This window comes from Helianthus annuus, chromosome 14 (genome assembly GCF_002127325.2).
Source record: "Helianthus annuus cultivar XRQ/B chromosome 14, HanXRQr2.0-SUNRISE, whole genome shotgun sequence".
NCBI classification, from domain to species: Eukaryota; Viridiplantae; Streptophyta; class Magnoliopsida; order Asterales; family Asteraceae; genus Helianthus; species Helianthus annuus.
In genome coordinates this window covers 169,180,181-169,324,359 of record NC_035446.2, presented here as the reverse complement: position 1 = coordinate 169,324,359, position 144,179 = coordinate 169,180,181, and the positions used below count along the sequence as shown (strand labels likewise).

At 36.7% G+C, this 144,179-nt stretch overlaps 10 protein-coding genes and 2 long non-coding RNA genes across 28 annotated transcripts; 7 read left to right on the top strand and 5 right to left on the bottom strand.

Annotated features, from left to right (window-relative positions):
- The first annotated feature begins 9,651 nt into the window (after nt 1-9,651).
- On the top strand, nt 9,652-12,004 carry LOC110905008 (uncharacterized protein At1g28695). The gene is made up of 3 exons (XM_022150880.2): nt 9,652-10,028; nt 10,332-10,721; nt 11,471-12,004. Exons 1-3 carry the CDS (start codon nt 9,795-9,797, stop codon nt 11,987-11,989), a joined length of 1,143 nt encoding a protein of 380 aa, XP_022006572.1. The 5' UTR covers nt 9,652-9,794; the 3' UTR covers nt 11,990-12,004.
- A 20,692-nt stretch (nt 12,005-32,696) lies between these two features.
- On the top strand, nt 32,697-36,889 carry LOC118486785. Its single transcript, XR_004879884.1, has 5 exons — nt 32,697-32,876; nt 33,837-34,680; nt 36,093-36,169; nt 36,290-36,380; nt 36,469-36,889. It is a non-coding gene; the product is annotated as an uncharacterized LOC118486785 (long non-coding RNA).
- Nucleotides 36,890-36,952: 63 nt separating this feature from the next.
- Nucleotides 36,953-47,180, top strand: LOC110905007 (polycomb group protein EMBRYONIC FLOWER 2). The gene is made up of 23 exons (XM_035983169.1): nt 36,953-37,068; nt 37,415-37,465; nt 39,428-39,484; nt 40,057-40,180; nt 40,404-40,459; nt 41,026-41,143; nt 41,255-41,408; nt 41,496-41,543; nt 42,105-42,241; nt 42,349-42,411; nt 43,053-43,126; nt 43,215-43,282; nt 43,368-43,420; nt 43,932-43,985; nt 44,075-44,134; nt 44,755-44,801; nt 44,892-44,971; nt 45,056-45,236; nt 45,307-45,355; nt 45,425-45,508; nt 45,938-46,017; nt 46,087-46,176; nt 46,679-47,180. Exons 1-23 carry the CDS (start codon nt 36,953-36,955, stop codon nt 46,788-46,790), a joined length of 1,956 nt encoding a protein of 651 aa, XP_035839062.1. The 3' UTR covers nt 46,791-47,180.
- A 2,645-nt stretch (nt 47,181-49,825) lies between these two features.
- LOC110905005 (probable pterin-4-alpha-carbinolamine dehydratase, chloroplastic) lies at nt 49,826-52,135 on the top strand. The gene is made up of 3 exons (XM_022150877.2): nt 49,826-50,319; nt 51,462-51,654; nt 51,871-52,135. The coding sequence occupies exons 1-3, from the start codon at nt 49,963-49,965 to the stop codon at nt 51,960-51,962; spliced, it is 642 nt and encodes a 213-aa protein (XP_022006569.1). The 5' UTR covers nt 49,826-49,962; the 3' UTR covers nt 51,963-52,135.
- Nucleotides 52,136-55,361: 3,226 nt separating this feature from the next.
- Nucleotides 55,362-57,907, top strand: LOC110906285 (probable BOI-related E3 ubiquitin-protein ligase 3). Its single transcript, XM_022151459.2, has 2 exons — nt 55,362-55,858; nt 57,264-57,907. The coding sequence occupies exons 1-2, from the start codon at nt 55,571-55,573 to the stop codon at nt 57,696-57,698; spliced, it is 723 nt and encodes a 240-aa protein (XP_022007151.1). The 5' UTR covers nt 55,362-55,570; the 3' UTR covers nt 57,699-57,907.
- An 830-nt stretch (nt 57,908-58,737) lies between these two features.
- On the bottom strand, nt 58,738-62,138 carry LOC110905004 (cell division cycle 20.5, cofactor of APC complex). The gene is made up of 6 exons (XM_022150876.2): nt 61,920-62,138; nt 61,736-61,834; nt 60,929-61,120; nt 60,203-60,566; nt 59,190-59,506; nt 58,738-59,099 (listed from the first exon to the last, which is right to left on the bottom strand). The coding sequence occupies exons 1-6, from the start codon at nt 62,079-62,081 to the stop codon at nt 58,800-58,802; spliced, it is 1,434 nt and encodes a 477-aa protein (XP_022006568.1). The 5' UTR covers nt 62,082-62,138; the 3' UTR covers nt 58,738-58,799.
- A 1,310-nt stretch (nt 62,139-63,448) lies between these two features.
- LOC110905003 lies at nt 63,449-70,091 on the bottom strand. Of its 5 annotated transcripts, none has more exons than XM_022150871.2 (10): nt 69,769-70,091; nt 69,431-69,528; nt 68,487-68,675; nt 67,998-68,097; nt 67,868-67,902; nt 67,634-67,786; nt 65,608-67,568; nt 64,729-64,815; nt 64,430-64,505; nt 63,449-63,735 (listed from the first exon to the last, which is right to left on the bottom strand). In XM_022150871.2, exons 2-9 carry the CDS (start codon nt 69,508-69,510, stop codon nt 64,432-64,434), a joined length of 2,679 nt encoding a protein of 892 aa, XP_022006563.1. In that variant the 5' UTR covers nt 69,511-69,528; nt 69,769-70,091; the 3' UTR covers nt 63,449-63,735; nt 64,430-64,431. The 5 variants fall into 5 exon arrangements, with proteins under 5 accessions (XP_022006563.1, XP_022006564.1, XP_022006565.1 ...); XM_022150872.2 differs by having other exon boundaries at nt 69,861-70,091; XM_022150873.2 differs by having other exon boundaries at nt 70,021-70,085.
- A 3,183-nt stretch (nt 70,092-73,274) lies between these two features.
- On the bottom strand, nt 73,275-77,846 carry LOC110905002. The gene is made up of 8 exons (XM_022150870.2): nt 77,484-77,846; nt 76,424-76,571; nt 76,192-76,342; nt 75,977-76,102; nt 75,434-75,514; nt 75,142-75,334; nt 74,481-74,751; nt 73,275-73,645 (listed from the first exon to the last, which is right to left on the bottom strand). Exons 1-8 carry the CDS (start codon nt 77,679-77,681, stop codon nt 73,392-73,394), a joined length of 1,422 nt encoding a protein of 473 aa, XP_022006562.1. The 5' UTR covers nt 77,682-77,846; the 3' UTR covers nt 73,275-73,391.
- A 15,301-nt stretch (nt 77,847-93,147) lies between these two features.
- On the bottom strand, nt 93,148-96,043 carry LOC110905000 (E3 ubiquitin-protein ligase RNFT1). Its single transcript, XM_022150869.2, has 8 exons — nt 95,074-96,043; nt 94,775-94,851; nt 94,526-94,694; nt 94,358-94,446; nt 94,100-94,264; nt 93,936-94,013; nt 93,736-93,839; nt 93,148-93,608 (listed from the first exon to the last, which is right to left on the bottom strand). Exons 1-8 carry the CDS (start codon nt 95,645-95,647, stop codon nt 93,503-93,505), a joined length of 1,362 nt encoding a protein of 453 aa, XP_022006561.1. The 5' UTR covers nt 95,648-96,043; the 3' UTR covers nt 93,148-93,502.
- A 1,746-nt stretch (nt 96,044-97,789) lies between these two features.
- LOC110904999 (hydroxyacylglutathione hydrolase cytoplasmic) lies at nt 97,790-101,747 on the bottom strand. The gene is made up of 7 exons (XM_022150868.2): nt 101,588-101,747; nt 101,374-101,496; nt 99,774-99,935; nt 99,468-99,546; nt 99,219-99,332; nt 98,412-98,588; nt 97,790-98,150 (listed from the first exon to the last, which is right to left on the bottom strand). The coding sequence occupies exons 1-7, from the start codon at nt 101,632-101,634 to the stop codon at nt 98,076-98,078; spliced, it is 777 nt and encodes a 258-aa protein (XP_022006560.1). The 5' UTR covers nt 101,635-101,747; the 3' UTR covers nt 97,790-98,075.
- A 5,753-nt stretch (nt 101,748-107,500) lies between these two features.
- On the top strand, nt 107,501-110,562 carry LOC110906284. Its single transcript, XR_002573802.2, has 3 exons — nt 107,501-108,013; nt 108,949-109,035; nt 110,380-110,562. It is a non-coding gene; the product is annotated as an uncharacterized LOC110906284 (long non-coding RNA).
- Nucleotides 110,563-111,481: 919 nt separating this feature from the next.
- Nucleotides 111,482-121,616, top strand: LOC110907858 (isochorismate synthase, chloroplastic-like). Of its 13 annotated transcripts, none has more exons than XM_035983542.1 (18): nt 111,512-111,626; nt 112,827-113,007; nt 113,102-113,164; nt 113,366-113,473; nt 114,088-114,282; nt 115,097-115,338; nt 115,410-115,527; nt 116,306-116,569; nt 117,059-117,133; nt 117,206-117,274; nt 117,407-117,525; nt 117,946-118,003; nt 118,098-118,208; nt 118,855-118,939; nt 119,090-119,187; nt 120,111-120,203; nt 120,325-120,409; nt 121,340-121,616. In XM_035983542.1, the coding sequence occupies exons 3-17, from the start codon at nt 113,162-113,164 to the stop codon at nt 120,358-120,360; spliced, it is 1,674 nt and encodes a 557-aa protein (XP_035839435.1). In that variant the 5' UTR covers nt 111,512-111,626; nt 112,827-113,007; nt 113,102-113,161; the 3' UTR covers nt 120,361-120,409; nt 121,340-121,616. The 13 variants fall into 13 exon arrangements, 12 of the variants coding, with proteins under 12 accessions (XP_035839441.1, XP_035839439.1, XP_035839442.1 ...); XR_004879883.1 differs by having other exon boundaries at nt 111,515-111,626; nt 112,918-113,007; nt 118,855-118,945; XM_035983541.1 differs by having other exon boundaries at nt 111,515-111,626; nt 112,918-113,007.
- The last annotated feature ends 22,563 nt before the right edge of the window (nt 121,617-144,179 follow it).

Genomic DNA, 144,179 nt, shown 5'->3' with positions numbered 1-144,179 from the left:
TAAAAATCTCAACCTCGGCCACTTCTCCCAGCACTCGGGAATGACACCCGAAAAATTATTATTCCCCAAACTAAGAGCTTGTGTCTCTTTCACACCATTGGAACACAACAAAGGATGTAATGACCCCACAAAAAAATTATTTGATAGATCCAAAGAAATAGGAAACATACCATCGAAGAGATGAGTTAATTTTCCTCCGAACTCATTAGAACTTAAGTCGAGCAAACGAAGTGTTGAAGGGATAACCAACAACGTTCCTTGTATACGATTTTGTGACATATCTAAGCAGTTTAGGTTTGTGAATGATCTCCAAAATGACTCAGGCATGTACTCTGAAATGCCTGTGTTGCTTATGTCCAGTTCTATTAGATCCTTCTGCAGTTGAATCCACAATGGGAATTTGGGACCTAAACCCCATGAGTTCAAATACAATTTATATACTTGGAAAGGGGGATTCCAGTTCGAAAGTCGAGGTCTTAGGGCCAAGTTGTTGCCTTTTCCATTTAGATGTTTTAAGCTCACTAGTTTGTCAAAGTGAGCTTCGGTCACGACTCCTTCTAGCAAATTGTAAGAAAAAGCTAAAAAACTCAACTTGGAAAGTTGACCGAGGCTATAAGGAATGTTGCCACTCAGTTGGTTATCTGAAAGATCTAAGGACTCCAATGACGTTAGCCGTCCAATCCAGAAAGGAATGAGACCAGAAATTAGATTTCTGGAAAATGATAATGTCCTCAGAGAAGACAATTGTCCTATGGAATTTGGAATGGTACCGACAATTTGGTTATAATCAAGTGCCAGGTCCTTAAGATCTATAAGTTTTCCAAGTTGGTCTGGGAGATGGCCAGAAAGTCCCGTGGACTCTAAAAACAACGACTCCAAGGCAGATGATTTGCACTCAAAAAAACTCTGAAGAATGTACGTTAAGCTACTATTTTGAAGAGCTCTTATCCTTGACATATCAAGATATCTCAAATTACAGAGGTTACCCAATGATTTAGGTATCGTCTTTGTAAGTTGATTTTGTGACAAGTAAAGGCTACGAAGAGAGGTCAAGTTGTAAAGGGAATCAAGTATGGGACTCGAGATGCCACAAGAACTAATATCCAACGAAACGAGATTACTAGCTACACTACTAGACAACCCTTTTAATACTAAGGAAGAATTCATGAAATTGTTGCTATACACATGAAGAAATTTAAGAGCAGTCAAATTACGGAAGATATCGGGACCACTAGGAACAGGGCCGTGAAAATTACACCCACTTAAATCCAAAGTAACCAGGTTAGTAATACTGAATATCCTCCATGGAACAGAACTACTAAAATTGTTAAAAGAGAGATCAAGAAAGGTAAGGGATGTTAGATTATGAATAGGAATATGGGGATCAATATGCGAGAGTTTACAAGCAGACAAATGCAAATCGACTAAAGAAGTAAGGGTGCTGATTACCTGAAGCCAATTGCCTGTTTTACCTAGGTTCACACCATCCAGATCCAGGTGAGTCAACAAACGGAGACTTGACAACCACTGCATGTTCGACATGCTATGTGATCCATAAGTATAGTCAACATCATATCTGTGTCCAAGAGAAAGGATGTGCAATTTCGAAAGGTTCCCCAACTGAGAAGGGATCAATCCACCAAATCCAGAATTTGAGAGGTTAAGATACCTCAAGTTTCCAAGAGAAGATATGAAGCTTGGAACTTGGATCCCTCCAAAATCATTGCAGCTTAAGTCCAGATGCGTGAGTTGCTTCAGACGCAACAAGGAAGGATTTAAATCCCCTCTCAGCCTATGAGAGGCTTCTTCGTAGTCATCATACGAGTTAAAAGCTTGACCACAATTACCATCAAGTCCAGGAAGATGAATCCCATGAACATGACCGGTAGAATTATCACAAGCAATGCCAGCCCATCTGCAACAGTCACTATCCTCACCAACCCAAGAACCAAGTCGATTTTCATCATCTATGATGCCATACTTGAACTCGAGAAGTGCTTGTCTCTCATCATCTATGCATAACCGATCATCAACGTTTTGGTTAGAGAAGCAAAAGTGAAACAAGGTCATAACAAGAAGTAAGCACAAGGGTGAAAATGCAGGACTCATGTTACTGGTGGATTATAAAGTAAATAACAATCAATCGATTTATAGTCTATAATGGGATATTGTGAGATTAGGTTTCTAATGAATTTTTTACTTTTCCTTCATGACTTGATTAAAAATCTGGAAAGTCAAGGAATAAATATTTTTTTTTTTGTCCAAATATGTCCTCATATTTGGCCCACAAGCTGAAAATCAGTGTCTAGAAAGTCCAAATATGTCCTCCAATTAACAACTAAATTAATGAAAAGTTAAGGTCAATTAATCATCCATTCAAAATTATCATCCTTTAAAATATATGTTTTTTTTTAATTTTGTTATAGGCATACGAAATGACAGGTGTAAACAAACATAGTTCTTGGAAAAAAACAAACACAAAATATGTCCAATAACAGTTCTTGGAAAAAACAAACCCAAAATATGTCCAATAATGATAATATTCAAAAGAGTTAATCGCCCGGATGGTCCCTGTGGTTTCACGTTTAATCTCTACCTTTTGGAAATAGCGGTATGCTCCCTATGGTTTGTCATTTTGTTACTCGGATAGTCCCCTGACATTTACTCAGGAGACTATCCGAGTAACAAAATGACAAACCATAGGGAGCATATCTGCTCTTTCCAAATTAACTAACATCTACTCAGGGGACTATCCGAGTAACAAAATAACAAACCATATAGAGTATACCTGCTATTTTCAAAAGATGGGGACTAAACGTGAAACCACAGGAACCATCCAGGCAATTACCGTTCAAAGTGTTTTTGGAACCTTAAAAAACTGTTACCGCGACAAAATTCTGATTTGGAAAACCTCATGTTGCACATTCTGAAAGTCAGTGAATGATCAAAAGTAAATATTTAATACAATAACAAATTCCAAAAATAAGTTAAAATTAAAATCACCAATTTTTGTTTCAAAACTCACGGGTTTAAGGGAGCTCAAACTTTGGCCCAACATTTGACAAAGTAGCTCAGGCTCAACATGTGATTACTGGCCAAACAATTAGAGCCAAGGCCCAAATATTTGAAATAACTAACAAAGTAACTTTGGCCCAACATTTGAAACACATAACTTTTCTCTAGGAACAATTTTTATAGAACTATTATCGACTTATCGTTATAAAAGATTGTTTCATTAGAAAAATGGGGAAAAAACATTAATTAACTGAAAAAAATAATAATAAAGAGGAGGTGTGTGCTAGGATAGGTCATATGATGATCTATTTATACATGTCATGGGTCAAATAAGCTCATGAGCAAGTTAGAAAGATCCAAGGTTGTAACTATATTACAAATGCAGTTGCTATCTTTTCAAACTATAACTGAACATATTACAAACATTACAACATTTATCATCACTTATGAAATATGTTACACCAGTACTTACGAATGACATCACAAACCATATACCTCAATTCTCTCAAGAAACCAAAATATGCAATCCTCCACTTGGTGCTGAGTATCAAAGGAGCTACAACAACCCAAAAACCAACAATGAATCCAGACACTATGCTTATAATCAATCCCCAGTCTGTTCCATGTGATCCTTCTTTTTCTTTTTCTTCTTCATGATCACCACCTGGCACTGCAACAGCACAACTTTTGACGAGTGGATCTCCACAAAGTTTGTTGCCAAGGAAGCTGGACTCGTCGAAACTCTGAAGTTGTGTGCTTGTTGGTACTCTTCCTGTAAAACTGTTGTAGGACACGTTGAAGCTACTCAAGAAATTCAAGCTTGACAAGCTCAAAGGAAGTTCGCCAGAAAGCCCATTAAGGGACACATCAAATGATACAAGTGATTTCATATCTCCGATCTTCTTCGGGATACTCCCTGTCAGTTGATTATTTGATAAATTCAAAGACTGTAACGCTTGGAGGGCCGTTAGCTCACTTGGGATGCCCCCAGAAAAATTGTTACTCGAAAGGTCCACAATCATCACAAGCTGGAGGATAGTACTATATATGTCTTCTCGTCCTTTTATCACCAATGAAGCGCTGCTACGGACATCTATGTCTTCATATCCTCCGAAGATATAACTATCAGATTCATATGGTGAAATTGTTTCCTTCCCGGAGAGGATAGTGTAATTGTTGAAGCATCTTGGTATATTTCCAGATAGATTATTACGAGCAAGGTCCAAGATCTGAATACGGGTAAGATAACAAAGCTCATGAGATATATTTCTGTGGAAATTGTTTGATCTGAGGTTGAGAATTCTCAAAGTTGAGAGTTCTGTCCCAAGCCATGTTGGAATTCTACCAACAAATTTGTTTTTAGCAAGTTGAAGGACCGATAACTCCTTCAAGTTCTTCAGAGAAGTTGGTAATTTTCCAGAAAGCTTGTTGTTACACATGTTCAATGATCCCAATGAAGATAAAGATCCCATAGTTCTTGGAATCTCACCTGACAAATTGTTGTTTTCCAAGTTTAAGAACGTCAAACTCGTGTACTTCTCCCAGCATTGATTAGGAATGGCACCTGATAGATGATTATTTGCAAGATTAAGAAGCTCGAGTGCTTTTCCACCGTAAGGACATATCAAACGATGTAACATTCCCACAAATGAGTTATATGATAGATCCAGGGCATACGCTGATGAACTATTTAAGAGTTCAGGTAACGGTCCACTGAACTTGTTATAACTCAAGTCGAGTACCACAAGATTTCTAGGGATAGCAAGCAACCTTCCTTGAATATGATTTCGTGACAAATCTAGATACCGCAGATTGGGGAATAATTTCCAAAACGAAAGAGACATGGTTGATGAAATATTTGTATTTCTTACATCCAAAAGCCATAAATCGCTCTGCTGTAACAGCCACGATGGAAATTGAGGCCCAATATCCCAATCACTTAAATACAAAACCTCCAGCCGGAAACGGGGATGCCAGTCTGCTAGGCGCAGTCTGAGGATCAAGTTATTGCCTGTTCCTTTTAGGTACTTCAACCTGTTTAGGTTTGTGAAGTGAGCATCTGTCACAACACCGCTCAACAAATTATAAGAAATATCTAAAAAATTCAAATTTGAAAGTAGACCGAGACTATCAGGAAGGCTGCCATTCAGTTGGTTTTTTGAAACACTTAACACCTCCAATGATGATAATTCTTTAACTGAGATCGGAATTTGACCAGAAATAAGATTCTCATCAAGATATAAAAACTTAAGGAAAGATAACTGTCCTATGGAATCTGGAATTGTGCCAACAATAAAGTTGTCTCCAAGTGAGAGATACTCCAGATTTATCAGTTGTCCAAGTTGATCTGGTAGATGACTAGAAAGTCCGGAGTACCCGATGGATATTGACTCCAAGCTAGGTGATTTGCACTTGAAAAAACTTTTAAGAAGAAATGTTAAACTAATATGACCAAAACTGGAACCTGACAAATCAATCTCTCTCAAATTACATAGGTTACCCAATGATTTAGGTATTGCCTTTGTGAGTTGATTATTATACAGGTCAAGGCTAACAAGAGATGTCAGGTTGTGAAGGGAATCGAGAACTGAACTTGGAATACCACAATCACTAATATCTAATGACATGAGACTACTACTAGACAACCCTTTTAACACTAAGGAAGAATTCATAAAATTGTTCCCACGCACATGAAGCAACTTGAGAGAGGTCATGTTATGGAAGCCATCACTACTACTAGGAACATGTCCGCGAAAATTACACCCGCTTAAATCTAATGAAACTAGACCAGTTATACTGAAAATCCACCGTGGCACCAAACTCTTATAGAAATTGTTTCTAGAAAGATCAAGCACGGAAAGGGATGTGAGATTAAGACTCGCAACATTCGGATGTATATGCATGAGTTGACTATGAGACAAATGCAGTTCAACCAAAGAAGGAAGGGTGTTAATCACCTGAAGCCAATCGATTGCTTTGCTAAGGTTTAGGCCACTCATATCCAGGTGATGCAAGAAACGAAGACCTGACAACCATTGCATATTGTTCGTGCTAGATGATATATAATCGGAACTTTCTTCTAATTCATAGAAATTACTTCTATAAAAACTTCCAAGACTGAGCATGCGTAATTCTGATAGATTCCCTAACTGAGGAGGGATTGCTCCACCAAATCTGGAACGCGAGAGGTTAAGATATCTCAAGTTTTTAAGAGAACCCAGAAATCTGGGAATTTGCTTTCCTCCAAAATCATTGTGGCTCAAGTCTAAATGCATTAGTTGCTTCAGATTCAATAGGGACGGGCTTAAATTTCCCCTTAGTTTTTGCTTCGAGCATTCTTCCAATGTTTTCCTTGGGTTGAATAGGGGATCAGGAATACGACAATCACATGGAAGATGGATCTTGTGAACATGGCCTGTTATGTTATCACAAACAATTCCAGCCCATTTGCAACAATCACTATTCTCATCTCGGACCCAAGATGCAAGTCGATCTGCAGCATCCACGAGTCCATGCTTGAACTGGAGAAGTGCTTGTCTTTCATCATCCATGCATAGCATAGGACTGGAATTTGTATTAGATAAACACAAATGAAATAAGGCCGTAACAAGAAGTAAACAAAAGTAGCAAGAAGAGAAACGAGAAAATGAAAAATAAGCACTCATATTGATTGATGAAGAAGAAGAACAACAACAGTCACTCGTGTTCGAGTTCGAGTTCGAGGGAATTATCTTTATGCTTTTTAATTCTTAATTTGATCACTGAACTAAGGTTCTGAAACATCAAGGAAAGAGCTTGACAATATCTCAACTAGCACAAGTTGAAACCAGTCTAGGCAATATCAGGCATTTACATGCCAAGTGACCAAGTCTACCGTTGACCCAAATTTTATGCAGTTACAGTCTTTTTTCTTCTTTGATATTTTATAGAGGATAGGCAAACTAGTCAGTTATCCTTTATCTCTAGTGGGTGAAATGGTCAAGTCAAAAGTCATGCAACGTGTATAAAAACGCATATTAATGATATTATTTGAAGATAGATATTGTTAGGCGAAGGTCAGTTTGCGCGGCGTCCGGAGGCGGGGCTGACGGGGGATTGTCTTTGACAAGAACCCGGTGATCACTAGGTCCTGTACATAGAAAGTCACCCTTCAAAAAAAAAAAAGATATTGTTAGGCGAAAGGGCATGTTTTGTTGGTTTGCCGTTTGATTTGATACATATTTTCATAATAATGTTAGTTGAAAAACTGAAAATAGTTGTCAATAAGATAAGGTCAAGAAAACGTGTGGGGACTAAAAGAGTTGTCAATATATATATATATCGATTTTATGAACAAACCAATAAAAATCTAATGCCAAGTCAAGTCAACGACATCGACTTGTAATGCAAAATATTTGTCTAATAATCTTATGGTCAATGTTACATCTTGCTAAAAGATATTATGCTAACTACAATATCAAACACCGTTGCCTCTAGAAGCACCTAAGATTTAGAGGTCACGCATTGGCGTAGCTTTGAAGGGGCCAGGAGGAGCGCCTGACCCCTCGAACTTTTCGCTCAATAGTGTTATATATAGTTTTCGTATAGAAATTTTTGGGTATATACGTTTTCGACCCCCCGGTTCTATACAAATTATTTGGTATATACGTTTTCGACCCCCCGGTCGAAAACATCAAGCTTCGCCACTAAGGTCACGGGTTCAAGTCTCACATATGACAAGAAATTTGTCGTTCTAAAAAAAACCTATGATATCAACACAATTGGTAAATAACCTAGGTTCTGGATATCCATATGGACCATATCAAATGGACTAATTGTGTAGGCCCATGTAGTTTATCCATATAACATGGGTTCTGGGCCTATTAACTAGGATTGGCGGCCTATGTTTAAGGTAGGCCCACCTTTTGTATGTCTGTTAAGATAATCGGAAATCATGGTTGTAAAAATTCTGACTAGGTGCCTATTAATCCCCGATTAGTCACCGATTAATCAAATTAATCCCTATTAATTCCAATTAATCCCCGATAATTGCTAGTCCCCACCCTGCCGTCCGACTAGCGACTAGCGATTACTACAACACTACGGAAACCCATCACCGTTCTGCTCCTTGTGTAACAAAAATAATGGTTTTTATTTCAGAAAAGTTAGGAATTAGGATAGACTATGATATTTGTTAGAGGGCTGATCACATAGTTCATATATATCCACTCTATATATCTCGACAAGAAAGTTTGAACAGGAATCTTGAAGACATTCGTTACAAAATCAAAATGGACCATAGTTGCACAAGTTAATCCAGACTAGTGTGCCATCAAGCTTTTGTGGTATACATACGTCGGATTTAATTATTAAGAATGTCATAGAACATACCAAAGAAATAACGCACATAGACATAAATACGTACAAGGACGTGTATTTAATGTACACATTATGTTATGAATTGAAACCATTGCAAAGGTATGAGACTTGTTCCACATCGTTTGTATGAGCAACCGATGTGGGGTTTATCTTTATCTACCAAATGAGCTCTCTCACCCATTAGACTAGTCTTTTGGATTGAGTTCTCTTGTTTGGTATGTAACATTGGTATCCGAGCCAGAACTCGGAGTGGTAGCCCACGGAGTGATGGCCTGGAGAGAACCAGCCGTGACCAACGAGGCTCGGAGTGGTGGCTAGCGAGGACTAGTAAAATAACGCATGTGCGGTTAAAAATAATAAATGAATAAATAACACATGTGTCGTTTAAAAATAATAAATGATAAATAAATAACACATGTTGACATTAAAATGTATACAAGTACCATTGTGTATTTAATGTACAAATGAAGGGTTTAAATGTTTTTACATGATTCTTGGTTTTCAAATGTTAAACTGAAAAGAATCAAAGATGTCCTCATATCATATTAGGGTGGTTCAGAAAGCTTGTGGCTCGGTGCGCGCTCGGATTTAGCTTGAAAAAGGCTCGTTTGATATAGCTCGGTTTGAAAGTGAGCCGAGCCGGCTCGGCTTGGTTAGAAAGTGAGTCTAGCTCGGCTCGGCTCATAATGAGCCGGATTGGCTCGGTTTGGCTCGCTTGTTAGCTCGGCTCGGCTTAGCTTGGATCATTTTACTTAATATATTTTATTTTTATATACATTATACTATATTACAAAAAACTAATTATTATTAACATGTATTTAGGTTTGTAATTTGATATCTATCACTTATTTGAAGGTTGATTACCATGCTAATGAACTAATATTGTATTCCGTCGAAGTTTGATTACCATGCTTATTTTGTGTTGCTTAATCTTGATTTTGGCTTATGATGTATTAGGTTGAAGTTATTTTGTATATGTTCTTTTGAAGTATTAAATAATATTTTATACTACTTAATTTTTAGAGCTATGTACTAATTTTTATTTTTAAAATCGAGCAAAACCAAGTCGAGTCGAGCCACAAGCCAATCCCGAGCTTTGATTTTCAGCTCGATTTCAAATCCAAGCCGAGCCAGCTCAGTTTATTATCGAGCCGAGCCCACTAAACACAAGTCACTTGTCCATTGAGCTTAATTCATTGCATCCCACTAAATTAGTTACGTTAGTTTTATTTTGAATGGCTTGTATTTCCCCTTTTCTTTTTCATTTCTTTTCTTTATCAATCAAGTTTCTTCATTTTTTTCAAGCCTTTTGGTTCTTTTCATCATCATGATCATACTCTACAAATCTAATATAACATAAAGATCCATCCCTCCGGCCAAATCCACAAGAAAATCAGCCGGAAAGCATCATTTGCGTCATCATGAAGGCAAGACAACAAGAAATGCCGGGGGATCAACACCCGAAGGCTCGAGTTCTTCTTGGCCTCTGGATTTTCTCCATTTTTACTCTTTTTATCATTTATCTTGGATCAAATGAGGATGGATCCGTGTCCATAACAAACATAACCCATAAATTTTACCGTTACAAGCCATTACTATTACCGTCAGAAGCACCCTCATTGTCGTTGTCACCAACACCATCACCGTCATCTATGGTGAGCTCCCCTAATCTATCCTCAAGCTTAGGGGCGGAACATCCCACGGGTGTAACACGGTCTGCTAACCTGATTACAGAATTTGTTTGATTTTTATATACAAAATATGAGGGATTTTTAAAAAATAATATATGAGATAAGTTGGACCTTTAAACGTGAAAAGGACAAAAGAGAACCTTATGATGACCCCAACTATAAAGTTTTGATTCCGCGCTGCTAAGCCTACTAAACCCTATACATTATTTTAAGTATTTCTTATGATTGTTAGCAACTAAAGTGAGTGTTCATGTCAACATTTGGCAGCCCAACACTCAGAAAAAGACTCATTGTAGGGATGAGTTAGAGGAGGCATTGGCAGGAGCTTCAACCGAAACCAATACTGTGATCATAACCGTTGCTAATAAAGCCTACACCGAAGGCGATAAACCCATGCTTGACATATTCCTAGATGCCTTTTGGCTAGGAGAAGACACTCGCCCGCTTAAGGAACACCTTTTGATCGTTGCAGTTGATCAAACCGCGTACGAAAGATGCCTCTTTCTAAAACTACACTGCTACAAGCTGCAAACCGAGGGTGTCGAGTTCGACGGAGGTGAGAAGCTGTTCATGTCGGAGGATTTTATAAACATGATGTGGCGAAGAACACTTTTTCTTGGAGATGTTCTTAAACGTGGTTACAACTTTATTTTCACGGTAAACTCGTCAACTAAACCTTCTCTTTGATCAAAATATTACATATTTCACTTTTTTTATTGTTTTAAACTTTGTTCATTGTCTTTTTCATTGCATCCAACATACTTAAATACTTGTATTATCGTGCCATTTATTGATATACAATAGCCTTTCAAAAAAAATTATTGATATACAATAATACTTTTATTAGGCGTTAAAATAATGAAATGGTTAACAAATTTTAATATTGTTTTATTTAACTCATTCAACCTTTATTCTTACCAGAAATGTCATTCAAGTTTTAATACTGTTTATTGTTACGAAACTTTTTATAAATGGTTAAATTAAATGATCCAAATAAAGCACTTGTAGAACTTGCAAGTCCTTTTCTCACACTAACATGTTACTTTAGATAAAAATAATAACAAAAAATAATCATAAAATTATTACAAATTTCATGTTCCGTTTAGGTCGATTTATTTTAACCTTTTACAGAAAAAAAAATACTCCATAACAATAAACAATATTAAAAGTTGTGTGAATTTTAGATAGCGTTTGGTATGCAGGAAAAAGAAGTGGAATGGAAGTCCGGTTACCATTATTAAATGATATGTTCCCTTTTTGTATTTACCACTTCACATAACATGTTACATTTAGCAGTAAGAAGTAATGATTAGAAAAAAGTTGAAAAATATGTTGAATTGGATGTAATCAACTAACTTTTTTTTTTTCATAAAACTGATATTCTAGCAATGTGTTCTGATTTGCAGGATATGGATATATTGTGGCTAAGGAATCCATTTCCACAGCTAACAATAGACAAAAGCTTGGACCTTCAAATAAGCGTGGATCGCTTCAACGGTGATCAATGGTCGGATAACAATCCGATCAACACAGGTTTCTACATGATCAGATCAAACAATAATACCATTGCATTGTACGACGAATGGTACGCAGAGAAAGATAAGTCAGCAGGGAAGAAAGAACAAGATGTTTTATATGATTTAATGCGAAATGGCGCTTTTACAAGGTTAGGCCTTCGAGTTAGGTTTTTAGACACCATGTTTTTCAGTGGATTTTGTCAAAATAGTAGAGATGTTATGGAGGTTTCAACTGTTCATGCGAATTGTTGTCGGAGCATTAAAGCGAAAGTCACCGATCTGATGAAGGTTCTTCATGATTGGAAGAAGTTTAAGGCTTACACCGATGATGATGATATGTGGGAATTTCAGTGGTCCGATCACACAGCGTGTCGGGACTCATGGAACACTGACGCTATGACTCTTTGAGCGCAATCTTTTGGAGTATATACTGTTGTAATTATTTTTTTATAATATATTATAAGATTATTTTCAACCAGAAAATAGTTATTTTGTTTATTTGTTTATTCAGTTGGTAGTTACCAAGTAAGCTCGTCAACGTTGCAATGGATTAATGTCGTCTTCGTGTAAAAAAGGCACCGTTAGCCTTGCCACGGAGAACCCCGGAGGGGGAATCCGTGATCAGGCTTAGGCGTGAGAATAAGCGACCGTGTCGGAAAAATGAAGAGCTTATTCCGACGAGTACAAGATCGCCGGAATATCCTCGTTGGTGTGAATTCTAGGCTCGGAGCCTTAAATGTGGTCCAATAGAATGTTTGGAGTAAATGATCTGTGTGTGTATTCAATGAGAATGAGTATTCAATGCTTACCTTAAACAATGTTGCACCCTTCTTATATAGCGAAGTTAGCTTATCTCCTTGGAAAGCACTCTCGGTATCATCCAACGGCTTCTTTGGCCCCTTGGGAGACTCAGACACGTGTCTGGTCCCCAACGGTATGATGCTTCGTTCATTAAATGAGGCCAGCTGCCCTATCGTACTTTTTCCGGCGATAAGCTCTTATTACCTTTCCGGTAATTAATGTTCATCAGAGAGAGACAAGATGTCCCTTTTCCCGCTAATTCTGATGGTTTACTTTCGGAAGAGACAAAAGCCCTCTTATTGGGCCTGTTCGGGAGCCCAGTCAAGAAAGGAGCCCAAGACGAGGTTACAAAACACTAAGTGGGCCTCGTCGTTAGCTAGAGATAGTTATTCAAAAAAAAATTTGCAATTTCAATCTTTTTTAGCAATTCCATAAGTCATTGGACTCGCGGTCCATGTGGCTCGCTCTCAAGTCCGCATACAATAACACCTCTACTGAACGCGTTCAAAGACCTAAGGTCCAACTTCGCCAGACCGTGAAGGCAACTTCCTCCGTCATTGATTTTGGTAAGAAGTTTTAACTTTAAACACATTTGTGACCAACTCAGAGCGGTGGGTCAATCGGTTGAAGAAACTGATAAGGTCCATTGGTTTTTATGTGGCATTGGTGCCTCCTTTGATACTTCTTTAACCGCTATCCATGCCTCCAAGCCACACCATCCTTTCACAACTTACTTATTCAAGCTGAATCTCATGAACTTCTTTTAGGATTTCTTCATGGGGCTAACACCACCCAAGCCAACCGAAACTCATTTAACCTACTTGGATCATACCTATGTTTGAGTGCAAGAATTGATCGTTGGCATTGGACATTTGCAATCTCAAGTTCACACTCCTTAAATGAAGTTCATATGGGAAACAAAACTTTTTTTTTTTTTGATGATTTAGGAGATGTACCGCCATGAAATGATTTGTGATATTTTGAATTGTATGTGCGCTTTCGGGGAAACTAAACTTTTTAGTTTCGGGGAAATTAATCTTTTTAAAAAGGGAAGTGTTGTAACACACGTATATTTATATAATTACAACAATTAGTTATAAAAGTGGGATTTATGGGAAATTATAATTAAACAGAAGATCAACATCAAAGTAATATTAAACGGTACTAAGGGTGAGGATCGTTACACAACACCAGATTATCATGAGAATAAAAAAAAAAATCTATAACGTTTACTCTTTTTAAATGGTTCGTATTTTTAAGAGTGAATTGCAAGTTTTGTCTTTTATGTATATGGCAAATTGGTTGTCATTTGTTTTTAAAGTTGATGAGTTTTGTACTTTATGTTTCAAAATCGTACACGGTTTGTCCTTTACCCCTAACATAGTTCATTTTGTTAGTTGAATCATAGCATACATCGGTCGGTTAGTAATTCTTTTAACAAATAAGATAAAAAAATTAATATAGTATATTTATAGGGTAAGGATAGGGTAAAAAAGATCTAAAGTGTGAGAAGTGTATTATAACACTATATATAATACTATATAACACCATATAAACACCGTATAACAATATGTAACACCATATAATACAATATAACACTATGTAACACTATATATCATTATATAACAAATATAACACTATACATCTATCATAGACATGCTATCAGACAACCTTTAGTGTTATATTTGTTATATAATGATATATAGTGTTACATAGTGTTATATGGTATTATATGGTGTTACATATTGTTATACGGTGTTTATATGGTGTTATATAGTATTATATATAGTGTTATAATACACTTCTCACACTACTTACACTTTGAGCACTTTTTACAGGATCCTCTACTCTACCTACCTAGTAGAGGATCCTGTAAAAAGTTCAACTTTTGTGAGAAGTGTGAGAAATAATTTGGGAATGACAAGTGTACCTTATCTTAATTAATTCAAAAGGGTATATTAGTAATTGTCATTTCTTATCAGTTAATTGATTTTCAAAGATAACTGCCAAAAATATCAGGCGATATATTAGGGATGTGATTCGAATTCGATTTGTTCTATAGATTTAATTATTTACGGTAAGTTCTTGTTGTAGTGTTATATTCCTCAGTCAATAGTGTTATATTATCTACAGGTATCTTTAATCTCCTTTTCATAGTGTTTTATCCCCATCAATAGTGTTTTATTCTGTATAGTGTCTTACAGTAAACAGATAGTGTTATATCTTTCTATAGTGTTTTATCATGTAATATACTGTTCCTTTTCATAGTGTTTTATCCTCATCAATAATGTTTTATTCGGTATAGTGTCTTTCAGTAAACAGATAGTGTTATATCTTCCTATAGTGTTTTATCATGTAATATACTGTTCCTTTTCATAGTGATTTATCCACCATCAACAGTGTTTTATTTATATATAGTGTCTTACAGTAAACAGATAGTGTTATATCTTCCTATAGTGTTTTATCATGTAATATGTTGTTCTTTATAGTGTTATAAAAAGTTGTTGTGAAGGAAATTGAAGAATTTATTTCAGTACGAGAAATTCGCTGATTTTTTAGGAGATTGATGGGGGGTTTTGAAACAGTTATCATAAATTTCGCTGATTTATAGGAGATTGATGGGGATTTTGAAACGGTTACCATATTTGAAATGTTGGAAAAGTCACTATTACCCTTTAATTTTACATAAGGTCCTTCTAATTAAAACACAATTTACATTTTATACCCTATTGATCTCAACCTTTAGATCAAATATCCAATGGTTTAAAACACTTCTTACCCTTCTCACATTTTAGACACTTTTTACCATATCCCTACCCATAATATGTATATGTATTTATGTCTTTATCTCTTTACCCCTCGCTCTCCCTACCTCTCTCTGCATCTCTTCACCACCATCAACAACCGCCACAATCAACCACCAACCTCCACGACTCTCAACAACCAACAACCACCACCACAAACATCCGCCGCCACTAACCCCCTTCACCGCCACCTCCCATGACCGCACCTCCCCTCCGTAACAACCATTAGCCCACCGATTGAACCCTTAACCTACAACCCTAACAATCTTAACTCTTCAATTAAACCTTCCCCCCACAGCCACCATAGCCACAACCACCACTAACCCCCATCGCTGCCACCACCCACAACCCCACCTCCCCTCTATAACAACCATCACCCCCCCCCCATTCAACCCCCTAACCTATATCCCTTCAATTAAACCTTCCCTCACATCCTTCACCGTCGCCCTCCACCTTATCACTATGAATATGTGACACCAACTCTGGTTGAAAACCCTAAGTTCCAGACGCACCAATGGCAGGTGTTATGCCCGTTTTCAAACCATTTTTAATACAGATCCTCTCGTATGTCTGCCCAGATGCAATGATGAATGTATCATACATAAGCTGCAACGATATATCCCGTTTTTGAACCATTCTCTCCATTTTCTTTATCCTCAATATTCACATATTGAGTAGAGTTTGTTTAAAATATCATCAATCAAATTTTAAAATTATTACATTACATTACACAAACATACAATTTTGGAGGGGGTGTATATGTAACACCTCGAATTTTTGCGTCCAATAATGTGTTAACACGTGTCATTTGATTACACGTTGCATTTGTATTTAATAAAGGACTAATTTTGACAAACCTTGAAAGTATGTAAATTCAAGGGTTATAAATGTCAACAAGGGTAAATATACTGTATAGTAACCCTAAATAAATGCTTGAACCTTCAAACGAATGTATCATAGATCGTACGAAAGCGAAACACGAAAGAAAGTGAGAGATTACAAACTACAGGGGTTAACTGTGTCAACATGTTTAATTATACCTCTGAGTGACCCTTTAACGTTCCCAAGGCTTTGTAACGATATTATACACTCACTAAAATATAACATATAAAATTCGCGAAGTTTCGTTATGAAACGAGAAAGTTACGATCGAATTCGTAGGAGAAGGGTTAAAAGCGTCAATAATGAAAGTGAAGGCTTTCTGAATAAATTAATAAACTAACCGGGGACTTAATAATGCGGGTAAATAACACGAGGCCCCTATCGGTAAATAACCGAGGGCCAAACCGCAAAGTTACCCCTTCAAACCCGAAAGGGCAGGTTAATAATTACGAAAGATTTCGTTATTAATTACCAGGATTTTGTAATCATTTCAAAAGATTTAAGATTTCTGAAATTTTAACCTCTCGCGACCCGCGTGAAGGTTAGGGATAAGTTGAGGCGGGTCGCGAGCCTCCTGTTTTACGCGTCTGATATTTGAATATCAGGCGACCCGCATTATAAACGCATGGAACTCCCATGCGGGTCGCGTAAAGCGCCCAGATGCAGAAAGTTGTAACATTTTGCCTTTTGGAGCCTTTGAACGACCAAACAACCAATTAATGGAGCATGGGTGCCCCCTACTCGACCCATATCACTTAGGGACACCTGCCCATGATCCATGATCAAATGTAGACTGAGTTGTGATGATCTTGAGGGCTTATGAACACTATAAATAAGCACCTTTGGTTCATAAGTTCACCACACTTCAAACTCTTCTATCTGATCAATCCAAAGGCCCTCTAGCATTCTCTACTGCTCTCTAAGCAAGTTACCACTTCTGTAAGTCGTTCATAACCATTTTGGTCTGCATTTTCATAGTTATAGCTCATAAACACAACCGTCGTAACTAACGGTTGTCATTAAAATAACTTGCAAATGGTTCAGTCTTATGACGAATCAAAAGTGGTTTTGAGTTGGTATTTATGTGGGTAATAAACCTCTAAAAGGGTTCCCCCTGATCACCACTCTAACTATGTCAAATATCGAGTCAAACGCGCACTTAAAAAGTCAACAGAAAGCTATTTTAGCGATTTATGCATAATCTGTAATGTACATACTAAGAAACCTGTTTTGACACTCATAAAATATGATATTAAGTATATAAACTTGTTTGCGCTCGTTTGAATCGACCATTTGCTATATTGAACCGGTTCGGAGCCGAATGTCGCAAAAGTTTGACTTTTGCTTTGACTTCAGTTCTGACCCGTTTTAGTGAGGTATAGGCATACCGTAGGACTCTCTTAGGACCAGGTCACATGTTGGTATAAACCTCTGTGATCGGTTCATGAGTTATCCGAGTCTTTTACGCATTTCCGTTAATCGCCTAAAAGTTGACCGTAACGCCATTTTGAAAATAAAACAAGTATTTCGGACACGTGAATGGACCAGAACCTTGCTTATTAAATTATAAGCCTGTCCATAAAGTTTCACGTCAATCCGAGGTCTAGAATGAGAGTTATGCTAAATGGCGCATTTAAAGTAAACTTTAGCAATTAACGGCGCAATTAGCATAACACCTATCTAAACCAAGATTTCGTCACCAAAACTTTTACCCACTGTATTAAATTAATATTTTGGGAATTTTAAAGATTTTTAATAATTTTTACCTCGCTCATAACCTGCGGTTATGGCTACGGTTCGGTAAATACCGAATATGCCCTTTTCGGCCAAAACATGAGTTCTACAAGGTCTTTTGACCCGATTCCAGTTGCTACTGATTTTAAATAATAAATAAAGTATTTTAAGCTTTATAAGCTGTTCGGGAAACTCAGATTTCCTGTAGAACTCGAAAAGCTCTTTTAAAAGTCTTTAAAATGACCGAAAAGTCCCCACGGGGCGTAATATCAACTTAAACTCGTTACGGGCATCACGGGAGGTATCCTACTGATACCACAACCTCTTTAAGGCATATTGACTTAGGAAATAAGCGTACGACTCTCATGGTTAACCGTTTCGCCTATTGCGCGCACGGTTCGGCTTATGAAACTAGTTTTCATAAATTAGCCGATACGGGTCAAATTATATTATTTGAACCCCAAAATCCAGAGTGTGAACCTTGAACCCATATAAAACAAGTCTCTGAACTTGTTTGGGGCAGAATCACATTCCATTCTCGGTTTTCGCCTTTTCACGCGATTAAACCGCATTCACATATCGGAACCAACCGGTCTAGGCTACGGCCATTATAACGACTCGTTAGGATTCTAAGAGGTTAATTAAAACCTTCGTTCCAGATTAGGAGCCCCAGTAAAAGCTATCGGTGATTTAATCCAAATTAAGGAAATATACTTGCAAAGGTAAATACTTTAACTTATTTCCCCTATATGGGCTTGGGTTACGGTATGTTAATACCGCTTGATTGAGCATTATATTCTTCCATCGCTTAGGTGGTTAATTAAATAATATGATCGGCTCATTTAAACAGTTTTGTTTCTTAAAAGCCTTTGGGGGGTTTAATGACCGTTGTCCCGGATATCCTTGGCATCATTTTACGAAATGGCCACGACCATCGACATCCCGGTGTAGGCGTACACCCGGTATATATTGTCGACATTAAATTAAAGACGTAGCCGTTGGTTTTTATACTACGGTTTTACGCAATGTGGTGTGTCTATAAATCTTTAACCCGGCACGACCCGGGCTACTGAACGCATAAAAGAACATGTAAAACGTTCACAAGATTTTAATAATTTTCCCAAGTTATAAAAGAGTTTGTGCCTTGTGCATTCAAATCAATTTTAATAAACATTTTCAAATGTGTCAGTTGAATGTATTTACCAGTGTAAACTGACGTATTTTCCCCAAAAAGATTAAGTGCAGGTACTATACGAAATGGGCTGGTATAGGCGTCCTAAGCATCGTACATAGTCTCGCAAACTCGATGCTGCATCTGAATGAACAATATTTATTTACTTTTTGATCCGCTGTGGATATATTCAACTTCTGTAATACATTTGATATTACAACCAGAGGTTGAAGTTTATATATTTATCTTAAGCTTCCGCTGTGCATTATATAATTGTGTGGTTTGACTATATTGTTGCCAACATCGTCACGGTAATCCCCCACCGGGCCCACTGGTGAGACACGTGGAAAACGGGGTGTGACAGGTTGGTATCAGAGCCAACATTGAGCGAGTTAAACACTATCCTAATGTGTTTAATCTCAATGACACAATTGCACATACTTGAGTCTAGACAAGAACTTAGGACAAATTCGGATTAATACTCCTTTTTGTCTTTATTTTCAATTCAATTTTTAATAAGTTTTGGAGCAGGAAAATGCCACCTGTTATATTCCGAGGAAGAGGAAGGGGAAGAAGAGGCAGAGGAGAAGTCGTGACACATCACGATAACGAAGCTGGACCATCTGGTACGAGACATCCTTCGATGACACGGAGCAAAGAGCCACAAAGACGAAGAGATCTTTACGAACCCGCGAGGCATTCCACCTCGCACAGCTCGACGCCATCCTATCGGCACTCCTTTGGGCCAAACTCAGAGAATGATCCCAACAACCCACAACCTTCCTTCATACCTCTACAACGTTCGGTATCGCACCGAAATTACGACGACCCTACTCCATACTACATAGGTCAGTTTAATCCGGCTGACTACATACAGGAACCTTCAGGCTTTGTTCCACTAGGGCCACAAGACCACTTTTCTGAAGATCCCATGGAGGAAGATGAGGATCCTACTGAACCAGCTCGTGGTACGCCCACGCATCCGATAGAAGTCTCTGATGGGTCATCCTTCCATGGCACACCCTATCAGGGACCAGACAGTTTCCAAGCGTTGTTTGACCGACATGAGTGGTACTACACGCCACCCCAACAGACATCTCAACAACCGCGACATCCACAAGATCCCTCTGAGGATTCACGCTTTGAGGCAGTTACGCCACCACCTCCGCCACCGACACAACCAGTAATACCTGATCCGCCAAGGCGTAGAAGGACAAATGCTCGTATGTCTACACGAGGAGGAGGGGGGTATCCACTTCAGCACTCCTCGACATTCTAGTAGTAGCCACTATCCGCCACTACAAGAAGAAGGACCTTCAAGTCCTATACAGGAGGCGAACTCCGCACCAGCTGCACAAAATTCGCCACCATTTGGGTATGACCAACCCATACCTGCTTATACGGGTCCAACGGCTTACAACCCGTTCGAACCGTCACAAGCACAATACAACTACGGCTATGAGCGCGACCCATATGTGGTGTCGGCAAGATATAATGCGCGCTACCCTGACGGAGCACATGGAAACATGGGACCACCGGACTACTCAGCTCATGGGTATCCAATCCCTCCCAGACCTCCAGTTCCGCAACAAGCGCCACAACCACGATTTTTTCCTCCTGAACAGGAAGAGATACTCCATCGACTAGATCGTGTGGAGAGAGAGTTCGAAGAAGAGAAAAAGAGCCACCGAGGATTTCTCAAGGGCTTAGCGAATCTACTAAAGGGCAAAAAGAAGAAACGTGACCACTAGCCCTTAATAGTTGTACTAATGTAATTTCTACTTTGAAATAAAGTCCCTGCGTGAACATTTATCGTATTCAGTCTCTACGAAGACTTATCTTTTAGTCCTTACATGGACACCTATCTTGTATTAGTCCCTGCGTGGACTTGTCACTTATTTTTAAAACCTCTATGGAGGTATGTACTATGTGAAAGACCCGTTTAGGGCAATATGTAATTGTATTTGAGATTTTGGAATGTACGTTATGAGTTTTGTTTTAATATGTATAAAATAAATCAAAGCCATTCCTTTTATATTGATCTGCCTAAATAAAGAATCTTAAAAGGTGAAACCTAGCTTGGTGTCTTTTAAGATCCAGTCAAGATGGTACGACCTAATTGAAAAGATTCTGATTCCCTGTTAACCTCTGTACGCATGTTAACAATCATGGCAGATGTGATTCATTAAAATCACGCACGTCATTCTTATACGTTAATCCTTTAAGGATTTCAAAACCCAACTAAATGATTTATAAATCATGGGTTAAATCACCAATGAAGGTGATCAATATTATTAAAACATCCATTAGTGATGTAGTGCCTACGGGTCAATATTATTAAAACATCCATTAGTGATGTAGTGCCTACGGGCCAATATTATTAAAACATCCATTTGTGATGTAGTGCCTACGGGCCAACCTTATTTAAACATCCATTAGAGATGTAGTGCCTACGGGCCAACCATATTAAAAACACCCATTAGAGGTATAGGGCCTATGGGCCGTAATAATTGTCTTATAACGACAAAAGACAGTGGTGGTCTATGACTCCCTGCCAGAAAGGGGTGAGAGAACTACGGTTCAAACCTCTATGCCTTTGATTCTCTGAAATCTCGGCTTATATTATAAAACATCATCATGATTAGGCTTTATGCCGCCAATACTATTTATATAGCTGAAATAGGATATATTCAAATCCTAATATGTAATGAAATAATAAGTTAACCAAATATGGTCTCTGTACCATGGTTGACAAATTGTCATAAAAGACGATTATATAATAATCTCCTGAATAAAATTTTGTTATCTTCTGTAACAGATTCAAGTTACAATGGCGGATCCCAACGGAGAGAATAGCCATACTAATGATGATGAATACGACAATGCGCCAGTGCATCTGACAGGCGCACAACTGAAGGCTCTGATTGACAATGCTGTTCAGGCAGCTCTTGATCGTCAATATACTGAGTCCCAAGGCAGAACCGTGTCAAAACCACTCTCTAAACCAAAGACACACTCCAAACCACCCTCTCAACCCAAGAAAGATGACGAAAAACACTCGTCCACTGAGAACAGCGTTCATCGCGATAGAGAATATACTGATGCATCAAACGCTAAGGGTTGCACCTACAAGTACTTTGTATCTTGTAAGCCCCGGGAATTTACAGGGGAGAAAGGTGCTGTTGATTGTATCACCTGGCTAGATGAGATGGACACTATAGTGGACATCAGCGGGTGTGCAGCGAGGGATGTGATGAAGTATGTGTCCCAATCATTCAAGGGCGAGGCCCTGGCGTGGTGGAGAGCGTTGGTGCAGGCATCTGGTAAGTCTGCTTTGTACAAAATGACATGGGAGGAATTTATTGCTCTCATTAAGGAAAACTACTGCCCTCGGCATGAGGTTGAGAAGATCGAGGCTGACTTTGTGTCACTGGTGATGACGAACCTGGACTGCCAGGCATATTTGACGAGTTTCAATACAATGTCTCGTCTGGTCCCATACCTTGTGACACCAGAACCCCGAAGAATCGCCCGTTTTATTGGGGGCTTGGAGCCCGCAATAAAGGCGAGTGTAAAAGCCTCCCGGCCGACGACCTTCAGGTCAGTTACTGACCTCTCCTTGTCTCTCACTTTAGACGCGGTCCGTCTGAGGACCCTAAGGAACAAGGAGGCTGAGAAAAGGAAACGTGAGGATGATACCTCACGAAGGTCAGGGAAGAAGCACCGTGGAAACGGTGAAGGCAAAAGAGGGTCGGAGACGAAGAAAGATGGGCAAGCTGGTGAAAGGCCCAACTGCAAAATCTGCAAGAAACCCCACTCTGGGAAATGCAGATTTGCATCGAACTCACAGTCACAATCAAAGACTCCTTCCTGTGGACTATGCAAGTCCAAGGATCATAAGACTGTGGAGTGCAAGAAAATCAAGGATGCAACCTGCTATGGTTGTAATGAAAAAGGGCACATCAAGAGTAACTGCCCAAAGTATGCTAAGAAGGCGGAAGAGACAAAGAAGTCAAATGCGAGAGTTTTTCGCATGGATGCAAAGGAAGCGGTCCAGAACGACAATGTGCTTACAGGTACTTTCCTCGTAAATAATATATTTGCAAGAGTACTATTCGATTCTGGCGCTGATAAATCCTTTGTAGACCAGAAATTTTGCCAACTACTAAATATGCCTATCAAAACCCTTGATATGAAATACGAAGTAGAGTTAGCAGACGGCACGATAGAAACCGTCTCAACTGTTCTAGAAGGATGTGAAATGTCCATTAGGAACCATTCTTTTCCTTTATCTCTACTTCCCTTCAAATTAGCGGGTTTTGACATTGTGCTAGGCATGGACTGGTTATCCCATAACCAGGCCCAAATCATTTGCGGCAAGAGGCAGATAGTTTTAAAGACTCTGAGTGGTGAATCGCTTACCATTCGAGGAGATACGCAGTACGGGTTACCCGAGGACGTATCTATGCTCAAAGCTTCAAGGTGTTTGAACAGAGGCTGTGTAATTTACATGGCTCAGGTGATAATTGAAGAACCGAAGCCGAAGATCGAGGATCTTCCTGTCATTTCTGAATACCCCGAGGTTTTTCCTGAAGAACTACCTGGTTTGCCACCAGATAGACAAGTGGAGTTCAGAATAGACATCATTCCTGGAGCAGCTCCGATAGCAAGAGCACCTTACAGGCTAGCTCCAACGGAAATGAAAGAACTGAGGACCCAGTTGGATGAACTGCTAGCGAAAGGTTTTATCAGACCTAGTTCATCTCCCTGGGGAGCACCAGTCCTATTTGTAAAGAAGAAGGACGGATCAATGCGGTTGTGCATCGATTATCGTGAGCTAAACAAAGTTACCATAAAGAACAGATATCCTTTGCCGAGGATCGATTATCTGTTCGATCAGCTGCAATGAGCGAGCTACTTCTCAAAGATCGACTTAAGGTCGGGCTATCATCAGCTAAGGGTCAGAGATGAGGATGTACATAAGACAGCATTTAGGACTCGCTATGGTCATTACGAATTCCTAGTGATGCCTTTTGGGCTCACAAATGCACCGGCTGCGTTCATGGATCTCATGAATCGCGTCTGCAAGCCGTATTTGGACAAATTTGTCATAGTCTTCATCGACGATATCCTTATATATTCCAAGAACCAAGCTGACCACGAGAAGCACCTCCGTTGCATTCTCGAATTACTACAACGTGAGAAACTCTACGCCAAATTCTCGAAATGCGAATTCTGGTTACGAGAGGTTCAATTTTTAGGACACGTTGTGAGTGAGCGTGGTATTCAAGTAGATCCCGCTAAGGTAGAGGCAGTCATGAACTGGCAAGAGCCAAAGACGCCTACCGAAATCCGTAGCTTCCTGGGGTTAGCAGGATACTACCGGAGGTTTATTGAAAATTCTTCAAGGATTGCTGCGCCCTTGACTTCTCTAACCAAGAAGAAAGAAAAATTTATTTGGGGCCCAAAGCAGCAAGAGTCCTTCGAAGTTCTGAAGCAGAAGCTAAGCAATGCACCTGTGTTGACCTTACCTGAGGGTACAGAAGAATTCGTAGTTTACTGCGATGCATCACACACAGGCATGGGGTGTGTGCTTATGCAGAAGGGCAAAGTGATTGCCTATGCTTCAAGACAATTAAAGGTGCACGAAAAGAATTACACCACCCATGATTTGGAGTTGGGTGCCGTTGTATTTGTATTAAAATTGTGGAGGCATTACCTCTATGGTATTAAATTTGTGATTTATTCTGATCACAAAAGCCTCCAGCACATGTTCAACCAGAAGGAGTTGAACATGAGGCAGCGCCGTTGGATGGAAACCTTGAATGACTATGATTGCGAGATCAGGTACCATCCCGGCAAGGCGAATGTAGTCGTTGATGCCTTGAGCAGGAAGGAAAGGGTAAAACCTATTCGAATCAATGCCAAAAGCATTGAAGTCAAGAACAATTTGATTGAAAGGATTCTAGCTGCACAGCGAGAGGCTGTGTTGGAAGCTAATTATCCTAATGAAAAGCTAGGAGTAACTGAGGAGCAGTTGACTCTTAGCAAGGATGGAATCCTTAGACTGAACGGACGCATATGGGTTCCGACTTATGGAGGACTACGAGATGTTATCCTCCAGGAAGCCCATAGTTCCAGGTATTCAGTCCATCCTGGTGCTGACAAAATGTATCAAGATTTGAAGGCAAACTATTGGTGGATAGGCTTGAAAAGGTCTGTAGCCGCCCACGTAGCAAAGTGCTTGACTTGTGCTCAAGTCAAAGCCGAGCACCAAAAGCCGTCTGGCTTGCTACAACAGCCTGAACTTCCCGAGTGGAAGTGGGAATGCGTAACTATGGATTTCATAACCAAGTTACCCAAAACCAGGAAAGGAAACGATACAATATGGGTCATAGTCGATAGGCTGACTAAATCAGCTCATTTCTACCCATCAAGGAGACGTATAGCTCCGATATGTTAGCCCAACTTTATGTTGATAAGATTGTAGTTTTACACGGCATACCTGTGACTATTATCTCCGACAGGGATACCAGGTACACGTCTCACTTCTGGAAGAGTTTCCAGAAATCTTTGGGCACGCGTTTGAACTTCAGTACGACTTACCATCCACAGACGGATGGTCAAAGTGAGCGTACTATCCAAACGCTAGAAGATATGCTTCGTGCATGTGCGATCGATTTAGGTGGTAACTGGGATAAGAACCTACCCCTAATCGAATTCTCCTACAATAATAGCTACCACACCAGCATAAAGGCTGCGCCTTTCGAGGCATTATACGGTAGGAAATGTAGATCGCCTGCTTGTTGGGCGGAATTAGGAGAGGTCCAATTATCAGGACCAGAGATTGTTTTCCAAACAACGGACAAGATTGTCCAGATCCGGGAACGTCTCAAGGCTGCCCGTGATAGGCAGAAAAGCTACGCTGATCCAAAACGTAAGGATCTTCACTTCGAAGTAGGTGAAAAAGTGTTGCTTAAGGTATCACCCTGGAAGGGGGTGATGCGTTTCGGCAAGAAAGGCAAATTGAGTCCGAGGTACATAGGACCTTTTGAGGTCATTGAACGTGTCAGATCAGTCGCCTATAAGTTGAACTTGCCTGAAGAGCTCAATGGAATTCACAATGTGTTCCACATCTGCAATCTCAAGAAGTGCTTCGCCGATGAATCATTGGTGATTCCGCATACAGATGTGCATATAGATGAGAGCTTAAAGTTCATAGAAAAACCTTTGTCGATTGAGGATCGACAGGTAAAGAAGCTTCGCAGAAAGCACGTACCGATTGTAAAGGTCAAATGGGATGCTCGTAGAGGTCCTGAATATACGTGGGAAGTCGAAGCTACAATGAAAGAAAAGTACCCCTATTTATTTGAGTAAATCTCGGGTCGAGATTTATTTTAAGGGGGTGAGGATGTAACACCTCGAATTTTTGCGTCCAATAATGTGTTAACACGTGTCATTTGATTACACGTGGCATTTGTATTTAATAAAGGACTAATTTTGACAAACCTTGAAAGTATGTAAATTCGAGGGTTATAAATGTCAACAAGGGTAAATATACTGTATAGTAACCCTAAATAAATGCTTGAACCTTCAAACGAATGTATCATAGATCGTACGAAAGCGAAACACGAAAGAAAGTGAGAGATTACAAACTACAGGGGTTAACTGTGTCAACATGTTTAATTATACCTCTGAGTGACCCTTTAACGTTCCCAAGGCTTTGTAACGATATTATACACTCACTAAAATATAACATATAAAATTCGCGAAGTTTCGTTATGAAACGAGAAAGTTACGATCGAATTCGTAGGAGAAGGGTTAAAAGCGTCAATAATGAAAGTGAAGGCTTTCTGAATAAATTAATAAACTAACCGGGGACTTAATAATGCGGGTAAATAACACGAGGCCCCTATCGGTAAATAACCGAGGGCCAAACCGCAAAGTTACCCCTTCAAACCCGAAAGGGCAGGTTAATAATTACGAAAGATTTCGTTATTAATTACCAGGATTTTGTAATCATTTCAAAAGATTTAAGATTTCTGAAATTTTAACCTCTCGCGACCCGCGTGAAGGTTAGGGATAAGTTGAGGCGGGTCGCGAGCCTCCTGTTTTACGCGTCTGATATTTGAATATCAGGCGACCCGCATTATAAACGCATGGAACTCCCATGCGGGTCGCGTAAAGCGCCCAGATGCAGAAAGTTGTAACATTTTGCCTTTTGGAGCCTTTGAACGACCAAACAACCAATTAATGGAGCATGGGTGCCCCCTACTCGACCCATATCACTTAGGGACACCTGCCCATGATCCATGATCAAATGTAGACTGAGTTGTGATGATCTTGAGGGCTTATGAACACTATAAATAAGCACCTTTGGTTCATAAGTTCACCACACTTCAAACTCTTCTATCTGATCAATCCAAAGGCCCTCTAGCATTCTCTACTGCTCTCTAAGCAAGTTACCACTTCTGTAAGTCGTTCATAACCATTTTGGTCTGCATTTTCATAGTTATAGCTCATAAACACAACCGTCGTAACTAACGGTTGTCATTAAAATAACTTGCAAATGGTTCAGTCTTATGACGAATCAAAAGTGGTTTTGAGTTGGTATTTATGTGGGTAATAAACCTCTAAAAGGGTTCCCCCTGATCACCACTCTAACTATGTCAAATATCGAGTCAAACGCGCACTTAAAAAGTCAACAGAAAGCTATTTTAGCGATTTATGCATAATCTGTAATGTACATACTAAGAAACCTGTTTTGACACTCATAAAATATGATATTAAGTATATAAACTTGTTTGCGCTCGTTTGAATCGACCATTTGCTATATTGAACCGGTTCGGAGCCGAATGTCGCAAAAGTTTGACTTTTGCTTTGACTTCAGTTCTGACCCGTTTTAGTGAGGTATAGGCATACCGTAGGACTCTCTTAGGACCAGGTCACATGTTGGTATAAACCTCTGTGATCGGTTCATGAGTTATCCGAGTCTTTTACGCATTTCCGTTAATCGCCTAAAAGTTGACCGTAACGCCATTTTGAAAATAAAACAAGTATTTCGGACACGTGAATGGACCAGAACCTTGCTTATTAAATTATAAGCCTGTCCATAAAGTTTCACGTCAATCCGAGGTCTAGAATGAGAGTTATGCTAAATGGCGCATTTAAAGTAAACTTTAGCAATTAACGGCGCAATTAGCATAACACCTATCTAAACCAAGATTTCGTCACCAAAACTTTTACCCACTGTATTAAATTAATATTTTGGGAATTTTAAAGATTTTTAATAATTTTTACCTCGCTCATAACCTGCGGTTATGGCTACGGTTCGGTAAATACCGAATATGCCCTTTTCGGCCAAAACATGAGTTCTACAAGGTCTTTTGACCCGATTCCAGTTGCTACTGATTTTAAATAATAAATAAAGTATTTTAAGCTTTATAAGCTGTTCGGGAAACTCAGATTTCCTGTAGAACTCGAAAAGCTCTTTTAAAAGTCTTTAAAATGACCGAAAAGTCCCCACGGGGCGTAATATCAACTTAAACTCGTTACGGGCATCACGGGAGGTATCCTACTGATACCACAACCTCTTTAAGGCATATTGACTTAGGAAATAAGCGTACGACTCTCATGGTTAACCGTTTCGCCTATTGCGCGCACGGTTCGGCTTATGAAACTAGTTTTCATAAATTAGCCGATACGGGTCAAATTATATTATTTGAACCCCAAAATCCAGAGTGTGAACCTTGAACCCATATAAAACAAGTCTCTGAACTTGTTTGGGGCAGAATCACATTCCATTCTCGGTTTTCGCCTTTTCACGCGATTAAACCGCATTCACATATCGGAACCAACCGGTCTAGGCTATGGCCATTATAACGACTCGTTAGGATTCTAAGAGGTTAATTAAAACCTTCGTTCCAGATTAGGAGCCCCAGTAAAAGCTATCGGTGATTTAATCCAAATTAAGGAAATATACTTGCAAAGGTAAATACTTTAACTTATTTCCCCTATATGGGCTTGGGTTACGGTATGTTAATACCGCTTGATTGAGCATTATATTCTTCCATCGCTTAGGTGGTTAATTAAATAATATGATCGGCTCATTTAAACAGTTTTGTTTCTTAAAAGCCTTTGGGGGGTTTAATGACCGTTGTCCCGGATATCCTTGGCATCATTTTACGAAATGGCCACGACCATCGACATCCCGGTGTAGGCGTACACCCGGTATATATTGTCGACATTAAATTAAAGACGTAGCCGTTGGTTTTTATACTACGGTTTTACGCAATGTGGCGTGTCTATAAATCTTTAACCCGGCACGACCCGGGCTACTGAACGCATAAAAGAACATGTAAAACGTTCACAAGATTTTAATAATTTTCCCAAGTTATAAAAGAGTTTGTGCCTTGTGCATTCAAATCAATTTTAATAAACATTTTCAAATGTGTCAGTTGAATGTATTTACCAGTGTAAACTGACGTATTTTCCCCAAAAAGATTAAGTGCAGGTACTATACGAAATGGGCTGGTATAGGCGTCCTAAGCATCGTACATAGTCTCGCAAACTCGATGCTGCATCTGAATGAACAATATTTATTTACTTTTTGATCCGCTGTGGATATATTCAACTTCTGTAATACATTTGATATTACAACCAGAGGTTGAAGTTTATATATTTATCTTAAGCTTCCGCTGTGCATTATATAATTGTGTGGTTTGACTATATTGTTGCCAACATCGTCACGGTAATCCCCCACCGGGCCCACTGGTGAGACACGTGGAAAACGGGGTGTGACAGTATAGTTCCACTTCTTCATTGGTTGGCATGGGCGGTTATCCAATAGATAGATGACACATAGCATCCACTAGCTTATTCTTATTATTTTTTATTTTTACATTTTACTGGTATATTTTATATCTACTAGCCGATTTTATAATTTAAATTAGCAGCTTGGTTTGACGGTAAAGGCATTTTACATGTGCTATCATGGCCTAGATTCAAACATAGAACCTTTCCACAGTTTACATTGGTAAAGACCTCCTTCCACATGTGATTTCTAAGTTATAACTTATAACCTTTTAAGAAAAAAAATCGCTTGACAATGGGCTAAGCAACTTTTTGTTACTATATTTAATTGTAATAAGTTTATTTTATTGTCTTGTTTGTAAATATATTTTTTCTGAAATTTTTTCCTAATTTAAAGTAAATTGATTTACATATTCTTTTAATACTAACAAATGTATTAAATTTCAAGATTGTTGTTAGGGTGAGAGGGGCACTCCCCTAAGAGGGAAGTCCCCTCTCTTACGCATAACCAATCTTCGTGTGCCACGTCAACTCCCCTCTTAAACTCCCCTAACACCCTAAATTGATGGCGGCACTCCCCTCTTAGGTGACTTATTTTTTTATTAAAAAAAAAAGAAAATCAATGATTGGTTGAAAATGAGGCTGGCCCCACCAACAACCCTCCCCTTCTTCGGTGAACCCCCCCCCCCCCGACCACCCTCCCCGAATTGGGTCACCGCAGGGATGGCGGCGGTGTTCCCGCTGGGGGAATTGGGTCACCGCGGCCACTCCCCGCCGATGCCCCACTCACCCTTATGGCTACTCTAACCAAACAACGTCAGTCTTAGTTCTACCGATATTTGTATTTTGTAAAGTATTTTTAAGGAATGGTTCCTGTGGATAACTACAATTTTGGATTTAATTTTTAATTTTCAAAAGTTCATAAATCGTCCCAGTAGTTTACACTTTGTAATACTTTGTAATATGTTTATTTCTCAACTTTAAGTACACATATGATCGGTTTGCACCTTGTAATGCATTAAGTCCTCAACTCCTCAACTTTTATTAAAAGTACACAGATGGTCCCTATGGTACGCACTTTGTAACGCATTTAGTTCTAATGTTAGTGACTAAATGTGTTACAAAGTACATACCACATAGACTATCCATTTACTTTTGGCAAAAATTAAAAACCAAATGCGTTAAAAATCGCAAACTACATAGATCATTAGTATACTTGGATTGTAAAAAATGCTAATAACTTGTAAACACGATATTTTATTACTATAAATAAACAACAAAATATGCAATACAACTTGTATCTTGTGCTTTGGGACTTTTTCAAAAAAAAAAAATCGATTTTTTTACTTTTAATCCAAAGGCTTTTACCTTTTACAATTTTAATCCTACATAAGTTGTTTTTTAACTTTAACCCGGAACTTTTAATTATTTCCAGTTTAACTTCACAATTTTTATCATTTATACTTTTTATCTTTCGCAAATTTTCGTTTTACGTATAGTTCTAAATTTTTCGAGTTAATACGACGCAACATACGACTGTGGTTCAACTTTTTTATGTTTTGTTTCAAATTTTGTAAGTTAACACGGCGCAACGTGCATGTGTGGTTCAACGTTTTTACCTCTATTTTTCCATGTTTGACAAGTTCGTCGCAACACGCAGATCCTAGGTCGAGTCAGTGTTGGTGGTCGATGACGATTATGTGGCATTAGTACTATTTGACACCGTTTTACGCCCCGACGCAACACGGGGTGTGCTTTAGGGGTTTCTCAAAGAAAAATGGTTAGGCATATGGTTGTTGTAACATTTGCTTGGCTTTGGGGGTTTTAAAAAAAAATGATTTTTTTTTAAATTTCACCCAAAAGTGGTTCATAAATCACTTTTAACCCAAAACTATTTGTTTTTTTACTTTTAACCCAAAACTTTTTATCTTTTGCAATCTATTCTCACAACTTTTTTACTTTCAATTTTGGTCCTTTATAGTTTTCATTTTCGGCAATTTTTCGCTTTATGCTTGGTTCTAAATTTTGTGACTTAGCACATCGCAACGTGCGTCTTTGGTTTAATGGTTTTACGTTTCGTTCTAAATTTTGCGAGTTAACACGACGCAACGTGCGTGTGTGGGTGAAAGTTTTTACATCGCATATTTTTTTCCTGTTTGACAGCTTTAACATAACGTGCGGGTTCTAGACTTAGTGTGGGTCGCAATTCTAGTCTCGTATAAATTATAAATTTACATCCATTTTTCCCTGAATAACATTTAAGTTAAAAAGGACTTTTGAGAAAAGGACTTTTAGGAAAATAACTTTTTGAAAAGGAGTTTTTAAAAAAAAGTGTTTGGATTAGCTTATGGGGTGGGAAAAGCCAATAAGGCTATGAGGTGTGGATGGAGCTCCATGGGGCATTATCAAATCCACCTAAGATCCACGTCACCTATGGAGCCCCCTTTAATTTACATGGTGTGGATGGAGCCCATATTAAACAAAATTAAAAAAAAATTATTTGATTGGTTTAGAACTAGTGGACCCTACCTGAATATGTGCATATGGGCGCTACCGGGTGTTACCATGATGGAGCCCCATCAATGGCGCCCCATATGGGTGTGGTGATAAAGCCCTTATGGGCGCTATAGCTGGTGATGTGGCGGGGATGGAGCCCCATGGAGCCCCCACACCACATAGCCTAAGTCAATAAGTTGTATTTTAAAAATTGTTTGGCTTAGCTTATTGATGTAAAATGACTAAAAGAGACATTCTTTCATAAAAAATAAGGGGTATATTGGTAATTTGTTGTTTGAAAAGCTATAAGCTGAAGAAGTCACAATCTCTTAACTTTTCAAAAACTCATTTTCCTTTATATCAAAAAGTCATTTTAAAAAGCATTTTTCCATTTGCCAAACACTACAAACAACTTATTGGCTTTTTGATAAGGCAATAAGCGAATAAGTTGGTTGGAAAAGCTTACCCAAACATGCGCTCGGGATGAACAAAAAACTCAAGAATTGGTACGCCATACCAAATACAGAGTTGGTGACGTAATAACCGTCACAGAAACGGTCATCAATCTCGCCGGAAACACACTCTCAGATCTCAGGTACTCTTTCGTTGTTCCAATATTTTTATTATTCTGGTATGATTGTATCTAACTAAGACCTAGGGCTTAAGTTTACACCTGTACAGTTATACATACGGTACTGGATTGATAACACTATTCAAACATCTAAATTAGGAGAAAATTTAGGGTTTTAAGTAGAATCAAGTGTTTCATATTCACTATTCGGTTTGATATACTTCATATATGTTTATTTCGTTTGCGTATTTGTTGATCTGGTTTGTTATTGAACTTATTGTATGAGTTTCTGTTTCATTGGATATTATCAATATCAATTAGTTATGTATTTGTTGATTTGGTTTGTTATTCTCTTTGATTGTTGAATTTTTTTTTATTGTAGTCAGTCAAAAGAATATTTAATTTGTACATTTCTGAGATAATGTAATCCTAGTTATTTACTATTAATCTTGAGGCTATTGTAGCCTAAATTTCAAGATAACCGATAACGTTCACACAATTTAATTGACTTCTGTAAATTACACAAAATCTGTTATAATCTTAATGGGTTGATTATTGATCTTTCGGATCATGGCTATGATATATAGGTTATAGCGGTGGTATAGCGGTAATTTTTATACCATGCATAATTTATGTATTTTTATATATATATAAATATATCTTTGAAAAATATTAATAGTAATATCATTCCATTATCAAAAACCTGTTGCAAATCAAATACTAATAGTAACTTTGAAGTATTTAATTTAAGAATTAACACAATCAAACACCGTTACTGCTATAACCGCTATAGGCCACCGCTATAGCACCGCTATAGCGGTATTTAGCGCCGCTAATAGCGGAACCGCTATAGGCCACCGCTATTTGGACTGCTGCACAGTGCACACCCTGAGGTCCGCTAACCGCTATAGCACCGCTATTGACTGCTTAGGATCATGGTGAAAGCCTTATATTGACGTTAAGTTTTGTATAATTGCCTGCTAGCTTATGTTGAACCAAGATACTGAGTTGGTTACTGAAGTCATCAAACACTTTGACCTCGACGGAAATGCATTATCTACATTATATAACACTCTAATTTTTAACATTTCTGTACAATTGGGTTTGTACATTATGCTGTAGTGCTTTTCTCTGCATATTTGTGGTGTACCTTTTGGTACGTGGGTTGTACCCTTTTCTTTGCATACCACGTGTACTCAGGTCATGGTTTTAGGGAAAACCATCAATCAAACCCTTGCTCCTGATCAGATTAGAGATATACAGAGAGGGAGGGCGATAGAAAGATTATAGAAAGAGAGAGGGAATCGATTCCATAGTGGTTTGATGGCGGTGGATTGAGCCGGAGCTGCGGAGACGGTGGCCGTTGATCGCTGCGTTTGTTTATTAGGTGAGGTGAGAGCACGTCGCAACACTGGGAGGTACACCTTTGAGGTGATATGGTTGAAGACTCATTAGTCAATTTTCCTTTGTCGGGTGTGTCTCTCTTCTTTCAGATGACCACCGTCCATTTAGGGTCCGTTCCGGCACAATAGATTGGAAACCACAAACCTTGTGTCAGGGGGCAAGAGAAAGAGAGAGAAAGACCTTACGGTGTACGGAAAGAAAGAAAGACAAAGACAAGCGGTGGGGTTTAGGGTTCCGGCCTTTTTCAAAAAGAGAGAACGGTGTAGCGGCTCCGGAATAGAGAGAGAGAGAGATAGGAGGGTGACATTTCAGAATCCCGATCTGCTGTTGAAAGACGCAAGGAAGCAGGTGCCCACTTGGGTTGGTTGTTTCCTCTGTCGCTTTCAAGGCAGCGCCCACTTCCAATTTCATCAGCAAGCAATTGGTAAGTATACAATTGCTCTTTTTTTCCTTTGTTATCACTCAATATCGTTTGGCTTGTCGCCGTGTGCTGTTTCAATTTTTATCCAGGAACAAAACATTTATAGGAAATTGGTAAATATCACCTTGATATACAAACCCACCCTTTTATCAAGGTGATGATTCTTAAAACTCATACAATTTTAGTTAGGTGATTAAAAGACCGAAATAAATTTTGCGGTGAAGCAAAAAAGGGCAAAGTTTGGTTGTAGATTGTTTAGGCAAGATTTGTGTTCATTTCTATATTGGTGAGTTTTAAAAGGGGATTAAGTGATTTTATGTCATGTTCCAGTTCTGGTCAAAACCAATAAGGAGCGATAAAGTTTTAAGAGCTGATTTTTGTGTGTGTCAACATTGGACAAAACACTAGGTATAAATCCACGTTTCTTGATCTTTTGTGTTCGAATTAGTAGACCATTAAAATGCTCAATTTTAAAATAAGTCATGAAATTAACACCCATTGTTTCAAATTTGTATTTCCTAAGATGACCTTTTAATTCATCTACAGCAAGCACACGATGTGCTACTGCTGTTTGTATTGTTCTTTTTATATGAAGTTAAGTTTGACTTTGAATAATAAATAATAAAATGCTATGAATAAACAATAACATACAAATATTTAAAAAATATTAGTTCAATTGAATAATAATAAATAAAAACTACTAAAACACACAGTTCAGATGCATTGTTTGCTGGTATGGAATGACAATCAATTTGTAGCTTAATATATTCATGAATTATGTGTCTTTGCATAGGTGTAAGATGGCAAATTGATTATTTGTTTATGATCAAATTCTTATGTCACATTAGCCAAATGTTGTTATGAGAATATAGTCTTTTAATTTCGGTTCATGTAGTTTTAATAATCTAAAGGAATCTATTGTTCTTTTGTGTTGGTGCCTCTTTAGCAGGCTCTTTAATTTCGGTTCATGTAGTTTTAATAAGTTGGTTGAAGTTTCCAAAAACCCAAAATCTAGAAAACAAATCACTTTTACACAAGAACGGAAACGAGCCTTGAGGCATTTGGCATTTTCCATTAGCGTCACGAGGCGTAAGCCTCGAGGCGGACTGAGGCGCAAGCCTCAAGACATTACTAAAAAATAATTAAAAAAATCCCGATGGTATTAAAGTAAAAGTGTCTTTTTATACACAGTAATGTACTTTCTATAATTCTTTTGATTTTTTTTTCTTGATTGTTAAATCACTTTTTAATGTCAATTCGATACACCCTTATATGGAGTCATATTGCATACTCTAATATGGTTCTGTTACAAACTATGTAGGAAGACGAATGTTAAATTGTGCTTTACTACTTTTTGTTCGTTATTATATATTTCATATACGTGTGAAAAACTTTTGGGTGGTCGCTAAATTCAGCATTTTAGGTCTGGAAATTCAACCAAGACCCAAGAAAGGCTCCAGGCGACTCATGCGGCTACAAATGATTCATGAAGGTAGCCATTTAATTAGACTTACAAAACAGCCATTTAGAATTTTTAATTATTCAATTTGAATGAATTAACCATTTGTTTAATCTAATTCTGTTCAATATATTATATTAATTAAATAATTAGCTAAGCCTCAATGAAGATTCAAGCTTCTGATCTGGAATGACAACGCAAGAAGATTTCAAATTTCAACATTGAAAAATGAAATTTGGTACACGTAAGCCATTTGTTTAATTAATCTAATTGTTTTTAGTTTGGTATTTTATGTCTTTTGTATGTTGATTATATTCATATACATGGGTCAGGAATAAAAATGTATTGAAATATTGTTTGGGGAATTTTCGGGATTGCTTTTCATATCACAGTTCAACCATGGTGTGTAGAAGGATGTCACCTTCCTTATCATAAAGCTTGATGTTTGAGGGTGATTATATCAAATGGGAAAAGAAAAGAAATCTCATTCAATGGAAGTTGCTTCTGTATAAAAGTGGAGATTATATATAGGTATCCTTCTTTAATAACATATTAAGTTATGTAGGTAGGCTTTATAGGTTATCCTATTGTATAGTTATGTTTGACCCATAATAAGTTTATCATTTTCGAATTGGGTCTTAGTTTTAGGTCTATTGGTTTATTTATTTCGCATTGTATCTCATTGTATGGCTGCACATATAAATATACAATTTAAGGTTAACCAAGTTATGGTTTACTTTTCATGAACTCAAATAATGGCGCTTCATGATAGCATTATTTAATTGGTACAAAACAATTGTAATTGTGGGATTAACTATGGTTGCTGGAGAGGATAATGTTCTTGAACTTCCACATGCTCAAGTTCCTAAGTTGACTAACAAGCAGAGCAGCAGCAGTGGGTCAAACCAACAAAGCATCCATGAAGTTAAAAAGTTCGTTTGATGTCATACGCTATAACGCGCGTTGGCAATGTTTCAACATTCGTTGCCCGCGCCGCAACGCGCGCGGGTCTAATTTCTAGTTACTATCATAGCTATTAACATCTCACATCTTTGGTAATAAACTTTCTTTGGGTTTATATTGTGAAAAGCTATATTCATTTTGGTATAATTGATGAACTTCCACCTATTTTTTTAGAATCATTTGTCAATGATCTTAATCTCTTGTTCATCTTGTTCAACCACTTTCTTGCGCTTAACCTTACGTGGTGCTTGTAGAGGATGTATTAATGATTTTTTCTGATTGGGTTTCTTTTTTTGAATTGGCAGGCGGGAAGTGATTCATACCGTCAAGGTTGATTATTAGGTGTGCCGAAGACCGTCCAACTGGGTAAGCACCTTTTCAAATACAGAATCACTTGTTTAGTGTTTCATTGAAAGCGTTTGCCAGAAATTTGAAGGAAGCACAGATTGTTAAAAATTATTTTTGAAAAGAAGAGTTTACTATGAAGCTTTCATCAACTGAGTATTGAGATACATAAGAGATTACAACTAAGTGACTCACAAAAAGATGACCGGGAAAACAATAACAGCATAGGATCCAAAACTTAACCAAACACTAAATATTAACGGTTCTTGAATGGTTTACTATAAGATTGCCTACCAAGAGAGACAATGCCATTAAAGAATCTCCAAACAATTGCTCCTAAACTCACTTAATTCGATTGCGTTTTCTGCTGTATCATTCATCATTAAAGATATACCACAGTACTCTTTTGAGTGGCCCTGCATATGTCTTAAATGGTCTTCTTCAGTTACAACTGATAGTACATCATCCACTCAGATTGATAATTCTGCTACGAGAAGTGTTTAATTAACACCCTTCGTTAATTGCTTGATTTTATAATGTCAACTTAGGACACCAGTTGTAAAATCCTGTTACAGTTACTAGAGGTTGAGCCGCCATGTCTATCGTAGATTTGTGTTTGAGATATACCTTCATAAATTGCTTGATTTTACAATGTCAAATTAGGACGTCAGTTACGAGAGGTTGAACCGCCATGTCTATCGTAAATTTGTGTTTGAGATATATCTTGTAATATGATAGACAATATGATTAGATAATGAGTTAAATGCCATTTTAGTCCCTGTGGTTTGGGCCATTTTGCCAGTTTAGTCCAAAGGTTTTATTTTTAACCTGTGGGTCCAAAAAGGTTTCACAGTTGCCATTTTAGTCCACTGGGTTAACTTCATCCATTTTTTCTGTTAACGAGAAGGCTAATTCGGTCATTTTATATGTAATTCTGTTAACTAGAAGGGCAATTCAGCCATATAAAATGACCGAATTGGCCTTCTCGTTAACAGAAAAAATGAATAAAGTTAACCCAGTGGACTAAAATGGCAATGGTGAAACCTTTTTGGATCCATTGGTGAAAAATGAAACCTTTGGACTAAACCGGCAAAATGACTCAAACCACAGGGACTAAAATGGCATTTAACTCTTAGATAATTAGTTCATATTTTATATCTATTACTCAAATGTAATATCATGTCCTATATATAGGACCTCCTTGTAATCTATTATTCAGTGAATCAATAATACGAATCCTGTGGTTTATTATATTACACGGTATTTTAGTGTTTACTATCTTGTAGTGTGTTAAGTTTTTGTTATTCTGTCTTTAGGGGTTATAGTTGCATTATTTATTAATCCGAGACTTGATTGCAATTAATTAAGATGTAGAGGGCTAAGTTGAAACTTGTTTAGTTATATATATGGTGTTTGATCGATAGCACAACCACCTAAATCATACATTTGAAAAGGGGAAAACTTAGGGTTTGAACTTCGAGTCTTTGAGGTAGAATCAATCAATCAGTCATGAAGAATTTGGAAAGTGCATCTGTAGCAAGACGATCTGGGTACAAGTTTTCTTTATTTGTTTGATATGCGTTATTCGATTTGATTTATTCCCTTTTATGTTTGTTTCATTTGTTTCTCACCCGATTAGGTATTTGTTGATTTGGTTTATACTTGTATGAGTTCTATATGACTAGATCTATCAATCAGTAATGGCGATCGCCGTAGTAATGAGGATCGCGTTAGTTATGTCTCTGAAATCCGTGAGATGTTTATTATGATCTCTTTGGGATTAGCGATCCAAAATTTTATTTCTATAAGTGGTTGAAATCGTGTGTCCTTGTAATCAGTTGAAACGTAAACACGAAAACGAAATGATTTTAAAAAGTTTGTATAAAATCGATTTAAACCCGATCCGGTACACTTTTCATTTTTTTGCAATCATAAAATGTTATCTACAAGTTTTGTTTAGACTTTTTTTTAATGAAAATGCAGGTTCGCAGGGGATCAGAGTCAACTCGCACGAAGTGCAGAAGAGACTCATGAAACTTAGTATGTTTATCTTGCATTTTATGCTATCACATCTGGACAATTAAGCTTTCTTTAGACTGTATATGGTGTTCATTGCATGTGTATTATTATTTGTTTGTTTCTTTTTATTTTTCCTCTTATATTTTTTTTTGTTATCGTTATTGCTATTCATAGTTGTTAATAGCGAATAGCGACAAGAGAACTATAAGCTATGTAGTGAATACCGACAAATAGCGACCGCTATTTTATAAATAGCGATACACTAGAAAAAGATTTTTGAAAATTTTTATATGTATATTATATCAAAATACCCTGGTATATATGCTATTTTACACGTGTATTTAACGAAAACCTATATGTCCAGCTATTTTATAGCTATATTTAATTGCTATTTACATAAAAAAAAGTCAACTGTCGCTATTGACGCTATTGGTCGCTATAACCCAAATAGCGACACTTCATCGATTCGCTACATAGCACGCTTTAGTGATTGCTATAGCCGCTATTGACAACTATGTTGCTATTAGTTGTCCAATGACTCCGGTTAATTTCTGTATTTGATGGCCAAATTATTGTCGCTGCAGTAACTTCAGTGATTCGGAACACATTCTTTCTCAATTGTCCAAGGAAGAACAAAAGGCAGCCAAGGAGAGCCTCTCTATTTATATCAAACCGATAGAACTGTACAAAGATCTCCGTATCCGGGCTGATAGAAATGTAATATACTTGTATACTATTCTTCTCCATCTTTAATATTTTATAGCTTTTACGGAATAATTGATGTATTTATATTGTATGTTAACTTGACCTTTACGAGTTCTCAGTTTCTTTTGCTCTTACGAATTTGCCCCATTTCTTGAAATAACAATTTGTATTTAAAAAAGGATTATAGTAGTGACACATGAAGAGTCTATTAACTGTTGGTATGATTTTCATGCAGCCGTCGTTTCTACCAGATTGTTTACGGTACAAAATAGACGAAAAGAACAAAAGAAGGTAAGGGGTACTACATAACCTCAGAGCGTTTTGTACTTTTGTACTCATCAATTATTTATTTAATTCATTGTTGCATTATCTTGTTTCTTTTTCATCGACTGTTTGACATCCTAATACCATGGTTTTAAAAAACGCTTGAGGCGTGCGCCTCAAGGCGCGATTTTCAGAGTTGTTTTTACTGTTGTTGACTTTTTGTGTCAATTTCAAGCATTTCGTGTCTTTTTTAGGCATGTTTTTGATGATTTTGATGAATCTGAAGATGAAATTAGTTAGTATTATTGTTTTTATAATATATATAATTTTTATTATTTATTAATACCGCCTCGACCTTACGCCTTTTTTCGCCTCGAGGCTTACGCCTCGTGAGGCGAAGGGAAAACGCCTCGAAACGCGTTTCTGTTCTTTTAAACCTTGCCTAATATATTTGATACTTTATATGCTATGTTTGCATAACAACTCAGTTATAGATTCTTCTGTCTTGTTGGTAACATCTTTTTTGTGTTGATATTTCAATAGTGAAGGAAACGATCACTATATGTTGATTTGCTTGTGGTTTTTTTTTCCAGGGTACAATTATCAGTATCCAGAAGCCAAGTTCATGATGATGGATTGGACACGCTGGCGCTGCCCATTTTTCCTATTTACGTACTGTTGGCAAGACCAGTGCCTACTCCAAATGAGGAGGTAGTTCTATGAATATATGTATTACTGTGTGTGTATTTTGGGTTTATTCTTTTTATTTGGTCCACTAACTTCTCTAATACCATGTGTATGATTGCCTTGTCTGGATTCTAGACTCTGCGTTATAGGTTCAAACGAGCCTGCAAATTGACGGCTTTTAATGGACCACCAACACTGGGTTCATCACAACCCAGATTTATTCTTCCCGAGATTGAGAAACTAACAGAGTTTAAATCTGGTTCTCTGGCCATACTGTTGGTTACCTTTGGTATGACATGCTTGTTAGTTTGATTCTATTCAGAAGAATATTGTGTTTTTGTTTTGTTTTAGTTGTTAACGTCTATGAATTTTGCAGCTGATCAAACGGAGATGGACTTGACACAGAATCGTATGGTTTCTCCATGTAAGATATGCTTCATATTATTGATATTGATATCATGGGCCTTGGTTTTAAAATGCGCGCATAATGCGTGATGCGCCCGATGCACTAATGAGAGCGCATCGCAACAGCTAATGCGATGCGTTTACGTGATGCGAGAATATTGCGCGCATTTCGCATAATGCGCTCATCGCATAATGCGCTCTGATGCACGCAACATTGTTTCTTATGCTTTTTTTTTCCAGATTTTATGAACTGTGTTCGGTTTTTTCCATAATTAACATCTTAGTATGCTTGATTTGAACCAAAAAACACAACTCTTATCTTCTAATTACGTTAGTTGTTTTACTTTAAGTATGTTTTTATAAGTTTTTATGTATAAATAATTTTTGACTATTTTTTTATAAAGAACGCATCACATACGTGATGCGCTCGCATCGCGCATCACACATCACGCATAAGATTTTTGGACTAAACGCATCGGAGCGCATCACGCAATTTAAAACCATGTCATGGGCATATATCATCTTCAATGTTGAGTTTCTTGTATCAATTTCTTATCTATAATTTGGTCATGCTTGGCAGCAAATGATGGTTACTGTTTCATGGGGGAGATTCCTATCGATTTTCTTCAATTTTCGAGGGAGAAATCGCCTAACATAAGTTTAGGAGAAGGAGCTGAGTTTATGTCATCTGTTAGCTTGGAATCATGTCGTATGAAGGTAAACTTTATGTGTATATTTGGTGAAGAATGTTTAACTTAATGTTTGTTATGTTTATGACTTTACGCTACTCAATTGCGTTGACGGGTGTTGGGTTGTTTTTGCAGTTGAGCTGTTCAGATGGGGAGAAATGCGTATCGTTTCTGTTCCGCGATAGTTTCAAATTAGTGGTATGTATCATCTTGACTCAACGCTTTGTGACATGATTTAATTAATGTTGTAGAAGGCGCTAGTCGGGCAGTGAGGTACCGCCTAGGGATTAATCGGGATTAATCGGATTGGACTTTTTAAGAGTAATTTTACAAATTTTTCTATATATATAGATAACTTTATACTTTTTATTAATACATTTACAAGTTTAGGAGATAACTTTATAGTTTTTATTAATAAATTTAAAAGTTTAGGAACCATATGTAAACCAGTGAAAGATAGAGGGGGTTAAATGTTAAAATACCTAAACTTAAATGTTAAAATAGGTTTATAACTAAAATTTGGGCTTTAAACCATGGGCTAGGTTTCAAAAATTGGGTTTTTTGGGTCAAAAAACATGGGCCCGATTAGTCCGATTTTGACCGATTTTTACCGATTTTGTCCGACTTTTCCCCGACTTTGACCGATTTTGACCATAACCGATTTTTTTGACCGACTAGCTTAAATTTAGGCAGTAACCCACCGACTAGCGCCTAGGCGCCGATTAATCGGCCGCCTAGGCCGATTTCTGCAACATTATTTAAAAGAAAAAGTTATGTAATGATTGTGTTATTACTGGCCATATTATGGTTATCACTTACCAAAGAGTATACTATTGCAGGAAGTACCAATTACTATAACCGCAGAAGAGCTTGGGGCCTCAAGCTCTACTGATAAGCGGTCTCAAGTTGTAAGGTAGTTAATGTTTGAAGTGTATGTAACACATATCTTTTCTCATTGCATTCTGTAAATAAAATTACAGTTTGCTTTGCTTTTGTTGCAGGCCAAGAACAGGAGAGGTCTTATTTAACTACAGATACTACTACGGTAACAAGTTGCACATTACACAAGGTCCTCTTGTTAAACTCTATAACGGTTTCAACTTTTCTTGATTGGTTTCTCTGTTGATATATGGAAACATGTTTTACATTTGCAGTTACGGAAGATTACACCTGTCCATTTTGCTTGCTAAAATGTGCAAGTTACGAGGTAAATAACTAAATATGGACTTATATAATATAGAGTAAATTACAAAATTCGTCCTTTATGTAGTCACTTATTGCAAACTGTGTCCTTTATCTTCAATAATTACAGAAAACGTACTCGATGTTTGCAAACTCTTGCAAGTTATGTCCTTTAGCCCTAACTCAGTTAATTTTTTGTAGTTAAATCTGGCAAATGGACCCCACATGAGGGTATTTTGGTCATTTTACTCTCATGTGGGGTCCATTTGGTCATATTTAACCACAAATACCCTCATTTGGGGTCTATTTGGTCAGATTTAACCACAAAAATTAACTGAGTTAGGGCTAAAGGGCATAACTTGCAAGAGTTTGCAAACATCGAGTACGTTTTCTGTAATTATTGAAGACAAAGGACACAGTTTGCAATAAGTAACATACATAAAGGACGATTTTTGTAATTTACTCTATAATATATTTCAGTGCCTATTTTCGTTAGGGTATGATGATGATTTGTATATCTTGATGTCTTGTTTCAGGGACTTGAATGTCACTTGCCAGCATCTCATGATCTCTTTAACTACGTGTTCTTGGTTCGTTAATTTCATAAATCCACCATGGTTTTTAGTTTGGACATTAAGTAGACTACAGAGTACTAACTGTAGCGTATACTGGTGTTTAGGGTGAAGGGCGGTATCAAGTTGTGATTATATCTGCGAAGATCACTTCATCCTCCGCTGAGGTCATTCTTCTGTTTCTTCTCTACTATTGCATAAAAAAGGATGCATTTTTTAAGGCAAATTGGAAAATAATAATCCCATCTTTCTGAAATTGGCCGATAATAATCCCAAGTCAGTTATTAGCCAATAATAATCCGACCTCGTCCAATTTTTTTGTAAAATAGACCGTCGTTAAAACAAGCTTAACGGAGTTAAGTTTTTTTCCGAATTACAAACCGATGTTTTAGGGCTTTTGATTAGAACGAGGATACGAGTCGATTGATGTAAAACTTACCTTGAAATTGTGTTCGAAATGGCTTGAATTTTGTTAACTGGAAGTTAAACACCCGAATTGAAGCACCGTTTTCGTGGGTTTGGGGCAGTATTTTGAGGTAAGTTTTACATCAATCGACTCGTATCGTCGTTCTGATCAAAAGCCCTAAAACATAGGTTTGTAATTCGGAAAAAAACTTAACTCCGTTAAGCTATTTTAACGGCTGACTATTTTACAAAAAAAATTGGACGAGGTCGGATTATTATTGGCTAATAACTGACTTGGGATTATTATCGGCCAATTTCAGAAAGATGGGATTATTATTTTCCAATTTGCCTTTTTTTAATAGTGTTTTCTTCTTGAAATCAGATAGTCGGCAAAAAGTTAGAACCTAGAGAAAAGGCGTTTAACTTTTGGTAAGTCACAAGCAGTTTTGTTTTATTAGGTTTTGCTTTTGAATACAAACAAATGCACCTTTTAATTAAGCGCAACCTTAAATTTCACAGCCGTATGTCTACGAGAAGAAGGAAACCAGAGCGAAAAAATCAAAATGCAAATCATGCGGCGTTGGATTCTAATAAGCCTGGCAAGTTTGATCATTCGTGGCTCACAACTGTTTTGTTCATTTCTTCTGAATTTACGTTTGAAATATTGATTTTGTTTCTTTCAGGTTTTGTTTCTGAGCGTTTGGATCGTGAAGCTACTGCTGCAGATGTGTCAATTGCTGCTGATACCGTATTTTCTGGACCAGAAGAGGCTTCCGCATCTGTACCTGGAAGCAGCGTTACACCAACCACCCTGCGGAAATCTGCAAGATCTAGAAAAATAAGAAAACGACGCAATGCTAGAAAGTATGTTCAGGATTTTCAAGTTTGTTTTTATAAAATTTGAAACATGATTTTTTTTCGTTTCTTTTTACAGGCAATCCCTGTTGGAGAGACGGCAGTTCTTTCATTCTCAAACCGGTCAGGTATTATAAACTTTACAACTCACCATCGATATCGGAATCTCTATTTTATTCTGAACGGTCTACTTTTAGCCAATGTCACCAGAGCAGGTGTTTGCTGAGGAAGACAGCGAAGACGAGGTTGATGATGAGGTCCTTGATCTTGAAGATAGAATGGTATGTTCATTCTGGTAACAGATAATATTATTTACAGCTATGCAGTTAATATCGGTGATATATCGGTTATATCGGTCCCCTAGTAAAATATCAGTGTCAAATATCGGTCAGAATATCGGTACCGATATTATCGGCGATATTGACCGATATAACCGATATCTCACCGATATTTGACCGATATATCACCGATATTTGACCGATATAACCGGTATATCACCGATATATCACTGAATTATTATTGTTAAATTGCCATATATGTAAATTTTGCATTATATTAAAATTACCGATATCCCACTGATATCTCACCGAGATAACCTATATCTCAAATATCGGTCCTTGACCGATATCCGATATTTTACCGCATTAACTGCATAGATTTACAGGTGATGTGTAAAAAAATAACTGGTAACGATGATTACTTGTTTTCAGAGGCTGGATAGGTTTAAGGATGTTAGCCAACATGAGAAGCGATTGATGCTTCTCTGGAACTCATTTATGAGAAAGCAAAGGTAATTCCGTTCTCTACTTATATACGTTTTTACGATCTAATATATATCGTTTGTTTGTGGTGTTGTTAGGGTGGTGGCAGACGGACACATTCCGTGGGCTTGTGAGGCGTTTACAACCAAGCATAGACAAGACTTTCTCCAGAGTCCAGAATTGCGCATGTATGTATCCGAACCCTTCTTATCACCATGCAAATAGATTATTAAATTAAATCCTATATGAATTAATTAGTTAATATGTTATTATATTAAAAAGAGTTAAATGCCATTTTAGTCCCTGTGGTTTTGGCCATTTTGCCAGTTTAGTCCAAAGGTTTCATTTTTAACCTGTGGGTACAAAAAGGTTTCACCGTTGCCATTTTAGTCCACTGGGTTAACTCCACCCATTTTTTCTGTTAACGAGAAGACCAATTCGGTCATTTTATATGGCTGAATTGCCCTTTTAGTTAACAGAATTACATACAAAATTACTGAATTGGCCTTCTCGTTAACAGAAAAAATGGATGAAATTAACCCAGTGGACTAAAATGGCAACTGTGAAACCTTTTTGGACCCACAGGTTAAAAATGAAACCTTTGGACTAAACTGGCAAAATGGTCCAAACCACAGGGACTAAAATGGCATTTAACTCTATTAAAAACGTAGCTGTGAATTGGCTGTGCAGGTTTTGGACTTTATTCATGATTAAGCTATGGAACCATGGTCTTGTTGATGCAAAAACGATGGACAACTGTAGTTGCATACTAAACAGCCAAAATCCTGAAAACAAAAATTGATGCATCTTTTCATACAAGATATTGTCGTCGTCATCATCATCATACTCAGTATATCCCACCAATAGCAAAGCTAAGGTAGGGTCTGAGGAGGGTAAGATGTAGACAGTCTTACCTCTACCCCGTAGGAATAGAGAGGCTGCTTCCAGTGAGACCCCCGGCTCGATAGTAGTTTTGTATCAAGCCTTGGACATAAGGCACATAACACTCAGCAATTGAGACAAACGCCGATTAGTGCATGTACCCCTTGTCTTTCGGCTATCAACGCCACCACATGATGCATGACTAACCATCACCTCTTTTAACGTTATTTTCACGAAATTAGTAAAATAACGTTAAAATTAGAGCACTTTCATACAAGATATTGTGAAGATGTAAATCTCTGGCCAATTTTATGAACCAATTGTTTCTTTCACTCAAGTTTCTTGCCATCGGATTTTTTATGTACAGTGTTTTCATAATTCCTTCGCCCTCTACACAACCACCACTTTTACCATCTCTCCACACACCGTTCCCCATAGCTAACACCACCAGTTGAAGTAATGAAAACTTCTCAAACACCATTGACAACATTTAGCCCCTCGCATACCATCGAAAACTATACTAATGATGAGATCTTTGAGCCCCTGAGGACATAGGAAAATTGATTTCATCAGAAGAACTTGTTTTTACAATAATAATCATATGGAGATGATTTTTATGACAAACTATACAACCATAATAAAGCAGAAATTATCATGCATGGTATTATCTCTCACATGTTTTGGTTTTTATAATCACTAGTTTTTTTAAGAAGAATACCTCATCTTACGTACAGCTTCATCCTTCGAAAAAGGGTGAACCGTCTTTGACTCAAATATAATCATTCGAAAATGGTTAGTGATTTTAAAGTAGTGAATAACTTATTAAGTTTAATAATGGGTTATGAACAAGTACTTGACTTTAAGTAGTTCTCTCGGGATTATCTTGGCTCTGAATACTTCTTAAATTATCGATCACCAGTTTTTGCTTGCAAAAACACTGTCAATCTCATCACGGAAGAGAGTTCTCCTGTAATCCTCTTTGGTGTGAGAATAAGTATTGGCTCAAAAGTGAATAAAGGTGTAAAAGAATTGAGAGTATAAGTAAAGGTGTGAAAGAATTGAGAGGGGTTAAAGTGAATAAAGGTGTAAAAGAATTGAGAGTATGATTAAAGGTGTGAAAGAATTGAGAGGGGCTGTGAAAGTGCATGAGAATGTGTTAATCTTTTAATCAGAGTATTTAAAGAGATTGAAAATTAGGGTATCCATCTTCCTTGTAGATTGGACGTCTCCTATTTAAATTCATTAAACATATGAATATCCCCCTTTTCAAATCAGTTAAGAGACTCTCATTTCTTTTATCTGTTAAACCACATAGAAATAACTAACTTTATTAATAAACGTGACCCGAATTAATTGGGTCAAATAAGAAAATAATAAGGATTTAATCGGGTCATACGTATCCGATTAACAAAATAAACAATTTATATGTTTTTAAACATAGAGGTTATACTTTAATAACCTTTTAAACTTCCATTTTGCTCCCTATAGTTTGGTCGTTTTAACGGTTTTGCTCCAATTCTTTAGAAATAGCCATTTTACTTCCTGATCTATGAAGCCCATCACGATTTCACTCCCCGCCCCAAACAACATCCATTTTAAACGTTAAAAATTGTCACGTGCATAACACATGATGGACAATTATGACCATAACTAGACCAAAACCTAGACTGAAAATCCTGACAGTTTTTAACGTTTAAAATGGACGCCGTTTGGGGCGGGGAGTGAAATCATGATGGCCTTCATAGATCAGGGAGTAAAATGGCTATTTTAAAAGGATTGGGGCAAAACCGTTAAAATGACAAAACCACAAGGAGCAAAATGGAAGTTTACTCTAATAATAAAGGGTATTGAATTTTATCACCCCAAACTATTGGCTATTGGCCGTTGTCACCCCTAACTATCACTTTGACGCCCGCCACCCCCAACTTAACACTTAGTGTATTCTGTCACCATGTCGTTAACTGATCACTAACTTTTGATCATGTTACTATACTTGTGGGGGTGTCCTAAGATCCCTAAAACTTTTCTAAGATCCCTATAACACCCCCAAAGTATAGTAACATGATCAAAAGTTAGTGATCAGTTAACGACGTGGTGACAGAACATACTAAGTGTTAAGTTGAGGATGACGGGCGTCAAAGTGATAGTTGAGTATGGCAGCGGCCAATAGCTAATAGTTGAGTGTGATAAAATTCAATAACCCAATAATAAAAGAGTAAATTGCCATTTTAGTCCCTGAGTTTTGTCCAAATTTGCCATTTTAGTCCAAATAGTTTTTTTGCCTCTGGGTTTTGTTGCCATTTTGATCACATACACTAACTCCATCCAAAAACTCCATCTTTAACCAGGGGTATTTTGGGGATTTTCATTTTAAATGTTTTCAATTGTCATTTTGATCCAATTCCAAAAAAATCAAAAATAGAGTTAGTGTATGTGATCAAATGGCAACAAAAGGGAAAAGTCAAAGACCCAGAGGAAAAAAACTATTTGAACTAAAATGGCAAATTTGGACAAAACTCAAGGACTAAAATGGAAATTTACTCATAATAAAATACACATCTTCATAGATAAGACCATGTGTATAGTGGTTAAACAATATAATGCCCCCACCATGGGACATTTTGCGCCATGTGGCAGCCCAGTCAGCAAGGGGCATTATTGGGCGTTTTTACAAAATGGGTGTAGTGGGGATGTGGGGTATTATGTTAAATGAGATGTAAAATAATTAAATAAAAAAAAAACCTCAAAAAATTCTTATTGGATAACATATAAATGAGATGGAAGATGATTGGAGAAGAGGATTGGGGCAAGGCGTTTTAAACATAACGCTTAATCAATTTTTTTTCAAAAAAAACGCTCTAAAACGCCCCATGTAATGGGTTCCGGGCGTTTTGAGGCGTTATTTTGCAATTTTTTTTAAAAATTACGCCCCACTACATGTTCTAACAATGGTGAAAAATATTAAATTAATAACGGGCGGATACAAACCATCAACTTCTTTTTAAGTTTCAACCATTCGGATAAGATTTCGCTCATTTTCCCAATTCAACAACGCACTCTTCTTCTTCTTCTTCTCTCAAACTCAAAATCAAATGGCTGTTTTTGCCAGTTTACACTTCACTCCACCGCTCACTTTCCATACAAACCAGCTTCATAAATCTTTCAATCTAAACCACCACCCTCTTCGTTTCAATCTGGGTTCGAAAACATCAAGAGCAAGAATACTTGCTATGGGTCCGGATTTATTGGGAGATTTTGGTGCCAGAGACCCTTTTCCGGCAGAGATAGAGAGCAATTTCGGTGATAAAGTTATTGGTGCACATGACACTGAGCACAAGATTCTAATCCCCAATATTGCTGCTTTGGCCCTTTCTAAACTTGAATGCACTCCAGTTTCTGATTTGCAGGCTCCTATGTCTCAGGATGATGCCAAGACTCTACTCAGAAAGGTTAGTTTTATAAGCGAACCGAACGTTCAGCAAACAGTTCATGAACCGTTCGGCCGGAAGTTCGTTTATGTTCGTTCGTTTAATAAATGGACGAACGCGGACAAGAACAAGAAATGTTGTTCGTTAAGTTAAACGAACGAACATGAACAGGGTTGCGTTTGTTTGTTTATGTTCGTGAATGTTCGGTAATGTGTTTATTTATGTGCGCTTGTTTATATCCGTTTATGTTCATTCATTTAAAGTTTTTTATATGTTTTATTTTTGTTTTGTTGTATTTAGTTTTTAAATTTTGAGACCCGAGTTTGTGTTAAATCTTGACAAGCTTCTTAATCTTAACTTTGTGTTAAAAAATATGTCAACTGTGTTTGGATAATTGTGTTAAGTGCTTGTTTGTTTTTTGTGGATTCTAGGGATGAGCAAATCGTTCCCGGTACTGGTACCGAATTTACCAAACCAGGTACTTTTTCGGTACCGACTTTTAGCATTTTCGGTAAAGTTCGGTACCGGTATTTACCGGTTTTTACCCTCAAATACCGGTACCGGTACCGAACCGTACTGAACCGGGTATATTCGGTACCGGTACCGGTACCCACTTTGGGGGATTTTCGGTACTGGTTCTTTCGGTACCGAGCTCATCCCTAGTGGATTCTTCGTAATCTTTGTGATGAAAAATGTAGATTTTATTCTAAAAATGAATATATGTTTGTGTGTATTCATTTGTGTTCAAAAATGTTGTTAGTGTTCATTTATATTCACGAACATTTGTTTGAGTTCATTTGCTGTAACTGTTCGTGAACAGTTTATGAACACATTCGTTTCCTTAATGAATGAACACGAACAACAAATCTCGTTCGGTAAACGTTCATGAACAATAGGCCCATTCCTTAATGAACGAACACTCCGTTTACAAACTTGGTGTTTAGTTAATTGATATTGGGAATCTAATTGTAGATTAGAATTTGCAAGGTCATAGTTTGACTTCAAAAGTCAAAGCTGACCCATTTTCCGTTTGGTCTGCTTGTTCGCTTACACTGTGTGTTGTTTTAAGAGATGATGATAATGTTTTAAGTTAAGACTTAAATTTGAATCTTACATATAAATTTATTAAAAATTTTGGATTTTTTTTAATCAACATCCTGCAGGTTATTGGTTGGAAACTAGTAAACGAAGACGGAATATTGAAGCTACAGTGCTTGTGGAAGCTTAAAGATTCTGAATGCGTCGAAGAACTCATAAACCGAATTAATAAGGCCGTTGAATCCACTGGTCTTTCTCCTAACATTCACCGCATACAGTCAAATCAGGTCAAAGCCGAGCTCTGGACTTCTTCAATCGGTAATCGCCATTTTTGTTTAATTATCTTTTCATATGCTTCTGGCAGTTGCGGAACCAGAACGATTTAGTTAGGAGGTCATCATAAGCTTATATTCTATACTGGTTCAAATTAGGGGGTCCAGTGATTGGAGGGTCAACGGACCCCCTTGACCACCCTCTGGTTCCGCCCCTGGCTTCTGGTTCTTTTGTTTTCTGAATTTATTGAACTTTTTGCAGGAGGTTTGAGCATGAATGATTTCATTGTTGCTTCAAAAATTGATGAGATAAAATATACAGATCTTGTTCCCAGGAAAAGAGCTTGGGCATAATCTGCAGCAAGAAAATATAATTTTTCCATTTTTTTTCCTTTATTTTTTTTAATTTTATTTTTTTTTTGTTTTGTTTACTATTTTGAACTTTTAGCATCACACATTATGTGGCTTTGATTGTCCCATTGGAAGAACATAATCAAAATTTATGTGTCATTTGAATACAAAAAAAAGTTCAATTATGTTGTTCACTGACTATTAGGAGCCACTCAAAAAAAAAGTTGTGTGTGGTGTCTGATTTTTCATTTTGATATGCATATCAGTTTGTTTTTAAATATATAGTTAAGAAATGTTAGTAATAAATATTAGTTGGTTGTAGGGGTATGCAATAACCGAACCGTTAACCGAAATTAACCGAAACCGAATTAACTGAAAGTCGGTTATGGGTTATTTTTTTTAGATGGTTAACCGAATTAACCGAACCGAACCATTTATATTTTCATGTATTTCTAGATTTTATACCTCCATTTCATGTATTTCATGTTTTATACTTTCATTTTATATATTTATACGTCCATTTCATTTATCTATACCACTATTTCATGTATTTGTACCTCCATTTCATTTATTTATAAATCTATTTCATGTATTTATACCTCAATTACATGTATTTTTAAGCAAAAATTTTAGCCCTTGTTTGATTTGGTTATTAACCTAAATTAACCGAACTGATTAACTGATGGCTTTGGTTACTGTTACGGTTAATGCCAATAACCGAAACGAATCGAACCGTGCACACCCCTAGCTGTTTGTATACTTGTTTTTATAGTATTATTATTTTTTTAATGTACCTAAATATTTAATTGGTTAATTTGCTTAAAAACAAATAAATAAACCATGTTTAGGGTAGGAGAAAATTATGGTTAAAAAATAATAAATTGTGAGTTCTGGCCTATCAAAACGTTTAAAACTCACTTAACGTATCCAAATTGGATAGGCAGATTATACATGAGTTAAACTTATCCAAATTAGGATTAAGTTTTTTTAAAACGATTACTTGAATTATGGACTAAACATGAAAAAACAACATATTTACAAAAATGTGACAGAGTGCGAGTATGTGACCAACCTTTGCTTTTGTTTCGTTTTGGGCCACCATAAGACCTAATTAGTTTCAAGCCCAAAACATGAGCCATCCATCCAGAAAGCCCAAGTTAAAGATTTTATCAAAAGGCTGAAGCCCGAAAGGGAGTTGGTGACTTGGTGCTCAATGCAAATTTATGCAATCAACTTTTTTGGTGAAATACTTGTTTGTAATATGTTACATATGATCTTTCAATACCTACTTTAGTGAAACTAGTAACATGACCCGTGGACGATGCGCCACGAGCCCGTTGGAAACATCGAATTGATTAGTTCAAGCATTATGTGATGTGTTAATCATATAAAAACGTGCGTTACAACGTATTTGATTTAATTAAATGTAACCTATACAAGAATTGTGGTCGGATCAGAACGTAAAACAAATCGAATTTATATTGTACAATCATACCTTATTATATGTGACATGACTCATACATATGAAAAGTACAAAGAAAACATAAAACATGTATAAAGGAAAAACTGACATGTGTAATCAAAAGTAATTAATTAAAGCTTATAAAAAAGAAGAATAAAACCACATAATGACAAACGAAAACACATTGGTTAAATACGAGTGTTTTGCAAAGTATATAATATAATATTGCTTTTTCCGTCGCTACAAATGTAAAGTAACTTTAATTTATACCATCTAATGCAACGTATTATATTTGACCGACTCGGTTTGGAGCAAAATTTTCTTTGAAATGCGGACCAACTGAAAGCGTAAATAAAAAAGTATGAAAACTTATTATATTTGACATGACTTATTTTCAAAAAAAAAAGTTTACGTCAAAATATAGTATAAACATGAATTTTTACCCATACGTACATAGTAATACACATGTAAAAATAGTATTTTTAAAGCGAAGGAACAGAAGGGGTAAACTCGAAACATTAGAACCTTGAGAGGGTCAAAATGATATTTACAAAGTTTTTAAACATTGTGACAAATTAGTTTTTGAAAAAAGAAATTATCGAACGAAAGTTATTGAAGAAAAATTAAATTAGTAAAAACTTAATAGGTTAAAAACGTATAGTATATATGATACAGTGTTAAAGTTCGAACATTAAAAATTAAATGAGTTAAGTTTATAAATCTTTTAAAATGATGTAGGGGCTATAGATGACAATTTGCAAAGTGAATGGGGTTTAAGTCTAAATGCTATGTTATCAGTTCTTAGAGATAACAAAGGTGTAAATGGTTACATAAAATGACAATATTGTCCCTATGAAGTTAAATCTGTGACAGTTAGGTGAAGTAAAATAATATTATAGTAAATTATCATTTTAGTGCTTTAGGTTTTGTCAAAATTTTCATTTTAGTCCAAATAGTTTTTATTTCTACTCTGAGTCTCCGACTTTTCTATTTTATTGTTATTTTGATCACATTGCCTAACTCAGTCTATAAATCTGGTTATAACCAGGGGTAGTTTACAACATAATTTATAAACCTCATAATAATTTAATGTCAAAAATACCCATGATTATAACCTGGTTTTAGATTAAGTTAGGCAATGTGATCAAAATGACAAGAAAAAAGAAAAGTCTAGACCCAAAGGAGAAAAAAATTATTTAGACTAAAATGATAATTTAGACAAAAAGTTAAGGACTAAAATGACAATTTACTCATAATATTATCTCCGGCCGATAACCGAAGAAAAAAGCCTATTCTATTCTAACTACAACAAATACCAAATGGGGGAATAGTGTCAGGCAGCTGCCTGGCACTCCCCCATTGGACCAACCTAATTTTCAATTAATTTTATTTTCAGTTTAAAATTACGCTTTCGTCCTTTGTTTAAAATAACTGTTATGCCCCCAGCTCAAAATAAAATTATAATCTTGCCCCTAGCTCAAAATTACGCTTTTGCCCTCGGGTCAAAACCTAACTTTTACTTTTGTTCCCAGTTTAAAATTACGGTTTCGCCCTTTGTTTAAAATTACGTTTTCCCCCCAGCTAAAAATAAAATGTTGTTTTCCTCTCTAGCTCAAAATTACGCTTTTGCCCACCGTTCAAAATGAAAATATGTTTTTCCCCCTAGCTAAAAATTATGATTTTGTTATCAGTTTAAAATTATGATTTCGCCCCTGGTTCAAAATATATTTATGATTTTGCCCTATGTATAGCGATACAGAGAGAGGCCCAATATTACGGTCATATCATCGTTTTTTTCCCCATAACAAAATTATAGTAGTCTTTTTGTAATTGATTGAGAATTATTCGGCTATCGCCCCGCCCAATCGCCCCGCAACGCGGGCGGGGCATCTACTAGTTTGTCACATTCCGATAACATAACAATAGTGTTAATATTATAACTCAATCAGTGGCAGATACACACACCGTTATGGAACCGTCGCAAGTATTCAACTACCGTCGCAACTTCCTACTCCGACCCGCCTCCTCCAACCGTCACCACCGTTTCCCCGTCAACTGCCACCGTTTCACACCCTTTATAACCCTCAACGCCACCACCAGTACACTCACGCCAACATTATCATTATCATTCACCACATACTCTTAAGAAATGGCGCCAAGGAAGAACAAGAACAAGATCATCGATGAATGCGAAACCTCTGCCGCTGCAAACAAGCGTATGCGTATGGACATTCTGAACCGCACGAATGGAGTCCCGTTTACGAGCCGATTTAACCAGTTTCCATCGATTCACATGCTCCAACAACAACAGCAACGTAATCCGACACAAAACATCGGTTCTGATCTCCGACTCGCTCCTCCGTCACCGGTTCCACCGGAAGATGATGGTTTCATCTCTACGTTGATTCCACAACAAAACTTCATCATCAACTACCATGTAAGTGTAAATTATCCTTTTTTTTTTTTAATTTACTTCTTGCATTTAACAAAAATAAATGAATTTGTTTGAGTTTTTATACGTAAAATTTAAGAATTTTTAGAAAAGAAACGTGGTTTGTGTCTGGCATAATCTTGAACATCAAAGTAGAAGTCAATCAAAAAGTCAACTATATATTATAGAAAGTCAAACTGAAAATGAAAATAGAATTTAAGATTTTTTAGAAAAGAAACATGATTTGTTTAGTGTTTGCTTTAATGTTGAACATCAAAATAGAAGTCAATCACAAAGTCAACTATGTATTATAGAAAGTCAAAGTGAAAGTTCAAGGAAAATTTAAGAATTTTAGAAAAGAAACATGATTTGTGTTTGCCTTAATCTTGAACATCAAAATAGAAGTTCAATCAGAAAGTCAACCATGTATTTTAGAAAGTCAAACTGAAAGTCAAAATAAAATTTAAGATTTTTTTAGAAAAGAAACATGATTTGTGTTTGCCTTAACCTTGAACATCAAAATAGAAGTCAATCAGAAAGTCAAACTGAGTCAAAATAAATTTAAGATTTTTTAGAAAAGAAACATGATTTGTATTGGCCTTAATCTTGAACATGAAGATAGAAGTCAATCAGAAAGTCAAGTATGTATCATAATAGAAAATCAAACTGAAAGTCAAAATAAATTTTAAGATTTTTTAGATAAGATACATGATTTGTGTTTGCCTTAATCTTGAACATCAAAAAAGAAGTCAAATCAGAAAGTCAACTATGTATTATAGAAAGTCAAACTGTAAAAGTCAAAACAAAATTTAAGTTTTTTTTTCTAGAAAAGATACATGATTTGTGTTGGCCTTGATCTTGAACATCAAAATAGAAGTCAAATCAGAAAGTCAACTATGTATTATAGAAAGTCAAACTAAAAGTCAATAAAATTTAAGTTTTTTTAGATAAGATACATGATTTGTGTTGGCCTTGATCTTGAACATCAAAATAGAAGTCAATCAGAAAGTCAATTATGTATTATATAAAGTCAAACTAAAAGTCAAAATAAAATCTAAGATTTTTAAGAAAAGGAACATGATTTGTGTTGATCTTAATCTTGAACATCAATATAGAAGTCAATCACAAAGTCAACTATGTATTATAGAAAATCAAACTGAAAGTCACAGTGTGTATTTGGGTCAATGTCACGGGTCAAAAGGTAGTTATTTTACCCTCCAGATAACTGACATTAGACATTAAACAATATACCAGTGTAAGTATCATATGGGAAAGAAATATATGTGTGTTTGATACATGTTCTTGATATTAAAAAAAGTTCTAGTTCCGTCACTGTCTGTTGTATTTAATAATTTGACTTCCGATAATTCAAAACTTAAATGGTTTCAAACTTTTATTAATGTTGATGCAGATGAACCTAATGGTGCAAAGTGTGGAAGACTTCTGGCGAAGAAACCTCGCGGGCGAAATTCAAAAGAGGATGGAGATGGAAAGAGTGTTGAAAGAAAAAGAGGAACAAGTGGAGCGGTTTAGAAATATGTACCATTTCTATGAAGAACGGACGTTTGTTTTGGAGAACATGGGGCCGAACAGGTTTGCTGGTGAAGGAACCAGCGGCGGTGGCGCTGGGGCTGCACTGGAGGAAGAAGTGCAGTCGTGTCATGTTGAAGTGAAGGATGATCAAAGAATGGAAATACGATGCAGGAACTGTTTGAACCGGCCTGCAAGCATGCTGTGGTTACCATGCAGGCATTTGAGTGTGTGTTTAGTGTGTGAAAGGAGGGTTAAGAACTGCCCGATTTGCCGCGTGAAGAAGACTGAAAGTATTCAGATTAATCTGCCATGATTCTGAAACAGAATGGAGAAGAATCAGAAGATGAAGGTCATACATTGACCATGCAATGTTATTCATTTAATAAGTTATAATAAAAATGATATAATTATTTATACTATTCAATGTCAAAAACAAAGGAACAACTTCTGTAATTTGTCTTGTAGAAGACAATGTTGAATTGTATTTCTTATCAATGAAACTTAAAATAGTTTGTTGATGAATTTATTTTTATTTTTATACATTTTGTTAAATTCTTCACATTATTCTAGTGGAGTAAACAAAATTGTGTGTTTGCATACATATTTATATTTATTTATATTTATTTATATACTATTAATTTGGAACATGTTTGTGCAATATTTGGTTGTACTTTGTGCTTAGTTATTATTGTTTTATGCTTGGGTTGTTTGTATTGTTTGGTTTATTTGTTGTACTTTTTGTTAGACACTAGGTTAAACAACATTACACGCATCCCACCATCTACACACGTGTCCCTTGTTTACATTCGAGTCCCCCACATTTACAGCTTGCTTTCATATGAAGATAATGGGCGATTAAGAGCGAGATGACAAGGAGAAACAAACGAGGAAAGGGTTCCATCGCCTTTCGACCAGCCACCTCGCCATTTCGCCCTCTCATTGGCCCACGCGTCGTAACGTACGTGTGGGTTTCAACGTTTTTCCGACCATTTTTTCCCGTTTGACAAGACCGTCACAACGCGTCTATTTTTCCTTGTTTGACAGGTTCGTTGCAACGCACGTGCTCTTAGATCGACTTAATTATTCTTTTCTATTCATACATTTCAGTCTAATTTCTTCGCATTAACATGCCGCAACGGGCATGCGTGGTTCAACGATTTTACTTATGCTTTTCGTTTGGTGTTATTTTTTCCTTTTTATTTATTTTGTTTTTACGAGCTTTTCCGGTGTTGCTGGTCGCTGGTAGTTTGTGTAGCATTAGTGCTACTTGGCACGGTCTATGCCTCAGCCACAACACGGAAGCCTTAATATAGATCAAAGTAATATAAGTAAGTTTTCAACATGAAATCGCGTTTGTTCAAAAAATTGGCCCGTATATTATTAACAACGAGTCGTTATCTATAACGTGCATCGATCACCTTATAGACGATCCATTTAACGACAATACACTACTATATGGTCTCTTCGACAGTGGTACCGGCCCAAATATTTCCCAAAACCTAAGCGTTTCATCGGCACTAGCAGAAACCAACGTCAACCCATCCGGGTTCTGAGCCAGCTGCAATACTCTCCCCGAGTGGCTAGTTAAATCACCGGATTTAACCATTGATGGGTACCTCCATAGAGACAGATTGTTTCTACGTTCATCGCGTGCACTATACCCATGTGCACTAACTAGCTCCTTATAATGTTTGTTCCATTCCAATGCACAAATCTGCAAAAGTTACAACTTACATCTATCAATGCACAAGTTACAACCACACAAAGCGGTGAGCCGGTGACGTCGAAATCAGAAAAGACTTGCCTGTGCTTCTGTGTTGACACTATTGATACAAGTTCCTTGTTGGGTGTCCCATAACTTTATGCACCCGTCATTGGTGCCGCCACCAGAGGCCAACACTTCAAAGTTATAAGGGCACCATGCTAGCGCCTTGACTGCCGCCACATGGTTTGTGAACCGGTACACGAACTGCGCTGAGTTCATCCTTGACGCCTCCCATATGTACACAACATTATCATCACCGCCACTTGCCAATAAGTTACCCGTAATCGACCATTTCAAACCGCAAACTTTGCTCCTGTGCGCCTTTAAACGCGACACCAAACTGTTTCTAACCCTCACTGCCAACCAAAGTTGATACATTTTTTTAATTTCATTTTTAGTAATTTAACTTTTTTATTAGAGTTAATTACTGTTTTCGTCCCTGTGGTTTGTCAAAAATCACTATTTCAGTCCATTAGTTTAAAAATTGCGATTTCAGTCCCTGTGGTTTCACTTTCGTAACCATTTCAGTCCACCTCGTAACCATTTCAGTCCCTGTACTAATAGAATAAATGGATTGAAATGGTAACAAAAGTGAAACCAGAGGGACTGAAATGGTTACGAAAATGAAACCACAGGGACTAAAATAGCAATTTTTAAACTAATAGACTGAAATACTGATTTTTAACAAACCACAGGGACGAAAACAGTTATTAACTCTTTAGTAATTTAACTTTTTTATTAGAGTTTATTACTGTTTTCGTCCCTGTGGTTTGTCAAAAATCGCTATTTCAGTCCATTAGTTTAAAAATTGCGATTTCAGTCCCTGTGGTTTCACTTTCGTAACCATTTCAGTCCACCTCGTAACCATTTCAGTCCCTGTACTAATAGAATAAATGGATTGAAATGGTAACAAAAGTGAAACCACAGGGACTGAAATAACAATTTTTAAACTAATGGACTGAAATAGTGATTTTTGACAAACCACAGGGACGAAAACAGTAATTAATTCTTTTTATTATAAGGAAAAAGGAAATGTGGTTAAGAAATAATACCATCATGGTTCAAAATGGCTTTGCCACTGCCTGATGTTAAAATGTGGCCATTCCATGAAGTTGCACCTACATGATGACCTTCTAGTCGGTTTATAAGTTTGCTGGTTTGCGCGTCGAAAAGCTGAATATGTGATTGTGAAAGACCAACCGCGAGTGTTTTGCCATCGTGAGACCATGAAAGACTGGACGGAGGGTCATTTAAATTCTCGGTTCTAAGTAGACGATGTGTGTCTTCATTCACCGGGTTCCAAAGGTACAATTCTTGTCCCAATGCAACGGCGAGAATGTTGTTCTTCCCCCAATCCATTACGTTCGTGTAGAAATCGTCCTGAATGAAAGGTGCATCCAGTATTTTGGTTTCTTTCTGAACAAAATAACATAAAATCAGTACTAAAAAAAGAAGAGTAAACTTCCGTTTTGCTCCCTGTGGTTTGATCACTTTAACGGCTTTGCCCCAAACCTTTAAAAATAGCCATTTTACTCCCTGATGTTTTGGTTTTGTTGCCAGTTTGCTCCCTGCGGGGAGCAAAATGGAAAAACAAACAATTTGAATGGAGTTAGAGGCGGGGAGCAAACTGGCAAAAAAAACGAAACATCAGGGAGTAAAATGGCTATTTTTAAAGGTTTGGAGCAAAACCGTTAAAGTGACCAAACCACAGGGAGCAAAACGGAAGTTTACTCAAAAAAGAATTTGAGAATATTTTTCAAGAAAATCTTAAAAGCTACCTTGGGTAATTTTCGTTGTTGGTTAATGCGATTCTTGTTTTTGAAATTGTCTTCATCGCTACGACGAATTTCATCAACATATCGAATCGATTTTCTACTTGATTTCGGGCTTCCTCTAAAAACAAGCATTCTAAATGGTCTTCCTTCACTATCCAAAGTCAAATTTCCCTCCATTATTCTTCTGTATTCTGCCTGTTACAGATAAGATTCATCAGCAACTTCTTAAACCCTTTTTCAAGAATTTCAAGATTTGCAAAACCCTAATCCCAATTTTAAATACCCTTTTATCCAAATTGCATAACATTTAAAAAAAACAAAAATAACCAAAAAAAGATAAGATCTTTTGAAGAGATACAAAACCCATAAAGAATCAAGATTTGCAGAATCCTAATACCAAAAACCAGTGTTGTAAAAATTTCGCGATTAATCTGCGACTAGTCGCCTATTAATCGCTAGTTGGCCCTCTACTGATTAATTTTTCGTTAATCAGTCCATTAATCGCTAGTCGGCCGGCCAAAAATCAGGAAAAATCGGAAAATTTTGAAAAAATCAGAAAAAATCACAGATTCGGGTCAAACTTTTCTACTTTAAAAAATTATATATAAAAATATGTATAAATGTATAAAACTTAAAATTATATACAAAAAGTCTAATCCAATTAATCCCGATTAATCGCTAGTCCCCATCCCATCGGCCAAAAACACTAAAAATCCAAATTGCCCATGATGTAACTACATTAATTTGAAACAATAATCCAAAAACATACAGAAAATAAACAAGAAGATGAAACATTTGAAGAAAACTAACACTGAAATTGCATTTATTGGGATAATTGGTTTTGCTGGTCAACAGGGTGCATGCTTGATCAAGATCCATCAAACTCCTGTTGGGTATGAACCGATCGCCCTAAATTAAAAAAAACCCAGAAAGAAAATGGCGATTAGATCATCAAGAAACAATGGAAAACAATGAGTGAAGAGTGGATGATCACCGGAAAATCGTATTCGACCGGGCTGTTGTGGAGGCGAGTTGGAGAGTACCAATCTGATTGCAGTTTCCAATCGGTTAATTGGGTGTCTGGATTCAATTCCAATTTCATGTTTTGAGAATGGGGGTGAATTCTTGAGGAAGAAAGAATTTCTTTGGTGTCCATGAAATTGGCGCCAAAACTGGGTTTGTAAGCAGAGTGTTTTAACGGAATAAACGTCAAATAACTACTTATTGTTTCAATTTATACAATGATGGGTTAAGGGCATGTTTGGCTAAGCTTATTATAGTTAAAAAGGAGTTTTAGAAAAGAACTTTTGGGAAAAGGACTTTTTGAAAATGAGTTTTTAAAAAAAGTGTTTGAATTAGCTTATTGCCTTATTGATGTAAAATGACTAAAATGGACATTCTTTTAGATATAAGGGGCTAAAGAAGGGGTATATTAGTAATTTGTAGTTTGAAAAGTTAAAACCTGGCCAAAAAGTCACAATATTGTGACTTCTTGAAACCTCCTTTTTCTTCTTTGCAAAAAGTCATTTCTAAAAGGACTTTTGGCTTAGCCAAACACAAAAACAACTTATTGGCTTTTTGATAAGTCAATAAGCCAATAAGTTGTTTTGAAAAGGTTAGCCAAACATGCCCTAAATTGGGTTGTATTTGTATGAGTTGAGTTATGTAACAAACTACATTTTGGACAAAATGGTCAGGCGATAATAATTATTATCTTTCTGAAAACAAAAATGAAATAATGATAATATATATTTTAATTAAAGTTATTAAAGATGTATAAAATCAAGATATACATATTTAACTTTTATTATCTGTTGTATAAAATCAAGATATACATATTTAATATTTGATAGGTGTGTATGTCTTTGCTTGTGTATCTCTTACTTTATTACTTTTAACTTTTACTTTATTACTTTTAACTTTTAACGTAAGAGCATAACCACCTCTATTTTTTACTAATATAAACTTTTTTAGAACGCCGACTTTCTTGTATTAAACTACTGCACTCAGGGGCGGACCCACATTGAACGGGTTGAGGTCCCCAGATCCCAATGTTTATTTTAAAAAATAGTAGATCCGTTGTATTAAATTTTACAAGGATCTCATAAATACAATTAGGTGAACCCTATAAAAAGAAAGAGAAAGTTGGTTTAGTGGTAAACTCCCCTTTTTACCAACAAGAAGTTATGGGTTCAATCCTTGTATAGCCTGTTTTTTTAAATCTAATTCAAATCTCACTCTGACCCGACTCGAAAATTGTAACGTTTTGTTATAAAAATTTTGAACACCGAAAAAATGGACCCCATTGTAAAAAAAAATCTTGGGTCCACCACTGACCGCACTTCTCAAATTGGAGAGCCCGTTGCCCCACTCCGGCCAGACTATGTTGTCTCAACCGGGCTCATGCTGGCTTCAGAATTCGACTTGGGCGTTCGCGGAAAATCATACCGCCGACTGCCACTTGACCGCATGTGCCACTAATATGAAATGATCAAAAAGGCATATAACAGACCAAGATCAAGATGCCACAAAATCAACCACATCAAAATAAAATAAAAAAAGTTGCTTCAAACATAAGTCCTACATTGTACATAAACACACCCACAAAAACCAATCTCAATATTCCCAAACTACTCATACGACATGAAACTAAAACTCAAATAACCATAAAACTTATATAACAAGAGTTATGTGCAGCTCTATACACTCATCTTCCATCCCACAGCTCATTTCTGCCATACCCCTTCGGCGAATGATTCCACTGGTTAACTACGTACCCAGGAATTTAGATGTTCTCGAAGCATATGGCACTGAAAAAGAACAATCATTCCTTGGTCTTAGTAAAAGAATTTATTTTTAAGGAATCAACATACCATTATTTCTACGGGCCAAGCCGGTTGAAGCATGTTGTATGACCCTCAAAACACCTTTTGTCCATTTTTTTTGATTGATATGATTTAAGAGGTAGTATTTTTTATATATGATTGTGTGCGGATTTTAGCAAGTTTGACTCGTTCACCTTTTAGGTAACCTTTTTTTTTTTAAATTTGACCCGTCCTAGAGATAAAACACAACCCTCACTGATAAGTAGATGGGTCAAAATTGCCACCTCTAGTAAAAAAGATCAAAACCAAACTTCACCTGTATAAGGAAAGATGGAAAGTATAAGGGTAAATTACTTTTTGAGTCCCTGTGTTTTAGTGGTTTTAACTAGTTGAGTCCAAAATCAAAAAGTTTAACGACCTGAGTCCCTATAAGCATTTTCATTAACCATTTGAGTCCTTTTGGGTCCAAATTTTAACCTTTTGAGTCCAATTTTTTGGACTGAAATCGTTATAAAATGAACAAAATTGGACTCAAAACGTTATAAAATAAATGGCTAGGGACTCAGGGCGTTAAACTTTTTGATTTTGGACTCAAGTGGTTAAAACCACTAAAACACAGGGACTCAAAAAGTAATTTACTCAAAGTATAATTAGAGTTCAGTTGCTTTCTTTGATTAACCTTTAATGCTGAAGAAGCTTGGTTTCGTTCGTCTTGTTGCCCCTAAATGCTGAAAGAGAGAAGAATGACCTTGTTGCTGAAAAACAAAAGTAGCAAGAGAGTATTGGAATTTACAAGGGGTATAGAAACTGATTACAAAATTTTAAATGGACAAAAAAATGTTTTGTGGATCATTTTCAACTCGAACATGTTTTGACCTGCTACCCAGCCCGCCCAACGGGCCAACCTCTAGTAATATACAATGACTTATAAAAGGAAGCACGTACGAACTCGTAGGAGAAGAAAGTAACAGGCTTTACCTTTTGTTGTGTTCATGGAAGCTGAGACATGACCTTCTGGTACCCTATGATGATTCTGCACACTATATCTACTCAAACTTGATTGACCTGCATCGATAATACATTATTCCTTAAATCTTTTCGAAGATAAAGGTGTAGTAAAGTAGACTGTTATTATTCTAGGGGATGGATCATGAGAAAACTAGTTTAAATGAGAAAACCAAAAAACTAACTAAAAAAGCCTAAAAAACATAACAAATTTTTTTTTTTACAAATTTTTATAAAAAAAATTGCTAGTTTTTATGCATGGAAAAAAAATTTCAAAAAAGAAAGAAATTTTTTTTTTGTTGTATTACACATGTGCACTATTACGGATATAGTGCACGTGTAGTACACATATAAGACTAGTGGGTATGGGGGCCGGCTTGGCCCGGCACCGGTCCCCCACACCACCCCCCATAGGGTCGGCTCGGCAAGTTCGACTCCCACCAGCCGGTGTAGCCGTGCCTCTCTCCTCTCTCCTAACACACACACATCTATACATACATACATATATATATATATATAATTATATATAAAGGGGTTCATCCCCCACCCCCCTAGGTCCATCCCCTCCAAGCCGAGCCTACGTGGCGCTGACGTGGCGGCCCATCCCCTTGGGGATGAGGCTCTCCATACCCACTAGTCTAATGCATATATATTGCACATGTGCAGTACAACAAAAAAAAAAAATTGAAATTTTTTTCCATGCATAAAAACTAGCGATTTTTTTATAAAAAATTGTAAAAAAAAAAAAAAAATTGGTAAGTTTTTTAGCTTTTTTTAGGCTTTTTTAGTTAGTTTTCTAGTTTTCTCATTTAGATGTAGTTTTCTCATGATCCTCTCCCTATTATTCTATACCTTTAGATTCCTCAATATCATCCTCTCCTTCAGAAAATGCCGACGGGCTGGACCAACCACCAGCTGTTAGATGTGAATCAGCTTTAGCTTTTCGTGCAAACTTCAAGAGTCGTTTTAATCCCCTCGGTGCATCTTTTTGGTAGACCATGGTAGGAGGATGTTCAGCATTTCCCCATTCATCAATTTCAACTTCATTGCTGTCCTCAAGAAGCATTTGAGATAAAGAGTGACGAATACGTGGACGCACAAATCCAGCTGGCGTTTCGACATTGGGTGGAGATGAAGTCTGAACAGGGCTTTCCTTGCATGAAACTATCTCATCCTGTTGATGCTCTTCACCTACCACCCATGCAGTCGGTGGAATTTCTAATTCTTCCGTTATTAGAGTATTGATTTCCGACACTTCCGCCCTTGAACCGCCACCACCACCACCACCGTCACCACTACTCTCCGGTTCCTCACGTTTGGTGGGGCTAAGGCTAACCACTTGCGGTTCCAAATCTACGCTCGCACGTGTTTCTGATGGTTCATACTCGATCTCCTGATTTTGACTGGTTATATTAATCCTTGTGGCCACCTTATTCATTTTAGTCTTGATAACCGGACCAACACTCGGGCCGGTCCCAGATCCCTTACGAAGAAACGGTTTAGTTTCCAGAGGAACCACACTGCTTTTCTTAGTAACTTTGTTATAAATACTGGGTTTAGCAGTAGCAGTAGTGTCAGCGGTTTTTGTCATCCTTTTGTTTTCAGTTACTTTAGCCTGCTTCTTCTCGTTCATAGCTTTAACTGTCATGTTAGCGTCTTTCTGCACTGCCTTCGGAGTCTTCAACTTGGGTTGTACATTTTCGACTTTTGTACCTGAACGAACAATTGATGAAGCACTTGAAGCAGATTGAGGTTTTCGATTTGTTGGTGTGGAAGTAGTCGAAGTGGGGGCCATTTGTGTTCTAGCGGGTGATGGTGTTGAAGGCCATGACTTACGTGTAGCAGGCAAAGGTGACGGTTTTGAATCTTTTGATGTCGATTTCTTCACAGAAGAAGATTTTGTTCTGGAACTGGTCAACGGACTCGAGTTCTTTTGAGTTTTTTGTAGCTCGTTTGCAGCGTAAAGTCTTCTGTTAGCTCCAATCACTTTAGTGGAACCGGAAGTCGTCTTCGCTTCTTTCTCAACTATCTTTCTAGAAGCTTCCGTTTGGAGCTTTTCTTCTCTCTTTTTCTTATAAAGATCGTATAATCCTCCTCTCTGCTCTTTCGGACTCTTATTTCTGTTATTATCACTAGTCACTTTTTGCGGCTTGCTTTCCATCAGTTCGTTGAACAACTCATTCTTTTCACGACTTTCATCTCTTTCAGGTTCAGGTGTGTCAACTTCCACCCTGCATTGCTCAGACGCTCCCGTTTCAGACGCTAATAACACGTTTTCTGACGTCCCAACACAAGTTTCGGTTTTATTAATAATACTATCCGGTTCTACACTTTTAGGACTGTTTTCATGCGTCTCGGCTTTTTCACCAATCGCTGAACTCCATCTTCTAAGTACGGCTTTGTTCGCACCGACACTCGTTTTCGTCTTATGAACATCTGCTACACCTTGTTCTCTCTGTTTGCTTTCAAAAAGACTGATTTTATCTTGCACGCTCATTCTTAACGCATTGTTCTTAACGGGTCTCTGTGAATCTTCTTCACTACTGTCAACATCTGCCTCTCCATGGGATGTTGACTTTTCCTTGACCGGAAAATAGTTGAGACTTTTAATACTTAGTGAAGCTGCTCTTCTAGAACCGGATCGGCCGATCTGGATTCTTCTCATAGGAGATGCTGATCTTCTAGGCGTTGCAGATCTTGTAAGACCCCGACTTCGTTCAACAGACGGTTCATCGTTCTCGCTTGAAACGGTTGAATCTTCTTCATCTTCGGTTGATATTGTGATTGATTCAACAAAATTCTGTAATGAATCCCTGAAACAGGTACCGATCTAGTTAATGGAAATTCACGACACAAAATGAACGCCAAAAAGTCATACCTTAGATTCTTGGTTCCAAAATGAAAGCCGAAGTTTTTCGTATCGGAAATATCCTTAGGTGAGGATTTGGAACCGATAACCTGGTTAAACGTAGAAGCGACTTCTTTTTTTAACACCGTTAATCTCAAATCAACTGCTAGCAGTAGTTCATTCCTATCAGAAACCACAACACATGTCGGGAATTGGTAAGAAAACATGTAAGATAAGAATTAAAAGGCGGTACAAGAAGAATACTTCGACTCAACCGATGTGGTTATATCAGCTTCAGCCTGTTAAAACACAAATGTAACATACATACATTAGGCTTTGAAAATGAGTTTGATGCAAATGCTCGGTCATAAAACAGGGGAGAATCAGGACAGACCTTATCGAATAACGAGAGTTGAAAATTTCTGGTTTCCTCTAACTGTGAAATTTCCTTTCCAATGTTAAGAACGTCTGGCAAACCGATAAAGTGTAGAAATCTAAACGGAATTAAACAAACTCAGGTGAGCAGAGAATGAAGAAATTTGGAAATTGGAATTGGAGTTGATTACTGTTTTCGTCCTTGTGGTTTGTCAAAAAGCACTATTTCAGTCCATTAGTTTAAAAATTGCGATTTCAGTCCCTGTGGTTTCACTTTCGTAACCATTTCAGTCCCTGTGGTTTCACTTTCGTAACCATTTCAATCTATTTATTCTGTTAGTACACGGATTGAAATGGTTACGAGGTGGACTGAAATGGTTACGAAAGTGAAAGCACAGGGACTGAAATCGCAATTTTTAAACTAATGGACTGAAATAGTGATTTTTGACAAACCACAGTGACGAAAACAGTAATTAACTCTTGGAATTGAGATAAATATTATATGGACCTTGTCAGTGTGGCCGCTGTGAACCAGCTGGCATCGCTAACATTCTCAGGCGGTAAAATCTTGAACGTTGTGTCGGAGCCTTTGTTGGACAAAGTTTTGATTTCAGGTGAATCCAACAACAACAGTTGTTCCAATGGTCCGGATGCTACATTCTCTTCTCGGTTGCTACTCCATGCAATTGCCTCAAATCTACATAAGAGAAAAGAGATTACAAATAATAATAACATTAAGCATGATACTTCGTGAATGACATCAACATAATCTTTACAAGAACAAATAAACCGATTCGTATTTCAAATGGCATCTTCTACCTAAATGCTCGGATCAACTAATTTACATCTTTAACCATATCGCACATGCATAACCTATCAAGATCCATCGAAACAGCACCTTTCAGATTTTGAAATTTGGTGTACAATAGGGATGAGATTGGTACTCATACCGTTCCGTATAGTACTAATGCCGAAATTTTGCCAAAACCAATACTGAATACCATACCGTATATGTTTAGTGTATGGTACGGTACCCTTAAAAGTCACAAACTAGTACCATTCGGTATAGTAACGATACCGAAAATGAGCTAAACTCAAAACCGAATACCGTACTGTATATATGCGATCGGTACTAGTATGGTATGGTACCGTAAAAAGTCACGAATTGGTACTGTATCGTATATATTCAGTCGATACTGGTATGGTACGGTATCGATACGGTTCCGACCGTTACTCGGTACGAAATCTCTCATCCCTAGTGTAAAAGTGGCTTTTCATCTTACAAAAATGTGCATCATAAATTCATCTAATCCACCTTAATTTCAAAATAATTAGATGATTATATATATTTTTTTAATATAATTAGATGATTATATGAATGCAATAGCTTGTAACATCAACTTACACAACATAAAACAATAAAAATAGTCAGTAATTAAGAGAAATAATAACCTGTTCTGGCTAGGAAACATGTGAAATTCAACATAATCAAGTGTTGCATCAGGATTAATAATCCCTCCCTCCATCTCCATCTCCACCAACCTGTAACACTGTACCAAAACCCTAACTTAATTCAATAATCTCACCTATTAATTCGTAAATTTCACAACAAAAAGCAACAAAATATCATTTTCAACTATTAATTTGTAAATTTCACTTCAATGTCATTCACGCCAGAACGTACAGACCTAATCATGAAAATCACCATATTTTTTTTTCAAAATTCTCCAATAAAATTATTACTCACTGACAAAATTCCAAAATAATAATAATGCAATACATACACCTACCGTTGAAGATAAGATTTAGCAACAAAAAATCTCAATTCACCGACACTAAAAATGTAATTTCACTAGAATTCAGAGATCAATATGTAACTAACAGTGAGTATGTTGTTATATGTACACCACCATTGAAACACACAGAGAGAGAGAAAATGTGAACGTGTGTGTGAAAGGTGTGAATAAAACTGGTGGATGAAGTTGTTATCGGATCTTAAATGCAGAATTGAAGTGAATTGGATAGAAAGAAACAGCAGAGACGTTCGTTGGTGGAGGCGCGTGTTTGGACTTTTAACGATGAAAAATGTTAACAAGGACACGTAGTTGAGTGAGGTGAAGCTGTCAATGTTTGTTGTTTATTTATGGTCCTACTGCTAAGCGGCGCGTGGCGTCACTTTCCTTACATTTGCTTTATTTTTTTAGAGTATAATAATAAAATAAAACATTACATAGCTATTCAAAACAAAATGTATTACACAACTAGTGTTAAGGGTGAACGGGGCGTCATGCGGGGAGTGGGGCGGTGACCCAAGTCTCCAAGCGGGAACACCGTCGCCATTCCTGCGGTGAGTGAATTCGGTGACCAAGATCGGGGAGGGTTCACCGCGTGAGAGAGGAGAGAGAGAGAGAGAGGGTGATTGGTTGTTAATGTGGGTCCACTCTTTTTCCACCAATCATATTTTTTTCTTTTTTTTTATAAAAAAATAATTGTGTGAGTGGAGTGATGCCATCAAATTGAGAGTGTGAGGGGAGTTGACGTGGCATAACCTGATTGAGTGTGTGTAAGAGAGGGGACTCCCCTAAGAGGGGAGTGCCCCGCTCACCCTAAGTTCTTCCCGTGTTGCGGAGCTGTAAGCGAAATATTTCTTAGTTTGATAAAATATATTTTTATGTTTCGGTTATTTGAACATTATTACTAATAATATGATCTAAAATGTGTTCGTCACAGAGTAACTTTATTAAAGTCTATAAGTAGTAGCGTTTGTCCACAAATAGCAAACAGTCACTATTTCTCTGGGTTGGTACGTCACAGTACTAAGGGGAAAATGCTAAAAGATGAAATACTAAAAGAAATAAAAGTAGAGAGACTAAACATGTATGGTCCAAAGTTAAAATAGAGACACTAAACACGCATATGAACTTAGTTAATCAATAAAAAGGAAGTTTTTTTAACAAATGGGCTAAACACGTATATTAGTAAAGTTGAAGGTTTAAAAGTAAGATACAAAAAGCCACGATCAGTTACTAAAAGAGTAAAAGGATTAAACATGTACACTACTAAAGTTATAGCAAAGAAACTAAACACGCATATAAACAAACTTAACCAATAAAAAAAATTAAAAGTTAAGGGCTAAACACATACATATATTTAGTGAAGTTGAATGTTCGAAAGTAGAACACAAAAAGCCCACGACCAATAATGGGGTGTCAGTCACTCACAATTGTTTGACACTATTCCCCTCATGGTAAATGTAGGATATATAAATTAATTAATTTGGTTTAGTTTTAGGGGAAAGAAAATTCAAAAGTTTGAGATAATATATAAAAAATAATAATAATACAGGATTTAGGTTGTGTAAGTATAATTCGTAGCTTCCATGATATTCAATAAAAGTAAATACATATTATTTTACTTTTCACTATAAAGTCTAATAACAACATGTGAAAAAATTGCAAATTTTGTGTTTGCTTGTTATTTATTTAAATGAGAATAAAATTGTATGTTTCATCATGTTCCCCCAAACTAGCAAGATTGCATCTATGCAATGTGGATTGTTAGATAAATCCATTTTTTCTTAGATTCTTTAAAATCCTTATGTTTATATTGTTTTTTTAGACCATCTATAATGGAAATCCATTGTTTATATTGTCTTTTTTAGACCATACATAATCGTTAATGTATCCTATGGGTCATAACACCCCATTCAAAAAAAATGTATAATGGTTAACGTCACTTGATGGTTTTTTAATTAGTACTTTCCAGTTTTTTTCTTCTCGTTTGGCATTATACTGGAAGTGCCCCTCCTTCTTTATGCCCCTATAACGCCCAGAAAGGTGGTGCTAGGATCGTTATCACGCCTTCTCATGCTCCTATAATGTTCATTACCCATGGTCTTATCATTAGTTAAACTTAATTTTGGTTTAAGTTGTCAAAAGAATATAATTAACCTTGGTTAACAATTGCAGTTATTTTTGGTAGTTGTAGAGAATTATCATTCCATAAATTATTTTTCATATACTTAAATGTTAATTGGTACAAATTCCATAAATTATTTTCAATACACATAAATGTTAATTGGTACAAATTCCATAAATTATTTTCCATATACATAAATGTTAATTAGTACACATTCCATAAATTATTTTTCATATACTTAAATGTTAATTGGTACATGTTTCATATACTTAAATGTTAATTGGTACATGGAATATGAATGATGTCATAAGTCAACTGGCCCTATTCATACAATAACTATACATGTTTTAAGTCTTCTTTTTTCCTCAAGCGGGTTCAGCAGGTGGTAAGCAGTAACATCGCGCATGTTAAGGGGCAGAATTTTGTGTTTAGCAGGGTAGGGTTTGCTATTCAGAAGGGGGTAGCGGCGCAACTTGTTGCTCGTCTACCTGCCATTAATCTGTAATCGTATCGGTATCGGTTCTATGAACTAATTTTGTAAAAAAAAAAAAAAAAAATTATATATTATCCTTTTTTTCCTTGTAGTCCACATCAATACATAATTTTCAATAATTTTCCAGGTACAATAAATCAAATAAATAAGACTTATGGCACCTCTTGATTTTAAGTTTTCAACCTTCAATAATACATCACACACACAGCATTCAAACTTTTACATGTCATGAGTCCATAAATAAGGATATGAGGTGACACCAATTTTGAAATGTGAATGATGAACATGGGTAGTTGGGTGGTAGCCAAGGGTCAAGTTTGGGCCACCACCTCATCAGCTTAGACCACACACTTCCAAACCCATGTTGCTTATGTGCTGTAAATCTGACAATTCCTCATTTGTACACTTATCTAACAATGCAAAGAAAGCTTCTTATCTTTATAGTGTCTTTACCAATCTTAACTTATAAGCCCATCCCCCACCACCTAACACCACCTGCAAAAGTGGTGGGTCACTACCATAAGCCTTCAGTTTTACATTCTGATAAAAGTTAAATCCCCACCTCATAATGGATCAGAGTGAATTTCAAGTTTTGTCCTTTATCTTTAGGCCACTTTGCAAGTTTTGTCCTTTATGTTAAAATTTGACGAGTTTTGTCCTTTATGTTTAAAAATCAAGCACGTTTTGTCCTTTATGCTTGATTTTTAAGGACAAAACGTGCTTGATTTTTTAAACATAAAGGACAAAACGTGTTTGATTTTTAAACATAAAGGGTAAAACGTACTTGATTTTTAAACATAAAGGACAAAACTCGTCAAATTTAAACATAAAGGACAAAACTTGCAAAGTGGCCTAAAGATAAAGGACAAAACTTGAAATTCACTCTAATGGATCACCACTGTATTGATGCAGAAAACTTTAAGTACTCTACACATGAATACTATTTAACCAAAAAATTAATATTAAAAAAAAAAAAAAAAAAAAAACTATTAAAACAGTCCTTCAATTAGACCAAACATGGATCAAACCAAACTTATTCCCAGTATATATTTCGTTACGAGTTTCGTCGTAAAAGAGGGCGGTAATGTCTTCTAGGGCTTCTGTAACGGAGCTTGAAATCTGTCTCCTCGAGTTGCACTTGCATCTTGCGCTATTGTTGTTGCTGCAATTGCATTCGTTTATGGGGAGGTTGTTTGTTGCCGTTACTTTAGCAAGGCATTTTCCTGTTAGAATATTGCTGATATTTATCGAACCAGCTGCATTAAAAAAATCCCAGAGGGTCAAACCACACGCGAATCATGTTTATAAATATATATATGGCGGTAGTGATCCACTTGTAAACGCGTTAATCGAGTAGGGGGGTGAAAAAATGGGTTAACGGGTTAAAAATAGGTTAAAAGTTCGATCCATTTAATTAGACAGGATGGTGGGTCAACCTGTTTAATTTAACTAGTTAAGCTAGGTAAACCCAAACACGGTTATTAAACGGGTTAGATAAAACAGCCCAAAACCTGGTCATTTTCGTGTCGTGTCGGAAATTGTCACCCCTAGCAGTGGCGGATCTTGCCCGTTAAATGTGCCAGGGCCAAAAGACACGGGCACTAAAAAAAGCCTGGGCAAGCCCGGGCCAAACATAGTATATATATAAAATTTCAATCGAAATGCCGAAAATTAGCACTACGGCCGAAAAACTTGCCCGGGCCGTGGCCCTGGCTAAGCCCTATTAAGATCCGCCCATGACCCCTAGTGTAGAGAAATAAATCTCATGCACACACAAGGGCCCAAAATGGGCAACTAGTTTAATTCTGAAAGATGGGCCAGACATGTTTAAATGGGTTAAAACTGTCATATGATGGAAGTGGGAACACGATTTAGTTTCAATACAAGCCAACAAAAAAGAAACTGTCCCATGTAGGCAACTAAGTAAAACAGCAAGCCCATTGGTAAACCATGATGGGATATTGAAATGTATCGGAAGTGATCCATATCTAATGTATCATCTATTATTAGTTTTGTTTATATATGCATGTAACACATGTTTGTTGGCATTTAAATGTATGGTTGGTAAAAGTTATGAATCAAGAAATTTACCGTTTCCATCTGTTAACGGATCATCAGAACCAGATTTGCAATATGAAACGATGAGATCCTGATTACTTGTGATGTGTAAAATGTTGGTGTTGCAATCAGGATGCCACAACAAATGATCCTCAAATGAAGTCACAAGTTGACCTTTAAAGTTCCAAACAGCCACTGTTCGGTTTCTGAACGTCAAGAACAACTGTTTCTCGTAGAGAAAGATGAATGCTGACGGTGTCTTGAATTCTGCTTTGTTAACTTCAATTAGCTCCGAATTACGTACCTATGTAGAAAATAGACTTAAGACTGTCACTTTACTAAAAAAATTAAAATCATGAGTTAATTACTGTTTTCGTCCCTGTGGTTTGTCAAAAATCACTATTTCAGTCCATTAGTTTAAAAATTATGATTTCAGTCCCTGTGGTTTCACTTTCGTAACCATTTCAGTCCACCTCATAACCATTTCAGTCCATGTACTAACAGAATAAATGGATTGAAATGGTTACGAAAGTGAAACCACAGGGACTGAAATGGTTACGAAAGTGAAACCAAAAGGACTGAAATCGTAATTTTTAAACTAATGGACTGAAATAGTGATTTTTGACAAACCACAGGGATGAAAAACAGCAATTAACTCTATAATCATTGTTAAAAAAAGCAGGAGCATCCTCACATCAAGAATCTGAAGATTCTCATTCTCTTGCTTTACAAGAAGCTTTTCATTAAACTGTTCGATAAATTCCACCTTCTTATGTCGATGAAGGAGATGGTTAAAAGATTTTAGAACGGTCCCATCTTCGATAGAGAGAATCTTGAGCGGGACGTGGCCGCTTGATTTATTATATATCAATAACATGATTCCCGGACTAGTTTAGAAAAATGAAAAAAAAGAAATAAAAAACATTAGAGAAAACTAAAAGATACAATAAAACGTCAATTCTTAAAGCACGTTATTAAATTTTTACCTTATTTTGATCTCTTGTACGTTTTTATCTGATATGGAGAATAACATCGTATAATTTTTCAAGTCAAACACCTTGTAAATGCTGGCCAAAAACATTATACAACAATGAATTAGAAGCAGCCCGAAGAATCAAAAGAAATTAATTAGAAAAAATTACAAGTTTTGTCCTTTATCTTTATACCACTTTTCAGGCGGTGTCCTTTTTAACGAATGTTGACAGGCGGTGTCCTTTACTAGGTATTTTGTTGCAAGTTTAGTCCTTTACACCCAACCCAGTTAAAAACCCCTGTTAATTGTTGACAGGCGGTGTCCTTTACTAGCCATTTTGTTGCAAGTTTAGTCCTTTACACCCAACAATTAACAGGGTTTTTTAACTGGGTTGGGTGTAAAAGACTAAACTTGCAACAAAATACCTAGTAAAGAACACCGCCTGTCAACATTCGTTAAAAAGGACACCGCCTGAAAAGTGGTATAAAGATAAAGGACAAAACTTGTAATTTTTCCAATTATGCAAAAAAAGAGTTGACCATAGTTTACAATTTACCTGTCTTGCTCGGAGAACGTGAGTACCTTCCCGTTTACATCATCAAACTCTACAAATCCGGGCCATTTCAAAGATTCCGATTCAAAAAGAGCAAAACCAGCCTCTGGCTGACCTCGTTTTATATATCTGCCAACATTATAGAGAAAAATAAACTCAGTAACAAAATTTACAAATTATTTAGTAAAATATGAGTTAGATATTAAAATATCACATACTCAATCCTTGTTGTTCTACATTTCAAAGAAGTAAAGCTGTCTGCAGCATACACAGAAACTGTAATGAGCGAATCATTGTTCTTATTGTAAAACAAGCTACGTATAACTTCATCGGGACTAATATTCAAAAAGCATATCCTCTTGTTAGTTTCTGCATCAAACAAGTAAATGTCAATCACCCTATTCAGTAAAAAAAATAAAAAAACTTTCATTCATATATTCTCGACTATACCCCGGCTGAACGCTACACAGACTCCAGATTGTGCAAGAGCAAATATTGTATCGTGGGCCGCTACAATCTCAATGATTTTTGACCTTCTTTTGAGAAATGGCAATACTGTATTTTGGTGTCCCTTTGGATCATGAGAGTCATACTCCTCCTGAATCAATTAATATAATCACCAAAAGGAGGCAATGAGTTAAGAATCAATCTCTACCATCACATACAATAGAATAGTTGCAACATTAATTATAATTATAATATAATACACTTATTAAAAAGGATGGAATATGAATATTAGTTGTATTTATTATTTAAAAAAAAAAGTTTCAAATTTTCTCTCATGTTTCAAATAATACAAGCCTTTTAATTCATTTAGTTTTCACTTAATCTGATTTTTTTGTTCATTAACTTAAATAAAAAAATAAAGAGTAAATTACAATTTTGACCCCTGTGGTTATATCACTTTTACCCTACTAGCCCCAAATAGAATTTTTTAACATCTCTGCTCCCATAGTCTCTATAACTAACTATTTTGGCCCCTAAGTCTAACTCAACCCATTACAATTTTGGCCCATGTGGTTAGACTCAGGGTAATGGGTTGAGTTAGACTTAGGGCCAAAATAGTTAGTTACACATACCACAGGGGCACAGATGTTAAAAGAAATTATTTTGGGCTAATAGGATAAAAGTGATATAACCGCAAAGGCCAAAATCGAAATTTACTAAAAAATAAATAAAAAAAAACCCAACACACACAACTGTATTCCGATATAAATTTTATTGGAAACGCAGTCGTATTCAAGTTTGTATCGTAAATTATACCGGGTATCGGTCAGTGGCAGAGCTTAGCTTGTGCAGGGGGGTCCCGGCCCCCAGTTTTTTCGCTTAGTAGTGTAAATTTTACCGAATATTTCCTAACGTTGTTGTAACGAACCGATCGAAACCGATTCCAAGGAACCCCACTAGTGAACATTATCAAGGCTATGATATATCATGAATGGGTACATTGTACATGATTAAACTAGGGTTCTACGACAGTTTGTTAAGAAACGGAAGCTAAGAAATACACCTGTAATCGAATATTTCTGAATCTTTCCTGAACATCAGAAACCCTAAAAGCACGTCCTCTCTTCGAACATATCTCCCTCCTTTGAATCTTCTTAACGGTGTTAACGAAACCATCAACACCTTCACGTGGCCGCTTCTTCGCCACCACACGCCGAGAACGAGCCGGCCGTGGATTCGCCGTTATCCTCCTGACGTCCATCACCGCCAATGAAAACCCTAAACAGCATTTGGTTGGTTATATGTGTGTGTTACTGGACTGGGCGGTTAATTAACCGATGACCGCCAAAATGTTCAAGATTCGAACTAATTAACCGCCAATTTGCGCGATCTTTGCGTTTCTTCCAGATACATGGCGGTTATGCCCCCAAATTTTTTTAAATATTTGTAAACTCTTCTTTACCTTTTTTTTTAAAGAAAAAAAAATAATAATAATTGTTAAATTTGATTTAACGGACAGGGTATTTTAATAATTTTACTTTTATTACTAAAATAAACAAATACAAAAACTAAGAAATAAAAGAATTTTGTTTATTTACAGTTATATAGTTATATAGATACAAAACACACATTATATGTACACTCTCTCTCCCTCTAACTACCCACCACCACAACCACCTGACCACCGGTACCTGTCGCCGCCACCACTACCTCCCACTATCATTTTACAAATCTCAGAGCTGCCGCAACACCACCGTTGATTCAACAACACCAGATATCGAAGATGGCCTGGATTGGACAGTTATCGAAGAATTTAGAACATTGCAAACAAGTTATATTGTTTAGCTTAACTTAGTTATTTTTTATGGTTAAATTTGATATAGTAGACTCTATAGAAGGATATTTTAGTTATTTTACTCTTATTACTAAGATAAACAATTATAAAAATAATAAATAAAAGAATTTTGTTTATTTACATTTATATATATACAAACACACAAATACATTCTCTTTTTATCTGTATACTCTTTCTCTCTCTAACTACCCACCACCACAACCACCCGACCACCACCCACCTGTCGCCGCCACCACCACCTCCCACCACCATTTTACAAATCTTAGAGCTGCCGCAACACCACCTTTGATTCAACAACACTAGATATCGCAGATGGCCTGGATTTGACAGTTATCGAAAAATTTGAAAGAGCTACAAGTCCTCTTTTGTCAGACTTCACCGGCTAGTTCTTACACAAGGTATCATCCAAATCAAATCACCTCTTCAATATCAAATTTATTCGATTATGTTTGAATTAGTTAGATTTGTAGCGTAGTTGTTTATTTTATTCATTATGTTTTGGTGACAGAGCATTTGTTGAGAAGAATTACAAGGAGCTGAATAAAGCAAACCCTAAGTTGCCAATATTGATTCGCGAATGCAGCGGCATCGAGCCTCAACTGTGGGCAAGATACGGTGCGAATATCTCTATTTTAATGTTATATTGATTGTATATTGTGGTTTAGTTTGAGATTGAAGTGATATTCTTGTTGATTTTGTGATAATCTAACACTTGACTTAAGGCTGAGATAACTACTCTATGAATTAAATTGTATATTTGATATTAATTATATAACTTTGAAAATGGAGACAAGAATCTGAATACACTATAACTATTGGTTTGTCTTTTAATGGAGGTGGTGATGGTGATGGTGGCGGTGGCGGCAGGTGGGTGGTGGTTGGGTGGTTGTGGAAGTGGGTAGTTAGAGTGAGAAAGGGTGTAGAGATAGAAAGAGAGAATGTATGTGTGTGTTTGTGTGTATATATATAACTGTAAATAAACAAAATTCTTTTATTTATTATTTTGTATAATTGTTTATTGTAGTAATAAGAGTAAAATGACGAAAATACCCTTATGTGGGGTCCGTTAGGTCAGATTTAACCATAAATAATAACTGGGTTAAGGCTAAAGGACATAACTTGCAAGAGTTTGCAAACATTGAATATGTTTTTGTAGTTTTTGAAGATAAAGCACTTTGCAATAGCTAGTGTCAACATAAAAGACGAGTTTTGTAATTTACTCGTGGTTTTTTACCATTATTTTATTTTTAAACTACAATTTTCAAATTAGGACTATTTTTTAAGACTTTACTTTCGAGATCACCGAATAGAGTTTCTACGTGCCACAACACGCGGGATTGATCCACTTGCTTGCTTAAGAGTAAACTAGTTAGCAGGTTCAATCATTTTTAACACCTTTTGTATTCGAGGTTTGATGCTTTAGCACTATACGTCTATGCTTCTAACGTTTGTTAACTTCTCCGTTAGTTTTTGTGTGAGATTACATATATACCATTTTCTTGCTCCCAAACTCCCCATTTCTCATTCTTCCAAACCCAAACACGCACTTAAGTGTGAGAGAGAAACCCGAGAGGATAGGGCGACCTTAGGATTTTCGCCCAACCTCCGGCCAAGACCTAGATGTTCGCAAGCGAGTTCTCGTGGTGGTCGGAATGGACATGTCACACCCCAACCGATGGCGGAAACATCGGGATGAGACGAACAAATTGCTCAAAACAACATAACACTAAATGTGACAATATGAATTAAATCATTTTATTAAAACTAAAGAATAATACACTGTTTCAAATAGTAAACATAGATTCAAACATTGTTTAATTGCTAAAATGGGTATCTAAAGCCATCCTAGCTTGTTTCTTGAGTCTTGTACTAATCAACCTGCAACATGTATTAAAATAACATCAACAAAAAGTTGGCGAGTATACAGGTTTGATACATAGCATAAAGTAGAATAAAAAGTTCAAATACTCATATCCAACATGAACAACATAATACAAGTTACTAATATGCTGAAACAGTGTCACTATATGTCAAACCCAAGTTTCCAACGCACACACCCCAAGACTCACTCAAGGGCGATGCATACTCCTATACAATAGGAGATTTAATAAGTCTCAGAAGTTTAATAAGTCTCAGTAGTCTCAGAAGTTTAATAAGTCTCAGTAGTCTCAAGAAGTTTAATAAGTTTCACAAGGTTAATGAGCATATAGACACGAAAAGTTTACATGGCATACGAGATTAACAAGCATCAAAATTGTTTCATGTTTAAAAATGGATAGAGTGTGCATATAACAAGTTTCAAGTGTTGCGTGTTTTTGTATAGAATACATGTTGCACCCAAAAGTGATAAAATCAAAATGGGATCAAGTATACTCACATTGATTGCGTTGCGTTTTCTTGGAAAGTAAGAAGAGATTGAGTTGGATCCAAAAGAGTTGCAACAAGCACAAGAGATTTACCCTATTTGACGATTTGGAATTCGTTAATTAATGTTGGGAAAAAGATTAACATAATAATGGGAATTTTTTGCGGAATTACTATTAATACCCTAAAATGTGAAAAATAAAATATGACAATGTTATTAAAATAAATAACTCCCTTAAATATATTAATTAAGGTTATAAACGTGATTGCAATAATAATGATATAACTGATTTGTTATTGATAAAGATAAATAGTTTCTATAATATTTTATTTTTAGAAATAATTGGATTTAAAATAAATATTGATCTTAAGCTTGATAATATTTCTGATTAATATTAATAATAAAATTGTAAACAAATTTTCTGGTTAATCTATATAATAATAACAATACTGATAATACATATTATTAATAATTCTGATTAATAGTTACTAAAATAAAAATTCTGATTAATAATATTAATGATTCTGAATATATAATAATAATAATTCTGATATTACTAATGAATCTGAATAATTCTGATTAAAATAATTTCGGATTATTATTAATAATAATTACATAGATTAATACTAATAAGTCTGATTAGTTTTAATAATATTATCAAAATCAGTAATAATATCAGTAAATATATACAACTGGTTTTCTTATATATATAACTAGAATTACCACCCGCCGCAATGCGGCGGGGATTAGTTAGTTATATATCATGTTAGATGAAAGCAAATGTTTCTCATATGACCACGAGCCTGTGTGTAAAACCGAGAAAAAAATAACTTAGTCGATCTCTGACTCGCGCGTTGCGACAGACCTATTAAACAGGGAAAAATAGACACGTTGCGACAGACCTGTCAAACAGGAAAAAAATAGATGAAAAAACGTTGAACCTCACACGCACGTTGCGGCGTGTTAACTCGGAAAATTTAGAACGAAATGCTAAACGAAGAACTGTGAAAGATGAAAAGTATAAGGGACCAAAGTTGAAAGTAAAAAACGTGTTGAGTTTAAATTGCAAAATATGAAAAGCTTTGGGTTGAAAGTAAAAAAAAAATTAAAAGGTTAAATTGCAAAAGATTAAAACTTTTGAATTAGAAGTGAAAAATCAAACTAATCAAAGGGGTTATAATACCAACGATTGAAACTTTAGACTTAAATTGCCAAAGATTAAAACTTTAGAGTTAAAAAGGAAATTAATTTCAAATTATAGAAACAAAAGAGATAAATAGATTTAGTTATTTTGATATTTATTATTATTATTATTATTATTATTATTATTATTATTATTATTATTAAATAGAAGAGATAAATAAAAAAATACGGTGAGAAATTACGAGAAAACGACAAGTGTCCAAAAAGGATTTTTGTTTATTAGTATAGGAAGATTCTATTAGTAACAACATTAATAATAATAATATCTGAATATTATATCAAATAAAACTGAAATATAAAAAAAATAAAATAGAAGGAAGGAAACAGAATCGAAAAAGACGATTCATTACCGAATCGGGTCTTCTCCGGCGAAGTTCCGGCGAGCAGCAGCGGTCCGGCGATGGTTGCAGGTTTTCCGGCGATTCCTGAACTTCCGTCCGTCTTCTTCGGCGAGTTGGTGAAGGTCGAATGGTGTGACAGTGGGGTGGTGAGTGCCGGTTTATATAGGAACTGAAAAGTTTTGCATGATTGGAAATGGTTTCGTAATTTCAGTGATTGATTCTCTTAAATGAGAAATAACCGAATAAAAGGAATTGTTATTGATACCGAATTCAATGAGAATCAGAAAGAAAGGAAAGTTGACTAAAGAAAACGTGTTTGCTGTTTGGCGGTCAAATGGAATCTGATTTGAAATTTCAGTTAGCATATAAAAGTTGTATGTTTCCTAATATAATCGGATGTGGCATGCCCGGCCAAGTGGTTAGTGTGTTGCTTGTTAACGCTGAGGTCGTGAGTTCGAATCCGCCTGGGGCCGGTTCTCACCCAGGAGACCCCCCCTTTTTGTTCCCTTTTTGACTTAACTGAACTAACTGAGTTTTCTAACTCAGTTAGTTGTCTCCTTTGGTAATTACTAACCAGGTTAACTTAAATTCAATAAAATTCCTTTTTATTTATTTCCAATACTAATTTATTTAATTAATTAATTTATTTAATTACTATATTTATTTATTTTAACTAATAATATATATTATAATTATTTGATTTAGCCCAAGTTCTTGGGTATTTTACCTAATTAACGTACGAATTCCCGATTTTTATCCGGTTTAGGGTAATCTCTTGACAACACTTGATTTAAGAGTTGGGATTTGGATATCTTTCAATTGTTTTTACGTGTTTGACATAGTTTAACGTGTTTTCAAGTGTAATATCATAACATAGTATTAAAACAAGCATATGATCAAAAAATGCATTTTTCATTATGATCCAAGTCTCGAAATACAAAATAGGATAAAATGAGAGTACACTGACTGAAATTAGAAAGTTTAATACGACTTGCTAAAAATAGAAAGTACAAAAATACGAAACGTTACAGGACACCATTAACTTTTACAAATACTAACAACTACATAACCGCCGATCTGAAGATCAGATTCAACTCTGACAACCATGACGATGGTGAGTTGTTCAAGGGAGTTTTAGGAACCCTGGCTCATGTGTTTGCATCGCCAACCGGTCTATTAAATCTGGATAGTGAAGATACATTGATTGTTGATTATGTGTTCGCATTTGGATCATCGACTGCGATGGATCTCGAATCAATGGCGGTGCATGAGAGCAGTTATCCATTAGGGCTTGGACACTCATTGGTGGAAAACGTGATTTTGTTTTCGAAAATGTCGTTTGGAGTAGGGCTTGGACACTCAATGGCGGTAGTTTTTTTATTTTCGTTTATTTTTCACATTACTTGTATTTCATTCGTCAATAAAACGTTCGGTTTTTTATTTATAAATTATTTGTCTTAAAAACAAATATAAAATTTATATGGTTTAATCATTAATAGTTTTATAAATTTCAGTCATAAAACTTAAGTCTATAAAGTTTTTTTAAATGCTAGATAATGTTATGAAAACAATTTTATATAAGTTAATCAAGTTAGAAAAAAATCAGGGACCTGTCTTGCCATTTTGGCAAGTGAAAATAAAAGAAAACAACTAGTTCTAAACCATTTTGAACAATTTACAAACCACATGGATTACATGGATTGGAGTTGTAATAAAACCAAAACTTTTAAAAAACAAACTTTCACATCGGCCACTTTTCTAGATTCCATTATTTCCAGACCTCTAAACCCAACCGTTTCGACTCGTTTATTTCGCGTTAGTCTTCATCTCCACACTATGCCTATCTAATACCGAGTTATTATCCCATTATCACTGCAAATTTATGGCTATACGATTACACAAGAAATCCGAAAATTTAATTAACTCTAACTATATGTTAACCATTCAAAACAACTATAAAAACAGGAACTCAGACCCATACAAGTTCATCCCTAACAATTTCACTCACAATTGCATTGCCTTTACTCTCTTCTAGTCTCGTCGAAATTTCTACTCCAGTCACACCATCAATCTTGTCCATCCGAGGTCAACCAGGATAATTCCTTGGAATTTCCAACTTGTCCGCATCAACGTATAACTGTTGTGTTGCTAAGTCCAGGTGAGTTACATAACCCTTTTCTTTTAAATTTTTAGATGAAACATGTGAAATACTTAAACATTAGCAATCGTGCCATATCATTGTATCTTTACACTTCTTATCTTAAACATTACTTTAGGAGCTCACATTTAACTTAGTACAATCATTAACTTCGATCAAGCCCACTATAGTAAATTATAGCGCTATAGGTTTGACAAACCCATCCTCGTATGAATCTAGAGACGATCGAAACATCAACATTCACAAAGGTTAACTTTTCGCAATTTCTTTAATCACGATGTTTGATTGTGCGCCCCATTTGTTCCAAAGTGTTGTTTTCACAAGATGATTCTAGATAAACTTTATAGGGGCAACGTTTCTTATAAAAAAGGTAATGAAATCGAAAAACATCAAATTTATTCCAAAATTTACACTACCACCAGAGCATCAAAGGGTAGCGGAGGCTACCACTATTAACAAGTTGGGTCCTCCCCTGATAGTCGATATGTTTTACTAACTAAATAAAAAGACATTTATTATCTAAAAAATTTACATAAAGGTAAAAAAAAAAAAAGCCGTTGGAGCCTTAAGAGCATTCACATTCCTTCCATCAAAATATTATAACAAGTGATTGTTAGTGAAAGAGAAAAAATGTTACTCTTCATCTATATATTTGAGAGAACATTGTTTATGTAATCTTTTAATATATTTTGAAAGTAGTTGTAAGTGGATAAGAGAGAAACCGTGTTTAATAAGTATTATTTAATTGGTAGTAGAAAGAAAATGTAATGATTTTTAGCATAATTTTACAATAGAAATGGAGGAAAGGATGTAAACACTCTAATACCTAAAGCTTTCGACAATAACATAAACAAATATCCAACAAGTGATTATGCTTTAAAGCATTCCAATTCAACCTTTAATTTTTTGTCTAATTTCTATATTATAGGTATGGTAAAACAATTGCAACATTGTTTGACCACTCGAAAAGGGTGAGTTTACGTTTCTTTTAAGTTCCGATCACGTAAGTGTACTTTACGATTTATAGCGCCGCAACGCGCGCACAAAAAATACTAGTTTTAATAATTGCATATATTTATACATCAATGCAATACAATGTATCACAAATTGTATCATCTATGTTTTATGTACTACTATTACAAAACAATGTACATATGAACATGATTCCATATCAAAATAATACTTATAGGAATGTGCATCACACAGAGATTAACTTAATATTATATACATGATATCTATCACATGATAAAAGATTGTTAATTATCATCACTCAAATCTCCTTCAATTTATGGAGTATTTGTGGCAGTTTTGGTCATATGGGCACTTGTGCACATGAATACTAGTATTAAAAATCACCAACTGACCATGTGTTGGGCCTCTTTCCATGAAGTGTACTTTCTTCAAGAATCTTTCCATGCATACTTAAAGCACAACTTTCAAGACATGTTACATAGTGAATAATCCACAAATGGCTATCTTAGGGTACAAAACAATTAATATAAAATGGTTAAAAAAGGTATCTAGTTAAGAGTTGAATGACATAATCATGTGGTTCAACAGTTGATCTCTACAAGCCTTGTTTATTAATCAAGCTGTTATCCTCGACAATGGAACCAAAAGCAACATGCTAACCTATGGAAAAAATTGGATCTAGCTAGGCACCTGGTAAGATCATATATACACGCCATGCTAAAAAAAACTGAACATTAAGGCTATATACGTTTGAGATGATATATCAGTCATACTTACATGAAAGAACATATATATATATATATATATCTAATCAAGGATTAATAACAATACATAGAAACTCATGTGATCGAACATTGGTAGGATTGATGAGGCAACCAATAAAAATAGATCAGTGTAATTAACAAGAACCATGTAACAAGACAACTAATTTGATACTCAAAACATAAATCAAACATGCAAGTTGAATCTTAATCATCCAAACTGACAATAATCTACACTGACAACGTGACCAATGACACTCTTAACTTTCACTTTGATTACCGAGGTCATTGCCACTCTAACAAAAGAGTGACTTAATTTGTATGCTTGTAATGAACAAGCAACTAACTTTTATCCAAATCATAATGTTGTAAACGACTATTGAAAGTTCAGGTACAACCATCTTCTTAGTATTTAGTTTTTAGCTAAAAGGCAATAACTTTGTTAAGAAAATATTAATGTTCAAAAAAGAGGGATTTCCACCTCCTAAAGTGTTTATGTCTCTCTCTCTCTCTCCATATATATATATATATACACACACACTTAGCATACCTTCATACATGATGGGAATCTTAATCTAGGATCTTGATTTTTTTTAATAATTTGAAGGTTTTTGTATCCTCTGTTTTTTATTATTAGAACTCATACAAAAACTACTTGTTGGGGATGGTTATTCGATCTGATGGTAGACGGTTGGGTGGTGTTGGTCATGGTGGACTGGAGTTAGTGGGTGTAGTGGTGGTGGTCGGTTGGGTCGAGGTGGAGGGCTCGATGGTGGTGACGGATAGTTGGTTGGAGGTGGAGGGCCTCGGTGGTTGTATACTCGTATATACCATAATAATGTGTATATTTATAATATTTTTTGACGGAGACGAAGAAGGGGTGGCGCCAAAGTTCTTAGATGGTGGTTGGGATCTCCGGCAGGTGCGTCTAATAAAGAGGGTGGGGGTTCCCATTAATTAAATTAAAACTACTATAAAGAAGCAACAAAAACATGCAATAGAACTTGTACATTGTGCTTTATGAGTTTTTCAAAAAAAAAACTTGATTTTTTTACTTTTAGTCCAAAGATTTTTGCCTTTTGCACATTTAACCCTACACAATTTGTTTTTTTTTAACTTTAACACAAAACTTTCATTATTTGCAATTTATAATTTCACAACTTTTGTCGCTTTTAGTTTTCATCTTTCGTAAATTTTCGTTTTACGTATAGTTCTAAATTTTTCGAGTTAATACGACGCAACGTACGACTGTGGTTCAACTTTTTTATGTTTTGTTTCGAATTTTGCAAGTTAACACGACGCAACGTGCATGTGTGGTTGAACGTTTTTACCTCTATTTTTTCATGTTGACAGGTTCGTCGCAGCGCATATCCTGGGTCGAGTCAGTGTTGGTGGTCGATGACGGTTGTGTGGCATTAGTACTATTTGACACCGTTTTACACCCTGCCGCAACGTGGTGTGTGCTTTGGGTGTTTTCAAAGAAAAAATAGTTATGCATAAGGTTGTTGTAACCTTGGCTTTGAAGGGTTTCCAAAAAAAAATTGATTTTTTTTTACATTCCACCCAAAGGTAGTTCATAAATTATTTTTAACCCAAAACTATTTGTTTTTTTTACTTTTAACCCAAAACTTTTTTTATCTTTTGCAATCTATCCTCATAACTTTTTTTTACTTTCAACTTTAGTCCTTTATAGTAGTTTTCATTTTCCGCAAAATTTTCGCTTTATGCTTGGTTCTGAATTTTGTGACTTAACACATCGTAACGTGCGTCTTTGGTTTAACGTTTTTACGTTTCGTTCTAAATTTTGCAAGTTAACACGACGCAACGTGCGTGTGTGGGTGAACGTTTTTACATCGTGTATGTTTTTCCCCGTTTGACAGGTTTAACATAACGTATGGGTCCTAGATCGACTTAGTTATAACTAAAGAATCCCCGCCGCATTGCGGCGGGTCGGAATCCTAGTTACTATTATTTATAAAAAGAAAATAAAAAATATTAAAAACACAATAGGGTAAATATAAGTTTTGATGAAAATAACAAAAACAAAATATAAGAGTAAAGTTACCAAAATACCCCTTGACTTAACTGGAGTGTGGATGAAGTTAGGCCAGATGATTGAAACGGCAAAAAATTGGAAAAGTCAAGGACCTAGAAGAGAAAAAAAAAACTATTTGGATAAAGTGACATTTTTGGTCAAAACTCATAGACGAGACTAAAATAACAGTTTACTCTTTATTTTCCTTGCATTTTCTTAAAAATCTATTTTTACTAGCTAATATAGTAAAAATATTGATTAATAAACTTTTTTATGTAGAAAATTTTGCTACAACAATGGTGGTCTATTGGTTTACTTGAAAGTATATGATGATAGAGTTGTCGCAACGCACAGGTCCTCATCGTTTCGATCAGTTTGATAATGCAAGTTAATAAATAGGTAATGTTGCAAGGTGAAAAGAACGAGGGAGCTCCCTTCAGTCCAAGCATAGATTAGCAAGGGATGAAAATTATCTCCCGCATCATTCATTCAATCAAAGTAGCATAAAACAAACCTTTTCTACCAAGTGGTTAAATGAATGAGTCGGCAGCTAATTCATTTCCTTAATCACATCCATGAGTGGGCTGAAGAAAGCTCCCTACATCATAAGCTCGATCACTTTCATTACCTAAAAAACCCATATTTTCAACCAAGAAAACATTAAAAAAATCACGATAAGGTTTTATTTGCATAAGTTTACTTGTTATAGTACACAAAGTACACAAAAATAGAATTTTTATGCAGATCTAGCTACTTGCTACCACGTAGCTATAATAATATAGACACCGAAATCAATTCTTCTGAATTTGTACTTATTGTTCTCACTTATTGCTCCTTGCGCTTTTAGCATAATCTTGTGCATAAATTAATAAAAGAGCAAAAAATTTATTGCAAATATTGAATCAATCAAACAAAGTAGAAATAATTGCTATTTTTTTCTCTTTTGATTTGTCTAAACCTTTCATTACTAACATTAAATCTCATATATATATATATATATATATATATATATATATATATATATATATATATATATATATATATATATATATATATGGGACCGCTAAAATGAGAACCACCTCGAGTTGTAAGAACCATGAGAACTACACCGTACGGGGCGAGGTGGACCAAAATTTTTTTTCATAAACGTAGTTGCGTGTATTATAAACACATTTGTAAAAAAAAAAATTCAAAAAAAATGTCGTGTGTGTAGTTTTAAGCACCACAAGTTTGTGTTTACGGGTACCGTAAATCCTACCGGAAAATTTACGGTACCCGTAAACACACACTTGTGGTGCTCAAAAACTTTTTTTTTTGATTTTTTTCTTTTACAAATGTGTTTATAATACGCGCATCTACGTTTGTGAAAAAAATTTTGGTCCACCTCGCCCCGTACGGTGTAGTTCTCACGGTTCTTACAACTCGAGATGGTTCTTATTTTAGCGTGATCCTATATATGTGTATATATATATATATGTATATATTTCTTCTAGTTTGTCAGAAATAATCAAGGTAGTAGGCTCTTTAACATGAAAACAATGTCACAGCATATACCTAATAATATCAATAACTAATCTATTTTTTCAAGATTTATCCTTTTTTTCATTGTTGATAACCCTTTTTAATAACCTTCCCTTTTTAGTTATTTTGTTATTGATATGCTACAAGCCAATGTTTTTTAATTAAATCTTACCAGTTTCCTCCTTATAGATCTAGAAAATAGAAACAATGACAAAAAAAAACTATTAATTCTCAAGATTAAAAAACTTGTAACTTAAACAACATTATCATCATACTTAGTAAATCCCACCAATAGCACAGCTAATTAAGGTACGGTTTGAGGATGGTAAGATGTAGATAGTCTTACCTCTACTCCGTAGGAATAGAAATAGAGAGGCTGCTTCCAATGAGACCCCAGCTCGTTAATAATTTTGCATCAAGATTTGGAACTTAAACAACCAAAATTGAAAATAATCAGAGTTTCCCAGAAACCCTAATCTTTAGAACAATCAAATCATATAATCAAAGAGTTTCTCAGAAACCCTAATCTGAAGTGTAGAGATTAACTATGTGTATCCAGTCAACATCAAACAGCAGTTAAGTTATAAGAAATCTAGAATATGTATATGCATGTGTGTGTTCTAGAGAGAGAGAGAGAGAGAGAGAGAGAGAGAGAGAGAGAGATTAACTATGTGTATCTACTTGATATCAAACAGCAGTTATGTAACAAGAAATCTTGAATATGTGTATGTTCTAGATAGAGAGAGATTAACCATGTGTAAATACTCATTATCAAACATGACAAGTAACAAGAAAATCTTAACTATGTGTGTGTTCTAGATAGATAGAGAGAGATTAACTGTGTGTATCTACTCAATATCAACCAACACTTATGTATGTGTTCTAGAGAGAGAGAGATAACGTACATATCCAGTGATAAACTGAGATGAATGAAATGGCAAATGATGAGTGGAATGAATTAGGGAAACAGTGACCGTTTGTGGGTGTGTGGAATCAGGTGAGTTTGTAATTATGGAAAAGGAAACAAACAGATGATGGGTCGCTTTTATCATGAGAGTCAGAGTCAGATTCCTTTTTTTAAAGTAAAAAAAAAAAAATCCAGAAATATATATTCAACCAAAGAAAAGCTTTCAAAGATCTTCCCCAAATCTTTCACTTAATAAAGATTTATACATGTGTTGAAATCTAGAAACTAGATGGAGGATTGAGGGAAATGAATCTAGAGAGAAAATTTAGAGATGAGTCATGTAATGAATTGAATAATTCTAAGTGGCTGGACAGAGATTTATATATATAGAGAGAGAGAGATCAGTTAAGAGGATCCCAGCAACAACTTTTTACCCTTTGACCACAATGTTACTCACATATAGTTTTGTCCCTTTGTTTTCAAAATCTACAATAAAGTTAAAATTTTGTTATTCAAATCTTTATAGCTTCTTAAATAATAATAATACTAAAAACAAGACTTGTTTGTATATATGCAGACCATTTAACAATTTAAAAACGCGTGACATGTTTATCTTTCTATATACCAAATCGACCAGCGTCATGGGCGGACCCACTAGTATTGCTGGCAGCCGCCCCTTAAAATTTGGTGTATTTTCATGTAAAAATTCTGATTGTTTCCTTAAAAGTTTTGTTAAGCCTCTTAGTGATCTCTCATAAAAAAAAACTTTTGGGTCCGCTGGATTGACGTTATATGTTATTTGAGTAGAAGATATGTACAATGACAAGAAGTGGTCAAGTAGGGTGTAAAGCATTGTGATGTGTGCATCACGAGCTAGACCACAGTAGTTTATGCTGTCAAAGGTGCGGGGTCTTTTCCGGACCAACGTGTTTTATTGTTTGAGTGGTCATCTATCGGTTCGTCTATGGTCGTTGAAACTTAAAGTATAGCTATCGATCTTGAACTGCTAGCTAAAATTACAAATGGGGTCATTGCAAACTAATCACAAGAGTAATCTCTGGTTGCAAAATGAGATTACCACAAACGTAGAATTCCATTAAATAGAGGAATTTGGAGTAATTCATTCCATTCCAATTCCTTCCATTTTTTAACCAAACATAATATTGGATGGAATTAATTCCAATTCCACTTTCAATTCCTATGGATTCCATGAACCAAAACGAGCCCTATTAGGGTGTGCAATAATTTTTTTAACGAAAGTTTTTATATAAGTATTAAAAAGAACCAGCAAGAAATTAAAAAACCCAACAAGACGAAAATTACACGATTACGTGTCAGATGTTAAAATCACACCATCTAACCCAATTTAGGTTTTGAAATTTAGATATACTTTTAATCCAGAGAAAAGAAGTTTCTTTGATGTTTTCCACCATTCTTGCGATCACAGTCACCTGATTATTGAACACAAACCCATTTCTTCCCTTCCAAAATACCCAAATGAGTAGCCAAACAGACCATTCCAAGCACTTCCCTCCAATCTTTCAAGCCGTGTATGGTGATGAATATGTCCAAAATCGATTGAAACGTATCCACCGAGCTAGGGAATGGAAGTTTTAACCCAAGCAAAAATACTCCACCAAATGGTACGGACCAATACCACACCTATAGGCTAACAACTTAGAGCTTGCATGTGAACTCCACGGTTGAGAAGGGCCTTCAAGGTCGGAGTATGATTCATCGAGGCTTTCCACCCAAAATAGTCAGCTTTGGGTGGAGCCCAACTATTCCAATAAATTTGGTTAGCCTCCCCATTGGTGCCCTCGGCTTCCGAAAGAGGGCCTCACCAAGGCTACCGAGGAGCCACCATCCGTGTCAGATTTCCACTTCCACTTATCTTCGCCCGGATCCACTTTAACCTCATGAAGAAGCCGTGTAACTGTGTAAGCATCCCAAACTGGTCCCACTCCTGCTGAGCCAATGGGGCCCTTTTCGCATTAATTGGGTTAAACACGGGGACAAGAATTCAAACTTTCTCTACAATTTTATTAGACGTCGATGGCCAGGTAATCGAATCAATTCGATTTGCATTGATGGTAAATCTAAACCGATGTCGATTAAAGACAACTTAAAATAGACTTTTCAAAAGAAGTTAAGGGAGCCTAGACGAAGAAGCTGGTGATGGAGTCGAATGAGTTCAAAGCTAGAAGTTTAACGATTCCATTTTCTGAGGGTGAAGTACAGGCTGCTGCGTGGAAGCATGGTGACAGTGGTGATAAAGCCCCGGGATGGGTTCACGTTCAAATTCCAAATTTGTTAAGCACTTTTGGCCCGTTTCAAATCCCTTTCGTTAAAAGTTTATGGAGTTTTTTCATGAGCAGGGGTGAATACTCAAAATAACCAGATGTTGATGCAAAACAAACAAAAAATATGTAGCTATATTCATTTTGGTATTCCAGTACATCATTAAGTTTGTTCAAACATCAACCACCTGTACCAAAACTTTTTTTTGTGTGTGTGTGTGTGTGGGGGGGGGGGGGGGTGTTCAATTGTAAATTAAAAAGAATTTACACACATACATAGGCACATAGCTATGAATTTGCAACATTGTGAATCACTTTGTTTCTCAAAGCTTCAAACATTGTGAGTGTATTTAAGACTTGGTTTTTACATAAAGGTAGTTCATTTTGCTAAGGGACCATCATACTTGCAGGTCTTAACCATTATTTCAACAGTTTGAGCTCAATCAAGATAACAATCATGTTTTTTTTATCATTATAGACTGTTGTATGTATATTGTGTGTATCAATCAATATATTACTGGTAATATTAGAGCCACAAGTAAAGCTCTACTGTACAGTTTGAGGGGGGAAATACGCCAAAAAGGTAATGCAGCGATAACTCTGGGTAATTGAAGATCAAACTCAATGAAGAAAGCACACAGTTCGCATACCCAGATGGAAACTTCTAGAACAACTGGAAGAACAAACTCGTTGACCCGTCCCCAAATGACCGTATATCTGCTGGTCTCACCAAAGCTCTACATAATGGGCAAGTTCTCTCTCTTTCAAACCTGAAAATAAAAGCAACATTGTTAATCACCCTAACTTATAATAAGATAAAAAATTAGCATTTTAGTTATATATACATAATACATATATATGTATATATATTATTAATATAGAATAGGAATTGCTGACCATTCCGAAACACAGTCTTCGCAGAAGATATGTTTACAACGCAACAAAATAGGAGCCTGCATCTTTTCCTGGCAAATAGCACACACATCTCCTGCCTCGCTCACCTGATAATATTGTCGAAGATAATTAAATTACAAGGATAACTAGTTATAGCCCTAAAAAAAATTTAGGTAAAACAATAATCAACGACAAAACAGTACCTGTTCTGCTGTTGCATGTGATCCGTAATTGACCTCTTTTTTTGACAGTGCTTTTAATGCAGCATAGAAGGATCCAATCTATACATACCAGAGGGTGTATAAATTAATTCACTCCCAGAAGCATAATTTTATAATTATAAGGAACAGACAGAGGAAACTCATACCTTCTCAACAGCTGATGTAAGCTTTAAGGTTAAATACAACCCTGTCGTCAAAGATGAAAACAGGCTCCCGTACTCTTTGTTCAAAAAGAACCGGTACCAAACAGGGGCAGGTAAAAACGCACGGTATAATAGAAGTGTGTACTCAACCAGAGTCAAGATTTGACCCTGAAATACCAAAAGAAATTATACATCCGAAACTCAATTATTACAACATATTACATATGGTATGCGTTACGTTATCATGTTGGATGACATTACCTGCCTACGAAAACTATGGCCCCTGCCATTTTTATAGTACATAAGCAATACCAACTTAAAAGCCATTGCAGCCTGGCGAACCATCGTATCTACAAGTAAACGAATTTAAATTTCATAAAAACAATTAATGCATCACTACAAAAAAAGTAACTAAAAGAGTATATGTACCATTTACAATAATGGTGAATACAGCATTCCAAAACGGCGGAATAGCTTTTGGTGGAATCATGAACAATGGATTGCAAATATCATCGTTTTGGTACCACCAGTAAACCCCAATCACTTGAAGCATAAAAAGTACACAATATCCAGCAAGAACAGATAACTTTCTCTCCCCCTGCAAAATTCCTTCAATCATCAAGCTCAATAGGTAACAAGAGGCTATACGTGCACACGTATTTAACACCAAATTCATACCTTTAACGCTGTCTGCTTCCGTAGAATATCATTTGATTTATACATGAATGTAGCGATATAAATAGTAACAAAGATACCTGCAAACAATCATGCAAATTTTTTTTTTAAATTGTTAATTAAAAGATAAAGTAGTCAAACATGTGCTATGTACCAAACTGCCAATATATTCAGTTAATCACCATGTATGCTATATTCTAATGTATTCTACAAGGGCTAAATATAGTAAAGCAACATAGTATTCATCACTATACAAATTTCATTCTAAATAAGAAAATTCAGTTCTTATAACAATCAAATACCTTGTAAGTGCTGGCGAATGAAAACGGCCAACAACAGCAACGAAAACGGAAGAATTTGTTCAATCCACCGCGAAACTTGCTGCAAATCATACCGTTGTTGATAAGCCGAATCAACATTATTATTACTACCACCACCATTGCCACCACTTACATCACCAGAATCAGCAACTTCCCTATCTCCTCCTCCTCCACCATCTCCACCGTTCACCGAAACCGGTTCACTCCGCTCCTCTTCTTGACCTCCACCACTCGATATCCGAATCGAAACCTCGTCGTTAACATTATCACCATCACTACTGTTATCACTAGAGCTACGATCGCCACGAATCCGATTATTAGAAATCAAACTCTCTGATTCCTGATCATCGTTGTTTGACCTAGGTCTTAAAACACCTGAATATTCAATTAAAGTAGTTACAGGTGCTTGTAGAAACCTGATTACCGGAAACGGTGTATACGACGTCGTTCTCGGAGATGAAACGTTCGATGAATTTTGATTATTATTATTATTCACATGATTATCGGAATTCGCCGGATCAACGCTAACACCTGTTGTTTCCATCAATCGATGCATACAAAACACCTTTGATTACACCTGATTACACGTTTAATTAACGAAATCCCCAAATTTGGAGGTAGCTAGGGTTAGAAAGCGATGATTGTGGTGAATGTGTGTGTGTAATGATGAAATGAACAGATGAATTTGGGGCAATGGCTTCCAAAATTGTTCTATTCAGGAATTTTAGGTGAATGATGAGTATTGGAATTTAGGGTTTGGAACCGACATGAAAGTTTCAGTTCGATTCAGGAAGGAGGAAAGAAATGAGAAAGAGTATATTGGAAAAAGGATTGAATTTGCATTAAAATTGGAGTAACGAGTGATTATTGCAAATTTAACGAGATTTTTTTTATATTTTGTTTATAAAGATTTTATTTATAAAATATGAAAGAATAAAATCCAATCGCTCTCGAGAATTAGTGAAGTCGTCAGCTTATAAATAAAGTAAAGCCAATGGAGATGCAGCCAACGCGTTTACCGTTTTGGTGTCCCCAAATTACCAATATGCCCTTTAACTTTCTCTTTTCTTTTTCAATTTAATTATATTTTCTTTTCTCATCATATAATTAAATATAACTAGTATTCTAACCCAGTATTCTTAGCCCCGTATGTTGCAGCGAGAATTTGATTGGTATTGGTTCTTTTCATTATGATGTCAAAACATTAACATACGCAACTTTATGTGAGAAATATGAAACCTAGACATCGTTGATAACCTTCATAACTTTAGACGTCGTACGAGCGAAAAAATTAATGTATATGAGAAAATGAAACCTGGACGTCGTTGATAACCTTCATAACTTTAGACGTCATGCGAGCGAAAAAATTAATGTCTATGGGCAGTGGTGCATCTAGGAATTTTTCTAGTGGGTTCTTTTTGGTAGATGCTCAAATTTCATATGATCGAACAGTTCTCACTAATAATTCCAAACCGTGTGGGTTTCTGGGAACCCAGTCTTTATATACCAAACCCGCCCCTAATCATTAGTGACGTCGTTGTTGTAAGAAAAAACGAAGACATTTTTGATGATGGAAAAAAAAAAACTCAAAATCTAATCAATGTATTCATATCAGCTCTCATTGATTGTTAGTGACCAAGTCACCAAGATGAAAGTACTTAAACTTTGGTGGTTAAAATGAAAATACTGGTGTTTTTTCCAAGACACTTGATTTTTTTTTTACTTAATTTGTCTAAATATTATCTTAAGAACAAATGGGTTAGAATTGAAGCTCAAACAGAATTCAGGGTGCAAATTGTTCATTCCACAATGACGAGGAAGCTAACTCAGGTTTTGACCACCGACGCGTAGACGGACTTCCACCAATCTTTTGGGATGCAAGCTTTGACCCCTTTATTTCTATGTTCTTTTCTTTATTAACCAAAGTTTGTGTTAAATCCACTAAAATCTGTAGAAACTCAGATAACAGGTTTATACTCTTTTGGGTTTATTCTTGAATTGGTGTATAGGCATTATTGCCTAGCGAAGATGATTATGATCGGGTGACTCTGCTTGTGACACGATGATACTCTAGTGATCCAAATTTGTCGTTCAAAAAAAAAGAATAAATAAATATCATTATTTTCAAAACACATTCAAATTTGTTCAAAGTATTGTCAATCTAAACAAATATCTTTAAAGCATTCATATAAATGGTTATAACTAAATTTTATGCAAATTTCCCAATAATCCTAATGTGATGTTGCAAGTACATTGTTTTAAGCTTGATTGAAAAGATGGCCTAATTTATTGCCATTAAGTCGACACTTTACTATGATATGAAGATTCCTTATTACTACTTTTAAGACAGAACGTGTAGGAGATTAAGAAACCAAAACATTAAAAATTGATAGAAGTTTAAGAACTTTATTACCAACCGACAATCACTTTTCTAACTGTATTTATTTATATACTAAAAAATAAACATAACAAATGGAATATAAGCATTTTGGTAGCTTAAAATACAATTCTTTTATTTGTAGAAATTGTGTTGATGAAGCCCCATATTTCTTTAATTCAAGACACTAAAAGATCTAGACAAAATATAAATAAAGCAATATACCCAAAACCTTCTTATTCACATTAAACAAAAGTTCAAATCAAGAGAATCCTAAGGGACCCCCCCCCCCCCTTAATTCCAAATTTGACTCCTTTAAGGTTTATGAAAGAAAATACCACAACTTTACTTGCCACCGACGTACGATAAAGCTCGGGCTTGAAGACCTTTACACACGTACAAAACCACTTTTTTCATAACCCGTCTTATATCCGACTCCATCCGGGTTCATCTCTAAATCCCAAAATACGAAGACTTTTAGACGTGTTAAACATAACAAGAGACTGCCTTCTGGCGGCATACATTATTACATACCGGGTACATAGAAAACATGCATGAAATAGATGTGACAGAAAACTATATAGAAGTTTAACTGATAACTAGTTAATTACCCTCTCCAGTTATCCTTTAGCTCCCTAATCTTCCTCAATGCTTCAACAGGAGACTTGCATCCAACCTTCTCCTGCATTTTATTTATTAATTTTTTAAAACGGCGCATTTTAGTATATATATAATATAATGTTAATAAATTGGAAGCATGAGAAAGATAATAGTCAAAATGGGATTATGTTATTTATGATTTAGAAAATTCTTATGTATTGCAAGTTTCACATTGTCTTTAGACCTGACCCGACCCGGCCCAACCTATCAACATTTTTATTTGTTTTCATAGCCTTGAGTGGAAATGTGGAAGTAGAAAATTGTTTCGGAAAAACAGTAAGACCTGAACTTCAGGTAGATCAGCTCGCATGAACGGGTTAAATTCTAATTCTTCTCCAATGGTGGACGGAATGGTTGGAAGGCCTGATTGCCTCTGCTGTTGAGCCCATGATAACTTTTGTGATATCTTGGCATTCTCCGGTTCAACTGTTTGAGCAAACTGCAAATTCTTCACTGTGTACTGAAAAGTAAAAAAATGGTCACAACTCACAAGAAAGAAGAAAAAAGAATCAACTCCATAAATGGATGTTAGTTTGGTATGACCATGGTTGTAAAACAAGGTTTCCAAGCCCGAGTACTCCCGAGTAGTCGCTACAAGGTAGGCTGCCGAGGCGACTTTCTTTGACTCCGCCTAATTACTTGAAATCGGTCAAACGCGGTCAACCTCGACCAAAATCGTATCTAGTAGGTCAACTCGGGCCGAGTTTGACTAAACATAATTTATATGCCTATCATATTAATGAATTAATATCATTTCACGTATATTGTTCTAGATATTAGTAAATTTATGTTATTTGACATATATATAATTTCCAAAAACTAATTTCTTTATAATTTAACATGTCCGAGTACTCCCCGAGTACTCTCCGCCTAGGCCGAGTACTCTCAACTCCCCGGTCGACCGACTAGGGAGCACCTAGCGACTTTTGCAACCATGGGTATGACTACAGTTTAGAAACCGGTCAAACTGAACCAACTGTTGTATAAATATAACCACGCTTAAAAGAAACAAAGACAATTTCTAACATTTTTATCAACAAAAGCATATATGTGGATCATCCAAATACACGAAAGCATAATATAAATTTACCTCATGGCCACAGTAAACTTTAGTTTGTTTTGGCAAAGAAGCCAAAGTGACACACAGTGACTCATGCATTTGCTCTGCTGTGCCCTCAAAAAACTTGCCACAACCAGCAACAAACTACAGAATTGTAGGCAAGAAAAACTTAACAAAAGAATAGATAACATGGTGTCTGGAAAACGATAATAAAGATCGGAATGCATTTTATAGTGTTTGTAAGCCCTTTGATGGAATGAAATAATTAAATGAACCCACCAGTGTGTCGCCTGTGAACACAGCAGGGTCATCTTCTTCTTTGCCAGTCAGATAGTAACTTATGTGTCCTTTCGTGTGGCTGAAAAGCAACAAACGGCATTATATTGCAATCTTCACATTTTGAAAATAATTCAAGCTAAATATATCTCGTTGCATGTTGTCATTATAACGTATTGTTAATGCTATTGCTCTTGGTCAACAAGATTGCGCTAATTTGTGATTGTTGAAAAAGAGAACATGAAATTAAAAGGTTATTAGTGAAAACTTTTTTCAAACCGTGTGCATGTCAGACATTGGAACGCATACCATGGTGTGTGGAGAGAGAGTATATTAATATCAGCCCCAAGCGATAGCTTATCGCCATTTTCCACCTTATTAGTACACCCCTTCACATTGTCAATAGAACCTCCGTAAACTTTAATCCCTGGCACCAATTCTTTAATCTTCTCATTGCCTCCAGCATGATCCCTATCACCAATTCAGTATTAAAAAGACAGTATACAGATTAACAAAGCAATCAGTCAAATTTAATGACAAAGGCAGTTTTTGGAGACCCCACTTTATTAGCTAGTTCCAACGACATCCGTATTTCTGATAAATGACAAATCTCCAGCGGTTCGCAAACGTAATAACATTTAGTGGTGTTTCCATGCGTGTTTTCAAAATGACTATTCCCACTTATAGGATCAAAGAATCCGTTCGTAAGGAAAGAGGTATTAAGGTAGTTTTACATTCATCTCAACAACCAGTTTTCTCCAACTATCCAAATCTCATAAGGCGGCCCTAAATAATGAATAATCATCACGCAGAGTTGAGGATAATCAGTTTCCCCAAACACCAATATTGAAGATTGTGTGTTCTTAAATGCATTACCAAACACCTTTATCCTCACAAGTCACTATAATTGTGGAGCAAACATGAGTAGATCTTTATAATCATGTTGCATTTGTAGGCCTTGTGGGCCCTAAATGAACCCTAATTAGTCTATGTTATAGTTATTAAAGGCACTAGGCGCACTCATGGCGCATAGGCCTTGCCTGGGGCCTAGGCACAAGGTGCAAAAAAAGCGAGGGTCTGAGGAAAAAAGAGCCCACAATGAAAACAATTAAAAATAATTTAGGTATTAGAATATTAATATTAATACTATTCTTTAAATAAAATAAATAAAAGCTATTATATAACATTTAATATCATCTATTTACTATTTAGTACCAAAAGTTGTAAAATCTTAGTGTAGAAAAGTAGTTTTCCACAGATAAAAGTAGAAATCTAGCTGGAATCTTGCCAAAAATTAGAGAATTTGGCCGGAAACTCTCCGGAATCTTTGAATCTCGCCGAAATATGCGCCTGAACCATCACCTAGAGAACTAAAGCGCAGTTTCCTTGACTTAAAGCGTAATTGCCTCGCCTAGCTTGGAAAATAGGCCTAGGCGCAAGAGGTGATGGCTTTTAACAACTATGGTCTCTGTAAATATAATCTATGCACCTGTAATTCGATTATCCCCTCGATAAAAATGAACCTAGTTACCACTTGTGGACGCATGTCAGTTTAGACCGAACCACGTTTATCTCTGTATTCGTTTATTGCTTTCACGTTTCGTGCTCATATTCGTGTGTGATTCATCCTAATTCCTAACAAAGCCTAACAAATCATAATATGTTCTATAACTTTTCATGCATATGCTCCATACAACTCCCCAAATTCCTAACCAACATTGACTTGCAACTAACCGTTGACGACCACTAAAGCTAAGTTTCAATACATTTTTTTCAACACATATATCATCAATAATTAACCTATGACCTAACCTAATTGAGCTCAATCAATTGCATAAATTAATATTCAAATTCAAAAACTATCAGCTACGAGTAAGAATTTGAATAAAAGGTGAACAAACAAACAAACCAGTGGTGATGAGTAGTGAGAACAAGCTTAAGTTCAACGCCGTTTTCTTTAGCAACTCCGATAACCTTCTCAGGCTCAACTGGATCCACTACTGCTCCTTGCTTCGTGTTCTCATCAATCACACTACATAATAATTAATTAACTGGTGGATTAACCCTAAATCGAAAACGATTAACGAATTTAAGTTGAAAATGATGAGAATGGAAGACTATACAGGTATGAGTAGTTGTCTTCCAAGCAAGGTATGTGAATCACCTTCATCTTCAAGGTGTGACAGATTCAACAGAATTGTCTCGAAGAATCAAAACGATCGGTGTGATAAACAGATAACTGATAACACGCCTGGATTTTGGGCCCATGTGGGCTCCGTGGTTCTGAATTGGGCTATTTGAACTTAAAGTCCGTTTAGTCGTCTACAGACTACAAATCTACAATTATAGGTGTACATTTTTTCCCCAAACCGGGAATTTTAATAACCAGTTCCGGTTATGGAACAACCGGTTTTGGTTTCTAGTTTTAAGGATTGGATTTCGGTTCTCATGCATTTTCGGGTTTGGGTCGGTTCTCGGGTATGTGTATATTTTTTTCCCAAACAGGGGAATTTTAATAACCAGTCCCGGGTATGGAACAACCGGTTTTGGTTTCTAGTTTTAAGGATTGGATTTCGGTTCTCATGCATTCTCGGGTTCGGGTTGGTTCTTGGGTATGTATCGAATGAAACCGAAAGAAAAAAGGGCCGACCTGAAAGTAAACTAGTCAACAATTTATGGCAATGTTTTAAAATCCGGTTTTTTAATCATATCGGATTAGGCACAAAAATGTAACGCCCCAAAACCCGAACGTTTAACTCACTAATGAGATTTCATGGAATACGAGATAAAATGTGACAAATATGTTATTTAACTTGGTCACAATACAAGTTAGATAATAGTAGTAAAGTTTGTGACTAAGCAATTACCACATTAAACTTAAGGGACTAAAAGTGACAGGTTAAGAAAGCTAGATGAATAAAATGAAATAAGAATTAAAACACACACACATCAGGTGTGTGTGTGTGTTCGACGCCCAGAGCCAGAGAAGAAAGGGGAAACCCTTCTAACCACAAAATCCAGCCAATTGAAGCCCCAATCGTGACCAAATCTCATGCATGTCAATGATTTCTTGATCATCTAGGCCTATTAAAGCTTAAGGTAAGCAGAATTTGATAGTTTGATGACCTTGAATATGTAGGGTTTCAAGAAATTCCATGTGTTTATATGAAATTAGCATGATATTGAACTAAGATCATCATCTAGAACATTATGAAAGCTTGAAATCGATTAAATCAATGTTGGGAACGAAAACCCACTTAGAATAGAATGAATATGAGTTGTAAAGTGTTAAAATTGGATGAGGGAATGTATGATAATTGTTTATAATGATGAATTGTTAGTTAGAGCTGAATGAGAAGAGAAGTTATGTGAAATTCTATTGAATATTGATGTTCTTGATGATATTGATATGGATTGGTCATGTTATGCAAATGATACTTGTACACTATGCTTAATTAACGGTACGCCCACCAAGTGTATGATGAAATGCCTAAGTGACGAATTTAGATGAATTATGTGTAATGATGGATGGAAAAAGTATAGAATGTAATAATGAAGTGATAAACGATAGGTTAGCATGAAATATGCGTTTTGTTTGAAATACATATGTGTTTTTAATTGATAAAACAACTTTGATAAAAGGTATGCTTAGAAGTTGAACTTCGTACTTAAATGATGCGGTAAACGTCATGTGTTGGTCTAGAGGTTTGATGATGAATTGATATGGATGTGCACTAAAGGTAGAGTGATTTATTAGTAAAGAAGGATGTTAAGGTTTTGTTAAATTGTTAACTTGAATATGGTTGACAATTACAAGATTATAAAGGTCATATGGAACGTAGTTAGATCAATGTATGAATGTGTAATGACATGATAAATTATATAAGCTTGAAAAGATATGATTTTGAGTATATGCTTTATGCTTGTTAGAAATTGACTAATAAAGGTCAAAGGTTGAGCATAGGATTAATGTGATTGATGTTATGTGTGTGGTCTTGTATGCTAACAAGGATATTAATGTATTGACATGTAAGGATGAATAACATATCTACGAACTCAAGCACGGAGGCTAACGGGTCGAAAGTAAACACGGAACCTATGCTTGAACTTGGTCGCTCAAGGTAAGTGATTTCGTAATCACTTCTTAGTTAATTATGTAAAGTTATATGCAACTGAACTAGGTATGATAACTGAAGTCGAATAGGAACAAATGGTATGATATCGATGAAGTATTAAACGGATCTCAGCTTGGATCCGAGCAAGGTATGCGTGATTAAGAATCGTAATTAGGAGGTAGGATTGGTTACTTATGCCAGGTAGTGCTTTGTTGTTAATAATGGGGCAAGTTGACAAAAACGCCCTTGGTGGGGAGTTCGGGTAAACGACCTCAAAAGTCATCTAGAAGTGAGTTATTCGATTAAAGTAATGTCATGGTTTAGTATGAAAGCGAAGTATAGGGTCATGTATGTTACGGACCTTTTAATGTATAAATGCCCATAACGGGTCGAATAATTCATGAGTGAATAATAAGCCAAGAGCGTGTAAGACAAGAATTTCCTTAATCCGGATGTTGGGTTTTAGGTTCTTATGATAAATGGTGAATTTACAAGCATGTAGAAAGGAACGGGAGGTTAAACGGGTAAACGGGTTGAAAGTTATGCGAATTTTAGTTTATGCGAACGACGAAACAACACAGCAGGAAAATGAATAAACGAGGAGCCGTCGCCGACGCCCAGAAGGGCCGTCGCCGACGGCATGTGGGAATTGGATCTTGGCCGACGGCCTATCTATCTGGCTACGGGGAAGTTTGGGCGACGGATGTTTTAAGAAGCCGTCGCCGACGGGTCCCCACCCCGTCGCCGACGGGCTGTCCAGCCCACTTCTCCGTTTTGCTTAATTTCGTATTTCTATGCGATCCGTAACGCATTCCGATGATTCGTAAGCTTCTTATGAGCATATAGGGATGCACATATGTGGATAAGCAAGTTTGTGCGTTCGTATGTATTTATATATGTATGTAGAAGTTATGTAAGTAGGTGGGTAAGTATATACATATGTTTATTTATAACTCCAAGAGCACGCATGTGGTAGGATATGTAGTTATGCTTAATGATATGTATGAGTGTATGTACGTATGTCTAGTTGTAGGAAGGATATGTAAGTATGTAGTTGTGTATGTAGGTATGTATACGGGTATGTATGAGTGTATGTACGTTTGTGGATGTATAGGCATGTGGGTATGTAAGTACATATATGTGCATGATCTAGACACATTGAGGATTAACGTTAATATTGGTGTACCTTGAGAATGATAAGTAATGCAGGTACATTTATGAAGCCTCGCCTGGAAATGGATACGCAGACGGAATGCTTGAAATTTGATAAAGAACGAGAAGTGAAGCGTATGTGAATGATCATGTTTATACATTGTATGCTAATGTTCTGAATGTATGTGGCGAATGCAGGTGATACGTGTTACGGAGGATCATCAAGGAATATAGATCAAGGATCGAGTCACTTGAGGGATTGTACGGGGCTGTCTGAGGATGTAATTTATTGTACATAAGCTATCAATTATTTTATTATTAAGTCACTTTGTTGTATTTAATATAAAAGAGTTATTCTAAAAAGTGAACTTTCAAGTAAGAAGCATGGTTTATAATGTAAGAAATTTTATGGTAAGGACTTCCGCTGCGACATTCGTCAATTACGCGTTAGGGCGTAACAAGTTGGTATCAGAGCCCTGGTTTGAGAGAATCAAGTACAAGAGGATAGGTACTTGAACTCGAACCTGTGTGCTCTTATCACAAGAAACTCGTACAATCCGAGACTCGACCAAGATCCAAAGATAGAAGCAAAGGTAAGTATGTGCTTAAGTATGTATTGGAAGATAACTAACTATATGTTATGTGTAAGGTAAGCATGGTTGCTTGAAAAGAATGATTTGTGGATGCGGTCTAGCACCGACGCCAAGGTATGTAAATTTGACATATTGACCCAAGTACATATGTTTAATATATGTAAGTACATGTGATGGTAAAACCTAACTATGAAAGGAAAATTTTAAGTGAAAAATAATGATAAGAATGGTAATGAAGTTTTGGAAATGTCACACGTGCCGAAACCTAATTCTTCGGACATAAGGTGACAATTACACGAAGACACGAAACTAGTGTGTGGATTGTGTACCTGGCCAGTACACAAGAAACGCATGACTTTCGTGAGCCCGTGATAATTGTTACAGGTGTGTTCGAAAGAATTAAGTAGTAGGTGGACGTGAGGGTGAAGAGAAATGTAAGACTCTCAAAAATGAGAGTATGAAATGCTATGTTAGAATCCGCGAGACGGATTCGAAACATGAAAGAAAGGTATGAATGCAATACTTGAATCCGCGAGACGGATTCAAGGGATGAAAAGCGTAGATGCAATGCTTGAATCCGCGAGACGGATTCAAGGAATGAAGTATGCGAATGTAACGCTTGAATCCGCGAGACGGATTCAAGGAATGAAAGATAAGAATGATGCAAATCCCTTGTGGATTTGGTTATGATGGCGAATGCTATGATAAGTTATGCAAGTCGACCGGTTCAAATTGAACAAGTCGAGTAAGGATAAGGTACCATCCGTTTGGAACGGGTGGTCGTGAATGCAATAACAAATGTATGAAGTTCAATCCGTTATACGGATAGAACGAAAGATTTATGTTGAAAGCAATTAACCCGATGTGACCGGGTCGTAAGTGGTATGCTTGAATCTCATTATGAGAATATATGCCATTACCCATTTAATTGGGTAATCGAATGCGTAAAGGAAATAAAAGCATATAAGTGAATGGAATTAAAATGTTGGAATTATAAGCGAAATAAGTATTATGACTAACTTTTAAAACGGGAAGGGCAAGTGTTTGCAAGAAAACACCGAAACGGTGAGGCGATGGGATCGCAAGCATGTCTGAATTAAAAAGGGGTACAAACATGTACTCCGATACGCATGTATATACATGTATATAATAAGAAATAAGTGGCAGTTTGACCTTGAAAAGTCAAACTGCAGAAGCTAAGAAATAATTTAATTTCCAACAGTGGGACTGCTAGAAGAAAGGAAGTGTGTAGAATAGTACACCCAATGAGTTATAGAATTACGAAATAATGGTTATGTGTCTACCCGTCAAGAACGTGTCAAATAATAAGAATGATATATTGAGTTATGGCCATGTATTGACCCGTTATGAATAGGTCTAGCACACTAATGCCTTACGAAGGAATTGAGAAAGTATTAATATATAAATAAGGCGATGTGATAAACATCATAACTGGATGAAATCGAATGGAATGTGTAAACCCCTAATTTTATAATGAGATTGGCAGGAATCACGATGCGATAAAACTACCTAGGACGGCGAAAGAATGCCCATGAATGAAAGCTTATGATACCGATGGACAAGATCAGGCCTATTAAGTTATGGATTCATGAAGGAGCAAGACAACTCGGGTTGTTACACGTTGATTTGTTCCAAATTAGCGAGGTTAGTAAATGGTTTAACTTGTGAATGTTAAATAGGAAGTTACAAATTGAATAATACTTTTATGTGAATTGGTGGTAGTGAACCTGGATACTCGTAACTGTGGAAATTTTGATAGAAATTATGAGAAGGGAAGTATCGTTAAGAAATGCTAACTCTGATGCTCGGCTTGTTGGCCATGTTCATTTGAACAAAATGAAAGATGGCATATGATGAATGAGTAGTATATAGTAAATCGATTTATTCCGAATTAGCAAATATATGAATGTGATATGCTTTAATAGGGAGTTAGAAACAAGCCGCATACTTAGGTTTGTACAATTAATAATTGTATACAAATGGGATAAATTCGATGGAAGAAACGTAGTAATGCTACGTGTTAAGAGCTAGTATTATGAAGTAAAAGACACTAATAAGAGCTATGGAGAAGAGTCTGACATAAGTATAATTTTGAAAGTAATTTACTTAATATGAGGGCATATGAACGATGTGTACAAATACGTTCATGCATGAATAAAACCTTTGCCAAGGTCCCGAATACGTTTAGGTTGTAGTAAGTATAGTGAATGAACCACCTGAAAGGGGTAAGAGTATAATTGGTCTAGTTTGAATGAGAAAGGTTTCGGGGACGAAACCTCATTTAAGGGGGGTAGACTTGTAACGCCCCAAAACCCGAACGTTTAACTCACTAATGAGATTTCATGGAATACGAGATAAAATGTGACAAATATGTTATTTAACTTGGTCACAATACAAGTTAGATAATAGTAGTAAAGTTTGTGACTAAGCAATTACCACATTAAACTTAAGGGACTAAAAGTGACAGGTTAAGAAAGCTAGATGAATAAAATGAAATAAGAATTAAAACACACACACATCAGGTGTGTGTGTGTGTTCGACGCCCAGAGCCAGAGAAGAAAGGGGAAACCCTTCTAACCACAAAATCCAGCCAATTGAAGCCCCAATCGTGACCAAATCTCATGCATGTCAATGATTTCTTGATCATCTAGGCCTATTAAAGCTTAAGGTAAGCAGAATTTGATAGTTTGATGACCTTGAATATGTAGGGTTTCAAGAAATTCCATGTGTTTATATGAAATTAGCATGATATTGAACTAAGATCATCATCTAGAACATTATGAATGCTTGAAATCGATTAAATCAATGTTGGGAACGAAAACCCACTTAGAATAGAATGAATATGAGTTGTAAAGTGTTAAAATTGGATGAGGGAATGTATGATAATTGTTTATAATGATGAATTGTTAGTTAGAGCTGAATGAGAAGAGAAGTTATGTGAAATTCTATTGAATATTGATGTTCTTGATGATATTGATATGGATTGGTCATGTTATGCAAATGATACTTGTACACTATGCTTAATTAACGGTACGCCCACCAAGTGTATGATGAAATGCCTAAGTGACGAATTTAGATGAATTATGTGTAATGATGGATGGAAAAAGTATAGAATGTAATAATGAAGTGATAAACGATAGGTTAGCATGAAATATGCGTTTTGTTTGAAATACATATGTGTTTTTAATTGATAAAACAACTTTGATAAAAGGTATGCTTAGAAGTTGAACTTCGTACTTAAATGATGCGGTAAACGTCATGTGTTGGTCTAGAGGTTTGATGATGAATTGATATGGATGTGCACTAAAGGTAGAGTGATTTATTAGTAAAGAAGGATGTTAAGGTTTTGTTAAATTGTTAACTTGAATATGGTTGACAATTACAAGATTATAAAGGTCATATGGAACGTAGTTAGATCAATGTATGAATGTGTAATGACATGATAAATTATATAAGCTTGAAAAGATATGATTTTGAGTATATGCTTTATGCTTGTTAGAAATTGACTAATAAAGGTCAAAGGTTGAGCATAGGATTAATGTGATTGATGTTATGTGTGTGGTCTTGTATGCTAACAAGGATATTAATGTATTGACATGTAAGGATGAATAACATATCTACGAACTCAAGCACGGAGGCTAACGGGTCGAAAGTAAACACGGAACCTATGCTTGAACTTGGTCGCTCAAGGTAAGTGATTTCGTAATCACTTCTTAGTTAATTATGTAAAGTTATATGCAACTGAACTAGGTATGATAACTGAAGTCGAATAGGAACAAATGGTATGATATCGATGAAGTATTAAACGGATCTCAGCTTGGATCCGAGCAAGGTATGCGTGATTAAGAATCGTAATTAGGAGGTAGGATTGGTTACTTATGCCAGGTAGTGCTTTGTTGTTAATAATGGGGCAAGTTGACAAAAACGCCCTTGGTGGGGAGTTCGGGTAAACGACCTCAAAAGTCATCTAGAAGTGAGTTATTCGATTAAAGTAATGTCATGGTTTAGTATGAAAGCGAAGTATAGGGTCATGTATGTTACGGACCTTTTAATGTATAAATGCCCATAACGGGTCGAATAATTCATGAGTGAATAATAAGCCAAGAGCGTGTAAGACAAGAATTTCCTTAATCCGGATGTTGGGTTTTAGGTTCTTATGATAAATGGTGAATTTACAAGCATGTAGAAAGGAACGGGAGGTTAAACGGGTAAACGGGTTGAAAGTTATGCGAATTTTAGTTTATGCGAACGACGAAACAACACAGCAGGAAAATGAATAAACGAGGAGCCGTCGCCGACGCCCAGAAGGGCCGTCGCCGACGGCATGTGGGAATTGGATCTTGGTCGACGGCCTATCTATCTGGCTACGGGGAAGTTTGGGCGACGGATGTTTTAAGAAGCCGTCGCCGACGGGTCCCCACCCCGTCGCCGACGGGCTGTCCAGCCCACTTCTCCGTTTTGCTTAATTTCGTATTTCTATGCGATCCGTAACGCATCCCGATGATTCGTAAGCTTCTTATGAGCATATAGGGATGCACATATGTGGATAAGCAAGTTTGTGCGTTCGTATGTATTTATATATGTATGTAGAAGTTATGTAAGTAGGTGGGTAAGTATATACATATGTTTATTTATAACTCCAAGAGCACGCATGTGGTAGGATATGTAGTTATGCTTAATGATATGTATGAGTGTATGTACGTATGTCTAGTTGTAGGAAGGATATGTAAGTATGTAGTTGTGTATGTAGGTATGTATACGGGTATGTATGAGTGTATGTACGTTTGTGGATGTATAGGCATGTGGGTATGTAAGTACATATATGTGCATGATCTAGACACATTGAGGATTAACGTTAATATTGGTGTACCTTGAGAATGATAAGTAATGCAGGTACATTTATGAAGCCTCGCCTGGAAATGGATACGCAGACGGAATGCTTGAAATTTGATAAAGAACGAGAAGTGAAGCGTATGTGAATGATCATGTTTATACATTGTATGCTAATGTTCTGAATGTATGTGGTGAATGCAGGCGATACGTGTTACGGAGGATCATCAAGGAATATAGATCAAGGATCGAGTCAGTTGAGGGATTGTACGGGGCTGTCTGAGGATGTAATTTATTGTACATAAGCTATCAATTATTTTATTATTAAGTCACTTTGTTGTATTTAATATAAAAGAGTTATTCTAAAAAGTGAACTTTCAAGTAAGAAGCATGGTTTATAATGTAAGAAATTTTATGGTAAGGACTTCCGCTGCGACATTCGTCAATTACGCGTTAGGGCGTAACAAAAAATGGTTTAACCGGTTGTGTCGGGCGGTTCAACCGGGTTGACTAGTTAATTGTATAATTTCATAAATTACAACATTAACTCGAAAAATAATCCAAAATTGGATTAAAATGGAAATCTGGAACGAACGATGGAGTGATGCAATTCAGAAAGGGTTGGCGGCGCAGCTTGTTGCCCGTCTACCTTCTATTTTGATGTAACTTAACAAGTTTTCTGGTTATATTAATAAACGAAAATCTTTTTTGAGAAAAAAAAATTGATGGAGATAAAATGTTAAAAGTTGTTAGGTTAAAGCTAAGAGTAAACATAGAGATGAGACGATAAAAAGTAAAATCCTAACCCAAAAACAGACCTGAGACGGTACCGGTATAACGGTTCAAACCGGTATTCCGGCTTTTACCGGCGGTACAAAGTCTATGTCGTTTCTCCTACTTTCGGGGTGTTTTGGACCGGATTTACATCTGAAAACAGTAATACCGGTATACGCGGCCGGTATTTACCGGTTTTTAAAACATTGATTTATGGCCCAAATGCTCACCCCTCGACGCATTCTTATCAATAAAGAAGTTAACGCACTAATGGGGTTGTGGTCCGTTGGTAAAGACAAAGCTTTGGAGAGGTTTTAGATTCAAGTTCCACGAGATAACTAAAATAAAGAAGTTAAGTGTTAACGTGGATGTATTTTAGTTTGTACGATCCAACAACAAACAGTCAAAGGCGGGCGGCCCAATAACCTTTTAATTTTATTATTTTAAGCAGGTTCCGTTTCAACACAGTTTACCACTTTACCAGTTTACCTAACCCATTCCTGTAATATTTTATTTTTAAAAAAAACAAGCCAATAAGTAACTTTCTATCCTCCAATTTTGCAGCTCTGCAATCTCAGACAGTCACTTATGCCACTGGTTACTCTTATCTCAATTTCCTCTCTGTTTGAAGCAATATTCACCGGCCACTCTCACTCCCACTGGTTACGCCTTTCACGGTAACCCAAATCCCTAAATCTTTATCTATTAAACCCTGAATTTTAAGGAGATGATGCAGTTCTCACACCATAATCCTCTGAAATGTGACTTTTAGTTTGCTATTAAGACAAAATTAACAACAGTAGATTGGATTGTGGAGTTTGTGAATTGTGAAATTCGTTGAAGATAATGTGATTTCAATTGGTTAATTTGATAGTTGTTAACTTGTTATTATAGCATGTAAGGTTATTTCTAAACTGTATAATTGATGTTACAGTTGAAAACTTTTAAAAACAGTATAAGTTATACATTAAAAAGTCAAATGTTGAAAACTTGTTTTGCTCTCAGACTTCAACCCTTGTCACACTATCCGGTAGGGGTGCAAACGAGCCGAGTCGAGCCCGAGCTCGACCAGGCTCGAGCTCGAGCTCGTTTAACATATGAAAGCTCGAGCTCGAGCTCAGCTCGATTCGAGCTTTACTTCTAAAGCTCGAGCTCGGCTCGAAGGTAATTTTTCAAGCTCGAGCTTGGCTCGGACTCGACTTGTTTAGTATTTATTAAATAATTTATATTAATTATAATTATTATTATTATACTATATAAATGGTAATTAATATTAATTTAAATATATGTTTAATATGCTAATAAAAAATATATAAACAGAAAGCTCGTTTAGGCTCGCGAGCCAGCTCGAGCTCGATAAGCGAAGCTCGGGCTCGAGCTCGTTTACTAAATGAGCTTGTTTTTAGGCTCGAGCTCGTTTAAGCTCGGCTCGTTCGAACTTTTTTTCGAGCCGAGCTTGAGTAGCTCGCGAGTAGCTCGGCTCGTTTGCACCCCTACTATCCGGTAGGGCTGGCAATTTTGACACGAACACGATAACACGACACGAACCTACACGAAGTTAACAGGTTTCGTGTTTGACCTTAACAGGTTTCGTGTCTAAACAGGTCGACACGATAAGACCTGTTTAAATTTCGTGTCTAAACAGGTTAAAACCCGTTAACCTGTTAAGACCCGTTAGTGACCTGTTTATAATTTTAAATTAAAAAAATATATCAAATATATGGGTTAACATGTCATGTTCGTGTCTTAACAGGTCTTGTTTGTGTCTTAACAGGCCGTGTTCGTGTCTTAACAGGTCATGTTCGTGTCTTAACAGGTCGTGTTCGTGTCTTAAACAGGTCATATGATATATTGGTAACATTTTCGTGTCTTAACAGGTCATTTCGTGTAACCTGTTTATTAACAGGTTCGTGTTCGTGTTTGGAAAATTAGACACGATAAGATTTCGTGTCGTGTTCGTGTTTACAGGTTTCGTGTTCGTGTCTTATCGGGTTCGTGTCTTAACAGATCGGGTTGACCCGATATGCCAGCCCTACTATCCGGTGACTTGAACTCGAGGTTGAATCGTTGTTTAAGCTATTTTGAGCTGTTTATTGCTGCTTTGCTGAAGATGATTTTATAAAGATTTATTCGTTGTTTTGTTTGGCTGCAGATCAACTGTTTTCTTGGTGTAGTGTATTTTGTTGGGCTACTTGTATGATATGTCATTTTTATGGTACATATTCTAGGCCCCGCGCCACTACATACACCCATACATAAATTTATAAAGCTAGATTAAAAATTAAAACTTTATGGTTATAAAACCTATCTTCTCAATGATTTCCTATTGGCCTTTTGAAATAAGAATATCTATCTTTATAACAGAAGAAAAGCAAATCCTAACCCATTGTTTCATAACCATTCTTTCGAAAGTTAGATGGCAGCCATCAGCACACGCCATTGTATTGCGCATTTTATGGAACCGGACTCAACCAAATCCAACATCTTAGATGCTACTAGAAATACTGTCTACACCCCCACCCAAGTAAGCATTTCTAGTTTTATATATTATTCAGTAGGGCTGTAAACGAACCAAACGTTCAGCGAACGTTCGTGAACCGTTCAGCGGGAAGTTCGTTTGTGTTCGTTCGTTTATTAAACAAACGAACACGAACAAGAAATTCCGTTCGTTTAGTTAAATGAACAAACATGAACAAATGTCGTGTTCGTTCGTTTATGTTCGTGAACGTTTGGTAACGTGTTCGATAGTTAATTAGTGTTTTTAGTTTTTATATGTATTTAAAATACTTAAAAAATCCGACAATTTAAATATCTAATAAGTGTCAGTGTATTAGATATTTTGTTCATGAAAAATTGTTTGGGTTCGTTTGTGTTCGTCAATTTTTGTTTTTGTCCGTTGCCTAAAATTAACAAACAAACAAAAACAAACACGAACAAGTTCATTTCCTTTACAAACGAACACAAACATAAAATCTCGTTCAATAAGTGTTCGTGAACGGTTCGCGAACACATATATTTCTTAACAAACGAACACGAGCAAGGTCCTGTTCGTGTTCGTTCGGTTCGTTTGCAGCCCTATTATTCAGGTTTTTAACTATTCAATTTATGTTGTTACTTTGGTGTTTTCCTATGCATCAGAGATATAACCATTTTTGTTCACTATCCATGAACGGTTGCCAATCTCGAGACTCTAGAACTCCTGTGGGGATGACCGAAACTCGGACTTTTCCGTTCGTTTCAACCCCTGCAATGGCAATGGAAAGATTAAGTTCTGCAATTACCGAGTTGGGCTTTGACCCGCCGCTGTTAGGGTCTGGAATCATAAGGCTTGAGGTAATTAACTGGCTAGCTATGTGTCAATGGTTTCTTAGCTGCCTTTCTTTAGGGGTCTCCTTGACTTGTGATATGTTTTATCTGTTTGTAATTGTTGCCAATGAGAATGTGACATGTGGTTGGTTGCCATTTTTACGTGATGACACTTGCAATTCTTTTCTTTTGATGTGTAACGAATTTAAAAAATCATTTCCTTGATGTCTGTTAGTTAATAATCAGTTTTATTCAAGGTTGTAAGAATCGCTTGGCGTTAGTCGGCGTGTGAGGTACCGACTAGCGATTCATCGGGATTAACAGGGATTGATCGGGATTAATCGGATTGGGACTTTATATGTAATTTTCAGTTTTATATGTATATACACACAATTTTATTATGTATTTTTTTTAAGTAGACATGTTTTAACACGTTATTCGACCCATATTTTCAAGTAGATAGGATTAATTGCCAGAATTTACAGGTTTTGGTCAAGAATCTGGCCTAAAATTGGCCAGAATCGCTAGACTACCACCGAGTTTTGGCCAAGACTGGATTTGACCACTGTTAACCGCCTACTGATTAATTGACCAATTAGATAAAATTTACTCGGTGAACCTGGGACTAGCGATTAATCGGCGACTAATCGGAGGCTAGTCGGGATTTCTACAACCATGGTTTTAGTATGAAGTTACAAATGTGTAACAAATTTAAATAAATCATTTACTTGATGTCTGTTAGTTAATAATCAGTTTTAGTATAAAGTTACAAATAAATGTAATAATATTTAATTATTTATATCTGAATAAATTAATTACTGAATATTTTTATGAATTATAGGTTCCAATTGAACAGCAAATTGAAGCAATCGACTGGCTGCATGGTCAGCAACATTTTCAGCATCTTCCTCGGTGTTTTTTCTCCGGAAGAAGCCAAAGAAAAATCAACGGATTTCCTTCTAATTCCGGTTCTTCGTTGATTACACGAAACTCCTCACCGGTCAGCACTGCTGGTCTGGGTTCTGCTGTCTTCTTTCGCCATGTCAGCCCCTTTTCACTCCACGATTGGCGGTCTATCAAGAGGTACATGGTTTTATTCTATTCTATGCATTTTGTAGGTAATGTATGTTGAACCATAAGTAATTAAACTGAAGGTTCCTGTCTAAGAAGTGCCCGTTGATCCGTGCTTACGGGGCTATCCGTTTTGATGCATTGGCTAATATATCATCTGAATGGGAAGCTTTCGGGTCATTCTTCTTCATGATTCCACAGGTAAGTAAAGCAGCCTGTTTGTTTCTTATTATTATTAGAGTAAATTACGTTTTTGGCCCCTGTGGTTATATCACTTTTACTATATTAGCCCAAAATAAGAATTTTTAACATATCTGCCCCCATGGTATCTATAACTAACCATTTTGGCCCCTAAGTCTAACCATTTTAGCCCCCATGGTCTCTATAACTAACCATTTTGGCCCCCATGATCTCTAGACTTAAGGGTCAAAATGGTTAGTTATAGAAACCATGGGGGCAGATATGTTAAAAATTCTTATTTTGGGCTAATATAGTAAAAGTGATATAACCACAGGGGCCAAAAACATAATTTACTCTTATTATCATTAGAGTGAATTGCAAGTTTTGTCCTTTATCTTTAGGCCATTTTGCAAGTTTTGTCCTTTATGTTTAAATTTGACGAGTTTTGTCCTTTATGTTTGAAAATCAAGCACGTTTTACCCTTTGGGGCAAAACGTGCTTGATTTTTAAGGACAAAACGTGCTTGATTTTTTAAACATAAAGGACAAAACGTGCTTGATTTTTAAACATAAAGGACAAAACGTGCTTGATTTTTAAGGCCCAAAGGGTAAAACGTGCTTGATTTTCAAACATAAAGGACAAAACTCGTCAAATTTAAACATAAAGGACAAAACTTGCAAAATGGCCTAAAGATAAAGGACAAAACTTGCAATTCACTCTTATTATTATCTTCATTATCTGGGCCTGTAGCATGTATAGAGGACTCATGCTGGGTGCGGGTGTGTGTATTAAAGTACAGGTTGAGTTTAATGAGTTTGAAGGAAGTTCAATGCTAGTTACTACCATCGCATGGGATGACTCCCTTTCGTGGACATTTGGGAAGGCGGTACATGCACTTCAGGCAACCATGAGTCAGGTTTCGTCCAGTATCGTGAAGTTACGAAAAGAGGTTCCGAATACATCCATTCTCAGCAGCAATAATGTTCCCAGTAAGAAACTGTGGGATGTTGGTGTTGACAGAGCGTTGCAAATGATAAACAAAAACAACTCACCCCTTATCAAGGTAGTGCTTTTGAAGTTTGAACTACGAAAACCATTAAAGTTTCAAAACGATAACATATTTCTGGAAACATAATATCGATATCTGTAGTAATTTGTTCCATAGTTGTTAATAGCAAATAGCGACAAATAGCGACAAGGGACCTATATGCTACATAGCGAATAGCGACCGCTATTTTACATATAGCGATACACCAGAAAAGGAATTTTGAAAATTTTTATATGTATATTATATCAAAATACGTTGGTATATATGCTATTTTACATGTATATTTAACAAAAACCTATAGATTCCAGCTATTTTATAGCTATATCTAATTGCTATTTACATCAAAAAAAAAAAAAAAAAAACTAACTGTCGCGATTCACGCTATTGATCGCTATGACCAAAATAGCGACACTTGGTCGCTTCGCTACATAGCGCGCTTTAGCGGTCGCTATAGCCGCTATTGACAACTATGATTTGTTCTCTTCGCTCATTTGAGTTTTATAGGTTGTGCTTGCACGTAGCAGCGTAATTAGGACCGCCCCTGATATTGATCCTTTGACATGGTTGGCAACTTTACAGGTGCTCTTACATTGATAATTTTTTTCTTTATTTTTTAATCCATTTATTTACTTACTATAGGGTGGGTTGTAGGTTGAGAGTGAAAATGCTTATCAGTTCTGTCTTCAGCCTCCTGATGCACCTTCCTTTATAGGGAACACTGTAAGTGCAGCCACATTGCATAAAATATTAAAATATATATTCACAATCCAAATAAGTAGTTGATGCAATTGATATTTCATTATTTCTGATTTTCTGTGTTCTCTTAATCACTTGCTTGATCCTTCATGATAGCCAGAGCAGTTATTTCATCGAAACAGATTCGATATTTATAGCGAGGCAATGGCTGGAACCCGGGCCAGAGGTGACTCAAAAGCCCTTGATCTGCAGATAGCCCTAGATTTACTTTACAGGTTATAGCTTGAATTGAGATATATTTTTAACCAGCTTTAATATTTGGATGTATTGACTACGAGTTTGACAATCGATTATTAAGCGATCAAACTATCAGTTTTGGATAATTGGTTTTATGCTAGCTGCAAAACAAGTTATTGTCCATAAAATTACATGAATACCCAACCTGACTTTTTACTCTCAATCTCACAAGACATATCTCATGTTTTCCCAAGAATGTCCTTTTTGGTCATTTCAAATAATTGATAGTTAGATTATGCAAATTCATACAAGAATAGCCAATAAACTATCTCCACCTCGATTCGTTATAGCTGATTAATAAGATCTGATTATTTAAAGTTACTATTTACTATCCAAACATCCTCTAAATCACTATAATAGTGTAATTATAATGTTTTCTTTTCCGTTACCTTTTGCAGCTCTAAGGATGACAAGGAGTTCTCTATTGTACGGGAGTGCATAAAAAGAAACTTAGAGGTAAACATGAAACATTACTCAGTTGGGAGTTTGTGTGTGTGTGTGTGTGTGTGCAAGTACGCGAGTGGGTAAATGCATCTGTTCGACTCTGTAGGCTGTCTGCACAACAATATTGGTTGAACCAGAGAAAACAATTCGAAAGCTCTCAAGAGTACAACACCTTTATGCTCGAATAAGAGGCAGACTAAGAAGTGAAGATGATGAGGTATGCTTTATATTAGGACTGGCAAACGGGTTGGGTCAGGTCATAACGGGTCATGGGTCAGAGGGGGCGAACTTGACCCATAGCCTTCCAAGTGGTCTTGAAACCAATAAAGTTTATATCGTAATTCATAGTCTAAGAAGATGCAGTTTCATAATTATGTAAAATGACAAATACTCGCAAAATGGGTGCGTTGGGTAACAACTTAAAGTGGTTATCTGTTGGGTTGACCGACACACTTTTTGTCCCCTTGAAATTTTGTATATAATTACTTAACACATTAAATATTTTAATAAAGCAATCCAGTGGGCAATACGCGTTAGAAAACACTTTAAGGGACTTTCCACCCGTTTAACCATTTCATTTTTGCGAAATATTTGATTGACTCATTAGATATAAAACATATACAAAGTTGACCTATTTATAAGTAAATGGGACAAAACCGCTACCTCTGGTTTTGGTGAAGACAACAAATTGCTGTTTAACCTTTATACGGAAGGTAAAAAAATGATAAAAAGATCTTATCACAGGATCTCAGTAAATAAAGCAAAAATGTTTGTTGTGTTCATTCGTATTTGCATGGTTGCAGTTTAATTCAAATATAAAGTTCGTTCTTCAAATACGTAAAATAAGTTTTGACTCCATGCAGTTTGATATTTTGTCTTCGCTTCATCCAACACCAGCTGTGTGTGGATTCCCTACTGAAGAAGCACGAGTACTGATAGCAGAAACTGGTACATGTATATTCCTTCATCTTCTTCTCTTGTTAAAACAAACCGTGCTTCTCTTTTTAACCTTTATATTCCCTGATTCTTGTATATGTAACAGTTTTTTTTTCCTTTTTTTTTCGGGTTGTCCCAAAATAAATGCACCTTTTTTTTCAGAAAACTTTGACCGAGGAATGTATGCTGGCCCCGTTGGGTGGTTCGGAGGAGGAGAGAGTGAGTTTGCGGTTGGTATAAGGTCAGCCTTGGTTCAAAAGGTGAGTAAGTATTTCCCGTTCATAATAATTTTATTTGATATCCTGAAGCAAATTAGCATCAAGTTGACTATGGGAATTTTTCCCATTTTGAGTAGAGTATGCTCTGGACTAAAGTAGAGTAAACTTAAGGTTAAGGATTTCTAGGGGAGGGTAAAATTGTGTTTTTAGGTGTAGTGTATGGTCGTAGATATGTAACTATGTGTATAGGTTGTTTGTGTTGTTATATTTGTCTTGTTTACCATGCACTCTTTCACCACTCATGTTATATTGGTAGCTTCATACACACACACACACACACACACCCCTCATGTTCTATTTATTTCTTTCTTGGGTGTTTTGGAGCCGAGGGTCTCACTGGAAGCAGCCTCTCTATCCCTAGGGGTAGAGGTAAGGTGTGCCTACATCCCCCTCCCCAGACCCTACCAATAGCTGTGCTATTTGTGGGATTTTACTGGGTATGATTGATTGATTGCTTGAGTAGGTTACCGTCCGCTTCGCAGCGGGTTCGAAACGTAGATAAAAATAAGCAAATCGCGAGAGTAAAAGTTGTTTGATGTTTTAGTTAAGGGGTTAAACATGTCATTATTAAAGTTCAGGGACTAAAGTTGTTTATTATTAAAGTTGAGGGGCTAAAGTTCTAGTTAAGGGGCTAAACCTGTCATTATTAAAGTTGAGAGGCTAAAGTTGTTTATTATTAAAGTAGAGGGGCTAAAGTTGTTTTAGTTAAGGGACTAAACATGTCATTATCAAAGTTGAAGGGCTAAACATGTCTTTATTAAAGTTGAAGGGCTAAAGTTGGTTAATGCCAAAGTTGAGGGGCCAAAGTTGGTTGACGTGACAAAATAGCAGATTTATAGTATATATAATTTCCGTGATAACTACAAGCATTCTTATGCAGTTTCATGTTAAAATCATATTGATAGGGGCTTGGGGCGTTAATATACGCGGGAACTGGGATAGTGGAAGGAAGTTGTTCATCACAGGAGTGGGATGAGCTGGAACTCAAGACATCTCAGGTTTTAGCCTTATATTTTATACATGTTAATTTACTTGTAGTTCCAAATAGCCTCAACAGAGTAGTCATCGTTAAGTTTTGCATCGTTGTCTAACGTAAATCTTTCAAATGATGTCGTTCAGTTCACAAAGCTGATGAACTGGAGTGCTCTCTCTTGATGCTAAGAAGACCATTTTATCTGAAAAGTAAAAACCGAACACTGTAAAGGTTCGCGATTCCTATACTCTTCTTCTAGAAATCACACGGTCTGAGATTTTAGCACATATTCATTTTGATACATTTACAAAAGAGAACAAACCCAAATTCTTTTCTCAAAGAGTAAAATGTCATTTTCGTCCCTGTGGTTTGGCTACTTTTGCGACTTTCGTCCGCAGGTTTGTTTTCGTTAACTCCATCCATTTTTTAACGTTAAGTCAGGGGTATTTTCGTCTTTTTATACATTTTTGTGATGATTAAAGGGTTTGGGTGGGGAGAAAGTCAACAGATGTGGATCTTTATTTCTTAGTTTTTTTTTTTTATTTTAGAGTAAATTACTTTTTGAATCCTTGTGTTTTAGTGGTTTTAACCATTTGAGTCCAAAATCAAAATGTTTAACGCCCTGAGTCCCTAGACACTTTTTTTATAACCATTTGAGTCCTTTTGAGTCCAATTTTTTTAACATAATTAGACTCAAACCGTTACAAAATGAACAAAATTGGACTCAAAACGTTATAAAATAAATGGCTAGGGACTCAGGGCGTTAAACGTTTTGATTTTGGACTCAAGTGGTTAAAACCACTAAAACACAGGGACTCAAAAAGTAATTTACTCTTTATTTTAATAAAAAAAGAAGTCTAAAAGGACGGAAATGGCCCACATATAACGGAAAAGATGGATGGAGTTAACGAGTCGGATAAAATTGGCAAAATTTCAAACCTTTTGGATCCAGATGCGAAAAAACAAACATGCGGACGAAAGTCGAAAAGTGGCCAAACCTCAGGGACGAAAATGGCATTTTACCCTTTCTCAAAATATTAGTTTGTTATTATTTAGTTAGTATAGCTAAATAAAATTGTTCAATTAAGTAATTTAGTATATTGTATGTCAGCTAGTATATCTGAGTATCTAACCATAATTGTTGTTTGGGGCAACTTCCAGAACAAACCACTTCATTCATTCAGTTAAGGAGGAGATACAGCTGCATATACCAGTAGCCGAATATCGAATGTCATCCGGCCTCCACATAGGAATATTATCTCAATGCACCTTGTTGAAGGCTCATAGAATTGTTTTGAGATAGATCACTTTGTTTTTTGCTTTCTTTTCTATTGATCATTATTTGGGTTTCAAAACCGGCTTCAAATATTGCATCACTACTTGTATATGTAGCTATATCTTGATAATTAAAACATGTCTATAATCCAACATTTTCATCTTTGGTTTAGCGTAGAGGTGGCAATCTCAACCGTTCATATGAAAAGGGGCGATTTGTCAATTTGGGTTGTATTTGTTTGATAACACGACAAATATGAGAATCGCTAATTCATGTAAACAAGGAGAACACCATCCTTACTTACATATATGATGTGCAATGTGTTTTAAGAGGTGTGAGGCGCACTGAGGCGATAGTGTCCCTTGAGCCGAGACAAGAGGTGGATGCGCACACATCATGTACTCTATACGCACTTGTTTTGTAGAAAAAAAAAACCTTTTAAAATGTTTATAAACCATATTTCATACTCAAAACACATTAAGCACAATACATTGAAGAACTAAAACACTTAACATATGTAGTGTGCGTGTCAATTTTAGACAAAATTTAACGAAATAAAGAGTACATATGGCACAAAGAAGATAAACATCAAATAAATTGGTATTAACTTTAATCAAAGATTATTAAGGATGAAAATAGAAAAAAAAACAATAAATAAAAGACAATAAATATGTGGTTTATTTAAACGATGAAAATTTAAACGAGCCGAGCTTGGCTCGAGCTTTTATTGAGCGAGCTTTATAAAGTCCTTTACCAACGACTAAATGAAATAAGTTGATATTATAAAATCAGCCCAACATCTTACGGAAGTTCATATTGTTGTCCGTGCATTTGAAAAGTTATTGGTCCTGGCCCAACTATCTAAATTGAAATAAGCTCAAATGGCCTAAACCAAGAATACATTCGGATTCAATATCTATCAATATACTTACTATATTCGTAGGGTGCCCGCGTGATGCGGCGGGGGTGACACTTTGCATTGCGGCACTCGTTTCTGGTAGTTTTCTTATTCGTATGATATTTATGATAGCATTATTGTGGTGGATATATGTCACAAGGATTACACATGTAACACCTCGAATTTTTGTGTCCAATGATGTGTTAACACGTGTCATTTGTTTACACGTGGCATCTATAATAAATAAAGGACTAATTTTGACAAACCTTGAAAGTATATAAATTCGAGGGTTATAAATGTCAACAAGGGTAAAAATACTGTATAGTATCCCTAAATAATGCTTAAACCTTCAAACGAATAAATTATAGATCGTACAAAAATTAAACGCGGAAGAAAGTGAGAGATTACAAACTCCAGGGGTTAACTGTGTCAACATGTTTAATAATACCTCTGAGTGACCCTTTAACGTTCCAAAGACTTTGTAACGGTATTATACCCTCACTAAAATAATATATATGAATTTCGCGAAGTTTCGATATGAAACGAGAAAGTTACGATCGAATTCGTAGAAGAAGGGTTAAAAGCGTCAACAGAGAAAGTTAAGGCTTTCCAATATAATTAATAAATAAACCGGGGACTTAATAATGCGGGTAAATAACACGAGGCCCCTATCGGTAAATAACCGAGGGCCAAACCGCAAAGTTACCCCTTCAAACCCGAAAGGTCAGGTAAATCATTACGAAAGATCTCGTTATTAATGGTCGGATTCTGCAATCATTGCAAAAAGATTTAAAAATCCTGAAATCTTAACCTTAGGCGACCCGCGTGATGGTTAAGGATTAGTTGAGGCGGGCCGCGAGCCTCCTCACTAATTCGCCTGATTTCTTAACCTTTAGGCGACCCGCATTAAAATGCATGGGAACTCCCATGCGGGCCGCGTAAAGTGCCAAGATGCAGAATGGTTGTAACTACTTGGCTTTTGGAGCTTTTGAACGATCAAACAACCAATTAATTGAGCATGGGTGCCCCCTACACGACCCATACCACTTAGGGACACCTGCCCATGATCCATGATCAATTGTAGCTTGTTGTGTAATGATCTTGAAGGCTCTTAAGCACTATAAATAAGCTACATTGGCTCATATCATTCACAACATCAAAACACACAACTACTGATCATTCTAAGTGCTCCCAAGCATTCTCTTCTGCTCTATAAGCAAGAAGCAACTTCTGTAAGTCGTTCATAACCATTATGGTTTCACATTTCCATAGTTATAGCTCATAAACGCAACCGTCGTAACTAACGGTTGTCATTACAATATCTTGCAAATGGTTCAGTCTTATGACGAATCAAAAATGGTTATGAGTTGGTATTTATGTGGGTAATAAACCTCTAAAAGGGTTCCCCCTGATCACCACTCTAACTATGTCAAATATCGAGTCAAACGCGCGGTTAAAAAGTCAACAGAAAGCTATTTTGGCGATTTATGCATAATCTGTAATATATATGTTATGGAACCTGTTTTGATAATCATAAAACATGATAATAAGTATATAAACATGTTTGCGCTCGTTTGAATCGATCATTTACTATATAGAACCGGTTCGGAGCCGAATGTCGCAAAAGTTTGACTTTTGCTTTGACTTCAGTTCTGACCCGTTTTAGTGAGGTATAAATATACCTTAGGACTCTCTTAGGACCAGGTCACATGTTGGTATACGCCTCTGTGGTCGGTTCATGAGTTATCCGAGTCTTTTGCGCAATTCCGTCATTCGCCTAAAAGTTGACCGTAACGGCCTTTTAAAATTAAAACGAGTATTTCGGACACGTGAACGGACCAAAACCTTGCTTGTTAAATTATAAGCATGTCCTTAAAGTTTCGCGTCAATCCGAGGCCTAGAATGAGAGTTATGCTAAAAGGCGCACTTTTAAGAAAATTTTGTAATTAACGGCGCAATTAGCATAACGCCCATCTAACCCAAGTTTTCATCACCAAAACTTTTACCCACTGTGGTAAAATAATATTTTGGGAATTTTAGAGATTTTTAACAATTTTTACCTTGCTCATAACCTGCGGTTATGGCTACGGTTCGGTAAATACCGAATATGCCCTTTTTGGCCAAAACGAGAGTTCTACAAGGTCTTTTGACCCGATTCCAATTTCCACTGGTTTTAAATAATAAATAAAGTATTTTTAGCTTTATAAGCTGTTCGGGAAACTCAGATTTCCTGTAGAACTCGAAAAGCCTTTTTAAAGTCTTTAAAATGACCGAAAAGCCCCTACGGGGCATAATATTAACTTAGACTCGTTACGGGCATTACGGAAGGTATCCTACGGATACCAAAATACTTTTAAGGCATATTGACTTAGGAAATAAGCGTACGACTCTTATGGTTAACCGTTTCGCCTATTTGCGCACACGGTACGGCTCATGGAACTAGTTTTCGTGCAATAGCCGATATGGGTCAAATTATATTATTTGAACCCCAAAATCCAGAGTATGAACTATAAACCCATATAAAACAAGTCTCTGAACTTGTTGGGTCCAAATCATGCTCCATTCTCGGTTTTCGCCTTTTCGTGCGAATTAACCATATCTATATATCGGAATCAACCGGTTTAAGCTACGGCTAATATAAGGACCGTTAGGATTCTAAGAGGTTAATTAAAACCTTCGTTCCAGATTAGGAGCCCCAGTAAAAGCTATCGGTGACTTGATCTAAATTAAGGATTTATACTTGCAAAGGTAAATACTTTTGACTTATTTCCCCTATATGGGCTTGGGTTACGGTATATTAATACCGCTTGATTGAGCATTATATACTTCCATCGCTTAGGTGGTTAATTGATTAAATATGATCGGCTCATTTAAACAGTTTTGTTGCTTATAAGCCTTTGGGGGGTTTAATGACCGTTGTCCCGGATATCCTTGGCATCATTTTACGAAATGGCCACGACCATCGACATCCCGGTGTAGGCGTACACCCGGTATAAAGTGTCGACATTAAAACTAAAAGACGTAGCCGTTGGTTTCTGTACTACGGTTTTACGCAAACGTGGTGTGTCTATAAATCTTTAACCCGGCACGACCCGGGCTACTGAACGCATAAAAGAACATGTAAAACGTTCACAAGATCATTATGAATTTTCCCAAGTTATAAAAGAGTTTGTGCCTTGTGCATTCAAATCAATTTTAATAAACATTTTCAAATGTGTCAGTTGAATGTATTTACCAGTGTAAACTGACGTATTTTCCCCAAAAAGATTAAGTGCAGGTACCTAAACGTAATTGGCTGGTAATAGCTCCCTAGCGTCGGGATAAGCCTCGCAAGCTTGATTGCAGTATCTAATGGAACAATACTTTACTTTTATTTACGATCCGCTGTGGATATATCCAACCCCTGTAATACATTTTGATATTACAATCAGAGGTTGAAATTTATATATTTATCTTATGCTTCCGCTGTGCATTATATAATTGTGTGGTTTGACTATATTGTTGCCAACATCGTCACGGTAATCCCCCACCGGGCCCACCGGTGAGACACGTGGAAATCGGGGTGTGACAGGTTGGTATCAGAGCCAACATTGAGTGAATTAAACACTATCCTGTTGTGTTTAATCTCAATGACACAATTGCACATACTTGAGTCTAGACAAGAACTTAGGACAAATTCGGATTGATACTCCTTTTTGTCTTTATTTTCGATTTGATTATTAATAAGTTTTGGAGCAGGAAAATGCCACCTGTTATATTCCGAGGAAGAGGAAGGGGACAAAGAGGCCGAGGAGAAATCGTGACACATCACGATCAAGAAGCTGGACCATCTGGTACAAGACATCCTTCGATGACACGGAGCGAAGAGCCACAACGACGAAGAGATCTTTACGAACCCGCGAGGCATTCTACTTCGCACAGCTCGACGCCATCCTATCGGCACTCCTTTGGGCCAGATTCAGAAAATAATCCCAATAACCCACAACCTTCCTTTATACCTCTACAACGTTCGGTATCGCACCGAAACTATGACGACCCTAGTCCATACTACGTAGCTCAGTTTAATCCGGCTGACTACATACAGGAACCTTCAGGTTTTGTTCCACTAGGGCCACAAGACCATTTTTCTGAAGATCCCATGGAGGAAGATGAGGATCCAACTGAACCAGCTCGTGGTACGCCCACGCATCCGATAGAAGTATCTGATGGATCTTCATATCATGGTCCACAATATCAAGGCCCAGACAGCTTTATGGCCTTGTTTGACCGACATGAGTGGTACAACACACCATCTCATCAGACATCGCAACCGAGACATCCACAGGATCCCTCTGAGGATTCACGCTTTGAGGCAGTTACGCCACCACCTCCGCCACCGGCACAACCAGTTATACCTGATCCGCCGAGGCGTAGGAGGACCAATGCTCGTATGTCTACACGAGGAGGAGGGGGTAACCACTTCAGCACTCCTCGACATTCTAGTAGTAGCCACTATCCGCCACTACATGAAGAAGGACCTTCAAGTTCTATACAGGAAGCGAACTCCGCACCTACTGCACGAAATTCGCCACCATTTGGGTATGACCAACCCATACCAGCTTACACAGGTCCAACGGCTTACAACCCGTTTGAACCGTCACAAGCACAATACAACTACGGCTATGAGCGCGACCCATATGTGGTGTCGGCAAGATACAATGCGCGCTACCCTGACGGAGCACATGGAAGCATGGGACCACCGGATTACTCAGCTCATGGGTATCCAATACCTCCCAGACCTCCAGTTCCGCATCAAGCGCCACAACCACGATTCTCTCCTCCTGAACAGGAAGAAATACTCCATCGACTAGATCGTGTGGAGAGAGAGTTCGAGGAAGAAAAGAAAAGCCACCGAGGATTTCTCAAGGGCTTGGCGAACCTACTAAAGGGCAAAAAGAAGAAACGCGACCACTAGCCCTTAATAGTTGTACTAATGTAATTTCTACTTTGAAATAAGTCCCTACGTGGACAACTTATCGTATTTCAGTCCCTACGTGGACTTATATTTAGTCCTTGCATGGACACCTATCTTGTATTAGTCCCTGCGTGGACTTGTCACTTATTTTAAACCTCTCTGGAGGTATGTATTATTTGAAAGACCCGTTTAGGGCAATATGTAATTGTATTTGAAATTTCGGAATGTATGTTATGAGTTTTGTTTTAATATATATAAAAATAAATCAAAACCATTCATTTTATATTGATCTGCCTAATAAAGAATCTTAAGGGGGTGAAACCTAGCTTGGGGTCTTTTAAGATCAGTCAAGATGGTACGACCTAGCTGAAAAGATTCTGATTCCCTGTTAACCTCTGTACGCATGTTAACATTCATGGCAGATGTGATTCGTTATAATCACGCACGTCATTCTTATACAATAATCCTTTGAGGATTTCAAAACCCAACTAAATGATATATAGATCGTGGGTTAAATCACCAATGAAGGTGATCAATATTATAAAGACATCCATTTAGTGATGCAATGCCTACGGGCCAGTATTATAAAGACATCCATTTAGTGATGCAATGCCTACGGGCCAGTATTATAAAGACATCCATTAGTGATGCAGTGCCTACGGGCCAATATTATAAAAAACATCCATTAGTGATGCAGTGCCTACGGGCCAGTATTATTAAAACATCCATTAGTGATGCAGTGCCTACGGGCCAGAATTATTAAAACATCCATTAGTGATGCAGTGCCTACGGGCCAGAATTATTAAAACATCCATTAGTGATGTAGTGCCTACGGGCCAATATTATCAAAACATCCATTAGTGATGTAGTGCCTACGGGCCAACCATATTAAGACATCCATTAGAGGTGTAGTGCCTATGGGCCATAATAATTGTCTTATAAGACAAAAGGCAGTAGTAGTCTATGACTCTCTGTCAGAAAGAGATAAAAGAACTACGGTTCAACTCTCTATGCCTTTGATTCTCTGGAATCTCGGCTAATATTATAAAACATCATCGTGATTAGGCTTTATGCCGCCAATACTATTTATATAGTTAAAATAGGATATATTCAGATCCTAATATGTAATGAACTAATAAGTTAACCGAATATGGTCTCTGTACCATGGTTGACAAATTGTCATAAAAGACAATTATATAATAATCTCCTAAATTAAAATTTGTTATCTTCTGTAACAGATTCAAGTTACAATGGCGGATCCCAATGGAGAGAACAGCCACACAAACGAAGATGACTACGACAATGCGTCAGTACATTTGACAGGCGCACAGCTAAAGGCTCTGATCAACAATGCTGTCCAGGCAGCTATTGATCGTCAACATACTGAGTCTCAAGGCAGAACTGTGTCAAAGCCACCCTCTAAACCAAAGACACACTCCAAACCACCCTCTGAACCCAAGAAAGATGACGACAAGCATTCGTCTACTGAGCACAGCGTTCACCGCGATAGAGAATATACTGATGCGTCCAGTGCTAAGGGTTGCACCTACAAATACTTTGTATCATGCAAGCCCCATGAATTTACAGGGGAAAAGGGTGCGGTTGATTGTATCACCTGGCTGGACGAGATGGACACGATTGTGGACATCAGCGGGTGCGCCGAGAGGGACGTGGTTAAGTTTGTGTCCCAGTCATTCAAGGGCGAGGCCCTGGCGTGGTGGAGAGCTCTGGTGCAGGCTTCAGGTAAGTCTGCCTTGTACAAAATGTCATGGGGGGAGTTTATTACCCTCATAAAAGAAAACTACTGCCCTCAGCACGAGGTTGAGAAGATTGAGGCTGATTTTGTCTCACTAGTGATGACAAACCTGGATTGTCAAGCATATCTGACAAGTTTTAACACTATGTCACGCCTGGTGCCATATCTTGTGACACCAGAACCTAGAAGGATTGCCCGTTTCATTGGGGGCTTAGAGCCGGCGATCAAGGCCAGCGTAAAGGCCTCTAGGCCAACGACCTTCAGGTCAGTTACTGACCTCTCTTTGTCTCTTACACTTGATGCTGTCCGTCTGAGGGCACAAAGGAGCAAGGAGGCTGAAAAGCGAAAGCGTGAGGATGATACCTCACGAAAGTCCGGTAAAAAGCACCGTGGAAACGGTGAGGGCAAAAGAGGGTCGGAGGCAAAGAAGGAGGGGCAAGCTGATGGAAGACCTCACTGCAAGGTCTGCAAGAAACCTCACTCCGGGAAGTGTAGGTTTGCGTCTGGTTCACAGTCGCAACAAAGGACTCCACCCTGTGGGCTATGCAAGTCCAAGGAGCATAAGACAGTGGAGTGCAAAAAGATAAAGGACGCAACCTGCTATAATTGTAATGAAAAAGGGCATATAAAGAGTAACTGCCCGAAGTATGCCAAGAAGACGGAGGAGACTAAGAAATCAAATGCGAGAATTTTTCGCTTGGATGCAAAGGAAGCGGTCAAGGACGACAATGTGCTTACAGGTACTTTTCTCGTAAACAATATATTTGCAAGAGTACTATTCGATTCTGGCGCTGACAAGTCCTTTGTAGACCAGAAATTTTGCCAACTACTAAATATGCCAATCAAAACCCTTGACGTGAAATACGAAGTAGAGTTAGCAGACGGCACGATAGAAACCGTCTCTACTGTTCTAGAAGGATGTGAAATATCCATTAGGAACCATTCTTTTCCTTTATCTCTACTTCCTTTCAAACTTGCGGGTTTTGACATCGTGCTAGGCATGGACTGGTTATCCCATAACCAGGCCCAAATCATTTGCGGCAAGAGGCAAATAGTTTTAAAGACCCCGAGTGGTGAATCTCTTACCATTCAAGGGGATACGCATTACGGATTGCCCGAAGACGTATCTATGCTGAAAGCTTCAAGGTGTTTGAACAGAGGCTGTGTAATTTACATGGCTCAGGTGATAATTGAAGAACCAAAGCCGAAGATCGAGGATCTTCCTGTCATTTCTGAATACCCCGAGGTTTTTCCTGAAGAACTACCTGGTTTGCCACCAGATAGACAAGTGGAATTCAGAATTGACATCATTCCTGGAGCAGCTCCGATAGCAAGAGCACCTTACAGATTAGCGCCAACGGAAATGAAAGAACTAAGGACCCAGTTGGATGAACTGCTGGCGAAAGGTTTTATCAGACCTAGTTCATCTCCCTGGGGAGCTCCTGTCCTATTTGTAAAGAAGAAGGACGGATCGATGCGGTTGTGCATCGACTATAGAGAGCTGAATAAAGTTACCATAAAGAATAGATATCCTTTACCAAGGATCGATGATCTATTCGATCAGCTGCAAGGAGCAAGCTACTTCTCAAAGATCGACTTAAGGTCGGGTTATCATCAACTAAGGGTCAGAGATGAAGATGTACACAAGACTGCATTTAGGACTCGCTATGGTCATTACGAGTTCCTAGTGATGCCTTTTGGGCTCACAAATGCACCGGCTGCGTTCATGGATCTCATGAATCGCGTTTGCAAGCCATACTTGGACAAATTCGTCATAGTCTTCATCGACGATATCCTTATATATTCCAAGAATCAAGATGACCACGAGAAGCACCTCCGTTGCATTCTCGAATTACTACAACGTGAGAAACTCTACGCCAAATTCTCGAAATGTGAATTCTGGCTAAGAGAGGTCCAGTTTTTAGGACACGTTGTGAGTGAGCGTGGTATCCAAGTGGATCCCGCTAAGGTAGAGGCAGTCATGAACTGGCAAGAGCCAAAGACGCCTACCGAGATCCGTAGCTTCCTGGGTTTAGCAGGATACTACCGGAGATTTATTGAAAATTTTTCAAGGATTGCTGCGCCCTTGACTTCCTTGACCAAGAAGAAAGAAAAGTACATTTGGGGCCCGAAGCAGCAAGAGTCCTTCGAAATACTGAAGCAAAAGCTAAGCAACGCACCTGTGTTGACATTACCGGAAGGTACAGATGAATTCGTAGTTTACTGCGATGCATCACATACAGGCATGGGGTGTGTGCTTATGCAGAAGGGCAAAGTGATTGCCTATGCTTCATGGCAATTAAAGGTGCATGAAAAGAATTACACCACCCATGATTTGGAGTTGGGTGCCGTTGTGTTTGCACTGAAGTTGTGGAGGCATTACCTTTATGGTATTAAATTTGTGATTTATTCTGATCACAAAAGCCTCCAGCACCTGTTCAACCAGAAGGAGTTGAACATGAGACAGCGCCGTTGGATGGAAACCCTGAATGATTATGACTGCGAAATCAGGTACCATCCCGGCAAGGCGAATGTGGTCGCCGATGCATTGAGCAGGAAAGAAAGGGTAAAACCCATTCGAAGCAATGCCAAGAGCATTGAAGTTAAAAATAATTTGATTGAAACGATTTTGGCTGCACAGCGAGAGGCTGTGTTGGAAGCTAATTATCCTAATGAAAAGCTGGGAGTAACTGCGGAGCAGTTGACTCTTAGCAAGGATGGAGTTCTTAGGCTGAATGGACGTATATGGGTTCCGATTTATGGGGGACTACGAGATGTTGTTCTCCAGGAAGCCCATAGTTCCAAATACTCAGTCCATCCTGGTGCTGATAAAATGTACCAAGACTTAAAGGCAAATTATTGGTGGATAGGCTTGAAAAAGTCTGTAGCCGCCCATGTAGCAAAGTGCTTGACTTGTGCTCAAGTTAAAGCCGAGCACCAAAAGTCGTCTGGCTTGCTACAACAGCCTGAGCTTCCCGAGTGGAAGTGGGAATGTGTAACTATGGACTTCATAACCAAGTTACCCAAAACCAGGAAAGGAAACGATACAATATGGGTCATAGTCGATAGGCTGACTAAATCAGCTCATTTTCTACCCATCAAGGAGACGTATAGCTCCGATATGTTAGCCCAACTTTATGTTGATAAGATTGTAGCCTTACACGGCATACCTGTGTCTATTATCTCCGACAGGGATACTAGATACACATCTCACTTCTGGAAAAGTTTCCAGCAATCTTTGGGCACGCGTTTAAACTTTAGTACGGCTTACCATCCAAAGACGGACGGTCAAAGTGAGCGTACTATCCAAACGCTAGAAGACATGCTTCGTGCATGTGCGATCGATTTAGGTGGTAACTGGGATAAAAACCTACCCCTGATCGAATTCTCCTACAATAATAGCTACCACACCAGCATAAAGGCTGCGCCTTTTGAGGCATTATATGGTAGGAAATGCAGATCGCCTGTTTGTTGGGCGGAAGTAGGAGAGGTCCAATTGTCGGGACCAGAGATTGTTTTCCAGACGACGGACAAGATTGTCCAGATCCGGGAACGTCTCAAGGCTGCCCGCGATAGGCAGAAAAGCTACGCTGATCCAAAGCGTAAGGATTTTCACTTTGAGGTGGGTGAAAAGGTATTACTTAAAGTATCGCCCTGGAAGGGGGTGATGCGTTTCGGCAAGAAGGGCAAGCTGAGTCCGAGATACATAGGGCCTTTTGAGGTCATTGAACGAGTCGGATCAGTTGCCTATAAACTAAACTTGCCTGAAGAGCTCAATGGAATTCACAATGTGTTCCACATCTGCAATCTCAAAAAGTGCTTCGCCGACGAATCGTTGGTGATTCCACACACAGATGTGCATATAGATGAGAGCTTAAAGTTCATCGAAAAACCTTTGTCGATTGAAGATCGACAGGTGAAGAAGCTTCGCAGAAAGCACGTACCGATTGTAAAAGTCAAATGGGATGCTCGTAGAGGTCCTGAATATACGTGGGAAGTCGAAGCTACAATGAAAGAAAAATACCCCTATTTATTTGAGTAAATCTCGGGTCGAGATTTATTTTAAGGGGGTGAGGATGTAACACCTCGAATTTTTGTGTCCAATGATGTGTTAACACGTGTCATTTGTTTACACGTGGCATCTATAATAAATAAAGGACTAATTTTGACAAACCTTGAAAGTATATAAATTCGAGGGTTATAAATGTCAACAAGGGTAAAAATACTGTATAGTATCCCTAAATAATGCTTAAACCTTCAAACGAATAAATTATAGATCGTACAAAAATTAAACGCGGAAGAAAGTGAGAGATTACAAACTCCAGGGGTTAACTGTGTCAACATGTTTAATAATACCTCTGAGTGACCCTTTAACGTTCCAAAGACTTTGTAACGGTATTATACCCTCACTAAAATAATATATATGAATTTCGCGAAGTTTCGATATGAAACGAGAAAGTTACGATCGAATTCGTAGAAGAAGGGTTAAAAGCGTCAACAGAGAAAGTTAAGGCTTTCCAATATAATTAATAAATAAACCGGGGACTTAATAATGCGGGTAAATAACACGAGGCCCCTATCGGTAAATAACCGAGGGCCAAACCGCAAAGTTACCCCTTCAAACCCGAAAGGTCAGGTAAATCATTACGAAAGATCTCGTTATTAATGGTCGGATTCTGCAATCATTGCAAAAAGATTTAAAAATCCTGAAATCTTAACCTTAGGCGACCCGCGTGATGGTTAAGGATTAGTTGAGGCGGGCCGCGAGCCTCCTCACTAATTCGCCTGATTTCTTAACCTTTAGGCGACCCGCATTAAAATGCATGGGAACTCCCATGCGGGCCGCGTAAAGTGCCAAGATGCAGAATGGTTGTAACTACTTGGCTTTTGGAGCTTTTGAACGATCAAACAACCAATTAATTGAGCATGGGTGCCCCCTACACGACCCATACCACTTAGGGACACCTGCCCATGATCCATGATCAATTGTAGCTTGTTGTGTAATGATCTTGAAGGCTCTTAAGCACTATAAATAAGCTACATTGGCTCATATCATTCACAACATCAAAACACACAACTACTGATCATTCTAAGTGCTCCCAAGCATTCTCTTCTGCTCTATAAGCAAGAAGCAACTTCTGTAAGTCGTTCATAACCATTATGGTTTCACATTTCCATAGTTATAGCTCATAAACGCAACCGTCGTAACTAACGGTTGTCATTACAATATCTTGCAAATGGTTCAGTCTTATGACGAATCAAAAATGGTTATGAGTTGGTATTTATGTGGGTAATAAACCTCTAAAAGGGTTCCCCCTGATCACCACTCTAACTATGTCAAATATCGAGTCAAACGCGCGGTTAAAAAGTCAACAGAAAGCTATTTTGGCGATTTATGCATAATCTGTAATATATATGTTATGGAACCTGTTTTGATAATCATAAAACATGATAATAAGTATATAAACATGTTTGCGCTCGTTTGAATCGATCATTTACTATATAGAACCGGTTCGGAGCCGAATGTCGCAAAAGTTTGACTTTTGCTTTGACTTCAGTTCTGACCCGTTTTAGTGAGGTATAAATATACCTTAGGACTCTCTTAGGACCAGGTCACATGTTGGTATACGCCTCTGTGGTCGGTTCATGAGTTATCCGAGTCTTTTGCGCAATTCCGTCATTCGCCTAAAAGTTGACCGTAACGGCCTTTTAAAATTAAAACGAGTATTTCGGACACGTGAACGGACCAAAACCTTGCTTGTTAAATTATAAGCATGTCCTTAAAGTTTCGCGTCAATCCGAGGCCTAGAATGAGAGTTATGCTAAAAGGCGCACTTTTAAGAAAATTTTGTAATTAACGGCGCAATTAGCATAACGCCCATCTAACCCAAGTTTTCATCACCAAAACTTTTACCCACTGTGGTAAAATAATATTTTGGGAATTTTAGAGATTTTTAACAATTTTTACCTTGCTCATAACCTGCGGTTATGGCTACGGTTCGGTAAATACCGAATATGCCCTTTTTGGCCAAAACGAGAGTTCTACAAGGTCTTTTGACCCGATTCCAATTTCCACTGGTTTTAAATAATAAATAAAGTATTTTTAGCTTTATAAGCTGTTCGGGAAACTCAGATTTCCTGTAGAACTCGAAAAGCCTTTTTAAAGTCTTTAAAATGACCGAAAAGCCCCTACGGGGCATAATATTAACTTAGACTCGTTGCGGGCATTACGGAAGGTATCCTACGGATACCAAAATACTTTTAAGGCATATTGACTTAGGAAATAAGCGTACGACTCTTATGGTTAACCGTTTCGCCTATTTGCGCACACGGTACGGCTCATGGAACTAGTTTTCGTGCAATAGCCGATATGGGTCAAATTATATTATTTGAACCCCAAAATCCAGAGTATGAACTATAAACCCATATAAAACAAGTCTCTGAACTTGTTGGGTCCAAATCATGCTCCATTCTCGGTTTTCGCCTTTTCGTGCGAATTAACCATATCTATATATCGGAATCAACCGGTTTAAGCTACGGCTAATATAAGGACCGTTAGGATTCTAAGAGGTTAATTAAAACCTTCGTTCCAGATTAGGAGCCCCAGTAAAAGCTATCGGTGACTTGATCTAAATTAAGGATTTATACTTGCAAAGGTAAATACTTTTGACTTATTTCCCCTATATGGGCTTGGGTTACGGTATATTAATACCGCTTGATTGAGCATTATATACTTCCATCGCTTAGGTGGTTAATTGATTAAATATGATCGGCTCATTTAAACAGTTTTGTTGCTTATAAGCCTTTGGGGGGTTTAATGACCGTTGTCCCGGATATCCTTGGCATCATTTTACGAAATGGCCACGACCATCGACATCCCGGTGTAGGCGTACACCCGGTATAAAGTGTCGACATTAAAACTAAAAGACGTAGCCGTTGGTTTCTGTACTACGGTTTTACGCAAACGTGGTGTGTCTATAAATCTTTAACCCGGCACGACCCGGGCTACTGAACGCATAAAAGAACATGTAAAACGTTCACAAGATCATTATGAATTTTCCCAAGTTATAAAAGAGTTTGTGCCTTGTGCATTCAAATCAATTTTAATAAACATTTTCAAATGTGTCAGTTGAATGTATTTACCAGTGTAAACTGACGTATTTTCCCCAAAAAGATTAAGTGCAGGTACCTAAACGTAATTGGCTGGTAATAGCTCCCTAGCGTCGGGATAAGCCTCGCAAGCTTGATTGTAGTATCTAATGGAACAATACTTTACTTTTATTTACGATCCGCTGTGGATATATCCAACCCCTGTAATACATTTTGATATTACAATCAGAGGTTGAAATTTATATATTTATCTTATGCTTCCGCTGTGCATTATATAATTGTGTGGTTTGACTATATTGTTGCCAACATCGTCACGGTAATCCCCCACCGGGCCCACCGGTGAGACACGTGGAAATCGGGGTGTGACAACACATGTCTAGTAATGATTAAATTTAGAATTTAAATTATCAAGTACTTCAAGAAACCATTGATACGATAAAGTAACACACAAATAAGAAAAAATAAGTCTTAAACATAAATAAAAGTTATATAAATTAGTACACGAATAAGGAAGTATAAGTCTTAAATATAAAAGTTGGAAACTAAAAACTCAAGTGTCAAATACTTTGCATCATGATGAGATCAATTTAGTAATCATACGGCTTGAACATCTCAAGGATGTCATCTATATTGTCACGCCACCATTTGTAATCATCGAGATCAGCGTCCTCCGAAATTACTTGTATCTCTTCCTTTTTTATTGTTACATCCTTTGGTGAGTTCCTTCTCTGTTCTCCTCTTTAACTGATACATCAGTAGTAGTAGTAGCTGGAGTAGTTTGGGGAACTGAAAAAAAAAATGTTAAGTATTTTAGTTACATATTTTTATCATGTTACCGTTATAAATAATATAGGATGAAAAACGATGTTCACAGTTAAACATAAAATAAAAACAAACAATATATCATGTTTTAGAAACATACATACATGTGTGAAGATCTGAAAGGATGAATATTAAAGCTCCAAAACCACTGAATAATAAATAAGATGAATGTTAAGAGTGAACATAGAAGAATAAGTCAAAGTATACACAACATAAAATTGAAATATTTATAAACCAAAAATTCTAAGAACAAGAAATTTCTTGAAGTGAAAAAAAATTAATGAATTATACTATATATAGAACCTTTAAACCAACGAATTGAATAACCTGTAGCTTTTTCAACTAACTAATATTATCTATAAGAGTATTTTTGAACTTATAATCCCTAAAAAATGCAACAGCATTCAGTTTTTTAAGATGTATTATGTTTAGATTATGGAGTTGTTTTTCCTAAAAGTTTGTTAGTGGAAAACTTATTTATCAAACTTCTAAAAAGTCGTTTTTATAAAAAAAAGTTTTATGAAAACGAAAATGCTTCTGAAAACGTTTTTATAAATTTTTTTATGAAAACTAAAATTTCATTTTGTTGAATATGGTATTATATAATGTTTTTTAATATAACCAATTAGATAAAACAAGTGAGCTTATTTGATGTCAATTTACTACCTGTTAACACATGTAAGTGTGTGCACCCAACTAAGTAAATACACATACAAAACACGAACAAAGCTCATATCAAACCCGTATGTGCAAGGTTTCGAAATTTAATCTAGTCGCCCGAACAAATTGGTGAACAATCTTAATCAAACCAAAATCAGATTAAAAAGAGTTAGAATATTATTAAACTGATACTAATGACAACTACATAGAGAGTCTTGAGCATTTGAAATGTAATATGACACATTGCTTTAATGTAACACCCTGCGTTTCAAAACTTTTATCTTTTGGCAATTCTCGTCGTACTTCTTACCTTTTGATGCTTGTAATCTCGAGACGATCGATCATAATGAGAAATAATACTAATCGAATCTTAATTGTGTTAAACTACGTGAAACTTTTACTCTATGTGATGCTTTTGTGATACTTTTATATATAAATAATGTGATTCTTGACTCTCGTGATGCTTTACATGAAAATGATGTGTATATTCTAGAAACTTGACACTTGTTATGCTTTGATACTTACTGGACAAGAAACTAGCGTAAACGCAAACTTGAAACACGGAAACTTCTTGAGATACTTATGTTATTTGATCGTCTAAGTGTAATAATACATACAATGGTTACTCACAATAATACGCAACGCTTGCAAAACAAACCAAAGTCGGTAAACTAGCAAATGAGAGTCGGTTGTCCGAATGGACATTCGATCGGATGGCCATCCGATCGGATGGCCTTTCGACCGGAAGGCCATCCAACCGCCTGACACTTGCACCAACTTAACCCCATCCGATCGATGTCATTCGATTGGAGCTGTCACTATCACCTATAAATAGAGCACCTGGCCTCCATTTTCACCTTTCATTGGGCTCATTTGCTCTCAAGCTCCTAGACCCTTTCAATCACGATTCAAGGCCTTCTTGTAAGTATTTCACCTCAAATCTTGTACAACTTTCATCTTTAATCACTTCTACACCACATTCTTCGTCAAAATCACATGAACACTTCAACTTTTTCCTGAAAACCAACTGATTTGGACCTCTTGAATGTGGTTTCCACACGGTTGCTTATGCAAACTGTGGTGGAGCACCGTTTAACCAAGATTGGTGCTAGATCTAGTGGATTTTCACAACTTTTATACGAAATCTAAAGGAATCTCACACTCTTTACACCAGATCTGACAGAATTTCACATGTTTCCAACTCAGATCTGATGAACTTCACGTTTTGCAACTGATTTCCAAACTTTTTATCAATTTTTATACAAAACACGGGTGAAATCAGACTCAAACAGACTTTCGACTCATTCCTTAGTCGAAAGTCGGCTTGAAAACTGAATTCCACCGGAAGACGGGCCGATTGATGGGTCCAAACATGAAACCTCATCAGAAACAACTTGTCGGTTCGAAAAGGGGTGGTACCCATCCGGTCGAACGAGCTGGGTTAGGTACGTTTCCGTTGTTTGACACGTCGTCACACCGTCATCGTTAACTCAGACTTGGAAATCTCATGAAACTTCACACACTGACCATCTGTTCGAATGGCCATCCGATCGGATGACCATCTGTCCAAATGATCTGTTTATGATAACACTTGTTGTTTGTTGTTACAGGACACTATGATCAAACACTTAAACAAATTCGCAAACACCTACACATTGTTCGAATGGCCATCTGTTCGTATGGCCATCCGTCTGGATGACCATTCGCTCAGGTAGTCTGTCAGACACTTTAACTCGATTTTCGCACTATTCGACACTCTATTCCCGACCAGGTCAGCACTTAGAGGACTTATGCTCTTTTCCCCGCACGCAGGCTAATCCAGCGCTCCATTCGATCCAATTTAGCAGTGTTTGGTTCTGAGCACCCACTATGAGTATACTCGATCCCTTGTTGTTTTAACACTTTTGGGATGCAACATGTATTCTATATCAAGACACTTGACACTTGAAACTTATTTGAAACATACTTTATCCGCTTTTAAACATGAAAACATGATACTTGTGATACTTGAGACTTTTTATGCTATGTGAACGTTTGATTCTTATGTGTAACTCGCCTTAACAATTGTAGCGCTATAGGGGTAACGCACCTCTCCTTGAGTCTTCGGTAGTATTGTTAAGTTTTTGATTCTTTTACCTCCTCTTCGATGCGTCGAAGTAGGAAAGGCATGTTAACGCGTTGGAAACTTGGGTTATCATATGAACCACGTAAACTAGCATGTTGAAACTTGTGATATGTGTTCATGTTGGATATGAGTTTTTAAACTATTATGCTTTGTATTCAAACTTGTATGCTCGCCAACATTTTTGTTGATCTTATTTTAATACATGTTGTAGGTTGATAGTAGCTGGGAATCAAGAAACAAGCTAGGATGATGCTTAGAAACTCATCTTAGATAATCAGACAATTTTGAACAATATTTGAATCGTCATGTTATTTTGATACATTATATTGGTTGTGAAATGTGGTTCACGTTTTTAGACATCTTTATGAAATTTGATTAATCTATATCGAAACAAGTAGTGTTGTGGATTCTCTTGAGTAATCTGATTCGCTTAGTGCCGCGCCCCGATGTTTCCGCCATCGATTGGGGTGTGACATTTAATCACTTGTACACTAATGCATCATCTACTTGTACATTTTAATCCGCACAACAATACTGACCAAGACAATTATCGAAATGTCAACAGATATGAGTAGCTTATCACGGTACCCTTGGATTTTTTTTAAACATTATAGTTTATAAAATATGACAAGAATATGTAAAATAATTATAAGAGTAAATTACAAGTTTTGTCCTTTATGTTTGTCTCAAATTTCAGGCGCTATCCTTCACCTTTAAAACCGATGAGTTTTGTACTTAATGTTTGAAAATGTTGCACGTTATGTCCTTTAGGGCAAACCCAGTTATATTTTTTTAGTTAAGTTATGTCATGTGCACTGCACATGAGGGTAGAACGGTCATTTCACCTCCCCACTTGTCTTTCCCCCTTTTAATACCCTAATTTACTTCATCTTCAACCTTATTAACAATTTGAAAAGTAATAATCCAAGTTTCTAATCATGCGCGATTGGGGAAAGAACTTCGCTACCGATGGCTATGGCGGTGATGTTGGTGGAGGGTACGAAGGCTGCAATGTTTTTGCTAATCCAAGCGGCGGCTGCCGCCGGTGATTTTCTGATTCTTAAAACTTCTTTGTTTGTTACGCTGATCATCACTTCGATTTCGGTGTCGGAAAGTGTGCTGAGGAGATGATTATCAGCATCGAAAAGACACACATGTGTTATTTGATGGGATCGAAGGATTGCCACTACTTGTTCTGGTGACGGTAGGTTTAAAAGATCGATGCCGACGTTTATTCCGACAAAAGCACCTGTAGTTTCAAGACTTTAGTATGATTTGTATGACTGCATCGAGAATTGACAGTGAAGTAAATGACAGTGAATGTAAATGTTGAAAAGGTTATGTAGCACCTTAATTAAACTCATTGAATTGACAATGAAGGTGAATGTTGAAAAGGTTATGTAGCTAATATAGATTTGAAATGGTAGACATTAACAGATTACATCAATCCAAGAACAATTTGATATACACTAAGCAACATTTTAGCAAAAATGGGGCTCAAATTATGAAAATTGAACAAAAAACAATAGAACATGATTAGAAACTTGGATTATTACTTTTCAAATTGTTAATAAGGTTGAAGATGAAGTAAATTAGGGTATTAAAAGGGGGAAAGACAAGTAGAGAGGTGAAATGACCGTAAACCATTCTACCCTCATGCGCAGTGCACATGACATAACTTAACTGAAAATTATAACTGGGTTTACTGTCACACCCTGTCTTTTGCGGAAGCGTATGATGTGTGACTAGCTTGTTATCATTGCATTCGATCATAATAAACAACTACATGATTTAAAACAATGTTCATCCATTCGGAAAATTTTGAGGATCACAAACACTTGTCATTTAAGTTTTAAAACACAACCTTCATCTAGGTTACAATTCAACAAAAGTGGATGACATCTAAACTTGTAGTCTACTTCTAGTTACAACACTTGCGCCCAAGATCCATCCTGTCACCTGAAATACATGTAATTTTGGAAAACATCAACATAAAGTTGAGCGAGTTCATGCGTTTTGCATACCGAGTATGAAAACATGGTATGTATCTTGTATAAATAAAGTATTCTTGCAAAAATCAAGTTTTCTTGTGTACACCACGTACTAATTGAATGTTTGTACAAAGACATTTCGGCATGTGAGGACATATGGAGCATTAGTGTTGGCTCCTTTAAGGCATGTGAGGACTTATGGAGCATTAGTGTTGGCTCCTTTAACTATGTCGATTACCCTCGACTGTGTCGATTAACCTCGATTGTGTCGATTAACCTCGACTGTGTCAATTTCCCTTGACTGTGTCGATTACCCTCGACTGTGTCGATTTACCTCGACTGTGTCGATTTACCTCGACTGGGACACCGAAGCACTCAAGAGGTCACATAAGGACCATGAGTGGGGCTCGGCCGTACCCGTTAGATCTAACCCTCGTCCCTAATTACTGAATGTTTTTAATGGCTTGGTACTAGTTTTCACCAAGACTTTATGGCATTTTTAGTATTAAGTCTATGCTCACATGATCTAGTAATTTCTAGGCATTTCTTAAAGCACATCATACTTGGTTCTCGTTCTCACCAAGTGTGCTTCTCGTATTTTTGTATTCTCGATTCGTATTGCACTCGGTACTCGTTCTCACCAAGAGTGCTTCTTGTATTTTTACTACTTGTAAAAATATTATAATGTTTGTAACATGTATTTCACCCCCGAGAGTTATAAAACCAAAAACAGTTAAAGAAAAGGGGGAGCATGAACTCACAACTTTGCGTTCCTGCGTCGTAAACTTCACCGGAGTTGCTTATCTAGCGTCGTGACCTAAACGCGTTTTATTAACGTTAGTCACTAGACTTGTATCGCACAAGTGCAAGTCACTATCTTTTGTATTTGTGTTCTTGTGTTAAAAATATTTATATTTTTAACTATTTGTCTTATATCATTTTCTCAAAAATAAATATACGTATCTTGTATTTTGCACCCGAATTATGTATTTTGTCCAAGTAATATATTTTCATAAATATATCCTCTTGTATGTGTCTAAGCATGTTGTATGTGTATTTTCATGTTTATACTCCTCATGAGTATTTAGTGTATCTTTACGTCTCAATACGCTAGCACGTATAACACATACTATATACACTTACACAAAAGTTGGTGATAAAATAATATATATTTTTCTCTCAAAAATAAACATATTTATATCCACTTTTATTTTTGAAGAAATCCTCATTTCTTATCACCAAAAATTAGGGAAACCTTGGTAATACCTTTAAATACATTTTTAGGGAATAAGTTCTTCAAAAACTTATATTTTTCTAAGTGTCAAAATTTATAAAAATTTTGACAGAGTTTCCCCTAAAAATGGAGGTTTCCCATGTTTTCAAAACATGTGTTTATTTTCTTTTAAATCGTCAACAATCATCAACAACAATTATCAAAAATAATCATCAATAACAATTACCAACAATAATCATCAACAACAATTATCAACAATAATCATCAACAACAATCACTAATTTTCCCCATTTCATGAACTTGCATATTTACAAAAATGTGTAGTAATTTACTAGCACATTTAGTAAGTCTTATTATCTTTAAAAATAAGTTTAATTTCTTAAAAAAAAAAAACTTTATTTTTAAAGAATATGAAGTTCCACAACTTCTAGTCGGTTTTTACGAAAATTATTTCTTTGTTAAAACTTTTGTTACACTAGTGTTCGCACACTTGTTTGATCACAAAAATCACTTTTGTTTGTGTAAGATCCGGATTAGAACATGTGATTTCTTTTGACGCTTGGTCTTTTGAAAATACCACTTGTGGACACATAGATCGGCTAGTTTTAGACACTATTTCATAAGTAAAAATACTTTTACACAAGTTCATGTTTCTTGTGTGGTAGAGTTTCACCTTTTAACCCTTGCACCATTTCAAACAAGCTTATGTCAAGATCCATGATCTTAACCAAACAGGGTTAAATGATGATCCGAGCTACCACAACGTAGATCGGGCCTAAACAATCACAAATTTCAATTTACTACAACATTTACACAACTAGTGAGCTTTTAACCATCATTTTTCATGTTTTTAGTAGACTTTAATGCACCTTTTTGTAAGATTTCGAGTTTTAATCATTACACATCATATTAACCACTTCAAAATAGCTCAAGAATGTGTTTTAAGCAACATACCACTAGCTCGAGGCTAGGGAAGTATCTAGACGCGAATGTGGTGGATAAAAGCTAGAGAAAGAGGTCCTTCGAGCTCCGAGTGCACCAAGCCTTCTTATGCGTGACACTTGACACTTGTATGATGTTGGAATGTGAAGAACAAAATCGAAAAATATGATGGATGATCAAGGGGTGTTCGGCCGAAAGTTTTTGAGGGAGAGGAGAGAGTAGTTTTGTGGTGT

Coding starts and splice junctions, on each gene's coding strand:
- LOC110905008 (XM_022150880.2), top strand. CDS start 9,795: ATGAAGGCAAGACAACAAGAAATGCCGGGGGATCAACACCCGAAGGCT. Junction 10,029..10,331: donor CACCATCACCGTCATCTATG/GTGAGCTCCCCT, acceptor AACATTTGGCAG/CCCAACACTCAGAAAAAGAC. Junction 10,722..11,470: donor GTTACAACTTTATTTTCACG/GTAAACTCGTCA, acceptor TCTGATTTGCAG/GATATGGATATATTGTGGCT.
- LOC110905007 (XM_035983169.1), top strand. CDS start 36,953: ATGGTTGCTGGAGAGGATAATGTTCTTGAACTTCCACATGCTCAAGTT. Junction 40,181..40,403: donor GTATCCGGGCTGATAGAAAT/GTAATATACTTG, acceptor ATTTTCATGCAG/CCGTCGTTTCTACCAGATTG. Junction 43,127..43,214: donor AAGCGGTCTCAAGTTGTAAG/GTAGTTAATGTT, acceptor CTTTTGTTGCAG/GCCAAGAACAGGAGAGGTCT.
- LOC110905005 (XM_022150877.2), top strand. CDS start 49,963: ATGGCTGTTTTTGCCAGTTTACACTTCACTCCACCGCTCACTTTCCAT. Junction 50,320..51,461: donor CCAAGACTCTACTCAGAAAG/GTTAGTTTTATA, acceptor AACATCCTGCAG/GTTATTGGTTGGAAACTAGT. Junction 51,655..51,870: donor GCTCTGGACTTCTTCAATCG/GTAATCGCCATT, acceptor AACTTTTTGCAG/GAGGTTTGAGCATGAATGAT.
- LOC110906285 (XM_022151459.2), top strand. CDS start 55,571: ATGGCGCCAAGGAAGAACAAGAACAAGATCATCGATGAATGCGAAACC. Junction 55,859..57,263: donor ACTTCATCATCAACTACCAT/GTAAGTGTAAAT, acceptor ATGTTGATGCAG/ATGAACCTAATGGTGCAAAG.
- LOC110905004 (XM_022150876.2), bottom strand. CDS start 62,081: ATGGACACCAAAGAAATTCTTTCTTCCTCAAGAATTCACCCCCATTCT. Junction 61,121..61,735: donor CCAATAAATGCAATTTCAGT/GTTAGTTTTCTT, acceptor TATCTGTAACAG/GCAGAATACAGAAGAATAAT. Junction 59,100..59,189: donor GTGTCAACACAGAAGCACAG/GCAAGTCTTTTC, acceptor TAACTTTTGCAG/ATTTGTGCATTGGAATGGAA.
- LOC110905003 (XM_022150871.2), bottom strand. CDS start 69,510: ATGGAGATGGAGGGAGGGATTATTAATCCTGATGCAACACTTGATTAT. Junction 68,098..68,486: donor ACAGCGGCCACACTGACAAG/GTCCATATAATA, acceptor AATTCCGTTTAG/ATTTCTACACTTTATCGGTT. Junction 64,506..64,728: donor TTCCATGAACACAACAAAAG/GTAAAGCCTGTT, acceptor TTTGTTTTTCAG/CAACAAGGTCATTCTTCTCT.
- LOC110905002 (XM_022150870.2), bottom strand. CDS start 77,681: ATGGACGTCAGGAGGATAACGGCGAATCCACGGCCGGCTCGTTCTCGG. Junction 76,572..77,483: donor TCAGAAATATTCGATTACAG/GTGTATTTCTTA, acceptor TAATTGATTCAG/GAGGAGTATGACTCTCATGA. Junction 75,515..75,976: donor ACGTTCTCCGAGCAAGACAG/GTAAATTGTAAA, acceptor GTTTTTGGCCAG/CATTTACAAGGTGTTTGACT.
- LOC110905000 (XM_022150869.2), bottom strand. CDS start 95,647: ATGCATCGATTGATGGAAACAACAGGTGTTAGCGTTGATCCGGCGAAT. Junction 94,265..94,357: donor GCCATAGTTTTCGTAGGCAG/GTAATGTCATCC, acceptor TTGGTATTTCAG/GGTCAAATCTTGACTCTGGT. Junction 94,014..94,099: donor TTACATCAGCTGTTGAGAAG/GTATGAGTTTCC, acceptor TGGTATGTATAG/ATTGGATCCTTCTATGCTGC.
- LOC110904999 (XM_022150868.2), bottom strand. CDS start 101,634: ATGAAGGTGATTCACATACCTTGCTTGGAAGACAACTACTCATACCT. Junction 101,497..101,587: donor GAAGACAACTACTCATACCT/GTATAGTCTTCC, acceptor ATTATTATGTAG/TGTGATTGATGAGAACACGA. Junction 98,151..98,411: donor CTGATCTACCTGAAGTTCAG/GTCTTACTGTTT, acceptor AATAAAATGCAG/GAGAAGGTTGGATGCAAGTC.
- LOC110907858 (XM_035983543.1), top strand. Junction 115,339..115,409: donor GATTGGCGGTCTATCAAGAG/GTACATGGTTTT, acceptor ATTAAACTGAAG/GTTCCTGTCTAAGAAGTGCC. Junction 118,209..118,854: donor TAAGAAGTGAAGATGATGAG/GTATGCTTTATA, acceptor GACTCCATGCAG/TTTGATATTTTGTCTTCGCT.